Source organism: Carassius auratus, chromosome 10 (assembly GCF_003368295.1).
Source record: "Carassius auratus strain Wakin chromosome 10, ASM336829v1, whole genome shotgun sequence".
Taxonomy (NCBI): domain Eukaryota; kingdom Metazoa; phylum Chordata; class Actinopteri; order Cypriniformes; family Cyprinidae; genus Carassius; species Carassius auratus.
In genome coordinates this window covers 594,443-738,621 of record NC_039252.1, presented here as the reverse complement: position 1 = coordinate 738,621, position 144,179 = coordinate 594,443, and the positions used below count along the sequence as shown (strand labels likewise).

Sequence of the window (144,179 nt, the reverse complement as noted above, 5' to 3'; positions counted from 1 at the left end):
TAAATCAGGCAGGTTATTTGCAAATCTGTCTTTGGTGGCTGGAAAAATTCTGCCCAGACCATAACACTGAGTAATATACAGGTGCATCTCAATAAATTACAATGTTGTGGAAAAGTTCATTTATTTCAGTAATTCAACTCAAATTGTGAAACTCGTGAATTAAATAAATTCAATGCACACAGACTGAAGTAGTTTTTGGTTCTTTTAATTGTGATGATTTTGACGATTTTATGGTTTTGGCTCACATTTAACAAACATCCACCAATTCACTCACTCAACAAATTAGAATATGGTGACATGCCAATCAGTTAATCATCTCAAAACACCTGCAAGGTTTCCTGAGCCTTCAAAACAGTCTCTCAGTTTGGTTCACTAGTCTACACAATCTTGGGGACGACTGCTGATCTGACAGTTGTCCAAAAGACAATCATTGACACCCTTCACAAGGAGAGTAAGACACAAACATTCATTGCCAAGGAAGCTGCTGTTCACAGAGTGCTGTATCCAAGCATGTTAACAGAAAGTTGAGTGGAAGGAAAAAGTGTGGAAGAAAAAAATGCACAACCAACTGAGAGGATTACAAGGATTTTCAAGCAAAATCGATTCAAAATCTCCTGTTGACCAGTTTTTTTGAAGATGCTGATTTAATTTTCCAGCAGGATTTGGCATGAATTATGTGCCCAGCTACATCTGATTCAAATATTATGCTAATTAACAGTGAGTGTAGTTTCAGACATTACAGTGCTTCACTCGCGCTGACTCTTAATCTGCCTGAAAGAATGAAAAGACAGAGCTGAAGGTGGAGGGATTCGACCAATCAGATGAAAGCAGCATTTCAGCTCCACCCACAAGTGCAAATTAAATATTGAAGCCATAAACCGAAATGATCAAAACGTAGGCGGACCAACGGTCTTGTCCATGTTCTCTCACTTGAATCATCTTTTTGAGATTTGAGTCTCTTGACCTTCTGCAAGCTCCGCCTTGTTCATGATGATTGATTTGGAATGCATTTTCAATGTGCACATTGAATTTTGCTACATTCATTGCGGGACATTGAATGAAAATGCAATCGTAAGTGTATTGACTGTGAGTGTTAACGTAATTAAGAAAAATTGCATTTGAATGATAATTTTTCAACTGTTTTAAAGCGTTAAAATTAGTATTAATTTTACATATTAAAACTAGTGTGTTAAATGGCAAATGAAAATTATGTAATTTCATTTTCATTTTGCACCAAACGTTGCACAAATGTATTGGAAAATGTAAATGTAAATACAGAAATGCATTGCCATTTTACATATTTCATCGTCATTTTGTATATTACATCCCAAATTGAATATCGCTACCCATATGCTTCCATAGTTACTGGGATGAAATACATGAAAAAAGGGGGGAAAACGAGAAACATGACATGAGTTGCTCTGTGTGGGATTATGCTCACAAAAAAGCATTTATTTGATTTAAAATGTAGCAAAAACAGTCATCTTGTGTAATATTATTATATTATATATTTAAAATGTTACTCAGTCCTGAAGCAGCATTTACTCGAAATAGAAGTCTTTTGTAACATTATAAATGACTTTGCTGTCACGTTTGATGCTTGATGAATAAAAGTGTTATTATTTAAACTGACTTGCAGCAAACATTTAGATGGAAGTAAATTATTGTGAAGCACAGCTTTTTTCAACATTGATAATAATCAGAATTGATTCTGTGGTGTATTTTGCCGGTTCTCCAAAGGATCAAACTCAGTCAGGGATTTTTCTCTCAGAAGAAAAGACTTTATTTTAAGCAAAACAAAGCCGAGAGCTCGTTGCAAGGAGATCTCCCGAAATGCTAGGTTGCATCTCATTATATACCCTATACAGGGCGTTTCCAAATAGTCAAACTTTTCCTTATGCTTGCAATTTTGATCCCTCCCTAGGGAGGAGAGGCCCCTACTTGTTTTGGTATAACGAAAGGCCCTTTCTGGCCATATGTTTCTCCTCAGTTCTGAACATTCCAGCATGTAAGCAACTTTCTATCCATTACCTATAGGATTATAATGGAAAAACAACTAGCAACAAAAATGGCTTGATTCACATTGATTATTCTTGATTGATTAAAATCTTACTAATAAAAATCTTCCACATATTCTCCCCTTTGAGACTTAATAAGTCTCACATTTGATTATTTTTATCCAGAGTGCTACTCCATAATCCAGTCATATTAGTTACACTACCTAGTGACTAAATAAGTCACATTGTATTATCACCAGTGACTAGATTATGAAATTCCACTCTGAGGGATTACTGGACCAAACATCTCTCTCCTAATTTGACAAGGAGTGAGTAAAAGATCCAGTCTCCCTAACCCCTCTTTAATAGTAGACATTGTTAAAAACATGAATGTGCAATTGGTTCAGCATTTGCCTGGTTATCACAGTTTTGTATAAAAGGCATAAAAATACATACACATACAAATACAAATCACATCACACATTGAATATCACAAGATTATAAGAGTTGATCTTCAGCTAAGATACCTTATGTATCAATTTGCCATTATTTTGATATCTTTGAATTTAATTTGCTTAGTTGTGACTTTGACTAGTGACCTCAATATAAGAAGTATACAGTAAAATAGTAAATATCCTGTCATTAATGCCATTCCTAAAAACTTTCCCTATTTAATTATAAACTATGCTCCACATGCTCCTAACTGTAAATCAAACCAGTCTTACTTTTTATTATCTTTTACAACATTTTCTTTATCTACCATTCTTAGCCTTTTCAATTTGATCAGTTCTTCATTAAATGCTCCCTTCTATAAATACAGCATTTTCCCCAAACATAACACATACTTTTCCTTCTTCAATTCACAAATCTTGAGCTTTTCTATTTTGCTCTTTTCATTCTATTTGTTGCATCCAATTGCTCTATTTTCTCTTCAAATCTTCCTACATCCATATTTCTCTTCTCATAACCTTCAAATTCTTCATCTACCATTACTTAAAATTCTCTTTCCACCTTTTCTTTTCCATTTCTCGGCTCATATCTGCTCCCAAGTATTTTGATCTCAGTAGCAGTCCCATCATTCTCTCATTCCATCTTCACCAGGGAGACTCTTTGCGAGTCGTTGCAATGGTCTTTCCCTCGTTGGCAAGGGTGGGTCGTTACTAGCACGCCCTTCATCCATCACTTCATGCTGTGTGGAGTTGTTGAAGCTGGTTGGCGTATTTTAAGGTTAGAGATGTGAACTCAGGTGTCACTCTGTAACCGTTTTTCTGATTCATGCATGGCTCTCGAGATCATTTCTGCACCCTCACTGGTTCTCTTTGATGGGGCGAAGCATTCCTTGGTCTTACTGGAACTGCTGTCACCTGTAAATGGAAAACTTAAGAATTTTTTGTTAGTGTTATCAAGCATGCTAATTTGTTCCTATTGCTAGTCGTCCTTCTTGGTGTGACCTGTGGAAATGTAATGTGGGTTGAGGGCTGTCTTGGCCCCTTTTTGAGTTTTCACAAATCCAGTGCTGTCCTTATAATGAGAAAAGGGTGAGTACCCATTTTTTATATTATAACAAAGAATTTGGTTTTACTTCGTTTTCGTCATTCTTACTATTTTTAAATTCATTTCAATTTTATTCTCAACAATTTGCTTATTTAGTTATCTCTTTGTTTTGTAAACTGAGTTCCACTATATCACTGGATATTTTCCTATCTTGCTCAGTAGCATAGGTCTTTTGACCTGGAAAACACTCAACCCACTGTATTTATTTTAACAGTCAGAAAGACAATATTTCATCCTTTTGACACAATCTGCTCATGTTATGCTGAAAAGAAAGTTAGATGTGGGGTGGACAGAGCAAGCTTGCTTTGCTCTGCTCTGCCTTCCCGTGTTATACGCTGCGCATGTGTGGCACTGTTTTTCTTTCTGCCACAACAAAGACCTAGGTACTGACCAGGAAACTTAACCAAATACATCCATGGTCATTATTTTACTGAGCATAAGTTTGCCCTGTGTGCCCACATTCAAATTTGTATACAGCTGTTTGGGCAAATTGATTGAATTGCCTCAGTGTCTCGTCAGACACTCTCTTTCATGCCATACAACACCATCATTCATACTTTTTCACACACTTTCACTCCCCCCTTTTTTTTTTTTTTTGCCAAAAACTTCTCTTTTCTTTCTTTCCTTCCTTTTTTCAAAATCTCATAGATTAATTTGTTTAGAATATTAGGCCTAGGCATTGGGCATTTGAGAGAGCCAATTATCATTTCTCAAATGTCATGTGTTTGTCTAATTTAAAGTTTAGTCAAATACTTTTTTATTATTGCTCATGAGCAACTCTGAGAAGAGGATTGGAGATCTCTGTAAATCTTGGATCCATGGCCATCAACATTTCCATCTGGTTATCCCCAGTGATGACAGTATATGTGATTACATGATTTTTTATTCATTATTATTTTATTCAGTTTTACCTTAGAAAATTACCTTTAAACAAAATGGAGTGACCAACATTTCTATTTTTTCAACCCTATATATTTTTCCTATTGTTCATCAGGATACCCTTTTTTATTTATTTATTTATTCTCTTCTTTCCCAAAGAGCTCAGCATTGTTGTCAAGTATTCAGTTGTGCACTTTCCCCTAGTTGGTTAATGAAACAGTCTTACTATGCCAAATCCAGCTCCATGTTTATCTGATTGGTGAGTCAAGTACTCACTTCTGTCTGTCAAAATTATTTTTTCTTTAAGACATGAGGCTGGACTGGAACCTATTGAAAAGCAGATTGAGAAAGTTAGTTAAAACACAGAATTTAAGGAAGTGCTGTGAGACCAGTGAATCAAGATTAAAACATAATAAATAAAATAATTAAATAAAATAATTAACATTTGAAGCAGTCTCTATAGTGTTCATTGAATATGCAGCACCTGTGCACTTAAGGGATGGAAGTCCTTCTGGTTACACCATCAGCCTGGGCTGTTGTACTGGGTCATCAGTCTGTGATGGCACTCAAAGACCTGATGTTGTGGCGTTCGGTCTCCGTTGTTTCTCTGCTTCTTCTCAGTCTGGCTTCTGGTTGCTTTCTGCCAGAGTTTTGCATTTCATAATGTTCTTTTCACCCTCAGGAAAAGTCTCAAGTGAAAGATTCACCTTTTCCTGCTTTAATTCAGTCTTCTCCTTGCTTAAATGAGTTCTTCTCTTTCAGGAGGGGAGGGGAACATCCGTCAGCCCCTCCCTCTTCTTCTCTCTGCAGCTGTGTTTGCTGCTTTGCCATTTCTCCAGTTCATTGCTTCCCTTTGTCAAGGCACTGTTCCGGAAGTCATCTGAAATTTGAACACTCAGAGACTGCATTAATCAAATGTACCTATGTAACTTCTGACCAAATTGTTTCTGAGCAGTCAGCTCTTTTTCTAATTTTCACTTTTCAACCACTTCTTTCAGTGGTCCCTTAATAAAACAAAATCATCTGGTTGAAAACAGCAGTTCTCCTATTCTATGTTAGTTAAGCAAGTTCTTCATTGCAGGAAAATAGCAAGCATTTTTCTTCTTTGCAAAATGCAGAAATCAGCTACCTTTATTATCTAAGTATACTGCAATAAAATAAAATAAACCTTTTTTTATAACAGCATGACATGCATATGGTAAAATAAAGACTTCAATCACAATTTTTCTTCTGTATTTGCATACATGATTCAGAATAATCTGGTATCTGTGAATTAATGTTTCCTAACCAACAGAAAATAATTCCTATTATTGTAAATAAAATAATTAAATCTAATTCTTTAAGCAACTAGTTCCCTTCCTATTATAAAATACCTATAGCTTTTGAATCAAAATGTCTATTAACTTGGTCACCCAATCTTGCTTTCATTCCGCATTGCACAAGTTATTTCTTTAATTTTTTACATTTACACAAGCTCAATCTCTGAAACTCTGTAATGGATTAACTTTCATACTGTCCCAGGGATAACAAGATACAAATTTTAGATGTCTTCACATATTAAAAAAAGTTTTAAGCACGTGCATATTTTAAATTAATCTATTCAGACAAGTTATTAAATAATAAATGCATATCTTATTTTAATTTATTTATTATTATTTCTATATTCCACCATATCTGCCATCTCTATGTTAGTCCATTTCTTGGAACATTTGTATTTATTTTTCTCTAAAACAACCTTCATACAGTTAACTTTATTGTTTTAGGGCTCCTGCACTTATCCTTTCTGGGTTGCCTCTGTGTTTTTACAGCTGGCTTCTTTTCCTCATATATTTCTATCTGCCCTTCTAACTCTAGTTCTCCGGTTACCTCCACTGTTCTCTTGAGTATTGGGAACTCTCCTTGTACTGGCAACTAGGTACAAGATACAAATTTAACTATTTTTACCCATTTCACCCTACTTTTTATTCTTCACTATGTGTCATACCTTTTTGAATTTAGTTTTTTATTTTGTCTCATGCGTTTACACTTTTTTATTTATTATTCTTTGACTGTCTATTTTATTAACTCTTTTTGCTTGCTCTCACTCCCACTGCACTGGGCTCAGAAAATTTTCTCCCCTTTGCCACAGACATCCAAAATGCAAAAATCTATTATAGATCTTGGTTCAAACTTTATTGATACTATTTTCTAACCTCATTCACACTTTCTGCACTCTTTATTGAGCCAGAGGGCTTATTCTTGCATACTTTTTCCCTTTATTTAAGGGATAATCACACATTAATTGTCCTTTTATTATCAAGGCTCATAATACATTCATCCCTCTCAAGTGGATACTAGTTGCGTCCAACTCCACCCAACCACCCTGAAGTGACGGTCCAAGAATGGTGCGCAACTTTTACCCACCAATACGGAATTTATTTGTTCACACATTCATTCGTCCGGACACAGAGACATCCACTCAACAAAACACAGCTCACCTAGAGCTCCTTAAGGGCCCACCTATTTCTGTCCTTCGAGAATTTCACTTATACATTCTCAAAGCGGTATCCGTGGGACTTTTCCTCGCGATTCCTTAATCTGCTTATCCGTTTATCACTGTCCTATCTGGCACAGCTATCCAATAAACACAGACCACAACATGCCATGTCTTTCTGCCTACACCATATTTGTCTTAAATCGAGGTTGCCTTCCAAGGCCTTCCTATTAATAACCCAAATATGTGCATGCAGTTATTTCTTCTGGAGTAAAACCCCTTTTTCAATTTAGATATCATTTTATTTTTCTAAATTTGGAAGAGCAGATTTTAAGTGTCTTTACCCCTCAGAACTGACCAGTCAACAACACACACTAATTATATAAGCAAAAATGCTTACCTTATTCTATGGTGGCCACCACTGTGTGTGTGTTGCTCATCAGTCAGCTCAAAAGCAGTCGTCCACTCTGCTCCTTTCCAGTCCCATCTGGGGTGCCAAATCTGTGGTGTATTTTGCCGGTTCTCCAAAGAATCGAACTCAGTCAGGGATTTTTCTCTCAGAAGAAAAGACTTTATTTTAAGCAAAACAAAGCCGAGAGCTCGTTGCAAGGAGATCTCCCGAATGCTAGGTTGCATCTCATTATATACCCTATACAGGGCGTTTCCAAATAGTCAAACTTTTCCTTATGCTTGCAATTTTGATCCCTCCCTAGGGAGGAGAGGCCCCTACTTGTTTTGGTATAACGAAAGGCCCTTGTCTGGCCATATGTTTCTCATCAGTTCTGAACATTCCAGCATGTAAGCAACTTTCTATCCATTACCTATAGGATTATAATGGAAAAACAACTAGCAACAAAAATGGCTTGATTCACATTGATTATTCTTGATTGATTAAAATCATACTAATAAAAATCTTCCACATATTCTTGAGCAGCAAATCAGCATATTAGAATGATTTCTGAAGATCACGTGACACTGAATGATGCTTGAAATTCCAGTTGAACATATGGGTGATTCCTGGGATTCAGTAACATTTCAACTTGGAATATAGATTTATTTTTCCAACTAAATACGAGTTACGACAAATAAATTACATTTTCTAAATACACAACATTATTAGACACATATCAAACCTTCAAAAAAAAAAAAAGCCCTGAAGAGGGCACAGCAGGGTCAGACTATTGCCTCTTATATATGGGAGTTAAAAGCAGTGTTGCAGACATTAATACTTTTTTTCAGAATTATAATACATTGTAAAAGTGGTTGCAACATGTTCATTGCGTTATAAATCATCATACTCTTAAAAGCTATAACCACAAATAAGTAAATATTATATATAATATATTAAAATGATTCTTATGATTATTAATTATTTGATACAACATTATAAGTTTTTTTAATAATGGATTAAGCATTCATTATAATGCCGTAATAATGCATTAAGCATTCATTATAATGCCGTAAGAATACCCATGATAAACAGGTTGGTTAAACTGTATCTGCTTCAGATTTAGGTGCAATTTCCAATGTACAGTATGATGCTTGCAATGTTTAGGTGGACATACAACAAAAATTTCGTTTAGAAAAAAATATGAGTAGTCATGATTTTGGTTAGTATATATTTACTTAAACCATATCTATTTTATATATTTGTCATTAAAATTATTAATAAATGAAGTAAACAACTCAACCCTGTCACAAGTTTACAACCCTTTAACAGTGAAATATATATGTTTGTGACAGGGTTGAGGTCTTTGACTCAGGTCTGTGTGTGGAGACTAAATTATTACTGGCGTAGAATGTTTGAGGGTTGAGTTCCAATTGAGTGGCTAGGGCCGTCGCTAGTGGGGTGAAAGGTGGTGACGATTATAGGTGCCCATGGCTGAGGGGAGGCCCCCAACGATCTCAACCGACTGGCTGCGGCCAGCTTAAAAATATGACCAGGACAGTTGACGGGCCACTGCTGTGCATCGTCACGAACGTTTTAAGCCTTACCGCTTGTTGATTTAAACATTAAAGCATTCGAACACAACACACGTGAAAGCTGAACAGAGTAGCGCGTGCCGTTAGGTGCGTACGAGAGAGAGAGCCGCGTATCACGGACAGCGACACTGAACTGAGCTCTCTTCTGCAAAGTTCTCCTCGAAGTTCCTCCTGCACCGGAACGAACAAATGCAAATCGCAGTTTGAACAAACAAAAAGATGTGAAATAGCCCAATTCAGTACTCGCGGTGTTCTATTGTTCAGGGCTCACGCAGAGAAAGGCGTCTCAAAACACTTGAACACTGAATTTGCTTATTTTTGCTCTTGTGCCGACAAATACATACAAAATATGTCAAAATATCCACCTTGGAAATTATGCTCGAAAGGACTGTCAGTTATTTCTTAAGTGAAAGTAAACAGTTTAGGAAAAATGGGATGTGTATTATATTGGATGCGTTCATTTTCTTTTAAAGTAACAAGAATAAATGCACAGTCAAACCAAAAATTATTCAGACACCAGATATAATTTTTGATATATATATATATATATATATATATATATATATATATATATATATATATATATATATATATATATATATATATATATTTTACTAGTAGTTACATGACACTATAATACATTTATGTAAGTGAGTATAGCAAAATTAGGCGAACTGTGACATATTATACCCAAATTATCTTCATTCAGTGAACTACTAGTGAAACTGATATAAAAGTGTATATCTATCTATCTGTGGCGAGTGGGGCGGGGCCGAGAGGCATGGGAACGAGGAGTGAGGCCAGGTGTAGTGATTGAAGATGAGCTGCACCTGCGCCCCACCGCCAGTATCGAGTCCCATGTAGGAGATGGAAGGATATAAAACTGGAGCGACGACCGTGAAGGACGAGAGAGGACCAGGCCTGGGACATTATTTTATGTGTTTGCTTTTTATTTATGCGCACCAGTCGTCCGTGAGGGGCTGGTGCGCCGTTTTGTATTTATTTTGAATATTAAAGTTTCATTTTGATTGTGCGCCGGTTCCCGCCTCCTTCTTCCCGATGAGTATGGAGATTATATCGTTACACTATCTATCTATCTATCTATTATATATATAAGATTGAGACCAAAAATTATTCAGCACCATATATTGCTTATGTTTTTTTTTCTTTCCGAATTGCTAATGCAACCTTTTCACACCACAGTCTGAACAAAATGAAGCATTGCTTGGTAATTGGTCAACAAATTATTGATAGTTGTGTAAATATTGTCATAATAACGCTTATCTGTAGTTTTGGTTGATTGTAATCTATTGCATACATTTCTATCAAAGTTATGGCATTATCAAAACAATTTTTTCTGACACAGTTTAATTCTAAGTTCTTGTCATTTTTTATAACCATTTTACAAGCAATAGCAATTAAACTGTAATAATGTGAGAAATGTTAAAAGTGTCTGAATACATTTTGGTTTGATTGTATATTTAATTTTTACATTGAAGACTATCCAGTGCTATTTTACATTTAATTATTCGGTTTCTGTACCTGGAAACCTACAAACTTGAAAAAATGTAAACATTGTGTAAATAGCACAAATAAATAATAATAAACGAACATACAAATTAACCCTTTTGGATTGTTCAAATTTTCGAGTTGTTCGGGATGAAAACATCTACTAAATTAAACTGCTGTAAAAATGTATCAGATTCATATTTTTTTTTCCATTTTTTGCATAGATCTGTTAATCAACCTCAGTCCTGATCAAAACTACCAAATGTTTTAAAAAAAAAATTCAAGATTTTTTAATTGCCAAGTTCATAAATGATGTCACTGATTTGGGGGAAAAAAACACACAAAATGACTTATTTTCAATATAAAAGTAATTGTGGCTGGATTTTTTTTTTTTTACTTTTTATAACAGTCTTGGGCATGTCAAAGATTAGCAGCAACATTGGCTTTGATGCATTTTTTGTTTTTGTGCAGCATTAGATTTAAATTTTTGTCTCCCTAATTTGTTGTAGGTGGCTGTTTTTGCCCCATTGACTTCCATTATAATGACATTTTTTGATTGCAAAGCCATGTCATGCATTCTTTATTATTTGTGGTTTTCCCTTTTGGGAAGAGGTAAAATGTGTTAATTTTACAGTTGATCACTAGGTGGGACCATTAACCCTTTAGATAGGCCTGTGCAAAAAAAGGCTTCGTTTCTGGCTTGTATATGCAGTTATATGGAGTATAACAGCAAATTATAGTGTTTATGTGTGTGTGAGATTCTTGATTGTTGGTGGTTTTCCCTGTTGGGAAGAGGTAAAATTAGTTATTTTTACAGTTGCTCACTAGGTGGGACCATTAACCCTTTAGATAGGACTGTGCAAAAAAAGCTTAGTTTCTGACTTGTATTTGAAGCTATATGGAGTATAACAGCATATTATATTGAGTGTGTATGTGTGTGAGAAAGAGAGAGAGAGTATGTGTGAGAGAGACCTTTGCGCATTTATCTAATGTATTTCTGAAAATCACAATGTACACCTCAGCTCTTAGAACTACATGGAGTAAACAAAAGTGTATTTATGCACCTGCTGCCTTTTAATGGTGGTGAAAGTATTCGGTTGTTAAGTGATGACGTAAGAAGCGCTGTTTCACTTGAGAATACGACCTCAGCAGCCGTTTATGAGCACTGTTTATTCATATTGATAATTTGTTAAACACTTTCAAACTTACGATATACACTACAGTCTCCGTGCTCACAGCGTCCCAAACACAAATAATTTTTATATATTTTTTTTATATTAATATTTTCATTGTCTGGCTAGCTGGTACTTTGGTATGGAGTTAAAGGTTAATATTATAACTTTTTCGCTAGTATTCTATAACATTGTGAGTTTATATTAGCACCTTTTGTTGTTTTCTCGTGGTAACTGATAGAGCGTTTGGACACGGAAGCGCTGCTACGTGACGTCAGACTTAACAAGAGAATAGACTAAACAAAAGCAAAGTACGTGGATTTAAACACTTGCATGCCGTCGTGCTGTGTTATTTGTGAGAAGAGCAGCAAGCAACACGAGAAAGGGCTTGACTTGTACCAAAGTTTTAGAAATGATTATGTAGCGTGACCCCTCCAGCGAGCTGCAGCTTATTTGAAGTTGGTATTGCATTTTGGTTCATAATACATTATGTTCATAAATTTGATGCAAACTAGATTTTTTAAGAAGACTTTAAGGTTTTAAACTGGCTTTACCATCAAGAAAAGAGGAGGATTTCACATATAGGCCATCTGTACTTTTCACCATCAAAATGCAGCAGGTGAATAAACACACTTCTTTTTTTATTGTTTACTCCATTTAGTTCTGAGAGCATGAGGTGCATATTTTGATTTTTTTCAGATACTGTACATCAAGGTAAGTGCACAAAGGTCTCTCTCACACCCTCTCCTTCTCTCTCTCTCTCTATCACACACACACACACTATAATTTGCTATTATACTCCATATAACTCCATACAAGCCAGAAACTAAGCCTTTTTTTGCACAGGCCTATCTAAAGGGTTAATGGTCCCACCTAGTGATCAACTGTAAAAAATAACAAATGTTACCTCTTCCCAACAGGGAAAACCACCAACAATCAAGAATCTCACACACACACAAACACTATAATTTGCTGTTATACTCCATATACAAGCCAGAAACCAAGCCTTTTTTTTGCACAGGCCTATTTAAAGGGTTAATGGTCCCACCTAGTGATCAACTGTAAAAATATTTTTTTTTACCTCTTCCCAAAAGGGAAAACCACAAACAATCAAGAATGCATGATTATATGGTGTCATGGCTTTGCAATCAAAAAATGTCATTATAATGGAAGTCAATGGGGCAAAAACAGCCACCAACAACAAATTAGGGAGAAAAAATGTAAATCTAATGCTGCACAAATACTAACAATGCATCAAAGCCAATCTTGTTACTAATCTTTGACATGCCCAAGACTGTGATAAAAGGTAAAAAAATATCCAGTCCACAATCACTTTTTATATTGAAAATATGTAATTTTGTGTTTTTTTTTTTTCCCAAATCAGTGACATCATTTATGAACTTGGTAATTAAAAAGTTAAAATCTTGATTTTTTTTTAAAATTTGGTAGTTTTGATCAGGACTGAGGTTGATTAATAGATTTATGCAAAAAAAATATTTATCCGATACATTTTTACAGCAGTTTAATTTAATGGATGTTTTCATCCACGAACTTCCCGAAAGGGTAGTGAATTTGCCCACAGTGTACCGGTGGGTTTTTGAAAAATCCCAAAATATGGGTCAAAATAAGTGTAGCGGCAGCCAGTAACCGCTAAGAGACTGAGTAGAGGGAGTAAATGATGACGCGTTTCCACTGCAAATCCTGGTGATTTATTGTTGCATTGAATAATAGTAAAGTAAACAAAACATGAAATAAAATGATCTTAAATTAAATTAAATGAAAACGGTCAACAGAAAGTGAGCGTCCCAGCTACTCACTCCCTTCCTAACCTGCAAACCACATGCAAACTAACAGATAATATGCACCTGTGTCAAGTGACATCACAGATTGAAAGTGAATTTCAAAATAAAAGACATCAATCCAAACCTGGCACCTACACTCCAGCCCCTGATTATTACACCCTAAAAAAACTGTAATAATCATAACAATACAACACAATCATGCAAGTTATACATCACTGATTATTTTCTTGTATACATAGAAATCACTAAATCCATTTCACAAATGTATACATATGTATGTGTGTAAATGTCCAATTCTTCAATGTGCGAATATTGTCCGTAATCAACTAGGGTAAACATGTCAATCAAACAGTCTTAAGTCAAAGTCCTCAGTAAGTCATTTGAGAGCTCTCACATTCAGTCAGTCAGTCATTAGTCAATCAATTAGTCAGTTGGTTATGGAATAATCAAAGTCCTCCGTTTCCAGAAGAAGGCAGACTTTAGTAATGGGTCTGGTCAAGCAGGAACTCTTGGTCTTTATTCTTATTTGACGTGTCAATCCCATTTTATCCTTTGTGATCTGAATAATCTTGCCCATTATCCATGAGCTCCTTGGAGCAGTATCATCAACGGCAAGCACAATATCTCCCACTTGAAAATTGCGTTTCTTCACCAGCCACTTCTGGCGTTCTTGTAGTTGAAGTAGGTACTCCAAGCTCCATCGCTTCAAAAATAGATCCGCCATATATTGGACCTGTCGCCAACGTCTTCGTGAATATAGATCATCCTTTTTAAACAGTCCAGCTGGTAAAGACGGCTGTGTTTTCAAGAGGAGAAGATGGTTCGGAGTAAGGGCTTCCAAATCATTAAGATCCAGAGATGCTCTGGATATTGGACGATTATTAAGAATGGATTCAACTTCACAAAGGAGTGTGTAAAGACCTTCCTCATCTAAACTTTGTCCTCTAAGGATAGAATTTAAAATCTTCCTTACTGATCTTATAAGCCGTTCCCAAATTCCCCCAAAGTGCGAACCAGCTGGGGGATTAAAGTTCCACTTAATTCCCTTTTGAAGCAGAAATGAATTGATCTGATTATGATTCCAGTTTTTCATAGCCTCTTGCAATTCACGTTGGGCACCAACAAAGTTTGTACCATTGTCTAAACAGATGTCGACCACTTGTCCTCGATGTGCAATAAATCTCCTTAATGCATGGATGAAAGAGTCAGTATCAAGTGTATTTGCAATTTCAAGGTGAACAGCTCTTATTGTCAGACATGTGAATATCACTCCATAATGTTTTAGAACGCTCCTTCCACGTTTAACTTCAAAGGGACCAAAACAGTCCACTCCAACATGCGTGAACGGCGGTTTGTCAGTTGTGATTCTATCTTGTGGTAGATCTGCCATCTGCTGATGACCCGGGATCCCATGAAGACGTCTGCAGACCACACACTTGGACAAAATTCTTCTTATAGCCGTGCTAGCACCAGGTATCCAATATCTCTGCCGCAAATTAGCCAGCATATAATTCCATCCACAATGTCCAATGTCATGATGAATTTGCCGCAAAATCAAATCTGAAATGTGTAGATCCTTGGCCAGTATTATCGGATGCTTAACTTCTTCAGGCATCATAGCCTTATCCAGACGCCCACCAACTCTGATGACATCTGAGTGAAGCACAGGATTAAGTCTATAGAGTTCACTATTCCGTTTTACCAATCCATCTTTCCGTAAACTAGCCAGTTCCTCAGAATATCTCTTCTTTTGGCAAAGACGGATAATCTCCAATTCAGCTCTTTCCAGCTCATCTGAAGACAACAATTTTGCAGACACATTGGATTTGAAATTTTGAATCTCTTTCCTAACAACAGTTTCTCTTTGCAACTTGTCCATATCAGAGAAAACGTTCATCAGCCTTTTCCTTTCTTTGCTGAGATCAATTAGAATGTTCCTGAATCTAAGGATCCAAGCTACGCCTTTTTTCAACTGCATCCATGAAGAGTAATACTCAAAGTATGGCATAAAATCATACTCTTGATGAATTTGCACAGTATTCACCAGAACACTCCTTTTTACTTCTGGATCACAAGAAGACATCACACCTACATCCGTAGGAACCACGGGCCACAACTCTTGTGGTTGAACAAGAAATGGAGGACCAGAAATCCACATCTGGTTCTTTAAGAATGAATCAACTCTTAGACCTCTAGATGATAGGTCAGCTGGATTGTTGGAAGAATTCACATACCGCCATTGTTTGATTTCAGAAACACTTCGAATTTCAGCAACTCTGTTAGCTACAAAGCATTTGAATCTAGAAGTCTCATTTTTGATGTACTTGAGGACAGAGGTGCTGTCGGTCCAAAATACAGAATCCTGAAGTTTCATCTTCAGCTCTCCCTTCCAGAACTTGTCCATGCGACCAGCAAGTGTGGCTGCTGTGAGCTCCAGACGAGGGATAGTGATAGCTCTTAACGGTGTCACTCTTGCTTTACTCATTAAAAGAAAGGAATGGGCACATTGTTGATCATTATAAAATAGTAAATACGACACCATGCCATAACCCTTCTCACTGGCGTCCGAGAAGTGATGCAATTGGGAAGATATAACTTCTCCAAAGTTTTCTGGCTTCAAACACCTGCGGACCTCAAATTTCTCCAATTCGTGAAGTTTCTCCAACCAACTCGTCCATCGCTGAATGTACACTGTTGGAATAGTGCTGTCCCATCTAATTTTCTCTCGACACAGATCTTGAAGTATCATTTTGGCACGTAGAATCACAGGAGACAGAAAGCCAAGAGGGTCAAAGATGGAACTAATGATAGAGAGAATTCCTCTTCGGGTAAAAGGCCTATCTTTGATGATCACCTTGAACTTAAAGACATCAGACTCAGCACACCACTGCACACCAAATGCTCTTTCCAAAGGTAGCGTGTCATGTTCCAAATCCAAGTTCTTAACTTTCTTTTCTCTATCCTCCTCAGGGATGGCATTTAACACAGTGCGGCTGTTACTTATCCATTTTGTTTATCGGAATCCACCTTTAGCGCACATTTCTGTGAGCTTCTGGTACACAACAACAGCTTCTGAATCTGTAGACACAGATACAAGACAATCGTCTACATAGAAGTTATTAAAGACAATGTCCACAGTCTTAGCATCATACAGATCCTTATGATCCTCTGCACACTTTCTCAACGCATAGCTAGAGCAACTTGGAGATGACGTTGCTCCAAATAAATGCACAACCATTCTGTATTCTTCCAGGTTGTTATCAATGTTTCCTCCCGTCCACCAAAGAAACCTCAAGAGATCACAATCATAAGGATTTACCTTAACCTGATGGAACATCGATTCTATGTCAGCAATTATGGCAACATACATTCTGAATCGCACTAGAACACTAACCAGCGGACTTGTTAAATTTGGACCTTGCAAAAGATGTTCATTCAATGATGTTCCTTGATATGATGCTCCGCAATCAAATGCCACTCTGATACTTTGCTTTTTAGGATGATACACACCATGGTGAGGTATGTACCATAAGCGTCCATGAAGTCGGTCCAGTTCAGCTGTAGGAACCTTTTCAGCATGCCCTTTAGCGATGACACTCTCCATAAAGGTAGTATAGTCAGAATGAAAAGAAGGGTTTCTTTTAAGCCTTCTTTGAAGATTCAGAGCACGTTGTTCCACAATTGCTCTATTCCTTGGCATGACTACCTTTTCATTTTTAAGTGGAAGACCAATGCAATAATGCCCATTGGTCAGTCTTGCTGAATGCGAAACAAAATCCATGAATCGATGATCTTCCTTTGACAATCCTTTCTGTTCCTCTTGAACTGATTCTGGAAAGTCACACTTGAACTGTTGCTCCCATAACTCATCCAACTTCATTACTGTGATCCTATTGACAGTCATGTGAGAAAGTTCCTTAAAAGCATACTCTTCCTGTCGCTTGATTGGTCCATTAACTGCCCATCCAAACATAGTCTTAATGGCGTATGGGCCACTGTCTTGACAGCGAATAATCTGCCATGGCTCCAAAGCCTCTGGCACATTAGCACCAATCAACAACTCCACATCAGCATCAATCGAAGGCAAACACAGATGACTTAAATGAGGCCAACAAGCAAGATCATTTTGTGTGGCGATGTTGTTTGTACTTACAGGCATGGTCTTCTGTGTGTATACCTCTGGAAAAGCACAGTAATGCTCCTGATTCAGTCCTGACACTTCCAGATCCTTCAAAGCATAACAACAAACAGATTTGTCCTGACTCATGGTTCTCATTAGGATGTTAACCTTCTTTGTTGAGAGATTGAGCTTGGACATCAAACTCTCTGTGCAGAAAGATGCAGAGTCCAGAAAAGCATAGGTGGTCACAACTTTACTTCCTTTCTTTAATTTCACACATACAGGAACGATAGACAATGCACAATTTTCTTTACCAGCCCCAGTAAGAGCACTGGACTGGAGCGAGACCAAAGCACTACCCACTGTTGACTTTGACTCCTCTTTATACTGAATGCCTTTTTTCTCTGAGAGAAAAATATGAAGAAGACTTGGGTGTTTTAGATGACATATTTTACATATGCTTCTCCTTTTACAATCACGGCTGTAATGTCCTGTACATAAGCAACCGAAACAAATCCCCTTTTTCTTCAGAAAATTTATCTTTTCTGTATGAGATCTTTCAACAAGCCTGTCACAGAAATCCAATGCATGCGCTTCTTCACAGAAGAGACAGGTTTTATTCACATTTTTTCCCACCGCACTCCTTTGCACCAGTTGCAGTGACCGTGGTAGCAAAACTACTTCTAGATTTCGAATGAAGGAATTTGGTATTCAGGTTTCTACCTCCACTAGGCAGAACATCTTGAATGTTTCCGAACACCGGATCGGTGACTATCTTCACCTGTCTTTCTATGAAGTCCACAATATCAGAAAAGCAAGCTGGATGGTTACATCTTTCTTGTAAATCATAAGCCACCATTCTCCATCTTTCTCTGAGCTTATAAGGAAGTTTTGCAAGAACAATTTGCATATTAGAGGCAAGATTTAACTCTTTCATATAACAAATATTCTGCATAGCATTGCAGCAACTCCTGAGAAATAAGCTGTAGTCCTGCAGAGCCTTAGCATCCTCAGCTAGTATTGCTTGCCATGAGAGCGCCCTTTTCATGTAAGCGGAGGCTATCCTTACCTCATTGCTAAAATGTTCCTTGAGCAAAGCCTTAGCCTTTATATACCCTTGCGAAGGAATCATCAATTGACAGCTTCGAACAAGCTCCTTTGGTTGCCCTCTAGTATACTGCTCTAAGAAATGCAAGCAATCTGCATGGCCACTTGCTTTCTTTTCTACCACTTCTTCAAATGTTTGCATAAAGTCATGATAACGTAATGGATCCCCATCAAAGAATGGGACCTCCCTTGGTGGGAGTGAAGATAAGTTGTGTTGCTGAACTAATAGGGCAGTAATTTCATTTTGCTTATCAATGAGGTTAAGGATACTTCTCCCTTCCAAACCATCCTGTAAGTTTGATCTATAAGCACCCTGCATTCCATGTCCATGTCCACCATCCTGACTGATGCTAGGTAATGTAGAATGTGTCAACCTTGTATTAGTATTCACAATCTGTTGAATGTAAACTTGAAGGTAAAAATGGATTCACATTTGGGTTAAGAGAACTGGTTCCAGTATTTCTTGCAATTAACGCACTGGCATCAGAAGAATCTGCAGAACTTCGGTCTGATCTCACATCACTATACACTTTCATCTTGGCCATTGATACAGCAATTTTAGTGTCCAGTTCCATTTGTTCTTTTTGCCTCAAATCCTCCTCTTCCTTCTCCAATCCATGTTTTCGTGATAACATTTTCTAATGTGCCAACAAGGCTGCCATTTCGGACTTAATCTTAAGATGAATAGATACAATAGAAGATCGACTGGTTCGAGATCCATAAGTTGTCGTTTTCATGCTCACGTTAGAGACACTATCAGTTGGTTGTATTTGATTCTGCACATCACCATTGTCCATATCACAGTTTGGATTTTCACTTGGAGCATGCATTTTATGAGATGATGAAACTAGTTCAGCAGAAGATGGAATAATAGTATCACAACTCTGTTGAGGTTCAACAAAACTATCCATTGCTCTGAAATCAGGCATGACAGAAGATGATGGGCAAAGATTTGCATAACGTTGAGTAGAACTTGATTCTGTTATTTGAGAATTTTGCCTCAGATTCTTAGCTTCCACCAACCATCGTTCAATATCTTCCACAAATCCATCATTGTGCTTACAGACTGCCTCAAACCACTCATTTTGCTTGTTTTGTTCATCAGAAGGAAGAAAATTAAGTACTTCTTTGTGCAACACAGATGCATCATCTTTCAAACATTTCAAAGATTCCACCATAGGAGACAAATGTGAAGCATTTTCATCACATTCCATGAGATTTTTCATTGATAAAATCAAGCTCTTCATTTGATTCACCTTAGCCTTACAATCCTTTTGCAATGCCTCAATTTTAAGCGCCAAGGCCTTTGCCGTAAGCTTAGGCTCTCTTTTGCTGCCCTCAGCAGCTTGCACAGACTCATCTGCATCCATTTCTCATAGCACACAATCCCAGTCATCCAAACAGCACCGTATTCAACGCGTAGATCAAACCAACAATTTCATGAATGGGCGCAGCTCCACAGCGCCATTACGAAAGCATAGTAAACTTGCACTTCATTCCACAACCGCAATCCATCCAATAGACGGCACACAAACACTGCCCGACCTTCGACAATAGCGTCTTCTCATTCAATAAACAGCAAGACTGCAGCCAAACATAGCAAAACCGCTCACATACCTCTTCTGCCATTAGGATACAGAAGCGCGATCTTACTTCAGTGTGTGCGTAGGCGTTCCACATGCGGTTTGACATACCTCTTCTGCCATTAGGATACAGAAGCGCGATCTTACTTCAGTGTGTGCGTAGGCGTTCCACATGCGGTTTGAAGAAAATCCTTTCCAATCCATGATAATCAAAATCCAACAGTAGCCGATTTCTGTTGACTAAATTGTAGTGGCAGCCAGTAACCGCTGAGTAGAGGGAGTAAATGATGACACGTTTCCACTGCAAATCCTGGTGATTTATTGTTGCATTGAATAATAGTAAAGTAAACAAAACATGAAATAATATGATCTTAAATTAAATTAAATGAAAACGGTCAACAGAAAGTGAGCGTCCCAACTACTCACTCCCTTCCTAACCTGTGCAGACGGGGGAAGCGAGCGGGATCGCTCGTCAGACTCAGGAAGCGCGGATTTCAAACGCCGTTGCCTAGCATCCATCTGACAAACCTCCGCTCTCTACCTAACAAAACGGATGAACTCCTCCTGTTTTCTCGGACAAATAAGGATTTCTCTCACTCTGCTGCTCTGTGTTTCACAGAAACCTGGTAACTGTGTTAAAGACGACGTGCTGCTCAAATCTTGAAACACTCTTCATTAACTGCAAGGCGTTCTATTCGCCGCGGGAGTTTCACTCCTTCATTCTGTTCAGTGTTTACATCCCTCCTCAAGCGCATGTGAGCTCAGCTTTACAGAAACTCGCTGATCAGATTACAGAGACAGAACAACAACACCCGGACTCTGTTTTAATCATTCTTGGGGACTTTCCATACCTCCTGCTCTTCAAATCTGTGAAGATGATTTGCGCCAGGTCTTCAAGAAGAACAAAAGAAGAAAAGCACCAGGCCCAGATGGCGTTACACCAGCCTGTCTGAAAATCTGTGCTGACCAGCTGGCCCCCATCTTTTCACAGATCTTCAACAGATCCCTGGAGTTGTGTGAAGTGCCTTCCTGCTTCAAACACTCCACCATCATCCCCATCCCAAATGAAGGACATCACTGGACCCTTACTGGACCCCCTCCAGTTTGCTTACCGAGCAAACATGTCAGTGGATGATGCAATCAACATGGGATTGCACTTCATCCTGCAACATCTGGACAAAACAGGGACTTATGTGAGGATCCTATTTGTGGACTTTAGTTCGGCATTCAACACCATCATCCCAACAGCCCTTCAGACCAAACTGACCCAGCTCTCCGTTCCTAGCTCTATCTGTCAGTGGATCACCAGCTTTCTGACAGATAGGCAACAGTTAGTGAGACTGGGGAAATTCACATCAAACAGCTGCTCCACCAACACTGGTGCCCCTCAGGGATGTGTTCTCTCCCCTCTGCTTTTCTCCCTGTACACCAACGACTGCGCCTCTAAAGACCCCTCTGTCAAACTCCTAAAGTTTGCAGACGACACTACAGTCATCGGCCTCATCCAGGACGGTGATGAGTCTGCTTACAGACAAGAGGTTGAGCAGCTGGCTGTCTGGTGCAGTCTTAACAACCTGGAGCTGAACACGCTCAAACAGTGGACGAGCATTCCCAATGATATGCTACTGCAAACTGGTGTTTATTTGCAAGCGAAACTGTCAAATTTTTGAAGTTCTTCACAGAATCTTTAAAAAACTTGTGTTTCGCTTCAAATCTCATGGTCCAGATATGAATGAGTGGTCCGATCTTTCTAATGCACCTTGGGTAGTGGACCATAAATTGATGTTTTGGAAGCAAGTTTTTTAATGGGAACAGTTCTTTAAAGAGCTTATGATGTTCGATAATAATGTGCTTTAAATAAACGGTCATCCCCTCAGTGATTGAGTAAGAGAACACAATATTTATGATGTTCAACAACAAGAGCAACAAGCGGCAGTGCAAATCATCATCTGGTACCAGGTCACCAAATATCAAAGGTATGTTTGTGACTAAACACAGTGTTTGCGATGCATTTAAGCCTATTCCATGTCCTCCGCAGTCAAGATTAATATTTGTGGGCTTGTTTTTAGTTTCCATATAGCCATAATTAAAAGCATACGTCCTGTTCAATAAGCTTTCTTTAGAGATGAAATGTTCAGATATTCAAAAAGCAGTTTTATCTCATATTGACCAACTCCTTCTAAAATATCATGCATGATATCGACAGCATAGTTTTCCCCAGTATTGAAATACTGCAAAGTATTGAGCATGCTTTTCCTCCTGATGCCAAAACAAGAGGTTAGTGTTGGATCATCTACCAAACTGGCATAATGCTGATCATTTAGTACTGGTGATTTTAAAGTCAAACTTCGGTCATCCTCTGAGAAAACTGACTGAGCTGAAGATTTATCAATTAAGCTAAATCGACAGAAATAATTTGCACTAAATGATTCCAAGAACCCAAGAATGCTATGCATACCTAAGTTATCACCAGTAATGAGAGCAAGTGTGCCACATACAGGTTGTTCAGCAAATGGAACAGCAATCCCAACAGTTTCTAATATTTTCAAGTCGCTTATTAAAGGTTTCAGTATTTCATCAATCCCATATTTCTTAACATCTTGGGCATGGAACAAAGATACCAAATGGATGTTCATGAGGGCAGAATTCACCTTTGGAGCAAGATTTCTAAGAATGAAGTAAAGACAACCAATTTTATGAATTCCTTTTTTGGAACCAAGAGGATTTTCTCATAGTATAATTGAATTTGGAGAGCAAACTTATTAGTCGAAAATAAAGGATGATTTTTAAAGTAGCTACCATCGCAGAAGTCTTCATATATGTCAGACTGAGTACATGTTTGCATCATCTCACAAATGTTTTAATTTCTGAAAATGAACTGGAATGTTTTCAAAACTGGAATATATATGAATTTATCATTAACGGGAACTTGTTCATAAGTTCCAGTTTTGTTATTTCGTCTGGTGTCATACCTAACACCAAGGCGCAGTTCAACTGGGTCTACTACTCCCCATTTGTCTCTGAAATACTTTTTCCATTTGGTATCGGAGTTCAATTGGCTGAAAGGGTTGTCCAAACTTTTAAATAACTCTTCTATGGCTGGTCTTGATGGATTGTTACCTGGTAGAAAGTTTAAGACATGGTCCTTAATATTTGAATGCAAATCTTCAACAAATTCCTACAAATTTTCAATTGTCGAAAGAACTACAGTATTTGGTACACCACTTGCCATAAGTTTTGCTATAATGGACACACACATATCTTTCTTGTGAGTAGATACTGAAGGGACTGCTTCAAAATTTTGGCACTGGGATGAAGTAGAAGGTATTTCATCATTTAAGGTATGAGAATTTTGTTCTTCACTTTCATAACTGGAAGGGGTCTCATGAGGGTCACATTTGTCACCAATTGAAGAATGTCTCTTAATGAGATGTCTCCTAAATCCAGAATAACTAGAGAACTGCAAGCAACAATCTGCTTGACCACATTTCAGTCTTAGATTTTTCCCAGGATACATTCCATGAATTAGTTTGAGGTGCCTGAACAAAAGCAAAGCTGAACAAAAGGATGAAGTGCAGAGGAAACAACTTAACATTTTGGTTAAGACAATTAGTGCTTGTTCAACAGTCTTGCTCTTAGCTCTTTGACCCTTGGAGTTTCCTCAGTTGTACTTATATCGATATTGTACACAGTTATCTGCAAAAATGTGTACAGACTGGACAGAGCATCATCATACTTCACACTGAAAACAAAATGGGACTTGAACAGCTCATCAAAGGCACCCAAGGATGTACATGATTGACAAGGCAGAACTTTTCTGTCCAAGACAATGTAAAAGGTGGAAACCTGTGCTTTTGAAGTCCCTGAGGCGAGAAGATATGGCTGAGGGTTTCCTTCAGTTGTCAGGAGATGATCATCAAGGCTTTGGCATGACTGAAACATAACATAAATGTCCCCTTTATAAACAATTTGTAAAAAAAAAAATAGGCATCAAGTACAATATTTGGAATAGGAAAGTCTTAACAAACCTTGTGAAATTTGACCAGATGATCTGTTGCCTCTCCAACACTGATCTTCTTGGCCGCTTTCTTCCAGCTGGTTGTGGAGTAAGAAGATGAAGCAGGACAATTGGGGAGAAGCCATGACACTGTCCCATTCTGGAGACAGAAAATAACAGTAAAAACTATTAGTGGGGTAGTTATTAGTTGTGTGATGGAGAGCAAACTAAATTTCTAAATTTCATACTGTACATATCCAAAGCCAAGGTGACTTTTCCACGCATCACTTTTTTTTAATTCAAGTAGTTATGAACAGCATTCACAAAGCATGAATTTACTGATGAGCTTTTGTAATAGACTACATTTTAAGAAATAACTGTGTTGTGTTTTTAGCAGACTTTTGGAAATAAATTTTTTTGGGAAATAATCAATAAAAACTTTAACCAGAAGATTAATTGGTTCAAGTAAAAATATGACTATTTTAACGATGACTGTACCTGGATCATCAGTAGTATCAGATCCTTCTTTCAGTACAGCTTTCAGATGTTGTTTCAGGAGAGCAGTCTCTTTAAGGTTCCTGGCCTCCTGAATGACTCTTTCTTTGAAACTGGTGTTCCATTTTTCCAGAAACCTTGTGTCACGTTCCGTGATGCAAGGAACGACGAGAGAGAACCAAGTGCAGGTATGTAAGTTTAATAGGGGTAATCCAATCGGGGTAAACAGTCCAGGCAGGGGTCGAAACCAAAACATCAATCCACATAAACAAGACACGAACACAAGGCAAGACAAAGGCAAGACAAGACAAGGGCAAGAGTTGACGGACCTGTAAGACGCAAAGACATTAGACAAGGACTCCGTAACACAGACTAAGACAGACTGGGTATTTATACACAGAAGGATAATGAGGAAACAGGAGACAGGTGGGGAAACAATCAATTACACAACAAGGAGGAAGGTGACCAAATAAGGGAACAGGAAGTGATCTGGTGATAGACACCGTGAGAAAGGAGGACATCTAGTGGAACCCCAGGGAACACAACCCAGACACTGTGACAGTACCCCCCTCTACGGAGCGGCTCCCAGACACTCCAAGACAAGACACAACACAGAGACCAGGAGGGAGGCGGACAGGTGGAGGCTCAGGGGGAGGGACGGAGGGTCGGAAAAGAAAAACATGGGGAATAAACACCAGAAATGTAACATAAAACAGGGAGAACCAGGAGGGAAGAGGAACGGAGGAGGTTCAGGGGGAGGGATGGAGGGCCAGACAAACTAAGGGGAACAGACAGGAACATCACAGAACTCAAAAACACAAAACAGAAGTCCATAAAGGGCATGTTGAGGCGCCCCCCAGGGCGGAGCAGAGGACCACCACAGCCATGTGGTCAAGGCCAGAGCCCTCCAGGGCGGAGCGGAAGACCACCACAGCCTAGTGGTCAAAGTCAGAGCCCTCCAGGGCGGAGCGGAAGACCACCACGGCCTTGTGGTCAAAGTCAGAGCCCTCCAGGGCGGAGCGGAAGACCACCACATCTTTGTGGTCAAAGTCAGAGCCCTCCAGGGCGGAGCGGAAGACCACCACGGCCTTGTGGTCAAAGCCAGAGCCCTCCAGGGCGGAGCGGATGACCACCACGTCCTCGTGGTCATCAGAGTCTCCCAGGGTGGAGCAGATGACCAACACGCCCCTGTGGTTGAGACAGGAGTCCCCCAGAACGGAGCAGCAGACCACCCAGTGACTTGACTTGGCTCTAGAGGGTCATCAGTGACTGGTCCTGGCTCTGGAAGGTCCACGGTGACTGGTCCTGGCTCTGGAAGGTCCACAAACACCTGACCCGACTCGACTCTGGAGGGTCCGCTGGAACCCGACTCGACTCCGGAGGGTCCGCCGGAACCTTACTCGACTCCTGAGAGTCTACGGGAACATGACTCGACTCCAGAGAGTCCACCGGTACCTGACCCGACTCCGGAGAGTCCACCGGTACCTGACCCGACTCCGGAGAGTCCGCCGGTACCTTACCCGACTCCGGAGAGTCCGCCGGTACCTGACCCGACTCCGGAGAGTCTACGGGAACATGACTCGACTCCGGAGAGTCCACCGGTACCTGACTAGACTCCGGAGAGTCCACCGGAACCTGACCCGACTCCGGAGAGTCCACCGGAACCTGACTCGACTCCGGAGAGTCCACCGGAACCTGACTCGACTCCAGAGAGTCTACGGCAACATGACTCGACTCCGGAGAGTCCACCGGTACCTGACCCGACTCCGGAGAGTCCACCGGAACCTGACCCGACTCCGGAGAGTCCACCGGAACCTGACCCGACTCCGGAGAGTCCACCGGAACCTAACCCGACTCCGGAGAGTCCACCGGTAACGGCCTCCGGAACCGCCTCGGGCACCGCCTCGACATCGGGCACCGCCTCGGCCTCCGGAACAGCATCGGGCACTGCCTCGGGCACCACCTCGGGCATTGCCTCGGGGACGGCAGCGATCCGCTCGGGAATGTCCTCCTGGACGACAGCGTCCCGCTCGGGAACGTCCTCCTGGACGGCAGCGGCCCACTCGGGAACGTTCTCCAGGTCTTGAGGAACGGTAGACGCCCGTCTCCTCGTCCTCCGTCCTCTATGACGGTGAGTCGGTGGCACCTGGACTGGCAACTCAGGCGTTGAGTCGGCCATCTTGTGCTGTGGCACTGGGCTGGCGACCATCTTGTGCTGTGGCTCTAAGCTGGCGGCCATCTTGTGCTGTGGTGCTAGGCTGGCGGCCATCTTGTGCTGTGGCGCTAGGCTGGCGGCCATCTTGTGTTGTGGCGCTGGGCTTGCGGCCATCTTGGGCTGTGGCGCTGGGCTGACGACCACCCCGCCGGAAGAGACAGGAGTGGCTGGGGCATCCCACCGACACCGATACTGCAGGTAGCGCACGAATTCCCGGAATTCCAGTGTCTCTAATTGCGCCATCTCATCCAGAGACACTGGATCATCCAACCCATCATTAAAATAGTCGTTAAGGGCCGCATCGTTATAGCCCATGCCCTCGGCCAGGGACCAGAACACCTGAGCCAGGGCACCCACTTCATTGCCCTCTTGGCGGAGGGCGGTCAACCTCAGATACTTGACTCGCCTCTCCGCCATCTTGGCTGGGGAACGGAAAAACGACATACCGCTGGTTCTCGTGTTGACGGAGTCCTTCTGTCACGTTCCGTGATGCAAGGAACGACGAGAGAGAACCAAGTGCAGGTATGTAAGTTTAATAGGGGTAATCCAATCGGGGTAAACAGTCCAGGCAGGGGTCGAAACCAAAACATCAATCCACATAAACAAGACACAAACACAAGGCAAGACAAGGGCAAGACAAGGGCAAGACAAGGGCAAGACAAGGGCAAGACAAGGGCAAGACAAGGGCAAGACAAGGGCAAGACAAGGGCAAGAGTTGACGGACCTGTACGACACAAAGACATTAGACAAGGACTCCGTAACACAGACTAAGACAGACTGGGTATTTATACACAGAAGGATAATGAGGAAACAGGAGACAGGTGGGGAAACAATCAATTACACAACAAGGAGGAAGGTGACCAAATAAGGGAACAGGAAGTGATCTGGTGACAGACACCGTGAGAAAGGAGGACATCTAGTGGAACCCCAGGGAACACAACCCAGACACTGTGACACCTTGAAGCAACCTCTGCTCCAAACATTAGTGAGAAGTCTTGCAAAATCTAATTAAAAAACAAAAGCCAACCGTTTAAACATATAATGTAACATAATATTTTTTATAAAATTTCATATTCTTATTTAATATTTACCAGTCCTTTGACGTCCAAGAAACGAGGAAACATTTGTAGTACATCAGCTGAGCGCTGTGGGTTGTGAAGAATCTGCTGACGGTAGTGGAAAGTTTCTCTCATCTTCTGGAACACTAAGTCACGGTCAGTTGGGTGATTGAGGAGAGACACGGCTTCCAGACATTCATCTCCCATTCGCTGGTCATCTATAGTTCCAATCGTTCTTGATAATGTGGGACCTCCTTTTAGATCAACTCTGCTCTGTGATGCAGAGGTGGTTCTGGATTTACGTTGCACGGTCTTTATACGCCACTCAAGAAAGCCTTTGTTGCTCTGAATGTCATAGAAATGTTCCTGGGAGGAAGCAGTATCTTATGTTAGACAAAATAATACAATTACAGTGACTCAAGAGCGTATAAGATGTTTATGGTTCGGTAGGCAAACTTACATATCCTTTTTTAGAGTATGGGTCTTTCAAAGATGGGAACAGGGACACAATCCCAAGGGCATGGAACTCCTTTGTTGCTTTACTAACAGTTCTCCTGCAAAGATGAAACTAATGTCTTAAGATTCTTGTTTGATTTTTTTTTTTTTTTTTTTTAATGATAAAGCCAGGTCTTGAAGGTTCTTACCCTTCTTTTTCATGCATGTGAGCCACAATTATGTTCACCATTAACCGCCTTGTGGAATCTTTCAAACTCCCAGTGTCTTCATACTCTTTGATCACAGTCATCCCTGCTGTCTTTGAAGTTAGAATTTGCTTTATATTCTAAAAGAAAACATTTAGAAAAATTACAACCACACTTGGACTTTTTTAAAACAAAAACATTAATCTTAATCAAATAACCATACATACCATTGAATACTTTCAAAATGCATTTCTTTTACAACATTATGTCTACAGCATAAGATCTATTTGTATGGAAGTAAAAAAAAAAATCACATTTCTTGCACTGAAACTGTCCGTTAAAGGTTGAAGCATGTGAGATCCAGAATCACTGCTGCTTAATCTGCTTGAGACAGACAATGTATCTGTCAGACTTGGGGAGGAGGGTCCTTCAACAACCCCTTGCTGCAGGACAGCCAAATCTGAAGATCACAAAAACACAGAATAAGGCATATACAATCGAAGAGTTGCTTCAGAAAAACTCTTTTATGTACCATAGTGGATATATCCGGGGTCAGACCAAATAATCACATTATATATATATCTCTGCTTACCACAAGTAGTGAGCGTAACATATTCTGTCTGATTTGAAGAGGCACCAAACTCTGTCAGGTCTGAGAAGTCAGCAGAATTCTTGGATGTTTCAGCAAACAGAAGTTCTGAAATGCAGACAATATCAGAAAATATCTATAAAACAAAACAAACATTCTTTTAATGTCCTACCATCATCAGTGTGGATGATAAAACACATTTCTTTGGTTGTTGCAAGTTCTGGGAATACATCCTCATCCACCTCTATGCCCTGGTCATCTGTGACTTTCAATGTTGTATTCTCTGATATCATAAACTTCTGTTGGACTAAACCATAATACCAACAGGTTATTTACAAAAGAAATTACAAAACTACTGCTACTTAGTCTTCATTAACTAAATACTAAATTTATAACTTACCTGCACTAAGAAAATCTGAGAAACAAACTTCTTCCAGTTTTATATATTTCTTCTTCCCTCCAAGTTACACTTTTATCAACATCTTGACCTGAAATTAAAGAGAAAACGTTATTTAACATAACAACTAATGTTAGTGTGATTGAGAAACTGTGTGTGTGTGTGTGTGTCTAAGTAAGTGTAAGTGTAAGCTGAAAACCACGCGCTCTCAGACGTATTTATCATAGCTGTTACAATTCAAAAAAGTACAGGCCTACACTTTAATGGCTCAAAATGTATCTTATTAGCAGGGTACCCTGCAGTTTATTAAAACATTAGGCAATGCTACAGACATAAGGCTGCTGCTGGATACAAGATATTACCTCGTGGACTAAGGTTTTTTTGAGCGGAATCACCTCTTCAGTTTGACGGAAAAACACACATTTTCAGAAACATGGTGAAAGGAAAGATGCTAATGTTAGCTCGTTCACATCAGAAAAAAAAAAAACAAAGAAAAAACCCCTGCACAAATCAGCCACGTTCAAGTTAACTTAACGGTCAACAGTTTGCCACGACATTACAATACAGAACATAACAGCTACGACAAAACGTATCTCCGTCAGAAAATATGAAACATTTTGAAATATATATTTTAATATGTATATAAATACGCTTTTACATACCTCACGAGTCACGACGAAGTACAAAACTCCATCAGCGCACTTTCTTAACATTTAACTCCAGACGTGGTGTTAAAACACGCTCCTTAACACCAATGAATGAACTCCAAAATAGAACACAGCCAAGGAGTATCCCATAACACAAACTTTAGTCAGAGTTAAAAAATAAACTCCAAAAATCTAACTCTTTCACACTTTTATGCCTAACTCCTAAATTTTCAACTCCAGAAATTTGCTGTGTATTAAGATTCTTCCTCAACCTGCACAACAAAGGTTGTATGACCAGGCTGTAGAGTTGTCCAGACAGTGGACATCCCTGCCGGATGCCTCTGGACACCAGGATCGGCTCACTCAAACCACCTCCTGCTTTCACCAGCACAGACACATTAAAATACAGCAAATTAATGTAAGATATAAAACTGTCACCAAATCCAAAACACTTTAAAACATTAAAAAGATATTCATGATCAACTCCATCAAAAGCTTTTTCTTGATCTAACGACAGAAACCTAAGATTTCCATGATAAAACTGATTAATGTCGATCATGTCTCTTAATAAAAACAGGTTGTCCGTAATTGATCTTTCAGGAATGCAGTATGACTGGTCCTTGTGAATCAACTGGTCTAAAACATTTTTCAGTCTGTTTGATAAACATTTGGAGAATATTTTGTAGTCCGAACACAGCAAGGATACAGGTCTCCAGTTCTTTAAAAATCCCAAGTCCCCCTTCTTTGGAAGGAGAGACAGGACGGCTTGTCGACAGCTTGTGGGAAGTGTTTTGTTCTTGATGCAGTCCAACAACACTTCATAAAAATCTGGTCCTATTATATCCCAGAATTGCTGATAAAAATCCACAGATGAGCCATCAATCCCTGGAGAACGGCCAGTGTGTAGCTGACGCACTGCTTCCGTGAGTTCTTTAAAAGAGATTAAAGTGTCCAGTGCCTCTTTCTGCTGGTGCTGGAGCGGAGGCAGTTCCTCCAGCAGATCCTCAACGCTCGCAGCATCACAACTCTCAGCGCTGAACAGCTGCGTATAGAAGTCTCTCGCTAGCTTCCTCATTTCAGCTGGATTTGAACTCACCGATCCATCTTGCCGACGGAGATGACACATTTGCTTCTGATGGACACTTTTTCTCTCTAGATTAAAAAAGAAAGCACTTGGAGTGTCCATGTGCTTGACAGAGCAGAATCTGGCTCTTATCAACGCTCCCTTTGCCTGCTCCTGCAAATAAGAGTTCAGTTCTTGTTTTTTCTTTTTTAAAACATCGCAATGCACAGCTTCACTACTAGATACAAGATTTCTTTCCATCGACTCAATGTCCTTCTGTAAAGTCCTTACTGTGTTTTTCACTATGGTTGATGTTTGGGAAGCATAATTCTTATGCTTCCTTTCTTATAATTCTTATGAAGAAAAGTCTTATGTTCACCTTTCCCACATCCCACCACTGACACAGACTTTCAAATGAAGACTTTTTCAACTTCCAGTTGCTCCAAAACACTTTAAAACTTTCACAAAATAAAACATCATTTAAAAACTTAACATTTAAAAGCCACTAATAATTAGACTTTTGTGTCTTCTTTATGTTTAAAACCAAAGTAATCATGTGGTGATCTGAAAAACCATTGGGAGAAATAGAAGCATCAATAACTCTATTACTCCACATTTCGTTCAAATAAACCCGGTCTAATCTTGCTCCAGAAACTCTATCATCACACACTTTCAGCCATGTGTATTGTCTCACACCCGTGTTTCTTGTTCTCCACACATCTATTAGCTGAAATTCATGAATAAAACTTAACAGGGTAGCAGCAGATTGACTGTTAGGCTCTTCACCATTTCGGTCTACAATAAAATCAGTTGTGCAATTCCAGTCACCACCAATTACCAGACACACACTCTCATCATACTTCTGGACAGCATCTCTTAATTTCATAAAAAGATCCTTGCGTTCTGGACCGTTATTGGGAGCATATATATTTACCAGAACAAACACCGTTTCTTCGCATTCAATTTCTGTTAGTAACAATCTGCCTTCAACAATGTTGTCTATATTTAAAATGTTGATATTCATGTTTGCAGAGAATAAAATGGCAACTCCTGCACTGTTGTTTGTGCCATGGCTTAAAACAAACTTGCCTTCCCACCACATTCCCCACTCAATTTCATTGTCCTTGTTAGTGTGGGTTTCTTGTAAAAAAGAAACGTTAACCTTTTTAATTTTAATAAACTCAGAAACCATTCCTAGTTTTCCCCGGTCTCGTCCACCGTTTATATTTAGAGATCCCACCCTTAAAACATCCATGTAGGAATTTAAAAATAAAGAGGACAGAGACAGAAAGAGACAGTAAAAAGTAAAATTCACCACGTGATGTTTAAACATTTTGGTGTCTTTGGGAAAAAAACATTATCTTTCCTCAATTTTGTTACCATTTTCTTCAGTCTAAACCTCTTTTTCTTGTCTAAAGCCTCATAACTAACCGTTCTCTGAAATAACAGTACCGACACTATGAACTTCTCAGGGTCTGGAAAAACATCAGTGACATCGAAAGCCTTGCCAAAAGTCATGTCTAGAAAGTCATTTATTTATTTTAGAGTGTACACGTCCCTTTCTATCTGCGAGCCCACATCAGAAACCTCAGAAAAAGTATCATCATCTTTCATTTCTGTCTCACAGTTTTCTTGACTCTTTGATAGATCAACACTTTCCATTTCAGTATCTCCATGTTCACTCGCATCGTTTTTCATTACACTGTTTTCACCTGCTTCTGGTTCAGCACCAGGCCCGGCTTTCTCTGACCCGTTCTCCCCGAAAATAAACTATAATCTCCTTTACAAAATAATATTTTAGTTTTAGTAGAAAAACGAAAGAATAGTAATAGAAAAAAACAAAAAGTCGCCCTCTCCACGTGGAAACCCTCGGACACCCAACCCTCTCAGATTCAGAGAGAGAGAGAGAGAGAGAGATTGATTTTTCAGTCATCTTTATTTATCAAAAATATTCACATAAAAACAATTGTAAATCTTGTTAATTTTTTTTTTTTTTTTGTGGAGTGCAAAATGAAGTTCATTCTCAATGACAGAACACAATGCTCCTCTGTGACACCATATTCCTTCAAAAACATTTAAAGAATTCATTGATTTGTAAAAACGAAAATCAATTACAATCCTTGATTTGATCATTGCTGCAAACACCCTTTCAACATTGTATTCACTTTTTTGCTCAATTTTATCTCTTCTACTGATATAAATCGCCATTTTGGCTTTACCCAAAATAAAATTCAACAAATGACACTCATGCTTTCACCTTTGAACATATTTAAAACCTAAAATAAAAGTTTGTACAGAAAACTCCTCATTAAAACAACTAAAAAGATTCTGTAAACAATCAAATAAAGGTTTTAGTCTTGAACAGTACAGAAAGGTGTGAAAAACAGTTTCTCTCTGGCAACAAAAAGGACATTCTTTGCTAACATCCGGATTTAAAACAGAAATAAAAGCATTAACGGCAATAATGCCGTGTAAAATTCTCCATTGTAAATCTCCATCTCTTTTAGGTAACGGTGGCTTGTACAATGCTCTCCACTCTGGTCTGACATCATCACTCATCTTTAGAACAGTACGCCATGGTGTGTCAACTCTTTCATGTAGCTCTTTCTTGTTAAAAGATTTTACACAAGCTTTCCATTGCTTTCACACAAATCTGTCAACTTTTCAGATTTAAAAAAAATTCCTGCATATTCACCTAAATTTGGCGAAAGAGACAGATTTGGAAACGGATCCCTCTCGTTAGGGATAACTTCCCCTTCACAGTAATCTTGAAGCATTGCTTTCTCTTCAGTTGTAAAGGCAGAGTACAGTTTTTTTAACACTTGTGCCACAATTCGAACAGATCTAACCCCCAATAAAACAGCTACCTCTTCAGCTTTTTGAAAGCTTGGACCAGACACTTTAATTAAACACCCAAGGGTTGTGATCTTAGATTTAATAAAGTCTGCTGATATTGTCCCACATGCTCCTAGAATGTCCAACCGTGATCCATAAATCAGAGGTTCCTTCAACAGCCAAAACAATGATGACGGAGAATCAGTTCTTTTGATTTGAAAGTAGTCCCAGACTTTAAAAAAATTCTTGTAAAACTCTGGTAATCTGGAGGTGTTGATTTTTCCGGGATTTAACAAGAACAATGACTTGTCCAAACATAGTCCTCCAGCGGTCTTTAGAATCGCCCTGGTCACCGGCCTCCAGCTTAAAGTCTCTGGACCAGTGAGGAAACGCTGTATGAACTGTAGCCGGAAAGCTGCAGTCCTGCTCTGCAGATGTACAAGCCCTTGTCCTCCTTCCTCTTTTGGCAAATACAATACATTATGAGGTATCCAATGCATCTTTTCCCAAAATAAGTCTACTAAAAGGGACTGAATTTTAACAATTATCGATACAGGTGGATCAATGCATGCCAGTCGGTAGAGCTGAAGATCTTTGCCCGAACCCGATGGGTTCGGGCTTAATTTCTATCATCTTACGCGGACTCGGGCCGGGCTCGGGCTCGCGCTCCGGTTTGCGAGGTAAACGAGCAGTCATGTGAAAATGAATGCTGAGCAGGTGTAACGGAGGCTTGCCTCTGGTGATTACGTTTTGGTTGCACCAGCAACTAAAGCAAAGTCTGAGGTGTGGAAAAGTTTTGACCATGCTTATAATGAGAATAATGAGTGAATAATGATGCACCATCAGTGAGCGCAGGAGCGCGCTGAAGACATCTACAGTGGATTCATTCATTTTCCTCCACAAAAACATGTAGACCTAGCCTAATCTCTGTGAGTAAAGGTTTTTCAAACGATAACTAAATATTCATTGAGTCTTAGATGCATAATGTTGACAGAGTATTTACGCTAATGTTGGCATTATTCTTTTATTAAATAAAGCAAATCCGGCGGAGACTTTATCTTAATTTCGTTATTGCCAAATACCCATCTTAATTAAAAATTTATCTTAATTTTTTTTTTTTTAAATGACTCGTTTTTATTGGTTCGTTGGTCTATTCATAGAATAAATGAGCCTATGTCTAGAATGCTGAGATGTTACGATGTGACACAGGACTTATTTTATTTCTTTATTCCAACTTCCAAGTGGTCTAGTCTACGTTAGTTATGAGTAAATTATGTTAAAACATGAATAAATTACTCATTGTTGACAAAAGGCAAAAGAGCTGTGTGCGTGCGCACATCTGAATAATGTCGGGCTGTAAACGGGTTCAGGCTTTAAAAAAGCTGTCAATCAAAATGTACTTGTCGGGCTCGGGTCCTGTCGGGCCTAACTTTTAAGGCCCGATTACAGCTCTACCAGTCGGTGCCGAAGAGAAGAGGCTACTAAATTATTAATGATCAGAGTACATCCTCTATATGATAAACTATTAACGATCCATTTCCATTTCAATAGGTGACCTTTAATTTTTTCAACTGTTCCCTCCCAATTTTTTTAAACAGTTGTTTCATCTCCTAAAAACACTCCTAAATATCTTAAACCATCTTTTCTCCAACTTAATCCACTTGGGAGTGCTGGTACCCTTCTTTCCCACTTTCCTATTAGCACTGCTTCGCTTTTACCCCAATTAATTATTGCTGAAGATATGGTTTCAAACTCTCTTAATGTTTTTAATAATAAATCCACGTCAGTTTGCTTTTCTAAGTATAATTTATTTATTTATTTATTTATTTGGGTCCCCATTAGCTTCCACAATGTGGTTGCTAGTCTTCCTGGGGCCCATAATGTGCTGAAACGTATGTACAATTAAAAATACACAAATATAATATACATATAACTTACATATAACATAACCACATGTATACATTTATCCACATATACACATTCACACACAACATTTGAAAATGTCAGTACCTATATAACAGTCACAAATTAACTGGTGTAATGCTATTAATAATAATCTGTTTTAGAGTCTTCTTAAAATTACATATGTTGGATATATGCCTTGTTCTTAAGTCCAATTTATTCCAAGCAGATGACGATCTAACTAAAACTGTTCTTGTCATACAATTGGACCTTGCGGATGGAACCACTAACACACCTGAGCTCACCTGATGCGTAACATGTGCGTGACAATTCCCACTAAAAACCAATTTATCTACAAAAGATTTTGGATTGCTTTTAAATAGAGCATTGTGCATATAACAGAGAAGACTTATATTAAGTTTGTCCTCCACCTTTAGCCAGCCCAAACAGGTATGCATTTTATCCACACTGGAGCGAAAAGAGCAACCAAGGGCTACTCTTGCGGCTCTGTTCTGAACGGCTCTGTTCTCAGATGTCCCTGTGCAGCACTGGACCAAATTACTGGGCAGTACCCCAGATGTGACAGAACTAAAGATTGGACAACTGTTTTCATAACTAATGGTGGACAATATACTGAACATCTCCGGGAAAAAGCAATGCCTTTGGCCATTTTAGACACAATGTGGTCAATCTGATCAGCCCAAGAGAGCTGACTATCCAGCTTCACACCCAAGAGTTTAGTCTGACTCACCTGCTCTACCACAGATGTATCAATAATTAGATTTAAGTTGCAAGGCTTGCCAAGCATACGTTTAGTACCAAAGACTATACATTTAGTTTTAGATATATTGAGAGCAAGTTTATTAAGTTTCACCCAATTTGTAATGGCATTAAGTTCATTCTGCAAGGTACAACTTATATCAGTTATTGTAGGTGATGCATAAAACATTGTAGCATCATCTGCATACAGTACAACATCTGCTCTTGAAACAGCATGTGGCAAATCATTGACAAACACAGAAAACAACAATGGACCCAAACAGCTGCCCTGAGGAATACCACATGACAACTGTTTACAATCAGAAAAGCTCCCGTTGAAAAATACCCGCTGACTTCTACCAGAGAGATAACTGCATATCAAGGACACAGACTGATGTGAAAACCCATAGCACTTAAGCTTAGACAGTAAAATGTCATGGTCAATAACATCAAAAGCTGCTGTGAAATCCAGCAGCACAGCACCCACAAGCTTTTTGTCATCCATAAAAGTTAGCCACTGGTCTACCATTTGTACCAATGCAGTGTTAGTGGAGTGTCCTGGCTTATAAGCATGCTGTGAATTGGAGAGCAAATTATTTGATACAAAGTACTGCATCATTTGATTAAAAAGTAACTTTTCAAATATTTTGCTCAATATAGGTAAAATGTTAATTGGTCTACAATTTGATTCAGTGAGACCTAATCTATCATCTTTCACTAAAGGCATAATTTTAGACTGCTTCCAAATTTCCGGAAACACCCCACTTATCACAGATCTATTAAAAATGTGACTGATAGGCTTGCATAAGATATTAGCAACAGTTTTAAATATTTTGCCATCCAAGTGATCTATACCTGCAGTTTTTTCCTCCGGGAGAGAGAGCAACATCTTTTCAACAATTTCCTCTTTAACTGTACCAAATGTCAATGAACAAGATTTATTCCTCATAATGTTCTTCACATTACTACAAGGTGAATCCTTAGGGTATGATAACATACTAGATCTTAAATTTGCAGTTTTCTTTATAAAAAAGTCATTCAAATGATTTGCTATATCTAAAGGTTTAGTGATTATTTCTGCTGCTGTTACCAAATACATATTATAACATTTTGGTTTTTTACACATTATTTCATTTATAACTTTCCACAATTGCTTACTATTATTTGATGAGTTACTAATCTTTTGGCTAAAATATATTTTCTTTTTTAATCCATTTAATTTTGTCACTTTATTTCTCAACTTACAATAATACCTTTCATCCATATCACTTTTAGGTTTTAGAGTTTCAGCTTTGGCATTATCCCTTTCCCTCATTATAGATTTTAGCTCTGCATCTAACCAAGGAGCATTATTGCTTTTTATCGACCTTTTTCTAATTGGTGCATGTTTGTCAACTATTTTCACAAACCTATCCATAAAAATACGTAAAGAAGCATTAACATCCTCCTCGTCACAAACCACCGACCAACTGGACCTCTCAACATCTTCCACAAACGCATTAGGATCGAATGTTTTATAAGACCTACGATAGACAATCCTTGCACCAAATTTAGGTAATTTAGTTTTCTTTGTTGTGATGATTAAATTATGATCACTGCATCCTACTCCAACTGAGATGACATGTGAACACAACTCATACACATTGGTAAAAATGTGGTCAATGCATGTTGATTTAAATTTACCATTCAAAGAAATTCTTGTGGGTTGTGTAACAATCTGCTTAAGGTTAGAAGCATTAGTTATAGTAATCATCTTTCTACGTAAATAACACTTCTTTGAAAACCAATCAATGTTGAAATCCCCCAAAAGAAAGACATCTTTGGTTTGAGCAGATGCCTTCTCAATGTTATCACATATCTTTTCCAAGTAATCTATATTTGAACTGGGAGGTCGGTAACAGCAGCCCACTAAAATGGGTTTGTTAAACTGAATATTTAACTGTAACCATATCATTTCAATATCGCTGCCCATCAAATCTTCCCTTGGAGTGACTGCAATATTTTCTCTAATATAGAATGCAACACCCCCACCATTTTGATTTCTATCTTTTCTAAATAGTCTGTACCCCTCAACAGCTAGCTGTGAATTATCAAAACTGCGGTCTAAGTGTGTTTCTGATAAGGCCAATACATGAATCCCATTGGAACAGATGTTTATAATTTCATGAACCTTATTTCTGAGACTGCAAATGTTCAAATGAGCTAAAACTAAACCTTTCTTAGGCAAGTTTGAAAGTAAATTTGACATATTAATAAGATTAAAACATCAAAACAAAACCATCAGGATAAGAATCTAAATAAAGGTCATGAGCAGTTAGTCAGATGCTTGCTTTTGTCCATTTGCCGGCCAAATTATAAGCATATCATACCTTAAGCTGGCTCTTTCACCTTTCTCTCTTGCCTCTTTCAGTTTTGGCAACAGTTCACGTCTCCTTTGCTGCACCAAATCAGAAAAGTCTTCATTGATATAAATGTTTGTACCCTTTAATTTCTTGGTGGAGGAAAGGATGCGCTGTCGGTCTTTCAATCTAAGAAGCTTCACAACAATTTTTCTTGGCTTTCTTCCCTCATGGAATTGGCCAATCCGGTGGACCCTTTCCATCTCAATTGTAGAACTATCCAGACCCAAGTTATTAGACAGCATTTGTTGAATCTTCATTTCTAATCCACTAATTGTTTCGCCTTTTTCCTCATCGATCCCATCAATTAGTAGATTAGATCTCCTTAACTGATTTTCAATGTGATCCAGCTTCTCAAACAGATCCTCCAATTCCTGCTTTGATTTTAAAATGCTGCTCTCAAATGATCGAATTTTTATATCAATGTCATTCTTCTTAGCTTTCATCTCATCCATGATGCCTTGTGTGAACTGTAGACTAGTTTTTAGTTCTTGTACATCTCTAATCACACCATCCAACCTTTTCGCATTTCCATCCATAATAATTTGAATGAAACTCTTGAAGTTGTCCTGTTGTTGTTTTAACATTTCCTTATAAAATTCTCTCTGCTGATCCATCATGTGGGTCAACACACCCATAGTTACAACTGTATCATCCTCTGATGGTTGTTTACTACCTTTGGGAGGCATGATTCCACAATCTTACCAAGATGTACTAAGATAGGAGTGGCAGGCCCACCAAACCCAGAAGCCTCTCAAACAGTTGAAACAATGAAAACAGTCCAATTCACTCGCCGCACAAGTCCAATATTCAAAATGTGAAGACTAAATGCATATATTGACCAAATGTTGACCTTAAAGTAATGGTCCAATATGTGATTACAATGATTTGTATTAGATTGTAGAGAGCTAGAGACCTCAGAGACAGAGCATGGCAGCCATCTTGAAAAAATTTACCAACTAAGTATAATGACCAAATCAATTTATAAAATTTATACTAAGTATAATGACCACATCATCAGTGTATGCTGACAAACACAAAGTGCTGTTACAGGCTGGTAAAGATACCCCTTCTAAAACTCTTCTCAACTTATTTAAAAGTGGTTCTATTGCCAAAGTGTATAGTATTCCTGACAGAGAACACCCCTGTCGTACACCACGACACACTTTAAAAGGAGCACATAAGCCACCGTTAACCTTCAGTAGACTCTCAATGTCATTATAAAGAATTTTAATATAACCTATAAAATCAGAGCTAAAACCAAATGCTTGCAAAGTTTTCCAAAGGTAATCGTGTTCTACACGATCGAACGCTTTCTCTTGATCCAAGGAAATCAAACCCATATCGATTCCCAATATTTTTGACACATCAAATAAGTCTCTTATAAAATAGATATTATCAAAGGTTGATCTTCCTGGTACGCAGTACGACTGACCAGAATGGATTACCTCTTCCAAAACCTTTCCTAGTCTAGTAGCTAGAACTTTTGAGAGCAATTTATAGTCACAGCACAATAATGATACAGGTCGCCAGTTTTTTATGTCTCTCACATCACCTTTTTTTGGCAGCAGGGTGAGGACTCAACTGGGATTCTGTCGATCCCAGGAGCCTTGCCGTTCTCCATACTCTGGAGGGCTTCATGCAACTCTTCAAGGCTTATAGCTCTCTTGAGTTCTGCATTAGAGTCCTCAGAGACCTTTGGTAGCTCTTCATAAAAACACTGCTCAACCACATGATCTTCTCTGTGCTCACAACGATAAAATCCGTTTGCTCTTTTCCGAATTTCAATAGGGTCTGATTCAAGAGAACCGGTCTCAGAAAACAAAGAATGTATAAAGTGTTTCTGACCGTTCTTTTTTTCTAGACTAAAGAAAAATTTTGATGGCACGTCCATCTGGTCTATATCATTAAAACGTGATCGCACTAGCGCCCCCTGTGCCTTTACTCTTTGTATGTCAGACAAAGCAGATTTCTTAAAAAAAGATTCAATATGTGTTTGATTTCAACTTAACTGTGCTGTTTCTTGAAATTTAAGAACTTCCTCTTCTAATTGTTTTAATGGATCTTATTATATCTTTTGTGACATTGTGAGTATACTGTTGACATAATTGTTTGGTTTGTATTTTGCCATACTCCCACCACTTGTCACACACCTGGACTCATTTAATGTGTTTTTGCCCGTGACCCAGTTTCTGTCTTTCCGTGTTTGATTAGTTCCCAGGTGTGTCCATTATCTTCCTCATGTGTTCCATGTCCCTGTTAATTTAATGATTCCATCCACCTGTGTTTCCCCAATTATCTGTTGTTCATAAGCCGTGTCCCTTCAGTTCTGTTTTGTCGGGTCTTCTCACTTGTGCTCACTTGCTACTTACGTGTGTCTACCTCTGTGCTCCATGTTGGATATCCCCTGTGTTGGATATATTAAAAACCTTATTCCGTTTATCCTCGACTCCGTATTCCTTCAGGCAGCGTAAAACCGTGACAGAAGACCCGACCTAAAGAAGAAAATAGAAAACTGCGTGTTTTTTTTCCTCCGTTTTGTTTTTGTGTTTTCAAAGTCTTTTTGTTTCGTAGTGTTCCATGGATCCCCTCTATCGTCCCGAATTCCTCATCCTCCTGCTGAAGCAGGAAGGACGTTCTCTCGAGGACCATACCAGACAGTTTTTCCTATTAGCTAATGCCACCAGCTACCCGGACGGCACGCTCTGCACCTTCTACAACACCAGCCTGAACTCCAAATGCAGAGCGTTGTCGTCCGAAGATGGTCCTCGAGAGGATTTCGCCGCATTCGTGGAGTGGACTCTGGCGAGAAATGGCTCATCTTTCACCATCTGCCCCATAGAGGATCTCGCCAGTCCCACTCCCGACCCAGAGGCCAGCCAGCCACCATCACGCCGCACGGAGCCAGAGCCCACCGCAGCCGCAGAGCCCGAGCCATCCACTGACAGGGAGCCGGATCTCGAGAGCGCGACTGACCAGGTGTGTGAGCCGGCAACACCGTGCATCGTGGGAGTCCTCGTGGAGATCGAGGGCGTGGAGGAAAGCCCTGCCCACACTCCTGCGACTGAGGGTGAGCTGTATACAGTCTCTGAAGGTCATAAGGAGCAAGCTCTGGATCTGATGGACTGGTCTATGGAGGTAATCCCTAATTTTCCTGTTTCCCCGCTGGTTCCGTCCAGCCCTGATTCCCCTGTATACCCTCTCAGTCTCCCACTCCTACCTCCTCCAGTCATTTCCTCTGCTCCATTTCCGCTGGTTCCGCCCAGCCCTGAGTTTTCTGTTTCTCCGCTGGTTCCGCCCAGCCCTGAGTTTTCTGTTTCTCCGCTGGTTACGCCCAGCCCTGAGTTTTCTGTTTCTCCGCTGGTTACGCCCAGCCCTGAGTTTTCTGTTTCTCCGCTGGTTACGCCCAGCCCTGAGTTTTCTGTTTCTCCGCTGGTTCCGCCCAGCCCTGAGTTTCCTGTATCTCCGCTGGCTCCGCCCAGCTCTGAATCTTCTGTTTCTCCGCTGGTTCCGCCCAACCCTGAGTTTTCTGTTTCTCCGCTGGTTCCGCCCAGCTCTGAATCTTCTGTGTCTCCGCTGGTTCCGCCCAGCTCTGAATCTTCGGTGTCTCCTGTATTCCCTCCCAGCCTCCCTCTCCCGCCTCCTCCCAAACCTGCTGGTCCCTCTACTCCTCTTTCGCTGGTTCCGTCCAGTCCTGATCCTCCTGTCCTTCCTCCCATCCTTCTCCTCTCTCCTCCTCCTAGACCAGCCAGTTCCTCGCCATCCCTGCTGGTGCCAGTCAGTCCCGCAGCTCACCCTCAGTCCGCGCCATCGGGGCGCGGTGGTTCGCCGCTGGACTGCCAGTCTCCAGCTCCGCCTTGGCGTGTTAAGGCCCTGTCTCCGCCTCCAGCCTCCGAGCCCTGGACTCCTCCTCGGTCCTTCGACCCAGCGGCTCCGCCTTGGCTCTTAGCTCCCTCGTCTCCACCGTGGCCTGTCATCCCACCTGCTCCACCGGGCTCCCTCGTCCCTCCGGCTCCACCTTGGTCAGTCGTCGACCATCCGCCGCCTCGGGACTCCACTCCTCTGGTTCCACCTCGTCACTCCATCCCTCCGGCTCTGTCAGGCTCCTCCTTCCCTCCAGTTCCACCTCCATCCTCGGTCACTCCGGCTCCACAGCGGTCTGCCAGGACCCCGCCTCTGCCTTGGTCGCCTGAGCCTTCAGCTCCACCTAGGCCCTCCGGATCCTCGACGTCACCCTGGCTCTGCGGCTGTGCTGCTCCATCTTGGGCTCCTCACCCACCGGTGCAGTCTCCGCCTGTCGGCCCCCTGGTGTCGTCGACCCTTCCTTCACCATGGCTCCTCCCGCCGTCGACCCCACCTTGGATCTCCGTCCTGGCTGGTCTCTGGTGGACCATCTGGCTCCTCCTGCTCCTGTCTCCTCCCTGGCTCCTTCCTCCGTCGTCTCCTCCCTGGCTCCTCCTTCTGTGGTCCCTGTCTGCTGGCCCCCTCCTGGAAGTCCGTCCTCCACCGGAACCTCCTCCCAAGTTCCCACCTACGCCTCCCCCTGTTGTTTCTACGGTGCGAGGACGCACCTACCGGGAGGGGGGAGTACTGTCACACACCTGGACTCATTTAATGTGTTTTTGCCCGTGACCCAGTTTCTGTCTTTCCGTGTTTGATTAGTTCCCAGGTGTGTCCATTATCTTCCTCATGTGTTCCATGTCCCTGTTAATTTAATGATTCCATCCACCTGTGTTTCCCCAATTATCTGTTGTTCATAAGCCGTGTCCCTTCAGTTCTGTTTTGTCGGGTCTTCTCACTTGTGCTCACTTGTGCTCACTTGCTACTTACGTGTGTCTACCTCTGTGCTCCATGTTGGATATCCCCTGTGTTGGATATATTAAAAACCTTATTCCGTTTATCCTCGACTCCGTATTCCTTCAGGCAGCGTAAAACCGTGACACCACTTTTGTAGCGACTGAAAATCATCTTTTTCTTTCCTAAAATTCTTCCAAAAACAATTGAAAGTTTCTGTAAAATTTGCATCACTTAATAAATTATTGTTAAAGTGCCAGTATGCACTTTTCAGCTTAACAGAGTGTAAAGTAACTGTACATATAACAAGACTATGATCGGAAAAACCAACTGGAATTATGAAACAATTTTTAAAAAAGTACTAAGATGGTGTTTAAAACAGTAGAATCTATCCAGACGTGCTAAAGACAACCTGTTATCACGAGCATGTGCCCATGTATACTGCTTAAGATTCCCATTTAGACTCCTCCACACGTCACATAAGTCATTTGTTTCAATCATCTCAATAAGTCGCTTGCGAGAAAGTAAATGTGGCTCTACATGATTTCTATCCAAACTACTTTCTGCACAATTAAAATCTCCACCTAAAAATAATTGCTCTTCACCATTACGTTTGTTCAATGTCTCACAAAGGGTGTTTAAAAAGCTCATTCTTTCTGTTGGTAAAGTTGGATTTGTGACAAAAAAAAGAGAGACCTTTAAATTCTTTCGACCATTCATCTACATTTGCTGTGTCACTATGTGTTTCTTGTAAAAGTAAAACATCAAGTTGTTTCTGATTCATAGTGTTATATATTAATGTGCGTTTTATACATTCTCTTGCTCCATTCACATTTAGAGATGCAATGCGGATGTCATCCATTTGAAAAGTATGAAGAAATAGACTTAAACTATAAAGAAAAAAACAGCCATAGAGGGCCAAAAAAAGAATCCTTTGTACTGCCATTAACTATTACATTTTTAATTTGGTCACAAACTTTTTCAACCTATAGACTTCCTTATTTGTGAAACATCCCTCAGTCATGAAAGCCCTCGTATTTTCCACAAAATGTTTTATGTCTGGAAAATAGTCAGCAACCTGTACTCCCCTCACATTTTTGACACCTTTAAAAACTTCTTGATTTCTGAGAACGACTAGAAGCACCGGAATCTGAAACATCGCTCTCATTACCATCATCTCCATCAACTTCAAACTCATTTTCATTTTCTTTTTTTCTAGTTTGCTTTGATTCAGAGACCTCATCAATCTTTTTCCTCTTTAAAGGGGTTTTGAAAACTGCCTGATCTATGTCCCTAAACATCATTAAATCGTCACTTAAGTTGACTTTCTCTGAAGGAGACTTTGAATCAGACACTTTGTTATCATGTGAAACATCCATACTGTCAGCAGCCTTAGGCTCACCTTTTTCAAGCACAGGGATAGATGAATCATTCTCCCGATTATTCCCAGCCTTGTCCTGATTCACCTCAGTCTGTGAGTGAGGAAGTGTTTCAGTTTGGACGCTAGTGGATGGCCCTGGATCAGAAACATTATCTGTGCTGACTTGGTCACAGGCTTCACCTGAAACATCTCGTTTATTTGTACCGTTGTTATCTGGGCAAACTCGTAATATGTGGCCCGTTTTCCCGCAGCCAAAACACCTCATAACATCTGTACTAACGAAAACAGTATAATCAAAGTCATCGACTCCGAGTTTCAAATTCAGATTGAGTTCGTCTCGGTTATCTTTTTAGGATCATGTAAGTGAACCTCCTGAACCTTGATGTTTGATCAAGTCTGATTTGCTGCCAAAAAACATCTTTTTCACTGGGCTGACTATCTTTCCGAAACGCGACAGTTCTTTTGTCAGCATTTCGTCTTTTATGAACGGCGGAACATTAGACAAAGTGACTTTCTTAGCGTTTGTAGAGAGGGGAAGCACCGGGGTGAACAAACCGCTGATAACTATACCTCTCTCCACTACTTCGTTTGCTTTCTCAACAGAATTTAAAAACAAAACAATTGCATTATTCATCCTAGATGCCGCTAAAATACAGTCATGACCAACAATATTTCCGACGGCCAATATGCATTCCTCCACATTCACTGCGGACACCACTTTGACTCCGTGGCGCCGCGTGAGAGAATCTAAACTAGTGTTTGTGTTCTGGGCTGCCATTCTTCCTGTGAATGGGTGATACACTGGTTGCTAACGGCCAGCCCCTCCTCCAAGGGAGCCTTACTTCCCCATCCGATGCTCCACAAATATCAACTAAATAAAGAGTTGAAAGAAGAAAAAGGAATTTTTCGCCACAGCAGGCATAAACCATTCACACTTACCACGCGCTCTCAAAGCTCACCCAACAAACGCTCACGCAACAAACCCTCGCGCAACAAACGCTCATGCACGCGCATGAGAGACAGAGAGAGAGAGAGAGAGAGATTGATTTTTGAAAAAAACTTTATCTACAAATAACCCGAAACAGATCAAGTTACATTTATCCTATATAATATTTAGCTTTGAGTAAAGACCTAAAAGCCATAACCACATCATCATTACACCCTTGCTCTAGTTTACTTTTCCTACTCATTTAAATGGCCAATTTCGCTTGCCCAAATATAAAATTCAATAACTGAAACACAACAATTTTTTTCTGTGCATACTTAAAACAAAAAATAAAGGTTTCATGAAAAAAACTCATAGACCCTCACCACTGCTAAGCCCCACAACTTCCTCCACACCGCCTTTGGGATTGTGCCATAGACCTGATTCTGGATGCGCCAGTGCCTCGCGGGAAGATCTACCCGCTCTCCCTTCCAGAAGATCCATCCCGTGATCTCAGTTTCTCTCCAGCGTTACCTCTGTCAGTATCTCCTCTACTTACCATCACCGAGGTGTGTGCCCACCACCCTCCACTCTGGGCACTGTCCTCGATAAATCTGGTCACCCCATCCAGCAAGTTGATACCGGCAGCCATATCACCCTGGAGCCCAAGACCGGTTGCCCACTGAAGCTAAGCAGGGCTGAGCCTGGTCAGTACTTGGATGGGAGACCTCCTGAGAAAACTAGTGCTGCTGGAAGAGGTGCTAGTGAGGCCAGCAGGGGGCGCTCACCCTGTGGTCTGTGTGGGTCCTAGCGCCCCAGTGTAGTGATGGGGACACTATACTGTCAACAAGCACCGTCCTTCAGATGAGACGTTAAACCGAGGTCCTGACTCTCTGTGGTCATTAAAAATCCCAGGATGTCTTTCGGAAAGAGTAGAGGTGTGACCTCGGCATCCAGGCTAAATTCGCCCATTGGTCTCTGACCATCATGGCCTCCTAACAATCCCCATATCTACTGATTGGCTTCATCACTCTGTCTCCTATCCACCAGTAAGCTGGTGTGTGTGTGTGTGTGTGGTGGGCGTTCTGGCGCAATATGGCTGCCGTCGCATCATCCAGGTGGATGCTGCACACTGGTGGTGGATGAGGAGATACCCCCTGACTATGTAAAGCGCTTTGAGTATCTAGAAAAGCGCTATATAAATGTAAAGAATTATTATTATTATTATACCCATTTTCAAGGACCTCCTTCAATCTCCAATCCCTATTCATTCACTGTTATATTCTGCTACCTTCAATAAATACCAGTTTCCACTAATCCTCTGTCCCAGTCCATTGTGTTACAGAGGCTCCCTTAATAACCAATAATAACCAAAAAAACTTCACACTTTAAAAAGATTCTGATAAAAAAGAGGCAGTTGTGAGAGATTCAAACTCTTGGGGTCCATTACCAACAGTCTGTAGTATGATGCCACTGATTGCCCTCCAGCTTACATTCACTGGTCCATCTAGAAATCTTTGTATAAAATGTAACTGGAAAGTTGCAATCCTGCTCTGTAAATGAATTAAACCTTGCCCACCTTCATCTTTAGGTAAATACAATATGCTCTGCAGGATCCAATGAAGTTTGTCCCAAAATAAACCACAAAGACTGCTTGAAGTTCAGCCATCAGTTTTACAGGGGGTCAATACATGCCAGTCTGTGCCATAAAAGTGAAGCCACCAAGCTATTGTCAATAAGTGTTCGGCCTTTAAAGCACATGTTAGGTAAAAGCCATTTCCATTTGTCTAGTCGACCTCTTATTTTCTGTAACATCCCATCCCAGTTTTTTTTGCAATATATATTATGCCCCATCTACTCCAACATAAGCCTTCAGGTAGAGTTGGTTTTCCATCATTCCAATCCCCTAATAACAAAGCATCACTTTTCTTCCAAATAACCTTTGCTGAAGAACATTCATCTATTAAATTCGATAAGACATGTATATCCTCGTTTATTGATTATAATTATAATGTCATCAGCATAAGCTGATAAACAAAAATTAAATCACACTGTGGTACTCTTAACCCATCCAACCTCTTCCTAATTTGTTGATGATTTGTTGCTGATAATGAACATCCTTGTCTAATTCCCCTATTAACCTTGAATGGAGCACATAAACCACCATTAATCTTGATCACACTCTCAATGTCACTATAAAGAATTTTGTAGCATTCTTAAAAAAAATTCATGGAAACCGAAGGCTTTATCTAAGGACAATAGATCGCATTTGATATTAAGTAGTTTAGATACCTGTATAATGTCCCTAATAAAAGTAATGTTGTTAAAAATTGACCTATTAGGTTCACAGTAAGACTGGTCTGGATGAATCACCTGTCCCATTACCTTAGCCAACCTGATTGCCAATGTTTTTGAAAGTAATTTGTAATCACTGCATAAAAGTGAGACCGGCCTCCAATTCTTCATCTCAGTGAGATCTCCTTTTTTTGGGAGAAGAGTTACCACTGCTCTGCGGCAGCTCAACGGCAACCCACCCTTCAGTAAGCTGTCCTTGAACACCTCCAGCAGATCAACTCCAATGTCAGCCCATCAATACCCGGAGTTTTTCCAGACTCCATGCTCTGGAGTGCTCCATACAACTCTCCCGAGGTCAGGGTTAACTCTTTTGTGACATTTTGAGTGTACTGCTGTGCAAACTGTTTTATTTGCACCTTGCCATAATCCCACCATTGTTATACAGATTTAAAAGAAGACTTGGTCTTTTTGAAAACTTTCCAAAAAGCCTTGAATGGTTCAATAAAAAAAATTATCATTTTAAAGATTTGTATTAAAATGCCAATATGCACTTTTAGGTTTTACTGAGCTTAAAATAAATGTACAACTCACCAATGCATATAGCATTTGTTAAAAATTTTCAAATGGTGTTTAAAAACATAAAATCTGTCTAATCTGGCTAAAGATAAACAATTATCACGTGTGTGAGCCCATGTATATTGTCTGTCTCTCATCACCATTTAGAGCTCTCCAAAGATTATACAGATCAAATTTTTCAATTAAATTAATTAAATGTTTCCGAAAAGCCATGTGCAGTTCAACATGATTTCTGTCCATATCAAGTTCAGCACAATTATAGTCAAGTTAAGTCACCTTTATTTATATAGCGCTTTAAACACGGTGGCAAGGAACCGAAACTCCATCAGACACAGAATGGAGTTCAATTCCAGGCTGCAGCAAAGTCAGATTGTGCAGAAGAATCATCTGTTTCCTGTGGTCTTGTCCTGGTGCTCCTCTGAGACAAGGTCTTTACAGGGGATCTGTATCTGGGGCTCTAGTTGTCCTGGTCTCCGCTGTCTTTCTGGGCAGTAGAGGTCCTTTCTAGGTGCTGATCCACCATCTGGTCTGGATACGTACTGGATCCGGGTGACTGCAGTGACCCTCTGATCTGGACACAGACTGGATCTCGTGGCTACGGTGACCTCGGAATAAGAAAGAAACAGACAAATATTAGCGTAGATGCCATTCTTCTAATGATGTAGAAAGTACGGTGTTATATGAAGTGTTTTCCGGTTCCGGTTTACCTAATTAATGCAGCCTAAAAATCCTTTAACGAATTTGGATATTAAAAGCATATTAGTATGTTATGTGTAAGTCAGGTTAAAGAGATGGGTCTTTAATCTAGATTTAAAATGCAAGAGTGTGAATTAAAATCACCTCCTAAAAACAAAAACTCCTCAGTACAGCAACTTTGCAAAGTTGAACAAAGGGTATCTAAAAACAATAATCTTTCCAAAGGTGCAGTTGGAGCATAACAACAAATAAGTACAAAAACAAAAATTTCATAAATAGCTCTAACTTATAACAGTCAGTCTACCTTTAATAATCTCATTTACGTCATAATAAATTGGTATTTTTTTTTACTGAACAAAATGGCAACTCCACCACTTAGTGTTGAACTGTGACTTAAAACAGATATCCCATTGAATTCTATCATCCAGTCAACACCATTATCTGAACTACTATGAGTCTCTTGTAAAAAAGCTATATCTACACATTTCTGTTTTATTTCTTCAAAAATATTCACCCTTTTTTAAAAATTCTTTGCACCATTAACATTCAAAGAAGCAAGACGCACTTCACTCATTATAAAGAGGAAAAATAAGAAAAGATGCATCCTGCAAAGCCAAAGAAAAAAACTATTCCTAATTTTCAGAACAAACAGTAACATTATTTAGAGCAACGCAATTTCTCACAATGTTTCTTTTTTAAATCTGTAATCTTCTTTGTTGGTAAAGCAGTCTCTAGCCACCATTTTTTGCTCAATCAGCAAATTGCTTCAGATCAGGGAAATATTCTTTTACTTGTACTCCTCCTGTATTTTTTGTTGATCTGAGAAACAATTGTATGTCCTCAAGTTCATAACTACGAGAAATTGGTTCACTCTGTGAGAGACTCACATTCAGAGGAATTGCTGTCACTCTCTGTGTCCTGCATTTCATTGCCTTGTAACTCGTCAGTTTTGCTTATTTTTGCATCCAGTGACTTTTTTTCTTTTTTGAGGGGTCTTAAAAAGAAGCTGTTCATCCTCCATTGATGACTGTGCCTCCTCACAATCTGTCAGATAAACAGCAGCCTAGGGTATATCATACGGAGCGGACTCAGTTTGCCCACTCCGAGATCTGCCTCAGTGTCCCCCGGATCGCTCTCAGAGGTCTCTTCTCCCATCAGCGCCTCCACTACACCGTTCTCTTCGATACCTTGTGCTGTTATGAGGATGGGTTTGGGACAAACTCAGATGCAGACAGGATGTTACAAACACAGGGTTTATTAACAAAAAGGGGAAAACAAAACCCACGAGGGGGAAAACAAGGACTAGGGTAGACACTAAATAACTCTACAAAACACAATAAACAAGGTAAACAAAGACTCTGAACACTAACTACTAACAAACACTCACGGTAGTACAAAGACTTCTTAGAGGGGTTACAAGGACACGATATCTCAGGAGGCTGACAGGAAGAAACACATATGTGGAACAGTTTGAGGAAACAATGAACCGACGAAAGACAGAGCACACTAGGAGATCTAAATAGGGGAACTAATCAAGACACGACAGGTGGCACAGATAGGACAATCACGACAAGACTAGGATAACAAGGGGGGCGGGGCAACGGAACTCGACAACACAAGCACATGGCCCAAAGGCAAGGCCATGTGCTTGTACACAAAACACGGGTCTGTCATGATCCTGCCTCTAGACTAGAGAAAAGTCAGGACATGATGGCAGGACCATGACATGTGCTTTCTCATTCTCCGTTTCACCTATATTTTTACTCGGGCAGTTCTGAATTAAATGTCCCATTTTTTTGCACCCAAAACACCTTCTCTTTCCAGTAACAAAAATGCTGTAGCTGAAATCATCAATCCTAAAGTTCAGCATTTAAGTTAAGTTAAGCCTAAATCTACATCATCAGGGATGATCATGTAGACGAATCTCCTAAAAGAACCTATATGTTTCAATAAAGGTGATTTGCTACTGATTGGTATCTTTTTTATTGGAGATACCAACTTGCCATAAAGTGGCAAAGCTTGCGTTAATATCTCATCACTCACGAAAGGTGGCAAGTTAGATAGAGTTACCTTTTTGGCAGGTAAAGAAAGTGGGAGGACCAAAACAAATTCTCCCCCCAACTAAAATTCCTTGTTCTACCAAATCATTCGCTTTATCCACGCTATCCAGAAATTCCACAATCGCATTATTCATCCTGGAAGCAGATAAAACTATTTTTACTGAAGTTTTCCTGAGCCCATGTTGTGATTTCCATTACAGTATCATTCCTATATGTAATGCAGTGCCATCTAAGGGCTGAAGATCACGGGCATCCAGTATGGTTTTCCAGCCTTACACACAGAGATTGTTTCAGATTCTCTGAATCTTTGGATGATATTATGCAGTGTAGATGATGATAACTTCAAACTCTTTGCAATTTTTCTCTCTGAAACTCCTTTCTGATATTGCTCCACTATTGGTGATCCTCTGCCCATCTTGACTTCTGAGAGACACTGCCAATCTCTTTTTATACCCAATCATGTTCCCAGTTGACTTAATAAGTCGCAAATTGGTCCTCCAGCTGTTCTTTATATGTACATTTAATTTTTTGCTACCTGTCCCAACTTTTTCGGAATGTGTAGCTCTAAGGAAATCCAAAATGAGCCAATATTGGGCATGACATTTCACAATGTCTCACTTTCAACATTTGATATCTTATCTATATTCTATTGTGAATAATATATAAATGTATGAGATTTGCAAATTATTTCATTCCTTTTTTACTCACAATTTGTACAGTGTCCCAACTTTTTTGGAATCGGGTTTGTAGTATAACAATATGTTAGCTTTGGTGGATCAGTGAATGCAGGAGAATAAGAGAGATAATGCACATAGTGTGTATGTGTGTGTCTATGTGCAGCAGTTAAACTGAATACAATGTTTATATCTCATTCTTTCAGATGATGAGAGAGATGAGAACTACTGGCCAGCCTTGTGGACTGAAAGTCAGGCTAGGGGATTTATATGTGCTCTGAAAATTTCCATCTGATAAAACCTGTGCTCCAGGGACAAAAGTTTTCTGTTGCTAATAATAAATTGACATGTTGATATCACACAAGCAGTTTTCAGAATGCTCTCAGTTACATATAATGTATATTGTATGCATCAGTGAGTGAGGTGGTGATAGGGTGGCGTTTTGGGACGGTGAGTAGCTATGAGGCTGTGGGAAAAATCAGAGTATGCTCACTACAAAAAAACTAGACTACACCACTGGGTTGAACTGTTATTGAACAGTGTTTTAAATGCAACTTAACCACTGATTTCTAGCTGTGTCCTCTTTTAGAAGGCCAAACAAATAGGTTTTGCTTTCACAACGTAACACAGTGTCTCCACAACATGGAGGCAGTGACAACAGCGAGAATAAAAGTTACGCTTTCTTTCTGAAGATTTGGGTGGCGTTATGAAAATCTTCCCACACAGTGACGTAGACATGTGGGGGAGTGTTTAAAATAGGTGTTTTAGTAGGCAGTGGACGAGTCTTAACTTTGAAAAAGAATATCTCTTTGGAATTGAGACTTTAGTCTTTGCAACTTTTCAGAACTTCTTTATACACAAAGAGCTTGTAACACTCCAAAGAGAAAGGAAAAATCGAAATCGCATCATATGACCCCTTTAAGAGACTCATTGTACAGTCAAATACAGCAGAACATTCCTGAGCTCCAGTCTCTCCATGAAAACATGATAACACAACACACATGTAAAACTTATCTGATAATCACGGAGCTATTTGATGTTGAATGTAGAGTTGTGAGGAGCAGGGTTTGGGTTTGTATGTGTTTGTTGGGTTCTGGTGTAATCTGAGCGCTCTCTCTGTCTCTCTTGTTTTCTCTTGCAGCCCACTGTGCTGAGAAGTGTGTGCACGGCCGCTGTGTGGCCCCCAGCACCTGTCAGTGTGAGCCAGCGGTGTGAGCCAGCGGTGTGACCTGCTCCAGCGGTGAGTGCTGCAGCTGCGTTTGTCTGTCTCTCTCAATCAATCAATCAATCACCTTTATTTATATAGTGCTTTAAACAGAATACATTGCGTCAAAGCACTGAACAGCATCAATTAGAACAGTGTGTCAGTAATGCAAAATGATAGTTAAAGGCAGTTCATCATTGAATTCAGTGATGTCATCTGTGTTCAGTTGAAATAGTGTCTGTGCATTTATTTGCAATCAAGTCAATGATATCGCTGTAGATGAAGTGACCCCAACTAAGCAAGCCAGAGGCGACAGCGGCAAGGAGCCGAAACTCCATCGGTGACAGAATGGAGAAAAAAACCTTGGGAGAAACCAGGCTCAGTTGGGGTCAGTTCTCCTCTGACCAGACGAAACCAGTAGTTCAATTCCAGGCTGCAGCAAAGTCAGATTGTGCAGAAGAATCATCTGTTTCCTGTGGTCTTGTCCTGGTGCTCCTCTGAGACAAGGTCTTTACAGGGGATCTGTATATGGGGCTCTAGTTGTCCTGGTCTCCGCTGTCTTTCAGGGCAGTAGAGGTCCTTTCTAGGTGCTGATCCACCATCTGGTCTGGATACGTACTGGATCCGGGTGACTGCAGTGACCCTCTGATCTGGACACAGACTGGATCTGGTGGCTACGGTGACCTCGGAATAATAAAAAAAAAGAGACTAATATTAGCGTAGATGCCAAGTATATTGTATGTTATAGGAAGTGTTCTCGGTTCCAGTTCACCTAATTAGTGCAGCCTAAAAATCCTTTAACTGGACCCACTTTATATTAAGTGGCCTTAACTACTATGTACTTACATTTTAATTAATAATTTAGGACAATGTACTTATTGTTTACATACATGTTTTTACATTGTACTTATATATAAAAAAAACTACATGTAATTACATCTGTATTTAATTTCTGTAATTACATTTATAATTACACTGTTGACCCATACTTTACACTTTAACCCACCCTTAAACTTACCCATACCTCCAACCCTCTCCCTAACCTTACCCCTATCCCACCTCAATAGCAGCAAAAGTGTCTTACAATACAATATGAACACAATAAGTACATTGTACTTACTTTTGATGTAAGTACATAGTAGTTAAGGCCACCTAATATAAAGTGGGACCCAAACAGCTCTCATTGCACCGTCCCAGAGTCAATTATTTTGGCATCCCTCCACCTCCCCATCACCTCCTCTATTCCTGTTTTTCTCCCTCTATGTAGTACCGAAATGGGGGATTAAACTTGGCGCTCAAGCTGAGCCTTAGGTTCGAGCCTCCATTAAGGACAGCAAGCCAAGTTTGTTTACCATTAACCACCATTAACCATCAGGACTGTATGGGAAAGCAAACTCGTGAAATGAATATTAGAGATGTTAGTATGTTATGTGTAAACCAGGCTAAAGAGATGGGTCTTTAATCTAGATTTAAACTGACAGTGGTGACCATTGTCAAGGACTATATATTCTCCACTCTCACACCACTCTGTCTGGCTGGATTAATTGGTAATGGTTGATCATGTCTTAGTTGAATTGTGTGTGTGCGTGTATCTGTTTCTGTTTTGTTTTTGCCTTGTTGGCCTTTTTGTTCATTAAAAAATAATTTCCCTGCATTTGGACCCAGACCGTGTTTCTTCCACAGCACACTCTTCGCTGTGCCGTGACAGACAGAGTGTGTCTGCCTCTCTAACAATGTTAGGTAGGTTATTCCAGAGTTTGGGAGCTGAATAGGAAAAATATCTGCCGCCCAGAGTTGATTTTGATATTCTTGGTATTATCAAATTTTCTGAGTTTCAAGAATTTAGATACATTTTTCGTCAGGCAGCAAAGAAATATAGAGCGGAGTATCATTAGCATAACAGTGAAAGCTATCACCATGTTTCCAAATGATATCTCCCAAGAGTAACATGTAAAGTATAAAAAGTAGCGGTCCTTCTACTGAGCCTTTAGGTACTCCATACTTCACTTGTGATTGGTGTGATTCCTTTTCTATAACTTCCACTAATTGATGGCGTTCAGAGTGATTCGAATGCATTGGATCCATGTGCTCTCTTATTGCTCTCGCGGTACTTTAATGTCAAACAGTGATCCTTCTGTGCGTGCAGCGGTGCTTCAAGTTGAACGCGTCTATCTACTTTGTGCGATTGCTTTGGAAATTGGCAGGCCGTAAAATCGTGTCGTATATCACTTCGTCTGTACGATTTTCAGAAAAACTCACTCGTGCCATGTGCGTGGACATACGATCTTCCGACCATCTGAATTCGCACCGTGTATGCCTGCCTTTACTGGCCGACTGAGTCCTTATATATCAAAACAATTGTGTAGGCCTACTACAATACTTATGTGTTGCAACATCAGTAAAAGTGTGTTTGAAAAGTGGTGACTAGTCAACAAAAGAGTCCACAGAGAAATGTAATATGTAAAGAATGAATAACTACTGACATGATCAGGCACTTCAGTTAATATAAACAGGCATTTCTCAAAGTTTAAAATCCCTCAGAAGGTCAGCAGAGAGCATGTATTCACTGCATTCACTGCAAGATCCAGTGTTGATCTGTGTCTGCACAGACAGTCTTAGATGGATACATTCATCTCTATTATATAATAAAGGAGAGGATGTGGAAAAACTGTTTAAAAGCTGTTTTTGGACTAACAAGGACATTTTGAGTTACGAGTTTAGACATTATGAGTTTATGGTACAATGACCTCTTAAATCTCAAAAGATCTAAGGAAATATGACATTTAAAATGCTGTGGTGCTTTAATATTGTGATTAGATGCAGTTTAAGGTTATAGAAGAAATCAATACATTGAGAGAAATTTTAATCTAAAATGTAAACACTATTAATCTATAGAAGTGTAAAATATTTATTAATCCTTTTTATCATAAATATTTATTTACATTTTTACCATTTTAAATCCCTTAAGCCTATCCCTATTATTTAATTCCAGATAAAGTAGGTTTTGAATTAATATCAAGAGTCAAGAGGTATTTATTTATCATTTGTGTAGTTAACACCGGGGAAAACTGGTCATTGAAATGCTTGTGATGATGCTCAGACATACAGTGACAATATCAGGACCATACATAAAATAAATAGCATACAGATATAAACGTACGTGGAGGGCACTGAGATATTGAGTGATTTAAGTGACCATAGGCAGAACAATAATCACAGACAGAGCATTAAATACAAATACTGTAAGAGGCAGTTACATATAATAAGGGTAGACAGTGTTAAGAGTGGCAGTGCAAGTTAAATTTATAATAACTTGAGAGCAGTGTGTATTCCAGTTTTAGATTAAGGATAGCCGATGGCTTGAAGATAGAAGCTGTTCTTCAGTTTGGTTGTCAGGTGATAACAGGTGATAAGCAGGGTTAGTGCGGTCCTTTCTCAAGCAGCGAGTTTGATAGGTGTCCTGTAAGGCTGGTATAGGTCGAGTCACACATAATCCAGGACATTTGTTTATCTGAATGTGTTTCGTAACAGCCATGTTGCATTCAGAATGTTTTGGGGTTGAAGAACAGATACATATCATTGCACTTGACCATATTATTGTTATGTAGTCTTGTGCTTTATATTAAGAAAAACTACAGATTTAAAAATGATGCACAAACAGTGTACAAACGATGACCTTGATTTAGTTCCAAATGCAAAGTTGAAGGTTTGAGCATGACAAGATAACACAATGAAATACTTTCAAAGACTATCATAGAAACATAGCTATGTTTTAGCCATGTGGTCAGAAAGACTTGTGTAATGTGATATCAGACAGATCATCATATTACATGCAGAGGAAGAAACATCGCAGCATATCAGGGTTATGATACTGAAAACACACAATGAATGAAACAAATCGACTCCTATTGCAATGAAAATCCAACATTTACAAACTTTTACATTACATACTAAACAAAGATCAGTCTATCGAATAATGTGAGTAAGCTGTGGAGCTGTGGTATTTCTGGATGTGTTGTCAGCAGTATCTCAGCATTAGCTAGTCCTGCTCCTGTTTTATTATAGAGGCTCATGGAGAAGGATTTGGCTTCACGGCTGCGGTCAGCAGTGATATGACTTTAATCCATCTGAAGACTCATTGTATCTGGCTTTTCCGGGCCACAAGAAGCCAACAAAACACCCTGCTCTGAATTAAGGCTAAAGGAAAAAGGTCTTTTCTTCATCCGCTGAGAGCAAAACTAAGAGAAGGCACTGGTTGGCCAGAAACCCAGGAAATGACCTCATGTGATGTCAGATGTAGGAAAGGCTGGCACAATAACACAAGATGCTCAAACAGACCTTACTGCCTCTAATCTCTCATTCACATTACAGTCCTGCTTTATAGGGCTGAGGTGACTATATATTAGCCTGGTAATACCAGACAGAGTCTGGAATGGCACAATAGAGAAGTGTTTTCTCTCTCGCTAGGGGGCGCTTGTCTGAAGTTTAAAATCATTGGTTACCCGTAAGCCAATCAGATAAGTTTAGTCATGACGTATGTTATGCGCCTGTACAGCCGCATCGGAGCACAGACATCATGCATCGAACTCAAATCTATGATTGAACTTCCACTGTAAACCTGTTGTTAAACACTCTTCTTGTTCTGGCTTCAGTTTGAAAAAGAGTTGAATGTTCTCCATAACAGAGCGAATTGCATCCCGTGTCTCGTTTCCCATTTCCGCGGTCGTTTCGGTTTTCGATTTCTCTAACCTACAATGTAAAACTCTGAGCTAAGCATCTACGTCACGGCTCTCAGCCCGTCCTCTGTTCGTTGATTGGCCCGGCTGTTTCCAGACCGGAAAAAAAGAAAGCTCTGACGCTGTATCAGACTGAGTACAGAAGCGAAATGAAATTGAGCGGAAGTAGGAAGTCTGACGTAGTCAAGCTAACAATATATACAGTTGCAATCAAAATTACTCAACCCCCAGAGACTGCAGTACTTTACAAATACAAGCCTTTCTGAAGAGCCAGAATAAAATAAAAATTGTATTTATAACAGTTCACTGGCATATTAAAAGTGATATTGTCAATATATAATGTAATACTTTTGAGTATACTTTGAGAGTATACTTTTTTTGCTATGTCATAATTATTCAACCCCTATTCAACATTGCTGTTTTTAAATCACTTATTTGCATGGTGGGCAATAAAACTGTCTCAAAACACAATTAAGCCTTTAGAAACTTTAAAAACAGAATTAGCTTGAGCCGTTACACAGTTAACCCATGCATGTGTTGAAGTTGAGCAGCAAAAATGTCAACAGAGATCTCACAAAAGCTAAAGAGAATAAATATTGTAGTACTTTAGAAAGACTAAGACTATATGATGATTTCCAAGACATTGAAAGTTCCTAGAGACACAGCTCTCAGCCTTATTCCTTAGCTTAAAGTGTGTTTTACCAGAAAACCTTTGAGAGGTTGTGGAAGAAAAAGCACAATATCATAAAATGTTTAATCAGAGCAACTGAGAAAAATCTGCAATGTAGAGCCAAAGACTTGCAAGATGACCCGATGAAAGGAGGAAAACCATTTCAAAGCAGTGTGTGAGAAGAACACTAGACAAGTATTGCCTTTATGTGGAGACATCTTGATGAAAATACCACTCTTGAACTTGAACTTGATAAAATTCATTTGTGTGGACCTGTGGAGCTCTGGAGGAATGTTTTATGGAGTGATGTGACCAAAACTGGAACTTTTTGGACCCATGGATCAGGTGGATCGGTAAATTCCCTCAGGTGTTGATTCCACATAGAGCAGCTGTTACTACACAGAGCCGTTGTTAACTGAGAAGATACGCCAATAAATACTGCACATCACAATCCCATTCATGGAAACAAAAAAAGTTAAAATTAATATTAAAGTTAGTATTGCTATAAACAACAACAACAACAAAACATTTACACCTTGGTAAAATTATAAACAAATAAATGTGACTCAATTATCTTAGAACTTTAAAAAAAATTCATGTACCTAAAACAATGATACAGTATAAATTAATAAATTCAATTAAATTTTAGACACAATGCAATTAATAGTAACATTTTCTTTCCGGTCTAATAGTGGTATCTGATTGGGAGAATTCACACAGGACATTTTAAGAAATTAATAAGCCTCAAGATAGCTTAATAAACCAGTTTCTCAGCAGCGGAAGTTGTTATAGTTGAGTAAACTTCGAGAGCAGTGAATGGGAGAGTATCACAAATATATTGTTTGCATTCTCATTTACTCAAAACTCTACAATAGCATTTTCACAACTTTCAATCAAAGGAAAAAATCTGACAGAGACTGATAACAGCAGTCAGAAGAGAGAACAATGTGAAATTTAGCATTCATCCCAAAGACTCTGGATTAGAAACACCCTTGCATTTACAATCTTTCTTGTAATTTGATACAAATGTGATATAATATAAAGTATAGTGTTATAAATGCACATCATTTTTTAAAAATCAAAATAATAAAAAATTGTGACAAACATGTACGTTAACATGGATGTATAACTATTTAACAAATGTAAACGACAACAATTTAGAAAAGTTGAAGAAAAGAGTTACAATGAATAAACGTAAACATCATGTGTAAACCTGACTAATTATTGTTTGTGACCTTGTGTTTGTTGTCTCCATTTCGTCTCACAAAGTGCATTAGACTCGTAAGCATCGCAGCTATTAAATTAATGGTTAAAACAAACATTTCAAATAAAAAAACATACAGTTTAATGTGCCAGTGTAGGAATTAGTATACAAATAATAAATCTGTGTATTTATTTGGGAGCCTTTACTCACCTTGTGCTGCGGTTGTTTCTTTCTTTGAGGAAAGGAGCCGTTACTTCTAGTTCTTTGTATTTGAAATCGCTCTTCCATGCGCACGCGCGCGCGAGTGTAAGCAAACAGCAGGAGCGCGAGGACGACAAACCTCATGCATTTTCTTCTTCTTGACAACAGCTGAACAATTATTTCTGAATAATTTAAACTTATTTCATTAGGGAAATAAAAAAAATCTAAATATTACTATTGTACCGATTGTTATAATTAGAATTTTTTTTTTTATTAATGCATTGAGTCATATTTAGTTAAATAAAATATGTAATTTTTGCTTTAAAGTTTCAAGATAAACTATCCACCTTCAAATGATTTAACATTTAGCCTATTTCAATAAAACTATTTTTACTGGATGCCTGTTTGCTTGTATATATTCCCTATTGCCTAGTTCCTCCAGGAACCTCCAGAGCGCTTTGAGGTCTCCGTGTAATGAAAGGGTGACTCCAGAACCTCAGAACTGGGAACAAAGTGCTTCGAGGATCCCATGAGTTCCTGTACAAACTGCAAATACTATAATGGTTCTTCCAGGATCCCTATTATGAGAAAAAGAGCTTTGAGGCACTTAAAATACATTTTAATGTTCCTGGAGTACTCAAAAGGATACCTGAGGCACGTTTAGTTTTTACAGTGTAGCTTGTGTCTCGTCTTCTGCGTCACCTGTGTGCTGTGATCTGCTTTGTTCTGAATGTATTAGCAGGGTTCGGTTCAGACGTGAAGGTTTTGCATTCGAGCCGGTGAAAACAATGGTTCTTGATTTGGTGAGCAGGTGACGGATCAGAGTCAGTGTGGATGACCTGAACCGACTCGCCATCACTAAAACACTGCTTACTGTAGCTCTTCTTATAGCCTGAAGAAACTTTCCTGAGGTTTCAATCAGGTTTGTGGAAGACATCAAAACCCATCAAATACATATAAAAGATGAAACACTTCTAATGATTGCTTCATGGTGAATTAGGGTAAGCTTTGATCAGTGCACCTCATGTCTCAGATGAGCCTCAGAACACTGCACATGACAGGGTTTCCCAGCCTCAGTAGAGGAGTGATAGCACAGCCTCACACACACCTGAGCGAGTGCAGCAGATGTGTTTCTGAGCACTGACACACAGCTGACGAGAGCAGATTCAGAGCTTGAACTGTCTGCAACACTGCAACTCAGAACAGTTGTTTCAAAACACAGAAGAAACATACTGATATCATTTCTCAGTATATCTCAATATCCAACATCTGGGTAGTGTTGGGTATTCAGACTCATGTCATGATTCAGTTTTGATTCACAGGCTGGTGATTGGATTCATTCTTGATTTCATTAATTTGGATACATCCATTTTTCTAAAGAAAAAAAAATGGGGCCTGTAAACAGTGTTTGGGAGTAAGTTCAAGTTCAAGTTCAAGTCTGCTTTATTGTCAATTTCCACATGTACAGTAAATACATACAGAGAATCGAAATTACGTTACTCTCAGACCCCGGTGCATACAGATGACATTAACATTAAAGCCTAAAAAAATAACTAGATCAAATATAAAATGTAGATACAATTATACAATAAGGGAATTATAAAAAAAGACATATAATAAAAATAAAAGTTAAAAATAAAGTTAAATAAAGCAGCGCAAGGTAAATTACAGATATAGTGCAAATCAATGAAGTGAACAACAGTGCAGTTAAAAGATTTTTTAATGCAAAAAAATCACTTATTAAAAATATCTTAAGTCTGATTAAAGTGACAAGTGACAAGTGACCAAGAGCAGTTATTTAACTGACTGATGAGGTAGTTCCATGCCGAATGAGGTAGTGAGCGGTGAGTGAGCAGACCAATGCTGCACAAGTGACTCGTGCATGTCATCATATAATTAGTGTGTGTGTGGGGGGGGGGGTTCATAGTTCAGTGGTGCCTGGGGAAGAAGAGGGGAGGGGGGGCAGGTTCGGGAGGGAGTTCAGCTTCCTGACAGCCTGATGGATGAAGCTGTCCTTCAGTCTGCTGGTCCTGGCCTGGAGACTCCGCAGTCTCCTCCCTGATGGCAGCAGGCTGAAGAAGCTGTGTGATGGGTGAGTGGGATCACCTGTGATGCAGAGGGCTTTGCGAGTGAGACGTGTTCCATAAATGTCCTGGAGGGAGGGGAGAGAGACACCAATGATCTTCTCAGCTGCTCTCACTATGCGTTGCAGAGTCTTTCGGCAGGACGCGTTGCAGGCGCCATACCACACAGAGATGCAGCTCGTCAGGATGCTCTCGATGGTGCCTCTGTAGAAGGTGTACATGGTGGGGGGTGGGGCTCTGGCTCTTCTCAGTTGGCGGAGGAAGTAGAGACGCTGTTGTCATTTCTTGGCCAGAGCTGCAGTGTTTTCAGTCCAGGAGAGGTCCTCTGTGATGTGCACACCCAGGAACTTGGTGCTGCTCACTCTCTCCACAGTCGCACCGCTGATGGTCAGAGGAACATGCTGAGTGTGTGCTCTCCTGAAGTCTACAACAATCTCCTTCGTCTTCTCCACGTTCAGTGGTATACTATACAGTACAGTCATTTAATGACAAAAATGTGTAATTAAATTAGTTATTTATGAAAATGTTAATGATTACAAAGAGGGTTAATCTGAATATTTTCACACACATACACATTTGATTGACTTCTTTAATTAATTGCAGTGACTGCTTTAAAATGTTTGGGAGTTTAGGACACATGTTTATTCAATAACTCTTTTATTTCCTATTTGGATTCATGTATATGTTTTATTTTTAACATTAACTATTTTTTCCCAAGGCATTGTTAGATGCCAGTCATAGCTGTACAAAGAATTGATTTCAAAAATAATATCAAAGCTATTAAACTATATATTGTTATGATTTTAAATCTCTATTTAATCTCAGAACAATATCAAAGAAATATTCTTTAGAAATGTAGTAACGTAATCAAATATATTCAGTTACACTGCTTTAATAAAATGATTGTACCAGTATCACATTGTAAATAGTGTAACTCTTAATCTGCAGCCTGTGCCGGGGATCCCTGGGGTCCGCACAGCCGCTGTCAGTGTCAGAACGGGGCTCTGTGTAACCCCATCACCGGAGCCTGTCTCTGTGCACCTGGGTACCACGGCCGGTGCTGCCAGGACCCCTGCGAACCCTCCACATACGGACACGGCTGCCAGCAGAGGTGCCTGTGCCAGAACAACGCCACCTGCCACCACGTCACGGAGAGTGTGTGTGCAGCCCGGGATACACGGGAGCATTGTGAGTTGACCTGCACGCTCAGAACACACTCACTGTACACAGAGCACACTCTATATTACTGTTCTTACTACTGCCTGCACACAAAACCTTCTGAAAGATGACACGCACACAGCACACAGCACTGTGAACACCCTTGTTATTCACTTTTTTGAACTTTATGAATGATTATTTTAGGTTGTGTCTTGTTCGAGCCTAAACCAATCAGGTTCCTCGTGCTCTTTCAGGACGCCTCTCTTCTAGGAAGTGAACACTATATAAACAGGACAATTACAGACCATTACCATCTCTCAATCTGCTAGTGCTACTTTTTGCTTCCTTCATCACCTTCAAAATAAATAAGCATTGTACACTAGGCTAGAAATAGAAAATCAGTTTCTGGTCAATTTTGGCACTAAAAAAATACTGTATCTTCATATGAAAAACAGTGTGCTAGTTTGTCATTAAGATGCTCTTTTAAAATATCTATCAATATATACATTTGTAATATATATATATATATATATATATATATATATATATATATATATATATATATATATATATATATATATATATATATATATTATATATTCATTTGTCATGTTCAAGGGCGCATGCTCATGCAGCGACCAGCAGCGAGGCACAGGATAAATGTTTTGTTAATGTTTACGTTATGTTTTGTTTATCGTTTGTTTATATTCATTTATTTCTTGTTTATATATCAGTTTATTTCTTTTTTTTTTTTTGAGTAGTATGGAGTGGATTGTTTTGTTTTTGTTGTGGACGGCGTTACACATCGTGGAGATGCTGAATGAGTTGCCCAACCCTACGCACATCCGATACAGTAGAGACTTTCTCTTAAAATGGAGTAACTTCCAAGTCAATAACCCTCCCTCGGATTTAATCTTCCCTAACCTAAGCTGTTTCGCCGATAAATCGAGAGGAAAGGGGGAATTTACAGATGAGCCACCCCGCAAGACCAGGAAACGAGGTAAGCGAGGTGGCGTACTTCATAGACTGAGAAAACAATCTCTTTCCCGGTTCCCCCTGCCTTCTATCATTCTATCAAATGCCCAGTCACTTCGAAATAAAACTGATGAGCTGCAAGCCAATGTACGCTTCCAGCATGAATTCAGAGACGCGTGTTTACTGGCGATCACAGAGACATGGCTTTCAGAAAGTGATTTGAACTCGGAGCTGGTCATTGATGGTTTTGGGGCACCTGTCCGCCTGGACCGAGATGCGAGTGTTACTGGAAGGTCGCGAGGTGGGGGGGTTTGCCTATACGTGAATTAAAGATATTGTAAAAATGTTCTTGTTAGAGAAAGTTTATGCACTAAGGATGTTGAACTTTTGTCAGTGTCCCTGCGCCCCCCATACTTGCCCCGGGAGTTTCCCCAAATGTGACAGTGACAGTTGTGTATATTCATCCAAGAGCAAATGCGGATAAAGCCGCAGAGTCGATACTGCAAGTAACTCAAAAACTGCAAGGAATATCGCCCGAAGCACCTGTCTTCGTTCTTGGTGATTTTAACCATTGCTCGCTGAAGAAATGTCTGAGAGACTTTCACCAATATGTCACGTGCCCGACCAGGCAAAAGAAGTCACTGGATTTGTGTTACGGTTCTATCAAGGACGCATATAAAGCTCTCCCGCTCCCCCCGCTGAGCGGGGCCGACCATAACTGTGTCCAGCTCATCCCGTCATATCGCACGGCCCTAAGGAGGGGGAAAACTCTCATGAAACACGTTAAGAACTGGACTGAGGAAGCAATCCTGAGTTTACAGGGTTGTTTTGATTGCACCGTCTGGGGCATGTTTAAGGACTCCTGTACCAACATAAATGATCTTACAGATGTTGTTAGTTGTTATACTTCCTATTGTGTTGATAATGTAATCCCTGATAAAATTGTGCAGGTATATCCAAACAATAAGCCATGGGTAAGGAAATCACTAAAGCTGTTACTAAACAAAAAGAGGCAGGCATTTAGGGAAGGAAACTTTTTAGAATTAAATAAATTGAAAAAGGAAATAAGAAGTAAAATAAGGAGAGCAAAGCAGGGTTACAAGGAAAAAATAGAGAAAGACTTTGGTGGTAGGAATTTACGTTCAGCCTGGGATGGTATGAGAACTGTTATCGGCACCAGGAGAGAAAAGAATGTCAAGGTTGTGTTAGAAGGGTTTAGTTGTGACAGTTTGCTTGCAACAGAGCTAAACAAATTTTATTTGAGGTTTGATACCACTAATTTTAGTAATGTTATTTTAGAACAGAAATCACATTTATCTGGAAATGGTGTTGTCCCCTTTTTTAACGAACAAGCTGTGGTCAATATGTTTAAGCACTCTAGATCAGGAAAAAGCCCTGGGCCTGACAATATAAGTAGTCGCCTGCTCATCTCTTGTGCAGAGCAATTAGGTCCAATTTTTCATTATATTTTCCAGATGTCCTTAGACCAACAGAAAGTGCCGAACATATGGAAACAGTCAACAGTTATTCCAGTGGCCAAACTAAATCATCCAAAATTATTAAATGACTTTAGGCCAGTAGCTCTGACCTCCTTAGTCATGAAGTGTCTTGAAAAACTGGTTAAAAAAGTCATACTTACAAAAACAGAGAATCTCTTAGATCCACTACAGTTCGCTTATAGGGCTAAGCGAGGGGTAGATGATGCCACCACTACCTTGTTAAATTTACTATTCAAACATCTTGAAGGTAGTAAAACACACGCAAGGATTTTATTTGTTGATTTTTCTTCTGCTTTTAATACAATACAACCACTTATTTTAGTTGATAAGCTCTTAAAGAACTTTGATCTCGATTTTAATATTGTGGGATGGATTCTTGATTTTTTAACCGACAGAACTCAGAGAGTGAGGGTAAATGGTTGCTTGTCCGAGGAGATTTCATCATCCACTGGGTCTCCTCAGGGATGTGTCCTCTCACCTCTCCTTTATATTCTTTATTCCGACGATTGCCGCAGTCAGCATGAAAATAGACATATTTTAAAATTTGCAGATGACTCTGCTATTATCAGTCTCCTCTCTAATGAGGAAAGTGACCATGGTCCTGTTGTGGATGATTTTGCACTTTGGTGTGATAGGGCATTCCTTCAACTAAATGTTGAAAAGACAAAGGATATGCAGACTGATTTTAGGCGAAAGTCATCAACTCCACAGACCACTATTATAAATGGGAAGATGGTGGAATTTGTAGAAACATACAAGTATCTAGGCAGTTTGATTGACAATAAGTTAACTTTTATCTCCAACACTGAAATGCTTTGCAAAAGAGGCCAACAAAGACTGTTTTGTCTTCGCAAACTGTCAAAATTTCGTGTTGACAAGACTCTCATGACCCTTTTTTATAAATCATACATTGAGTCTGTTTTTACATTCTCATTAATTTGCTGGTATGGTAGTCTCACTGTCAAGGCCAAAACTGCCCTTTCCAATATAGTGAAGGTCAGTAGTAAAATTATAGGTGTCTAGCAGAGTAGCCTTTCTGTCCTGTATGATAGACAGGTTATTAGGAAGGCCAACGCAGTTATCTCTGATAGCTCCCACCCCCTTCACTCTGAGTTTCAGATATTATTGCCTTCCGGGTCTCGGTACAGTTTACCTCCAGTGAAGAATAACAGATATAAGCATTCATTCGTCCCGAGAGCCATCCTGTTTATGAATTCAGCCCGGAGGAGTAGACAGACTATAACTATTAAATAGTAATGGGGGTTATTATTATTATAATATGTATAGTATTGCTTGTTTTTGATGATGTTGTTGCTGAAATGGGGTTGGTTATGAAATTGTTGATATATTAATTGTTGATATATTATGAAATTGTCAGATTTTACTTTAACAAGGGCCAGTAACATTAAATATTTCTTACGGGTTTTTGTCTTGTATTTATGTATCTGTGACTGTTCTGTGTTTATCTTGCTGCAAAACCAATTGCCCCTATGGGGACAAATAAAGTCTAAAGTCTAAGTCATATAAATATATTATTATTATTATTTTTTTTTTTTTATAGATTTTATTTATTGTAAGTCACTTTGAATGAAAGCTCCCATCTGCCAAATGATTATGTAAATATTAGGGTGGAACAGTTCAACCTTTTCACAGTTCGGTTTGTTTCACGGTTTTAGAGTTCATTTATATATATATTATCATATTATTAAGAATATTCTAACTTCAAATAACAACACAAAAAAATACAACAGAGTAAAGGTAAAAATAAAACAAACTGACTTTTGTCAGATTTAAGTTGAACAGCGGTCCCAGTGACCGAACATGGCTGGGATTTTGCAGCAACTTGCTGTGTCTGTGGCCAGGGCTTTTCTGCTTTTTATACGGTCCCTCTCTGCTCCATTTTTTGCGTGATTTTCTAAGATAAAGCCTGCCTCTGGATATAGCCGTGCTTCGCTGATGTTTGGTCATGTGGTGGTGTCATTTTCACTCTGCGATCACCTGAGTCGTAGATTCACAAGTCCGTTAATTAATTCGCAGTTGCTAGCAGTCTATAGCACATCAGGCTGATCGACTGACAGCGGCAGACAGCAGGACAGAATGACCGTCAGGCCACGGGGAAATGTCCCGGTGCTCCCGATGGCCAGTCCGCCCCTGAATCAGATAAAGGGCGTTCACATATCTAGCCTCAGTAGTCTGTGGCAGCTGCAGTGGATGCATAGACTACCAAAACATGAACTAGTGATCTGAAACAATGGCCTCAGCACCTGAAGGGGTAGGGATAGGGTGACCAGACCTCCCGCTTTCCCTGGGAGTCACATTTTGTCAACTTATTTAAAGGACAGGTGGAATCGCACTGATAGCATTGCTCTCTAATTCAGGGTTCAAATACACACACAGCAGTACATGTAAAAACAGTCGGCTTAAACAGTCTGCTAGCATAAAAACTTAACATGCAATAAAGGAATTTCAGTAGCTTTCTCAGACATCTTTTGGAATTAAAACATTTTCATTATTTTCTGGGCTGTTTTACCATGTTAGGGCCTGACCCTTTAGCTCGTCCTCCTAAAAAAAACCATTAAAAAAACAAGCTTAAAATCATACAATTCAGTGACAGAACTCACCCTTGATCAGTGTCAGCTTCACCTCGGTCAAATGATGTCACTTCCTCCAAGTCATACCGTCAAAGGTGTATTGCATACGTTTTATTTTGCGTTTTATGTAAATGTGACAGGACTGACCGAAAACATGGGGTCAGTTGCAAAATAGTATTTATTAGTAGAATTTATGTATAATTTAATGTTTTAATCAGTTGATGTGAATTATAACAAGTTAAACTTGTTATTGATGGAGTTCTTTTTCCTAAATAACTGTTTTTAGCATAACAAAACGGTCTCAGGTTACGTATGTAACCATGGTTCCCCGAGTAGGGAACGTGACACTGCGTCCTCTAGGGGGCGCTTTGGGGAACACCTCGTCGTGACCCGTGTCTGAAGCATACAATGAAAAAACACCAACTTGTTGGCCGTCGACAGCCTCCGACGTCACTACCGGCGCGACTATAAATCAGCACCGGGAGAGCACGTCATTATCTTCTTCGTCTGAAGCTTGCGTCCGAAACATGGCAGAGAGCTAGAGGACGCAGTGTCTCGTTCCCTACTCAGGGAACCATGGTTACATACGTAACCTGAGACCGTTCCCTTTCGAAGGAACTTCGAACTGCGTCCTCTAGGGGGCGCTTTGGGGAACAGTATACCCACGCCGCCATGCAGAGGGGAATGCAGGCCAGAATCATGGCGAACACTAAGTACCAACTCTACCATTACTATGGGAGTTGCCCCTGGGACGTTTAGACGGCTGTCTGTGACAGTACCCCTTACGGCCAAAAGGCCTAAGCTACATACCCAACTTAATTGTTAGGGCCTCGGCCCAGGGTAGAGCTGAAGGCTTGGAATCAGGAAAGATTCCTTTAAAGGGATACGGCTAAGAACCTAGCATTTGTACCAAGTCCTGCCTGTCACACAGGGGCTACCGCTAGCTTACGCATAAGCTTGCTGAAAGAGCTGTCTCAACAGTTCTCTAGTAGCAACACCCTGTTTAGATAGGTATCAGAGGATACATTGGTGGAGTGGCGCCCAAGATGAACGGGGCTTTTACCAACTCAAGAAAGGGCACGAAGCAACCGCGCAAAGCACTCACCATATAGGATTTTAGAAAGAACGCAGAATACTAGCGTGCAAACTTACCACAGTGTGGATTTCAGAAAATGTGCAAAGACTACACGTGCACACTTACCATAGCATGGATTTTCAAATACTGTTCTAAGGAGGGGCTCTCGTGGCACTCCGATAGAGCAGCTCATAGATGGAATGTTGCATCTTAAAACAGTATGATTGAGAGTCATCAACTCGATCTATGGAAACAATACTGGAGCGCTCTGGGAAAAAAACAGAGAACTCCGTCTCGTACGAGAGGAGAACTCCGAGCTCAGAGTAGCGCACTCATAGGTGACCCTTTTTTGGAAAAAGGGGAGCGCTGCTAAATTACCACGAGAATCACCCAAATAGCCCCTCATGTTGAGAAAAGCGATGCTTGAGGTGTATAAACAAATACACACTGGCTGAATGGAGCCCAAGGAACCAAAGTCTAATCATCTCAAGAAAGGGAACGAAGCGTTACCCCTATACACACTGACCACCATGTGGTTTTGAGAAAGTACACAGAGCTTAGCGTGTGAACTTAAAGGTTCCTAAGCATCGTAGAGGAGCTGAATCTCACGGGAGAGGCAAGCTCAATTTTACAAACCTCGGGTGAGGGGAGCATCACCTGAGGCAGCATATACAAGAAGACTTCTGTAACTGCCACCTCCACTTCCCGGTAGATACGACAGCACCCCTAAGCGGCCAGGAGACCCCTCGGGGTGACCTGGCCAGACATCCATGAAATTCCCTGCAGTGCTGTGCCAGGCCTGATGATCAAGGAGGCTCCCTCAGAAACCTGTGATCTCAGCCGCCTAATACCGGAACATGAAGCCGGATGGCTGCTGCTGACGAATGTTTAGTAAACACTGTAACAACACTGCAAAGGAAACTCAGACAGAGTTTATTAGTAGACACGTAACCACCAGCAAATTAAATACACATAAGTATATACAGAGAGGGTTACATTTACTCACTCACCCTCCTACGCCGGAGCCCCGCTCAAGGGGTACCTCCTTTTAACCTGGACCATCAGTTTCAGGTTGGTTGCTATGGACATAGAACCATAAAAAATATTATAGGTCCAGCATAGGAGACTGTTATGCGAGAGGTTTCCACCTAACCTCGATCAGGTGGAGAGCTGGTGGTTACAGGGGAATTAGGAAGGGGAGGATAAAAGCAGAAGTTCAATTCAATTCAATTCAATTCAAGTTTATTTGTATAGCGCTTTTTACAAAACAAATCGTTACAAAGCAACTTTACAGAAAATTATGTTTCTACAATATTTAGTAGTAGCTAGTAGTTTGTGCACATTTGACAGGATTTTAGAAAAACTAAAAAATAATAATAATACAAGACGTAGTCAGCTAGACGATGAACTATCAATATTATTAATTAAGTTATTATATGATTAAGTCACACATTTAGGAATAATTGTTAGTTCTGTTTGTTCATTCAGGGTTAGCATCATCTGAGGTCCTCTGAGGGTCAGCATCATCTCTTCTCAGGTGTTCTGGATCCAGACTGGAGCTTGTGTAAATCCTAGTTACCACGGGATGTGAATCCCGTGGCAAAACATAGAAACAAAATACAGACATCATTAGCATAGCTGCTGATCCAACAAAGTAAAATTAGTTTAACCCAAGCTAATGAATAAAAATGCACCTTTGATCAGATGCAACTACACTCACAATTAAAAAGATACATTATTCGAATGCTTGGCGAAAGAGATGTGTTTTTAATCTAGATTTAAACAAAGAGAGTGTGTCTGAACCCCGAACATTATCAGGAAGGCTATTCCAGAGTTTGGGAGCCAAATGTGAGAAGGCTCTACCTCCTTTAGTGGACTTTGCTATCCTAGGAACTACCAAAAGTCCAGCGTTTTGTGACCTTAGGGTGCGTGATGGGTTGTAACGTGGTAGAAGGCTAGTTAGGTACGCTGGAGCTAAACCATTTAGGGCCTTATAGGTAAGTAATGATAATTTGTAACTGATGCGGAACTTAATAGGTAGCCAGTGCAGAGACTGTAAAATTGGGGTAATATGATCATATTTTCTTGACCTCGTAAGGACTCTCGCTGCTGCATTTTGGACGACCTGTAGCTTGTTTATTGAAGAAGCAGGACAACCACCTAGAAGTGCATTACAATAGTCCAGTCTAGAGGTCATGAATGCATGAACTAGCTTTTCTGCATCAGAAACAGATAACATGTTTCGTAGCTTGGCAATGTTTCTAAGATGGAAGAATGCAATTTTTGTAACATTGGAAATATGATTTTCAAAAGACAAATTGCTGTCTAATATAACACCCAGATTTCTGACTGTAGAGGAAGTTACAGTACATCCGTCTAGTTGCAGATTGTAATCTACAAGATTCTGTGTAGTGTTTTTTGGTCCAATAATTAATATCTCCGTCTTATCCGAATTTAATTGGAGAAAATTCTTTGTCATCCAATCTTTTACATTTTTAACACAATCTGTTAGCTTAGATAATTGGGAAGTTTCATCTGGTCTCGTTGAGATATATAGCTGAGTATCATCAGCATAACAGTGGAAGCTAATTCCGTATTTTCTAATAATATTACCAAGGGGCAACATGTATATTGAAAATAGAAGGGGACCTAGGACGGATCCTTGTGGCACTCCATATTTTACTGATGATAAATGAGATGACTCCCCATTTAAGTAAACAAAATGGTAGCGATCGGACAGGTAGGATCTAAACCATCTTAGAGCCTGCCCTTGAATACCTGTATAGTTTTGTAATCGATCTATGAGTATGTCATGATCTATGGTGTCGAACGCAGCACTAAGATCAAGTAAGACTAGAAATGAGATGCAGCCTTGGTCTTAAGTTAACCTTTTGAAGTCGATTAACGCATATACGCGTTATGTCTTTTCTTTTAGTAGATACCTCGGTATCATTCTGATTCGGACGAGAACGCTGCCTCGTCTAGATCATACCTCTTAGGTTCTGCTTACCTCCTCGTGACCCACGATTCCTCTAACCCCTGCCCGCAGGTGGGGGAGGAGCGCGAGTTGCGACACTAGCCTTCTGTGCCCATCTTTGATCCTCAGATCGAGACAGGCCAGGACCCCTATGTTGTTTGGGCTCAGACCTGGACCTTCGTGGAACGAAAGATCTGAAAGCAGCAGAGCGCGCCTTCGTCTCCCTGAACTTTTCAAATCGCCGCCTCAACGGAAATACCGAAAAGTTCAGAAGGCGAAACCTGAGCATCGAGCAGAAAGCATTTTCTTTCCTCCCGATGTCTGTTCATCCACAGATGTCTCTCCGCTGCCACCATGGCCGCCATAGTCCTGCCCATGGCGGAGGCGGCCTCCTTGGTAGCACGGAGAGAGATCTGTGGTGCGGCGCAGTTCAGCTACCTGATCAGAAAAAGGCCCCAGCCTCTATCCAGGTCTCTTAGCAGATCAGTCTGATATGCTTGAAGCACCAGGATTGTGTGTAATAAAGCCACAGCCTGACCTGCTACTGCGTATGCCTTGCCATTTAAGCGAGATGATTTTCTGAAGGGGCTTAGATGGCAAGGAGGGAGATTAAGAGAGGAGGTTTCCCCTGCAGAAAGAAAACATTTTTCACATATAAAAATTTATAAATTATTTATAAAAATTTTAGCTCTTTCTACAGGGGCATTCCCTCCTAGCCGCTTTCACGCATCACCTCGATGTCGGCAGATTACTTTAATGCCGAAACCGATGGATGCAAGAAGAAAACGGCATCTTTCATTTCTTTTTAATCTCTGTATGGAGATCATGCACAAATGAAAGGCTCACCTGAGCTGGAGGGTTATGGTCAAAAAGGTAATTTTCGCTCAATAACCTCCAACAGCTCTACATACGCAGGGCAGGAGAATTGAGAAGGCTCAGCCTCAGCTTCTTCACCATCCTCAAATATCTCTTGCTTTTCCTGGGTAAAAACCCAGCAGAGCACTAACCTCAGTATGAGAAAGTGTTAAAGATATAACATCATCCTCCCAAGGCTCTCTCTCGTCCGCCGCCCCTTTTTTTTTTTTTATGATCTCGAAAGGGAAAGTCCCTCTTTAAACCATTCAGACAGATCCATCTGTATTCTCACGAGCTCATTTTCTTTCCTGCCTCAGCGTGGACAGATCCTGAACCGCGGGAAGCAGATGGCTTGCCTTCTTTTTTTTTTTTTTTCTTCAGAAGAGAGACGAACGAGAGCGGAGCTTTTTCCATTGAAAAAACGCTCACAGTGCACGCAGATTGCCTCCTCAAAGACATCGCGTGCATGCTCTTCACCCGAACAAATGACGCAAAGATCGCGTGTGTCATCAGGTGTCAAATAACGCCGACACGGATGCACACATCGTCTAAACGCTTGCTAGTTGTCGCCATGATAAACAGAGAAAGATCGCCCTTACCGGTTCTTTCAGATGCACGCTTCAAACAAAACAGTCAGTTGAAGATGAAGAAGATAATGACGTGCTCTCCCGGTGCTGATTTATAGTCGCGCCGGTAGTGACGTCGGAGGCTGTCGACGGCCAACAAGTTGGTGTTTTTTCATTGTATGCTTCAGACACGGGTCACGACGAGGTGTTCCCCAAAGCGCCCCCTAGAGGACGGAATTCGAAGTTCCCTCGAAAGGGAACTATGAAAGCTGCAGGTCCAATTTGACAAGGACAAGGACAATGACAGGATTTGTAAAAAGTGTTAAAGTGTTTTTAATAAATTTAAAACAACATAATGAAAGACACATAATACTTTACAGAACAACTCAAAGAAATCAACCATTAGTCAGTTTTAGAAATGTTGTATTCACTGTAACAAGTCAAGGACTGCTTGGATGACACATAGACTGATTAAAAGGTGAACTACTGTTAAAGGGATAGTTCATCCAAAAATGAAAATTGTCATCAACATTTATTCAAGTTTTTCCAAATGCAATACTTGATTCACATTTCTTATAAGCTTAAATGATTTGGTCTAAAGAGAGAAGAATTAATGACTACTTTTGTTTGAAAATGACAAATAAAATAGCTACCAAAATAAATGTTGGTAAGTGCAGTTTGAGTAAAAGTAATGACTAAAAGTTGACAAAAATGCAGACCTTTTGTAGACTAAAACTAGACTCAAACTATGAATCATTTTGTTTAAGATGAAGAGTGAGACTAACTCTGAAGTGTCTGTGCGTCTGACTCTGTGTCTGCTGTGTGCTGCAGCTGCGAGGAGCTGTGTCCTCCAGGGAAACACGGCCGGCAGTGTGAGGAGCGCTGTCCCGTCAGAACGACGGAGCATGCTCCTGTCCCGCCGGATGGATGGTAGGTGCGCAAAACACAAGTCTGGAAGTCATCACGAATTCTGGATTTTATTTGGATGGTCATGACTTGCCCTCTGTTTTTAATTTGTACTGTTCTCTGAGGTACACTTATGTTATCAAGATTTGTACATCATAAAAAAGCATCATAATTTACATTTAGATGTAATATGCTATCTGAACGCTCTGTTTGATTAGGCCTGTAGGGCTGTAGATTCTCACTGTTATGATTGGCTATTAGCTGAGTATGTTTGACAGTGTACATTCCTCACAGATGGACGCTGCTGTGATTTATGTTAAAAACACACAAATACATATCAAACGATCAGTTTAAAAGATCTGGATCTTCATTAAAAATAAAGTTCATTCACTCTCTCTTAAGGCTGGGATCAGAAGGAAGGCAATGCAACACTGTTTGTCCACATCTTGGCACTGAACAGCGTCTTGTTGTCAAAGCATCTTTATCGTTTGATTTCTGCGTCGACCTGTGCACTAGCCTCTCCCAATATTTACACTACAGGCACAAACCGTAGAGTCAGTGGGCGGGGTTAAACAGACAATGCTGTAGAATCAGTGGGCGGGGCTAAACAGACAGCGCTGTAGAATCAGTGGGTGGGGCTAAACAGACAGCGCTGTAGAATCAGTGGGCGGGGCTAAACAGACACTGGCATAGAATCAGTGGGCGGGGCTACACAAACAGTGCTGATAATTGGTGGGCGGGGCTAAACAGACAGTGGTGTAGAATTGTTGGGTGGGGCTAAATAGACAATGATGTGGAGTTGGTGGGTGGAGCTAAAGAGGCAGTGATGTAGAAGCAGGCATTGATCTTCTGCGGAGGCGGTGCTTATCCACACTACTTCATCATAGTCGTACACTCCACAAGCTGTCATTTTGGCAGACTGGCTTCAGTATGAGCTGTTTTTAGACTCTTTACATGATGTTTAGAAAATTGACATGATGTTTTTATAGAACAATGACCTCTTATATGTCAAAAGATCAAGGAAATTTTGGCTTCTCAGATCATGACCCCTTTAAAAGGTTTTTGTCTAATTTGTACACACTGTGTGGAATACTGTGTTGTGACAGAAGTGTGTTTTCAGGGAACGGTGTGCGGGCAGCTGTGTCCAGCGGGACGCTTTGGGAAGAGCTGCTCACAGGAGTGTCAGTGTCATAATGGAGGAAGCTGTTCTCCATCCAGTGGGCAGTGCATGTGTAGCGCAGGATACACAGGAGAGAGGTCAGTACTGAGACAGCATGCTCTAACACCTTGCAGTATGAATGGCTGAACAGCTGACATCCGTCTCTTATAGTCTCACGATCACTCCGGTCAGCAATCAAATATGGTGCTACCCTGACTTACATCTATATGACTTGTGCACAATATTCAAGCATCCTTCAGTCACATGATCGACCCCGTGTAGACGAATCATCACAGAGGATCATAGGAGGGTTCCCGTGCTGATCAGCTGAGCTCCAGCGCTGCAGGCAGTCTCAGTGCTCTGGAAAACATCCTGTTTGGGGACAGACCTGTAGCTCTTGCATCATGAAGTACATCGTACACCTGTCACCAATGGAGCTTTGATCAGCTGAGGCTTGCGATGCTTCTGGGAAATGCAGCCCAGACTGATAAGGACAGCTGCTGCCTGCACTGTAGGCTGTGTGAAGAGGAGAGTGACTCTCAAACCACTGCCTGTCATGATCCAAACGTAAAGAAATGTTTTCACACAAAGCCAGATGAGAGCCGACAAGTGGAACACACCAAACAAACACTAGCCTGACCGACGGCTTAGTGTGTTTTAGGTCCGACGCTGCCGACGCGAGGTGACAACACATTTCACTTTCACCGCCGCTAGTTCTTGCTGTGTCCCGGCCTTGAGTTATGCAGCCATTCACCCTGGTGTTTCATCCATCAGCAGCAGAATGTGTAGCTGTAATTGCAGTATGAGCGGCTGCAATCTCTATTTAAACTGCAGAAATAGAAACGCAAGTGCATTTTTATGAATTAATAAGAGCTTTGGCTTCACCAGACGTCACTGTTACCTCCGGTTTCCCCTGATTTCACTACACCCACTGGCTGGAGAATAATGGCTTCACAGCCCCATGGAGGAGTCCCCCAGAGAGTGAGTCTCTGTGTGCAGGAGGATATCTGTGGGATGCTGAATCAAGGTCTCTCATCTGCGCTGCTGCTGGTTTGATCCCAAGCTCAGACTGTTCAAGAACAGACAACTCACTGCTACTGTGCATCCTTTTCATAGTTTTAATGTTACTTATGTGAAGAATGACCAGTTGCATTTTACAAGTGGAACACACATTTCTACAAGAATCCAATGTTCTCCAATAATGTTTTGATGACATTTATTGATTCCATAGCTTTTTTCCCCCTACATCATTCAGTTCTCTGTGCATCTGGGAGAATTCCAAGACTCATGTGCTGGTTTATGATAAATGTTTGGGAAGATAATCACTGAATGGAGATATTGAATTTAAAGTGTAAGGGCATTTGCAAAAAAGTAGCAAAAATAAATTATTAAATACATTTGAATATGACCTTCAATCACTAAAAAGGAAATGTTTATGTTCTGTGTATGATACAGTTTTTGCTAGCTAAGGCTGTTACTCGTTAGTCATAATGTGACTGATTTTCAAGGGCTGGCACATATTTGCCAACTTTAATTATCCTTTGACGATAGATGGCACAAAATCTCATCTCAACACTTTTGATGAATGGCTATGTTATTTTTAATTTGGTTTATTTGACATGTTTAATTCTGCTGGCGATCCAGTACAGGGGTTGATGTTATGGGAACATTTCTGCAAGAGAATCAGAATCAGAATCAGAATCAGAATGAGCTTTATTGCCAGGTATGTTTACACATACGAGGAATTTGTTTTCGTGACAGAAGCTCCGCAGTACAACAGAATGACAGCGACAGAACATAAAACACATAATAAAAGAATAAAAAATACAAATAAGTAGATAGTGAATGACAATATACAAATTGACAATTGTAGGCAGGTATATTACAAAATGGAGTTATGTATGTACATGTGTATTATGTGCAAAATTTAAGTGTATACTAAGTATGTGTGTTAGATAAATAAAGTGTATGTGTATTGTCACGGGAGGAGCACAAGACAGACACAGTGGGCGTGGCGTCAGGCCTCGGAGAGGCTTTTATTAACAGAAATCATAAAACAAAGGGAATAAAAGTGGCCAAAAGGGGGAAAGTGTCCAAAATAACAGGGAATCTGGTGTCCTCGTTGTGCTGCGGGATTTGTGTAGGTCGGGCAGTGTTCATCAAGGAAGGGTCCAGGCAAGGGGCGGAGTCCGGCGGCCGCACGCGCTCCCCTCCTAGGTCCGGGGCGCGAGGGGCGGCGGCTTCTCCTAGCGGCCGCGTCTCTCTCATTGGCCGCGGCGCTGGTAGGGGATGGACGGCCCGGCATCCTGGCCCGTCGGCCGTGTATACGGGTGCGGTTCCCATCCGGATCGCGGGTCCGGCAGCTCACGTCTTGGTGGCGCGGGAGTCCCTCAACGCACCCTTCCTGGACCCACGAGGACACCAGCGTGCATGCACGGGGAAGAGACCGGTCTCCTGAGGAGAGGCGCGTTGGGCTTTTAAACAGCGGCGGTAATGAGGCTCCACTTCCTTCAGGTGTGCCCCATCACACGCCGCCAGCCCTGACTCGTCCAGCGCCCCTCCTCTCACACACCCACTCCAGTCGGGAGCCTGGTGAAGGGCGGCGATTTAGGACGGGGTGCCGGTGATAATCAGGGAGGAGGCAGCTGACTCGTCACATTCCCCCTCCCAAGCGACATCCCCGTCATCAGGGCGCCGCCCACACAGGAGTGCTACCATCCTCAACCAGGCTCCAAACGGTCGGAGTGGGCGGGGTTTCCTCTCCGGGCGGTCCTCCCTCTCGCAGCGCACCAGAACAGGGACAGAGAAACCGGGTTTTAGTGACAGCCTCAACCAACCACAGGGTAAAATGACAATGGAAAAGTCACTTACCCCTTGTGTGGCTGGGAGGCTGTCCCCAGTTTTCCTCCGTCCCAGTCTGGGTTCTCACGAACGTTTGCAAGCGAGAGGGAGTGACGTCACCAGACGTTTCCCAACTGCGCTGTCTAGGCTCCGCCTGCCCGCATTCTCCACCAGTGTCACGGGAGGAGCACAAGACAGACACAGTGGGCGTGGCGTCAGGCCTCGGAGAGGCTTTTATTAACAGAAATCATAAAACAAAGGGAATAAAAGTGGCCAAAAGGGGGAAAGTGTCCAAAATAACAGGGAATCTGGTGTCCTCGTTGTGCTGCGGGATTTGTGTAGGTCGGGCAGTGTTCATCAAGGAAGGGTCCAGGCAAGGGGCGGAGTCCGGCGGCCGCACGCGCTCCCCTCCTAGGTCCGGGGCGCGAGGGGCGGCGGCTTCTCCTAGCGGCCGCGTCTCTCTCATTGGCCGCGGCGCTGGTAGGGGATGGACGGCCCGGCATCCTGGCCCGTCGGCCGTGTATACGGGTGCGGTTCCCATCCGGATCGCGGGTCCGGCAGCTCACGTCTTGGTGGCGCGGGAGTCCCTCAACGCACCCTTCCTGGACCCACGAGGACACCAGCGTGCATGCACGGGGAAGAGACCGGTCTCCTGAGGAGAGGCGCGTTGGGCTTTTAAACAGCGGCGGTAATGAGGCTCCACTTCCTTCAGGTGTGCCCCATCACACGCCGCCAGCCCTGACTCGTCCAGCGCCCCTCCTCTCACACACCCACTCCAGTCGGGAGCCTGGTGAAGGGCGGCGATTTAGGACGGGGTGCCGGTGATAATCAGGGAGGAGGCAGCTGACTCGTCACAGTATATAAATATAAAGTGTAGTGTGTTCGCCGTTATTATCAGCTGTTCATAAGATGGATTGCCTGAGGGAAGAAACTGGTCCTGTGTCTGGTCGTTCTAGTGCTCAGTGCTCTGTAGCGTCGACCAGATGGGAACAGTTCAAAGAGGGAGTGTGCTGGATGTGAGGGGTCCAGAGTGATTTTAACAGCCCTTTTTCTCACTCTGGATAAGTAAAGTTCTTGAATAGATGGGAGAGTTGTACCGATGATTCGCTCAGCAGTCCGGACTACCCTCTGTAGTCTTCTGAGGTCAGATTTAGAAGCTGAGCTGAACCAGACAGTTACTGAAGTGCAGAGGATGGATTCAGTGATGGTGGAGTAGAACTGTTTCAGCAGCTCCTGTGGCAGGTTAAACTTCCTCAGCTGGTGAAGGAAGTACAACCTCTGCTGGGCCTTTTTCACAATGGAGTCAATGTGAATGTCCCACTTCAGGTCCTGAGAGATGGTGGTTCCCAGGAACCTGAATGACTCCACTGCAGTCACAGTGCTGTTCATGATGGTGAGTGGGGGGAGTGCAGGGGGGTTTCTCCTGAAGTCCACGATCATCTCCACTGTTTTGAGGCTGTTAAGCTCCAGGTTGTTGAGACTGCACCAGACAGCCAGCTCTTTTACCTCCTGTCTTTAAGCAGACTCAGGAGCTTGACAGAGGGTTCCTTAGACGTGCAATCGTTGGTGTACAGGGAGAAGAGCAGTGGGGAGAGAACGCAGCCCTGGGGAGCTCCGGTGCTGATTGTACGGGTGCTGGATGTGTATTTTCCCAGCCTCACTAGCTGCTGCCTGTCTGTCAGGAAGCTGTTGATCCACTGCCAGACGGAGGTGGGCACGGAGAGCTGATTTAGTTTGGGCAGGAGGAGGTCTGGGATGATCGTGTTGAAGGCCGAGCTGAAGTCCACAAACAGGATCCTCACATAAGTCCCCGGTCTGTCTAGGTGTTGCAGAACATAATGCAGTCCAATGTTTACTGCATCGTCCACAGACCTGTTTGCTCTGTAGGCAAACTGAAGAGGATCCAGCAAGGGTCCAGTGATGTCCTTCAGGTGGGCCAGCACCAGTTTTTCAAATGACTTCATGACTACAGACGTTAGAGCCACAGGCCTGTAGTCATTTAGTCCTGTAATTTTGGGTTTTTAGGGATGGGGATGATGGAGCGTTTGAAGCATGAAGGGACTTCGCACAGCTCCAGCGATCTGTTGAAGATCTGTGTGAAGATGGGGGCCAGCTGGTCAGCACAGGATTTCAGACAGGCTGGTGTAACACAATCTGGGCCTGGTGCTTTTTTCCTTTTCTGCTTCCGGAAGACCTGGCGCACCGCATCCTCGCTGATCTGAATTGCAGGAGTGGAGGAGAGGGGGGATGCAGGAGGTGTGAATGGTGAGAGTGCTTGATTGGAGAGGTGTTCAGGATGGGTTGCAGGAGCTGTTAATGGTGTGAACGGTTGTTTGGAGAGGCATTCGGGGCTGGTTGCAGGAGTTGTGAAGGGTGTGAATGGTTGTGTGGGGAGGCGTTCAGGGCAGGTGATGGGTGTTCTTTCAAACCTGCAGTAAAACTCGTTCAGATCGTCTGCCAGTCGTTGATTCTCCACAGTGCTGGGGGGTGGTGTCTTGTAATTGGTGATCTTCTTTAGACTTTTCCACACTGATGCGGAGTCGTTGGAAGTGAACTGAGTCCTTATTTTTTCAGAATAGTTCCTCTTTGCCACTTTGATCTCTCTTTCCAGTGTGTATTTAGCCTGTTTATACAAGACATTGTCCCCCTTCACGTAAGCATCTTCTTTGGCCTGATGGAGCTGTCTGAGTTTTGCAGTGAACCACGGTTTGTCATTGTTGTAAATTAGTTGAGTCTTTGTAGGAATACACATATCCTCACAGAAACTGATATATGATGTTACGGTCTCTGTGAGTTCATCCAGATCGGTGGCAGCAGCTTCAAAAGCACTCCAATCAGTGAGGTCAAAACAAGATTGTAAATCCTGCTCTGTTTCGCTGGTCCATCTCTTCACAGTCCTTACTACAGGTTTAGCAGATTTAAGTTTCTGCCTGTAGGACGGTATAAGATGAACCAGAAGGTGATCAGAACGTCCCAAAGCTGCTCGTGGAACAGAGTGTTATGTATTCTTTATTGTGGTGCAACAGTGATTCAATATATTACTGTCTCCGGTGGGACGTGTGATGTGCTGTCTGTATTTTGGCAGTTCACGGGAGAGATTTGCTTTATTAAAGTCCCCAAGAATGATCAAAACAGAGTCCGGGTTTTGTTGTTCTGTTTCTGTGATCTGATCAGCAAGTTTCTGTAAAGCCAGGCTCATGTGCTCTTGTAGATGAATGTAAACATTCACGAGAATGAACGAGTGAAACTCCCGGGGGGAATAGAACGGCTTGCAGTTAATGAAGAGTGTTTCTAGATCTGAACAGCAAATATTTAACACTGTTACAGTTGTACAACACCTTTAGTTGATGTAAAAGCATGTTCTGCCACCGCACCATTTCCTCATTGATTATGCATTGCGGTCCACTCTGAACAGCTGAAAGGCCAGCAGACGGAGCACGCGTCTGGCTTGGCGTTGTTTAGCCAGGTTTCACAGAACAGCAGAGTGTGAGAAATCCTTATTTGTCCAGGAGGGCAGAAGGAGTTCGTCTGTTTTGGTGGTTAGAGAGCGGAGGTTTGCCAGATGTATGCTAGGCAACGTAATCCGCGCTTTCTGAGTTTCACAAGTGCACCGGCTCTTTTAACCCATCTGCGCTTCCTGAAGCGCGTGATCAGCGCAACTGCTCCACCGACGAAAATGTCCAGCAAAACATCAGAATAGTCGAAAACCAGTAATATATCAGGCGATGTGTGGTGCAGAATGTCCAGCAATTAATCTCTGGTGAAACTGATTGCAGGAATATAACCAAAGACAAGGCAAACTAATAAAAACAACTGCAGAGCACATCACGGAAGCCGCCATCTTGCATCGGTGCCAGATACTAAAATTATATACTAATAGATACTAATAAATATACATATTATGAATTCTGTTAGTTTGTCAAATTATTATGTTTTTCGGGCCGCGAAGAAATATAGAGTTGCATAGCACAGCATTACAGTGAAAGCTAACACCGTGCTTCCTGATGATATCTGCCAGGGGGAACATGTAAAGCGTGAAAAGTAACGGCCCTAGTACTGAACCTTGAGGTTGAGATTGATATGATACATCTTTGATTCTGTCACGGTGTCTCGTCTCTGTTTCCCTGGGTGTCCACTAGTGGTCTCACTTCCCCATAGGCACCTCACCGTAGGCACTACAATTCCCACAAAGCCTTGTCCCTTCATCACAGTAATTGCACTCCTGTTAATTGCACTCAGGTGTCTTCACTTGATAGTCATTACCCTGGCTATATTAACTGGTCTGTTTCTGTTTGTTTTCATGGAGTCCTTTCTTTCCTTCACCCAGTTTCCTTTCCTTCCGAGTTTCTAATTTCTGTTCCTGTTCCTATCCCTGTTTGTTTGTTTGTTTGTTTGGATTGATTTTTGGTTTTGACCCTCTGCTTGTTGGATTCTGAATTTGGATTACCCATTAAACTCACACTGCGTTTGGATCTCTCATCTCCTGTGTTTCCCTGGGTTCCTGATCGTAAATTCACTGCACAAATTGATGCCGGTTAGATAAGTACGATTTGAACCATGCTAATGCTCTACCATTAATGTCAAAAAAGTGTTCTAATCTATTCAAGAGAATGTTGTGGTCAATTGTGTCAAACGCAGCACTAAGATCCAATAGAACTAATAGAGAGATACAACCACGATCAGATGATAATAGCAGATCATTTGTAACTCTAAGGAGAGCAGTTTCAGTACTATGATACGGTCTAAATCCTGACTGGAAATTTTTTTCTAAGGAAATTTTTTCTAAGGAATATAATTGTGGGGATACAGTACCACTTTTTCTAATATCTTGGACAGAAAAGTAAGATTCATTATTGGTCTGTAATAAACTAGTTCTTTGGGGTGTAGTTGTGTGTGTGTGTTTTTTTTTTTTTGATGAGAGGCTTAATAACAGCCAGTTTGAAGGTTTTGGGGACATATCCTAATGACAATGAGGAATTAATAATAGTCAGAAGAGGACCTATGACTTCTGGCAGCACCTCTTTTAGGAGCTTAGATGGTATAGGGTCTAACATACATGTTGTTGGTTTAGATGATTTAACAAGTTTATACAATTCTAGTAGAGAATGAGTGGAACTGTTCCTCAGGGGGTCTATAGTGCACTGTCTGATGCGATACTGTAGCTGACGGCTGAATGGTTGCAATTTTATCTCTAATAGTATCGATTTTAGAAGCCACTTGTTGAGGCTTTATTTTTCATTAGTTTAGCAACTCTATTGAATAAATACCTGGGATGGTTTGTTTTCTTCTAAAAGAGAAGAGAAGTGATCAGATCTAGCCGTTCTTAATGCTTTTCTGTAAGATACTTTCCCACCAAGCAATACAAAATACCTCTATTCCATCTTAAGTCCTCATCATTACACATTGTTTAATGCATTAAACTGAACACAACTTTATTTAGATATGAACATAGTAGTAGTAGTAGTAGTAGCCCTTTGTCACAAGTACCAATTGCAATTGTTTGGTCTTGGGGCGAGTAGCCGCATTCCAATTCCACGGATATTCTCTTTGTCCATTTCTGGTCTCAGATCGATCCAATTGCTTTTTCCAAAGCCGTGAGCTTCTCCATGGTTTTTTCCATGTTGCATTTCATCTCCATGTTGTTATCCATTTTGCAGTTAATAGTCTCAATCTCAATGCTGACCGCTCTGCCCACTGCTTCGATCATGACGGGCAGCCTTGTAAGCCTTTGACAGCTGTCACCGTTTTCTGAATTCCTCGATAAACCAGGGCAATGCCTAATCCAATCAGCAGAATACCTGTTATCATGGTTACGAATAGGTAGATATAATGTCCTCCACGGAAAGATCCACCAGACACATGACCCTCCACCTCTCCCACACGTCCATCATGGAGCAAGCTGCGAACGTTCCGGCAGGGCAGTCAGGTTCCCCCGAAGCCAAAAGATGGTGTCAATTGCTTTGAGAAACCAGTTATCAAATCCATGATTTTTAGATGGAGAGCAGTGCAGAGATAGTCTCAGAGTATACGAGACAAGAGGAGCAAAGCAGGGAAGGTAAGGGAGAGGAGAGGGAGAGAAAATGCGATTGCTTTCTTTGAGAGCCAGAGATACTTTTTTCATCTCTATCTATGAAATTTCATTTTCATCTAACATCTCTAGTTTTTTCTGTTTGCTGTAGACCTGCTCCTCATATTCTGTGACCTCCTTCAACCATCTCCTTCTCATTTGTACAGTGCTATATGTGCCAGGATCACTTTCTTTTTACATTCACACACTTTCTAATATTTAAATTGCCGTTACATTTGAATTGTAATAAGATCTGTTACCAATTAAACACAGACCTAAAGACTTTGCTGCATTTCCCCACCGAAATAAAAGCTTCAGAGTTAAAACAAACATTTAAAACTGATGATTTAGATGGATTAGTAATGAAATACCATTACCAAAAATAAAATAAAATAATTACTAGGGATGTACCAATATAACTTTTTCCAGTACTCACCCGATATGGATTCTTTTTATTTTTGGTACTTGTCGATACAGAGTACCGATACCGATATTTTTATTGCATTTGTATTTTTTTTATATATTGGGTACAGAAACCAAAAGAGTATGTTATCTGGTTAACTTAATTTATTAAATAGATACTCAAACCAAAATTTATTTAGACACCTTACTAGGGCTGAACGATATATCGTTATCGTATCTATATCTAGATATGAACTTTCAAGATATTACTATCGAAAAAAGCAACGATATAGACGATATAGATTTCCCCTCTCTGCGCTCGCCCTGCATACAACTCTGGCAGTCACAACAAACATCAGTTTTAGGAGTGCCCTTGACTGCACCGCTAAACCCAGCGCGCATACACTAGGGACGTGGGAACTATATTGTGACGGGGGGGGCGGCGTTTCCATGGTGACGCGTCATTGCTTGTCACGTGACACACTGCAGCAGCAACAGCACTGAATGAATGATGATCTGCTTTTATATCATTTTTCCTTTTTTATTCAGAATATTCACAAATGTGTTAGTTATGGCATGAAATATCTGATATTCCGATTGTCAAATACATGCAAGTGGAAGTATATTGTTGTTTAAACACCTTTATAACGATCGCGTTAGTTGAGCTGTATGCACGATGGGCGCCGCCGTGTTAGTTTGTGCTGCAGACGCAGTTCAGAGAATCAGATCTGTAGGATTTACAACCTCTGTTTAAAACACGTTAATTCATCCACTTCTCCCGAAATACTTAAAAGTAAGTGGCTACAGAGACAGCGGATAAATAAGTGCGGGAGATAATGCGGCTGGTGGCAGTGCAGAATCTGATTTGGTGCCAAAACATAAATCATCTTCCATAATTTGGAAGCATTTTGGATTCAGAAAAGACGATGTAAACCAGAGTGACGTGTTGTGCAGGTCATGCTTAGCAAAATAACACGTAGTCATATCGTATCGATATTGAGATATCTGGCATGAAAATCGAGATATGAAATTTTTTCCATATCGTTCAGCCCTACACCTTACCATTACACATTATCACAGTTTATTCTCTATAGTTTAGAAGATGGTAATAAAATATAACTCACAGTTAAAATGTGTCAGGACAAATTAATCTTGATAATGTTAGATAACTTTGATAAAAAGGTATGTAATGGATTACAGTCAACCCAAAATTATTCAGACAGCTTTTAGTATTTACACACAACTATCAATACTCAGTCGGGCAACTCTTATTCTTAATGACTGTCTGTAGTCTCCTGGGCATGGGTTCATCCAGCTTCATGCAAACCTGAACTTCAATTTTTTTCACAGACTTGGTCTGAATAATTTTTGGTCCCAAATTTGTACCAGTCTTACTGGTAGTCCACTGTTTGAAGAGTTTTTGGGTATACTTTGTCACAGTTTACTCATTTACATAAATGAACTATAGTGTCCTGCACCCACTAGTGAAAAAACGTATATCTGTGCTCTGATTTCAAATTTTATCTAATTATCTCATTTTTGGTTTAACTGTATATCCTTTGGTTGTTTTCACAAGTTTTTGTTACTTTTTTTGTTCATAGTTTTGCTCTATGGTTCATCATCTGTAATTTAATAGCATTAGAGCTGCTCCATTGCAGAGACTTATTACTGTAATGACGCACTTTGCTGTAATATTGAAGGGAACCACTCTTTCACAAATAGAGGTCGCGTTTTTTGTTTTTTATCTGAAACGTGCTACAATTTATTTTCCAAAGCCACTCATGTAATGCAGAAACACCCAAGCAAACAAAACACGTGCATTGCCTGCATGTATCTGTACTGGTGTAGAATGAGAGGGACAGTAGTAATACCACTGCATGCACAATCAGCTCATGCATGTCAGCTACACAGGCGTTAATAATGAATGTTTAACATTAGATTCATTTATTCATTTAACAGTTGAGAACAACTACTGTAGAAATGAACTGGCAGCAGTTTAATAATAACGTCAGGCCCTTCGTTAGATACTGTGCTTAAAAATCTTCAGGAGAGTTTCATTTCTATTCAATATTCCTTTCAAAATCTTCAGTTATTATTAAATTCTAGTAAAACTAAGTGTATGCTTTTCAATCGCTCGCTGCCAATACCTGCTTGTCTACCTATTATCACCACCAGGGCCGTTTGAAGGAATTTGGGGGCCCCAAGCAAAACGGATATAGAGGCCCCCCGACAAACCGCCCCCCCAATCCCCCCCCCCCCCCGCACGCAAAGCCTACAGGAACCACAGCATAGCCATACAGTTTAAGTTCACCCGCACTTTATATAAATTAAAAAAAGTTTACAGTAAATACTGCTTGAAAAATAGTTTGGTGGGAATTCAATAGTGATTTGCACTGGGTTTTTTTTCTTCTAATAATATGACAGCACATACTTAGTTTAAACTCTGGGCTGTGCAGGATATCAGCTATAATTATAGAGCTTGTGGTACCTTGTGCTTTATAGAGGAAACATCAGCACTGAGAAGTGATGCATCTGTTGATGTTGAGGATGAAGTTGATGGTGTAGCTGGGAACTATTGAAACAAAAATCTGAAATTACCTGTGAAGTACGTTTTACCATTTCACTGTTAGCATATTGAAAGAGGTCGCTATTACCAGCTCAGGGGTGCGTTAAATGAAGTTTCCTTTCCTAAGTTTCCTTTTTTAGAATTTTTTTTTAAATGCATAGAATGCAATGCATACATAAAAAAAAACATTTAATTATTAATAATTGTTTCTCTGTCTGTACTTGTACTTTGAACAATGACAATAAAGTTGACAGATGAATTAAGTGCACTTAAGTGCCATTCAGGTGGGTTTTTAAATAAAGCATTTTCTGAGATGCACATTAAACACCATACATTAATTTATCTTTTAATTATTGAAAATTAGGCAAACTAAAGTTTTTGTTAAGAGCAGTTCTGTAGATGTTGTTCATGTGTTCACATCCTTATTTAGTGAGACATCAGACGCGAGACTGAAATCACCGCGAGCGTCACGCGCGCTTCAGTGCATCTTCAAGGAAGACGCGCTTCTGCTCCTTTCATTAACAGAGACACGCAGAACATGCAGGATTCATATTTAAACAGACTGTTCCTGCTTAATATTTACAGATATTAGTCCGTATCGTGGTTTGATGTAAGCGCAATGACCTATTTTTCATTCACTCATTCAAAATTTGGCAAATTACGTGTCATTCTGCGTTAAACTGTAAATTCCGTTTTTATGACTGGATTCCGCGATTCTTGCAATCGAAACGCCACGACGTTCTCTTTATGTTTGCCTGAGCCCTCAAATCAAAACACTGCTGACTCCTTGCAGTCTGCGATTTCTGGCATGCGTTTTCCTTATCCTGTTAAAAAAAAAACATATTACAGTAACCATATTTCTTCCGTTCGAAAAAAAAAAAAAGCAAAGATCACTTGACTTGGTTGGCTAGCTGCTGTCAGCGACAACTGAGAGGGGCCCCCTTGAGGGGGATCCCGATAACAGTGTCATTACATGTTACTGCATTGATGATCAAAGGGGCGCTCACACAGTGTCGTTGCATTTTATTCTTAACCAGTCGTTGTCTTGGGGCCCCAGGTCAGCTCGGGGCCCCAAGCAATTGCTTGGTTTGCCTGCCTTGTTGCGACGGGCCTGATCACCACGCTGGATGGGTCTGAGTTAGAATATGTTGATACATATAAATATCTAGGTGTCTTGTTAGACAGTTCTCTCTCCTTCCAGCCACACATTAACAAACTAAGATCTAAAATTAAATCCAGAATTGGCTTTCTTTTCCACAACAGGGCTTCTTTTACTTATGCTGCCAAACTGGCTTTGGTGAAAACGACTATCATTCCAATGTTTGACTTTGGTGATGTTATTTATAGAACTGCCCCAAATTTTCTGCTGAAAAAAACTGGACGTGATCTATCATAGTGTCATACATTTTGTTACAAATGCTCCTTACAACACCCACCAATGCGAGCTCTATGCATTAGTTGGTTGGCCGTCATTAACTATGCGGCGTTTAACTCATTGGTACTGTGGAAGATTTTTATTAGTAAAGTTTCAATTAATCAAGTATATAATCAATGTGAATCTAGCCATTTTTGTTGCTAGTTGTTTTTCCATTACAATCCTATAGGAAATGGATAGAAATGAATATGCTTACATGCAGGAATGTGCAGGGCTAATGAATAACATATGGTTAGACATACATTAAGGACCTCCCCTCCCTAGGGACTTAGGTAAAGTGTAATCTAAAGGAAAAGTTTTACCATGTGGAACCGCCCTGTAGAGGGTATATAATGAGATGCAACCTAGCATTCGAGAGAACTTCTTGCAACAAGCTCTCGACTTTGTTTTGCTTAAAATAAAGTCTTTTCTTCTGAGAGAAAAATCCCTGACTGAGTTTGATCCTTGGGAGAACTGGCAAAATACACCACAGATTTGGCACCCCAGATGGGACTGGAAAGGAGCAGAGTGGACGACTGCTCTTGAGCTGACTGATGAGCAACACACACACAGTGGTGGCCACCATAGAATAAGGTAAGCATTTTTGCTTATATAATTAGTGTGTGTTGTTGACTGGTCAGCTCTGAGTGGTAAGGACACTTAAAATCTGCTCTTCCAAATTTAGAAAAATAATATGATATCTAAATTGAAAAAGGGGTTTTACTCCAGAAGAAATAACTGCATGCACATATTTGGGTTATTAATAGGAAGGCCTTGGAAGGCAACCTCGATTTAAGACAAATATGGTGTAGGCAGAAAGACATGGCATGCTGTGGTCTGTGTTTATTGGATAGCTGTGCCAGGTAGGACAGTGATAAACGGATAAGCAGATTAAGGAATCGCGAGGAAAAGTCCCACGGATACCGCTTTGAGAATGTATAAGTGAAATTCTCGAAGGACTGAATAGATGGGCCCTTAAGGACGCTCTAGGTAGAGCGAGCTCTAGGAAGAGCTGTGTTTTGTTGTGTGAATGTATCTGTGTCCGGACTGAATGAATGTGTGAACAAAGAAATTCCGTGTTGGGTGGGTAAAAGTTGCGCACCATTCTTGGACCGTCACTTCAGGGTGGCTGGGTGGAGTTGGACGCAACTAGTATCCACTTGAGAGGGATGAATGTATTATGAGCCTTGATAATAAAAGGACAATTAATGTGTGATTATCCCTTAGATAAAGGGAAAAAGTATGCAAGAATAAGCACTCTGGCTCAATAAAGAGTGTAGCAAGTGTGAATGGATTTAGGAAAATAGCATCAATAAAGTTTGAACCAAGATCTATAATAGATTTTTGCATTTAGGATGTCTGTGTGAAAGGGGAGAAAATTTTCTGAGCCCAGTGCAGTGGGAGTGAGAACAAAGGAGGACGTTTCCACAGTAAAGTTGTATCACATGGGTGGAGCAAGAGGTGCTCTCCCCTCCTGGACCATCACTTGGGAGTGATCAGGTTACAGAGACTGGTGTTGAGAAAGGAATGCAGGAGCCATAAAACAATAAAGTTAACTGAAGGAAGGTTGTTTTAGAGAAAAATAAATACAAATGTTCCAAGAAATGGACTAATATAGAAATGGCAGATATGGTGGAATATAGAAATAATAATAAATCAATTAAAATAAGATATGCATTTATTATTGAACAACTTTTATTAATAGATTAATTTAAAAGATGCACGTGCTTAAAACTTTTTTAGTATGTGAAGACATCTAAAATTTGTATCTTGTTATCCCTGGGACACAGTATGGAAGTTAATCCATTACAGAGTTTCAGAGATTGGGCTTGTGTAAATGTAAAAAACAAAAGAAATAACTTGTGCAATGTGGAATGAAAGCAAGATTGGGTGACCAAGTTAATAGACATTTTGATTCAAAAGCTATAGGCATTTTACAATAGTAAGGGAACTAGTTGCTTAAAGAATTAAATTTAATTATTTTATTTACAACAATAGGAATTATTTTATGTTGGTTAGGAAACATTAATTCACAAATACCAGATTATTCTGAATCATGTATGCAAATATCGAAGAAAAAATATGATTGTAGTCTTTATTTTACCATATGCATGTCATGCTGATATAAAAGGAAGGTTTATTTTATTTTATTGCAGTATATTTAGATAATAAAGGTAGCTGATTTCTGCATTTTGCAAAGAAGAAAAAATGCTTGCTATTTTCCTGCAATGAAGAACTTGCTTTACTAACAAAGAATAAGAGAACTGCTGTTTTCAACCAGATGATTTAGTTTTTATTAAGGGACCACTGAAAGAAGAGGTTGAAAAGTGAAAATTAGAAAAAGAGCTGACTGCTCAGAAACAATTTGGTCAGAAGTTACATAGGTACATTTGATTAATGCAGTCTCTGAGTGTTAAACTTTCAGATGATTTCTGGAACAGTGCCTTGACAAAGGGAAGCAATGAAATGGAGTCTGTCGAGGAATGGCAAAGCAGCGAACACAGCTGCAGAGAGAAGAAGAGGGAGGGGCTGATGGATGTTCCCCTCCCCTCCTGAAAGAGAAGAACACACTTCAACAAGGAGAAAGACTGAATTAAAGCAGGAAAAGGTGAATCTTTCACTTGAGACTTTTCCTGAGGGTGAAAAGAACATTATGAAATGCAAAACTCTGGCAGAAAGCAACCAGAAGCCAGACTGAGAAGAATCAGAGACAGTACACCACAATATCAGGTCTTTGAGTGCCATCACAGACTGATGACCCAGTACAACAGCCCAGGCTGATGATCTAACCAGAAGGACTTCCATCCCTTCAGTGCACAGGTCCTGCATATTCAATGAACACATAGAGACTGCTTCAAATTTTAATTATTTTATTTAATTATTTTATTTACTATGTTTTAATCTTGATTATTCACTGGTCTCACAGCATTTCTTTAAATTCTGTGTTTTCACTAACTCTCTCAATCTGCTTTTCAATAGGTTCCAGTCCAGCCTCATGTCTTAAAGAAAAAATAATTTTGACAGACAGAAGTGAGTACTTGACTCACCAATCAGATAAACATGGAGCTGGATTTGGCATAGTAAGACTGTTTCATTAACCAACTAGGGGAAAGTGCATAACTGAATACTTGACAACAATGCTGAGCGCTTTGGGAAAGAAGAGAATAAATAAATGAATAAAAAAGGGTATCCTGATGAACAATAGGAAAAATATATATGGTTGAAAAAATAGAAATATTGGTCACTCCATTTTGTGTAAAGGTAATTTTCTAAGGTAAAACTGAATAAAATAATAATGAATAAAAGATTATTCCAAAGATCCAAAATCATGAAATCACATATACTGTCATCACTGGGGATAACCAGATGGAAATGTTGATGGCCATGGATCCAAGATTTACAGAGATCTCCAATCCTCTTCTCAGAGCTGCTCATGAGCAATAACAAAAAAGTATTTGACTAAACTTTAAATTAGACAAACACATGACATTTGAGAAATGATAATTGGCTCTCTCAAATGCCCAATGCCTAGGCCTAATACTCTAAACAAATTAATCTAGGAGATTTTGGAAAAAGGAAGGAAAGAAAGAAAAGAAAAGTTTTTGGCAAAAAAAAAAAAAAAAAAGGGGGAGTGAAAGTGTGTGAAAAAGTATGAATGATGGTGTTGTATGGCATGAAAGAGAGTGTCTGACGAGACACTGAGGCAATTCAATCAATTTGCCCAAACAGCTGTATACAAATTTGAATGTGGGCCCACAGGGCAAATTTATGCCCAGAAAAATAATGACCATGGATGAATTTGGTTAAGTTTCCTGGTCAGTACCTAGGTCCTTGTTGTGGCAGAAAGAAAAACAGTGCCACACATGCGCAGCGTATAACATGGGAAGGCAGAGCAAAGCAAGCTTGCTCTGTCCACCCCACATTTAACATTCTTTTCAGCATATCATGATGGAGCTGATTGTGTCAAAAGGATGAAATATTATCTTTCTGACTGTTAAAATAAATGCAGTGGGTTGAGTGTTTTCCAGGTCAAAAGGCCTATGCTACTGAGCAACATAGGCCTAGATAAATTATCCAGTGATATAGTGGAACTCAGTTTACAAAATAAAAAGATAACTAAATAAGCAAATTGTTGAGAATTAAATTGAAAGGAATTAAAAAATAGTAAAGACAGCACAGGAATTGTGAAAACTCAAAAAGGGGCCAAGACAGCCCTCAACCCACATTACATTTCCACAGGTCACACCAAGAAGGACGACTAGCAAGATGAACAAATTAGCTGCTTGATAACACTAACAAAAAACTCTGAAGTTTTCCATTTACAGGTGACAGCAGTTCCAGTAAGACCAAGGAATGCTTCGCCCCATCAAAGAGAACCAGTGAGGGTGCAGAGATGATCTCAAGAGAGCCTGGCATTAATCAGAAAAACGGTTACAGAGTGACACCTGAGTTCACATCTCTAACCTTAAAATACCCCAACCAGCTTCAACAACTCCACACAGCATGAAGTGAGGGATGAAGGGCGTGCTAGTAACGACCCACCCTTGCCAACGAGGGAAAGACCATTGCAACGACTCGCAAAGAGTCTCCCTGGTGAAGATGGAATGAGAGAGTGATGGGACTGCTACTGAGATCAAAATACTTGGGTGCAGATATGAGCCAAGAAATAGAAAAGAAAAGGTGGAAAGAGAATGTCAAGTAATGGTAGATGAAGAATTTGAAGGTTATGAGAAGGGAAATATGGATGTAGGAAGATTTGAAGGGAAAATAGAGCAATTTGATGCAACAAATAGAATGAAAGGAGCAAAATAGAAAAGCTCAAGATTTGTGAGTTGAAGAAGGAAAAGTATGTGTTATGTTTGGGGAAAATGCTGTATTTATAGAAGGGAGCATTTAATGAAGAACTGATCAAATTGAAAAGGCTAAGAATGGTGATAAAGAAAATGTTGGAAAAGATAATAAAATGTAAGACTGGTTTGATTTACAGTTAGGAGCATGTGGAGCATAGTTTATAACTAAATAGGGAAAGTTTTTAGGAATGGCATTAATGACAGGAGATTTACTATTTTACTTCCTATATTGAGGTCACTAGTCAAAGCCACAGTTAAGCAAATTAAATTCAAAGATGTCAAGATAATGGGAAATTGATACATAAGGTATCTAAGCTGAAGATCAACTCTTATAATCTTGTGATATTCAATGTGTGATGGGATTTGTATTTGTATCTGTATGTAATGTTATGCCTTTTATACAAAACTGTGATAACCAGGTAAATGCTGAACCATTTGCATATTCATGCTTTTAACAATGTCTACTATTAAAGAGGGGTTAGGGAGACTGGATCTTTTACTCACTCCATGTTAAAAAAGGAGAGAGATGTTTGGTCCAGTAATCCCTCAGAGTGGAATTTCATAATCTAGTCACTGGTGATAATACAATGTGACTTATTTAGTCACTAGGTAGTGTAACTAATATGACTGGATTATGGAGTAGCACTCTGGATAAGAATAATCAAATGTGAGACTTATTAAGTCTCAAAGGGGAGAATATGTGGAAGATTTTTATTAGTAAAGTTTCAATTAATCAAGTATATAATCAATGTGAATCTAGCCATTTTTGTTGCTAGTTGTTTTTCCATTACAATCCTATAGGAAATGGATAGAAATGAATATGGTTACGTGCAGGAATGTACAGGGCTAATGAATAACATATGGTTAGACATACATTAAGGACCTCCCCTCCCTAGGGACTTAGGTAAAGTGTAATCTAAAGGAAAAGTTTTACCATGTGGAACCGCCCTGTAGAGGGTATATAATGAGATGCAACCTAGCATTCGAGAGAACTTCTTGCAACAAGCTCTCGACTTTGTTTTGCTTAAAATAAAGTCTTTTCTTCTGAGAGAAAAATCCCTGACTGAGTTTGATCCTTGGGAGAACTGGCAAAATACACCACAGTACCAACTTATTTACAAGTCTTGCTTGGTAAAGTCCCGCTGTATTTAAGTTGTCTAGTTACTATTGCTGTACCTACTCGCAGTCTACGATCTAGTAGGTATATTGCCTTAGTCACCCCGAAAGTCTGCACAACATTCGGCCGCCAATCCTTCCAGTTTGCAGCCGCCAATGACTGGAATGGATTACAAAAAACCTTAAAACTTGAAACACTCATATCACCAGTTGCTTTTAAACTACTCCTTTCTGAACATCTGGCCGATCTTTGTACTTGTTAATTGTCTTCAATTCTTCTCTCCTTTAAGCTATGTCCGCATTGCACAGTGGACTTTTTTCACATGCAATATTGTCATACCTGCTGAGTTTCTTGTATTATTATTATTGCTCAGATATATATATATATATTTTTTTTTTAAATGCTCCTTTCCATAATTGTGGTCATACAATCCATGCACTTAAATGATATATCGGTTAGATAGATTTTTAATAAGATACACCTTATATATTCAGTAAAAATATTTATTTGTTTTTTAATCTTAAAATATTTTCGCTATGTCCTAATATGTCTTAATTATGTTGCTTAACAGACTCACATATATCTTATCCTGTTTTTGATACCCGGTATTGCCTTCTTGTGTTTTACTGTAATTTTATAAATTTGCACTCCTGTGTTCTGTGTATTTATTATGTAACACTATGTTGTCTTGCACATGTTTTGCCTTATCTTGGCCAGGTCGCTGTTGTAAATGAGAATTTGTTCTCAATCAGCCTACCTGGTAAAATAAAGGTACAATATAATCAAAATATAATTTCTGGCCAAATAACACAGCCCTATACTGTACAGAAATAATTTTAAAATGAAGATATTTTAAACTTACTAAAATATATATATATATATATTTTTTTTTAACTGCATGTCGTATAACCCTTACCATTTTTTTCAACTGCTTGCACCCAAACTCTTCACTTGTCACACAGTTTCTGAAACAGCAGAAGCACACACCAAACCATACACTAATTCCTCGCCTATGAATCTGATTTCTGTTTCATAAAACACAACACACAATTCTCTATGTAACACACAAAAATTCATAAAACAGGAATTACATTTTTTTTCAACAGCTTGCACAAATAATTTAAACATTACACACAAATCCAAGAATTGCACACAAAATGCAAAATTCCTTACCTCTTGCAAAATGAAGCACTGCATTCAAAATATTACAAACACATCTCAAAAGCAAACATTTGCAAACACCTTTGCCATGATAGTAATTCCTGTTTGATTTGTGTGTTACATAGAGAATTGTGTGTAGTGTTTTGCAGAAAGTGTTTTGTGAAATTGAAAACTGTCTCAGAGTTAGAGAATAAGTGTCTTGTTTTTCAGATTTGGTGTGTGCTCTTCTGCTGTTTGAGTGACAGCTTTCAGAAACTGTGTGACAAGTGAAGATTTTGTGTGCAAGCAGTTGAAACACACTGTAAATGACTGAAATATGATAGTCAATTCAGTTTATTTGTATAGCGCTTTTCACAATGTAAATTATCAGCTTCACAGGAAATTAATCTCTCCACATTATATTTAGTAACAGCCTATAAGTGGTGACTATCTCAAGCTGATGTCCATATGGCAGAAATGTACGGTAATAATCATGTAGTTAATGAATGTCCTGTAATCAAACAGATGGTGAACACTATTAACAGCAAAGATTATGTTGCAGTCTTCAGAGATGCTTGAATAATGGTTTAATGTCAGATATGGAGATGCCAGCAGCAGCTGCAGTGAATGGTGTGTGTGTGTGTGTGTGTGTGTGTGTGTGTGTGTGTGTCTCTCAGCTGTCACCCCATGTCGGGCGAGTGTTTGTGCAGCCCGGGCTGGTCGGGCTTGTACTGTAATGAGATGTGTGCTCCTGGTTTATACGGCGAGGCATGTCAGCAGATCTGCAGCTGTCAGAACGGAGCCGACTGCCACAGCGTGAGCGGGGAGTGTGTCTGCGCGCCCGGATTCAAGGTACAGCTTCAGAAAGACACTCTGTGTGTGTGTGTGTGTGTGTGTGTGCTGGAGTCAGACACTAATGTGTGGTGTGTCTGCAGGGCTCAGACTGCTCCTCTCCCTACGGCATCAACTGCAGCTGGGTGTGCTCCTGTAAGAACACAGCTGCTTGCTCACCCATCGACGGATCCTGCTCCTGCCAAGCAGGTAACTTACCTCAGACCCCGCTCTTCTGAAGGACTCATGACATCTACTTTTATTATTTTATGTTTCTTGAGGAAAAGTGGGAAATGATTATTTTCAGGGGTGTGTCCTTTAAGACTTGTCAGTAATCAGCCGCTGTTATGATTGGCTAACATCACTGCATAGGAAACACTATCAACGCCTCATAAGTGTTCAGACAACATTATCAAAATACAATGGTTATTTGTAGGGATTCATCGATCCGATACTCGGGATCGGTATCGGCTCCGATACTGGCATTTTCTGCAGATCGGGTATCGTCAGACGAGACCAAGTCAAATCCAGTATTATGTGCGTATACTGTTCTGTGTTATTCTTGAGCCCCATCGAAAGGCACAAAAACATAAAGAACCAAAATGTTTTTGTGCACTATATTTGAAGTGTTCTGAAGCTGTTCCATAGTTCAGTGTGAGGTACAGAATAATACTGAAGTCATTAAATTCAGTTCACATAAACTCTTCTCTGTCTGTCATCCTTCGTTCATCGACCAAACTGTGTGTTGTGTTTGGTTACTACAGTTTAAAACTGTTCATAGAAAAGGCTCATTTAACTAATACACAGATTTAATACACCAAGAATCAATATCTCCTCCTTTTGTACTAGTGATGTCCGGTTCACGAACGAATCGTTTGATTTAACCGGTTCTTCTCAGTGACTCGTTTGAACTGGTTCACGTCTCCAGTAAGTATTAATCCACAAATAACTTAAGTTATTCACTGTTTTAACATGGCTGACACTCTCAGTCGAAATGAACCAGTATCCTGGAGTAATTAATTTACTCAAACAGTACACTGACTGAACTGCTGTGAAGAGAGAACTGAAGATGAACGGCTTGTGTGTTGTAACTCTTCTCTGTGACTCGGAGGACACTGTGACTCTGTGTTGTTTCAAGCTCATCATTCTGAGCACAGGACGTGTATAAGCGCTCTTGTAAGGAGGATTTAGGCCGTGTAGATTCCATAAGCGGGTCTTTATTAAATGGTCTGCTGAAAAAATCCAAATGGTAATCACAACTCGTAGTCAGGTCACAGGCTTTGGTCAAAATACAGGCAGAACAGTCCAATGGCAAACAAATCCAAAACAGTAATCCAAAAACGTGAGTCAAAAAGGCAAAAGCAATGGTCATAACAATAATCAGCAAAGGAGACATGAAAAATGCTTAGTAAGGCAGTGAACTGGCAATACTTCGCAATGTGGCATAGCAAACAGGAAATGCCAAGACAGGAACTGATGTGGCAGGAACAGGAAGTGGCAGAGTTCAGAATTCAGGTGAAGGCTCCCTCTGGTGGACGGGAGCCTGATCAAACGTTACAGATTCCCTCCCCCTAGGAACACCTCCAGGTCTTCTTTTTCTAGGACGACCCCTGGGTCTGGGTGCTGGGTGATCTGGATGTGCTTGGTGAAAGTCTCTGATAAGTGATGAATCCAAAATGTCCTTAGTTGCTACCCACGATCTCTCCTCCACGCCATAACCCTCCCAATCTACGAGGTATTCCATCTGACCCCTCCTCCTGCGAGAATCTAGGATCTCCCGAACTAGGTAGGCAGGAGCTCCCTCGATCTCGAGCGGTGGAGGAGGTTCTTCGTCAGTGGCATCGGGGCTCGATGAGCCATGGGCCGGTTTCAGGAGTGACACATGAAAGGAAGGAGAGATGCGGTAATTAGCAGGTAGCTCTAAACGGTACGTGACAGGATTAACTTGATGTATAATCTTAAAAGGGCCAACGTACCTGAGACTTAATTTTTTGCATGGTAGTTTCAGGCGTAGGTCACGGGTGGAAAGCCATACCATTTGACCTGGCTGAAACTCAGGATGAGGACGTCTACGTCGATCAGCTTGGATCTTTTGAGAACGAATAGCCCGTTGGAGGCGGACATGAGCATTGTCCCAGACCTGTTCACTTCTTCTGATCCAGTCATCCACAGCAGGCACCTCCGATGGCTCTCCAGACCAGGGGAATAGAGGAGGCTGATATCCTAGGACACACTGGAAGGGGGTAAGACCAGTTGAAGAGTGTGTGAAAGAATTTTGGGCGTACTCTGCCCATGAGAGGAATATGCTCCATTTTTCCTGTTCCTGGCTACAGTATGATCTCAAGTATCTACCAATTTCCTGATTGAGGCGCTCTACTTGTCCATTTGCTTGAGGATGATATCCAGAAGTGAGACTGACATTGATGTTTAAACTTCAGCAAAAGGCTTTCCAAACACATGATGTGAATTGCGGCCCTCGATCAGTAACAATATCATCAGGTAATCCATAAATCCTAAATACTTGATTGAACAAAACTTGTGCAGTTTCCATAGCAGTGGGTATACCTTTCAATGGAATGAGACAACAAGACTTAGAGAAATGGTCGATGGAGACCATGATGGTTGTGTACCCTTGTGAGTTAGGCAGATCAGTGACAAAGTCAATGGACAGGTGTGACCAAGGTCGCTGGGGAATTGGAAGTGGTTCTAACAATCCTCCAGGCAATTGCCGAGGTTTTCGTGACTGAGTACAGATTGGACAAGAACTTACATAGCTACTGACATCTGCAGATAATGTGTGCCACCAAAAGGTATTTCAAACTAAAGCAGTGGTGCGATTAATTCCAGGATGTCCAGAAGCAAGAGAAGTGTGAACCCATTGGATGATTCTGTTGCGAAGACTGGATGGAACAAAAATTTTCCCAACTGGACATTCTGGAGGGGATGGCTCTTCATGTTGTTCACGTTGAATTTCCTCCATAATATCCCAATGAATGGGTGCCATGATGATGGAGGGTGGTAGAATAGTTTCAGGACTCATCTGTAAATCAGCAGAATCATGGATACGTGACAATGCATCTGCCTTACTATTTTTGCTCCCTGGCCGGTATGTAACTGCAAAATTGAATCGAGTGAAGAAGAGTGCCCATCTTGCTTGGCGGGGTTTCAAACGCTTGGCATCCTTGATATACTGTGGGTTTTTGTGGTCTGTAATGACTTGAAAAGGATGAAGAGCACCTTCAAGCCAATGTCTCCATTCTTCAAGAGCAGCCTTGATGGATAGCAATTCCTTGTTACCAATGTCGTAATTGCTTTCTGCGAAAGTTAACTTTCGAGAGAAGAATGCACATGGATGTAATTTACCTGGTGTTCCATGACGCTGAGAAAGAACAGCACCAATTACACAGTCGGAGGCATCTACCTCTACGATGAAAGGAAGTGTAGGATCAGGATGCTTAAGAATTGGCGCTGTGGTGAAACTGGACTTGAGCCTGTTGAATGCTGATGTAGCTGCCTCTGTCCATACTAGCTTCTTGGGTTTTCCTTTAAGTAGTGATGTGACAGGTGCAGCTATTGTACTGAAGTCACAGATGAATCTACGGTAGAAGTTTGAAAAGCCTAGGAATCGTTGCAACTCCTTGACATTGTTGGGTTTGGGCCAGTCCAAGACATCTTTTACTTTGGTATAATCCATCTTTACTCCTGCATGGTTGATGTGACATGAAACTCACACTTTTCAGCCTTAACAAAAAGAACATTTTGGAGCAGACGTGACAAGACAGTTCTTACATGACTGATATGTTCCTCCATAGAGCATGAGTAGACCAGGATGTCGTCTATATAGACAATCACATACTGATACAAGAGATCTTTGAAGACTTCATTAACGAAGGACTGGAAAACTGAAGGTGCATTGGCCAATCCATAAGGCATAACCAAATACTCGTAGTGCCCCCTACTGGTGAGGAAAGCTGTCTTCCATTCATCCCCCTCACGGATTCTGATGAGATTATAGGCCGATCTGAGGTCCAGTTTAGTGAAATAGCGAGCTTCTCGTAATTGTTCCAGAGAAGAAGGAATAAGAGGCAAGGGATGGTGATTCTTAACTGTGATTGCATTGAGTGCTCGATAGTCAATGCAAGGCCTTAAACCGCCATCTTTCTTGTCAACAAAAAAGAAGCCAGATGCTGCAGGAGAAGTGGATGGTCTAAATCCATAAGATAAAGCTTCTTCAGTGTATTCTTCCATGGCCTTGGTTTCAGGAATGGACAGTGGGTATATACGGCTCTTAGGTGGAGAGGTGTTAGGAAGGAGGTCAATGGCACAGTCCCAGGGGCGATGAGGTGGCAATTTGGTGGCCTTGTCTTTGCTAAATACCTCAGCTAGATCAGCATACTCCTTGGGGATGTTAGTTGGTAATGAAAAGGGGTTCTTGGCTAGATGGGTAGTGCAGACTGTAAGTTTGGTGGGCAGTTCAAGACAGTGAGCAAGACAATGAGGTGACCAGCTGACTAACTCCTTTTCCTTCCATGAAAACTGTGGGTCGTGGGTAGACAACCATGGATATCCTAGAATGACTTTGTTTCGTGGTGATGAAATTACATAGAGAGTTATTTCTTCTGTGTGAAGCAGTCCAACTCTGAGTTTTATGGGAAGTGTTTGATGAGTGATAGGACCTTTACCAATGGGACCATTATCAATGGCAGTAACAGCAATAGGTGGTTCACATTTGATTGTGGGAATGTTCAACTGCTTCACTAAATCTTGATGAATCACGTTTGCAGCTGCTCCAGAATCTATTAACGCTGAGAAATGGTGGTCTTGATTTTAGCAACTGACAAAATGATGGGAAGTGATAAGCATAAACTGATCTGTAAAGTATTGAACATGTGACTCACTTGATAACTTGAAGAGGGGTTGATAGCAGGTTTAACAGGACAGTTGGAACAGCGATTACCTGATCCACCACAGTAGAAGCAGAGCTGATTGAGTAATCTCCTTCTCCGTTCATCTGCTGGTAATTGAGTTCTTCCAATTTGCATGGGTTCCATAGGGCTAGATTGACTTGGTATTTGAGCAGTAGTAGGCACATATGAAGCAATGTTAAACTTGGGATTGGGTTGTGTACATAAGAGATTATCAATCTTTATAGCAAGGGTAACAAACTGAGAGAAGTCAAGGGATTCATCTTTGCATAGTAATTCTGCTTGAAGCTTAGCAGACAGACTTGAACGAAAAAGGTGCTTCAAAGCAACATCATTAAAACCACTTTGTGCTGCAAGAGTGCGAAATTGGATAGCATAATCAGAAGCAGGTCTGTTACCTTGACGTAACTGGGTCAGTTGAGTTGCTGCATCCATGCCTCCAGCAGGATATTGAAAGACATCACGAATTAGTTGGGTGAAGTAATTGTAAGATTGCTGGACATGTGTATCATGATCCCAAACAGCTGTAGCCCACTCTAAAGCCTTCCCGGTAAGCAAAGTCATGGTAAAAACATGAGTCAAAAAGGCAAAAGCAATGGTCATAACAATAATCAGCAAAGGAGACATGAAAAACGCTTAGTAAGGCAGTGAACTGGCAATACTTCGCAATGTGGCATAGCAAACACATGGCTTAAATACAGGGTGACAGGAAATGACAAGACAGGAACTGATGTGGCAGGAACAGGAAGTGGCAGAGTTCAGAATTCAGGTGAAGGCTCCCTCTGGTGGACGGGAGCCTGATCAAACGTTACAGCTCTGGTGCCTTTGTATTCAATCAAAGATTAATAATAGTCTTTCTTGTTCTATCCTATCACATGTTTCTGCCTTAATTACTGTGCTATACATTTAAAATAAATGTCTTTTATATTTCTGTATAAATGATTTATGTACTTGTTTATATGTTATTTATATACTTGTATGTATTTTTAAAATTGCTCTTTGTATTGTTGTAAGATTTTTACAGTATAAAGAGTAATGTGTACATTTTGAAACCCAGATGAAAAATTCTGTGATCATTTTGTCAATCTCATGTCGTTCCTCGTCAGAAGACAAATAAAGGTGTTTTGTGTTTGGTGTCAGGGTGGCACGGGATGGACTGCTCCATCATCTGCCCCAGCGGCTGGTGGGGTCAGGGCTGTAACCTGACGTGTGTGTGTGGGAACGGAGGAGCCTGTAGCGCTCTGGACGGGAGCTGCTCCTGTACCCCGGGCTGGAGAGGAGACCGCTGCCATCAACACTGTCAGGTCAGCTTTCCTCCAACACCTCCAACATCTCCAACATCTCAGCCCAGAGACACCAAACCTCTCACTCAACCCAGTCACACAGTCAAAGCTAACTCTGGGACCTTTCCAGGGTCCAGGGTTCTCAGACGTGAAGAATGGTTGTGTAAACCTATACAGTCACAGTGGTGAATGGAAACTACAACAAATATGATTTTAGTTCCCATTTGCTCTAAAAAAGAAAACCGCAATGTTTCTAGAACAACAGAGAAAAAATATTGGGATGCTGAATGAGAAAGATGTCAGATTTCCCGTTTGCAATCAGCATGTTATAGCTATACATATTTTAGTAAATGAATCTGTTGTGTGTTGTGGACTGATGCAGGATGGGACGTATGGGCTGGACTGTGGTGAGCGCTGTGACGGGTGTCAGCCCTCGACCGGACACTGCCGCTGTCTGGACGGATCAGGTAAAGCAGCTGAGACTCTTCTCACAAGCTGTTCCCCACCGCAGAAGCCAGTTCTCAGATTAGTGGGCTTTAAGGTGGCTGTTCCTAAATATGTATGATGTTACAGCCTCACTGTCCATCCACCCCAATCACCCAAAACCACTGGTCCTGCTTCTAACATCTTTATTGACCATTTAGAAAAGGTTTATTTATGTACTGATTGACTCAAATATCCTGCTAAAGGTAAAGTTAAATCTTTACTCTCCCTCAAGTTGATCCAAACCTGCAGGTTTCCTACAAAAGAAGATATTTTGAAGAATGTTTGTAACCAAATGATTGCTGGTCCCCATTTGTCACGCGGTGGGTGTAAAAGTAAGTGCACGATGAAGGAGTAGGGTACATAGTAATATTTAATAATAATCCACAGGACCACATAAGCACAAATAATTGCAGACAACGGAACAGGGAAGAACATAGGACTTAAATACTAGAGAAGTATTCAGGGAGGAACTGGAACGGTAGAGTAGTTGATCAAAAGCCATGGAGAATAACCAGGAACTGAATCAGAAACAGATGGAAAACTAAAGCTACACAGAACATAACCGTGACACCATTGACTTCCATAGTATTTTTTTTCCATAGGCTACTTTGAAAGTCAATGCGGAAAAGCAATAGTTTGGGTACCAGCATTCTTACGGTTGGGAGCAAATGTTTATTTTGTGATGAAGTATCCCTAAGTGTGTGAGCAGCAGGTCATGTGAGCGTTCGTGTGGATGTGTCATTATGTTTGTATGTGGTGTGGTGTTCTCTCCCACATACTGATGCCCTCGGCGGCACTAGAATGATCTCCAGCTCCCAGCAACACACACTCACTCTCTGAAGAGCTTTTGTCTGAGTTCTGGCAGCACTGAGCCACTTCAGCGCTCGGCCTGAGCTCCAGACTCACGTGTAATCATCTGTCCTGACGGTCACTGGGTTAGGACCAGTTCACTCCATCACGCAGTATGGTTCTGCTCATTATCAGCATGCTCTGTGCTTACGTCTTCTGCCACTTCCAGTGATCAAGCTCTTGACAGCAGCATGGACTTTTGACTGACTGTTGTTCATTCTGTGAGTGTGTGTGTGTGTGTGTGTGCATGCAGTGGGAGATGAAGAAGGGATATGAAATGAAGTTCAAAACATAAGTTCTGGAGAAGCATAATTATTTAGTAATGTCAGTAGAACATCAGCATCAACTGAAACTTCAAATTTAATGGTATTTAATTTAATTATTTACAGATTACATGTAATAGATGACACTTTCTTGAAAATTGGTAATTAGTTTGTAATCTGTGTCATTATACATCTTTAAAAAAAAAAGGTTTGGCTGTTAAAACTACAAAGAAACATTTTCTTGGATTAACATTACAGCAGCCAGTGGCTAAATTAGGCGCGGTCACTTTAAGAGACCATGAACACATCCAATAATATACACATCCCATTTTTCCTCAACTGTTTACTTTCACTTAAGAAATAACTGACAGTTTTTTTTTTTCGAGCATAATTTCCAAGGTGGATATTTTTACATATTTTGTATGTATTTGTCGGCACAAGAGCAAGAATAAGCAAATTCGATGTTCAAGTGTTTTGAGACGCCTTTCTCTGCGTGAGCCCTGAACACCAGAACACCATATATATATATATATATATATATATATATATATATATATATATATATATATATATATATATATATATATATATATTAGTTTTTATTATCATTATTATTATTATTTATGTTGAAAAGAGCTGAGAATATTAATACTGTTATTATTTACATTTGTATGGTATAGTGTATATTGTTATTAAAACTTCATGTTTCACTTGATTATACATTTAGTCAGGAATTATAATTTGGAAAAAGTCTAACTAGTAAAACTAATACAAGTATGTACATTAAAAAGACTAACTTATGTTTATGATCTCTTCCGAATAAAGCACTTCATTCTTTTTTTCTGAGGAAATCTCAAATCCTGAGGTCAAGTCAAGTCACCTTTATTTATATAGTGCTTTAAACAAAATACATTGTGTCAAAGCAACTGAACAACATTCATTAGGAAAACAGTCAATAATGCAGAATGACAGTTAAAGGCAGTTCATCATTGAATTCAGTGATGTCATCTCTGTTCAGTTTAAATAGTGTCAAGAGTTCTTACTAGAACCAGGAAGTATGACCATATTAGCCCGGTCCTGTCCACACTGCACTGGCTCCCTATCAAACATCGTATAGATTTTAAAATATTGCTTATTACTTATAAAGCCCTGAATGGTTTAGCACCTCAGTATTTGAATGAGCTCCTTTTACATTATACTCCTCTACGTCCGCTACGTTCTCAAAACTCAGGCAATTTGATAATACCTAGAATATCAAAATCAACTGCGGGCGGCAGATCCTTTTCCTATTTGGCGCCTAAACTCTGGAATAACCTACCTAACATTGTTCGGGAGGCAGACACACTCTTTCAGTTTAAATCTAGATTAAAGACCCATCTCTTTAACCTGGCATACACATAACATACTAATATGCTTTTAATATCCAAATCCGTTAAAGGATTTTTAGGCTGCATTAATTAGGTAAACCGGAACCGGAGAAGACTCTGTCCCTTTCAGTGATGACCTCCTTGTGGAGGGTGTTGATGATTGTCTTCTGGACAACTGTCATGTCAGTAGTCTTTCCCATCATTTTGCTTACATGTTATAAACTAACCCAAGAGGGACTAAATATTTATACTCAAAATGAATCAAACTAATCAAGCTCAAATGGAATATTCACATTTTTTGAGATACTGATTTTTTTCATTTTCCTAAGCTACTTTAGTTCTGGCCTGTTCAGTTATAACTGTGGTTGTAGTAATTCATGAAATCATAATTGCCTTAAAGTGTGCATTACAAGGCAGAAATAATGCATAATATATAGAGGCTTTATGTAAAGTGTTACTGATAGTTTTGTGAAGCATCAATTGAGAGATGTTTTTTTTTTTCTGTGACTCTAAATTGATGTTGTGTGTGTGTGTGTGTGTGTTTCTGACAGGCCTTCACTGTGACAGCGTGTGTGCGGAAGGTGGCCCCTGTCACCATGAGACTGTCTGCCCGGGTTCAGAGGGGCGCTCTGCAACGAAGGCAAGAAACAGAGGCACTCACTCACTCCTGCTGTCCAGCTGTCAGATAGTCTGAATCATGCGGGGAGAGTGTCTTCTCTTTCTGTAGTGTTTTCCATTTCCACGCTCCAGAGTTTGTGCTGTGGTTGTGTCAGCAGACGCTGGTGTTGATGTCTGTCTCTGTCTGCAGTGTGTCCCAGTGGCAGGTTCGGTAAGAACTGTGCGTGGAGCTGCACCTGCACTAATAACGGCAGGTGTGACCCCATCGACGGCTCGTGTCAGTGTTCCCCGGCTGGATCGGCAGTGACCGCTCACAGTGTCAGTATTCTGTGCAATCACACTAAAACACTAAAGCTCTTCCTCCGTCAGATTCTGCCTTACACACCGATTCATCTCAGGCTCTTTCTAAAACACAGAATCACTCCTTTATACTGGTTTGCAGTGTTTTGGGTGAATCTCGTAAAAAAACATCATAAAAGAGCTTCTTCAGGCTTTAGAACAGAGATTAGTTAATTCTCCGTCCCCCCGTCCCCCCGTCAGAACAGTGATGTGTTTTAGTGCTCGGCTGTTTGACTGACTTCAGCTCAGCTCATCGGATGACAAAACCAGTTTCTGATCATCAGATGACTTAAGCTAATGAAACATGGGGCAACTTTTTGAGTAATGTTGCTGTCAACAGGCAACCAGGTGAGACACAGAGCCCTTGACCGATCTAAATTATGCAAATGTATTTCCCATTTTCAACGGGAAAGTGCCCAAGCAACAGTGCTCATACATTTGCCCCATGTATTCTCAGCCTTAATGTTGGCCATTCTCTGTGTCTGAAGAGATTGTGGCTGTCTGCACACTTCCTCTCAGGCAGGTTCAGTGTGATCCTACGATACGATCTAAATCCTTACTGGAAATCCTCTCAATCTGTAATTGATAGCAGATGTTGAGCATTGTATAATGTGATGTGATATGATTTTGTCCATTACAGATGTTTACTGATGTGTCTAATGTTATCCTCCTGAATAATATATAGCATGTTACATCTGGGTTGTTGTAACTGATAGAAAATATTTGCACATCTGGACAAACGATCCCATGCAGTTCCTTGAATTTCAATTCAATTCAATTCAAGTTTATTTGTATAGCGCTTTTTACAAAATAAATCGTTACAAAGCAACTTTACAGAAAATTATGTTTCTACAATATTTAGTAGTAGCTAGTAGTTTGTGCACATTTGACAGGATTTTAGAAAAAATAATAATAATAATACAAGACGTAGTCAGCTAGACGGTGAACTATCAATATTATTAAGTTATTATATGATTCAGTCACACATTTAGCAATAATTGTTAGTTCTGTTTGTTGATTCAAGGTTAGCATCATCTGGGGTCCTCTGAGGGTCAGCATCATCTCTTCTCAGGTGTTCTGGATCCAGACTGGAGCTTGTGTAAATCCTAGTTACCACGGGATGTAAATCCCGTGGCGAAACATAGAAACAAAATACAGACATCATTAGCATAGCTGCTGATCCAACAAAGTAAAATTAGTTTAACCCAAGCTAATGAATAAAAATGCAACTTTGAACAGATGCAACTACACTCACAATTTAAGAGATACATTATTCGTATGCTTGGCGAAAGAGATGTGTTTTTAATCTAGATTTAAACAGAGAGAGTGTGTCTGAACCCCGAACATTATCAGGAAGGCTATTCCAGAGTTTGGGAGCCAAATGTGAGAAAGCTCTACCTCCTTTAGTGGACTTTGCTATCCTAGGAACGACCAAAAGTCCAGCGTTTTGTGACCTTAGGGTGCGTGATGGGTTGTAGCGTGGTAGAAGGCTAGTTAGGTACGCTGGAGCTAAACCATTTAGGGCCTTATAGGTAAGTAATGATAATTTGTAACTGATACGGAACTTAATAGGTAGCCAGTGCAGAGACTGTAAAATTGGGGTAATATGATCATATTTTCTTGACCTCGTAAGGACTCTAGCTGCTGCATTTTGGACGACCTGTAGCTTGTTTATTGAAGAAGCAGGACAACCACCTAGAAGTGCATTACAATAGTCCAGTCTAGAGGTCATGAATGCATGAACTAGCTTTTCTGCATCAGAAACAGATAACATGTTTCGTAGCTTGGCAATGTTTCTAAGATGGAAGAATGCAGTTTTTGTAACATTGGAAATATGATTTTCAAAAGACAAATTGCTGTCTAATATAACACCCAGATTTCTGACTGTAGAGGAAGTAACAGTACATCCGTCTAGTTGCAGATTGTAATCTACAAGATTCTGTGTAGTGTTTTTTGGTCCAATAATTAGTATCTCTGTCTTATCCGAATTTAATTGGAGAAAATTGTGTGTCATCCAATCTTTTACATTTTTAACACACTCTGTTAGCTTAGATAATTGGGAAGTTTCATCTGGTCTCGTTGAGATATATAGCTGAGTATCATCAGCATAACAGTGGAAGCTAATTCCGTATTTTCTAATAATATTACCAAGGGGCAACATATATATTGAAAATAGAAGGGGACCTAGGACGGATCCTTGTGGCACTCCATATTTTACTGATGATAAATGAGATGACTCCCCATTTAAGTAAACAAAATGGTAGCGATCGGACAGGTAGGATCTAAACCATCTTAGAGCCTGCCCTTGAATACCTGTATAGTTTTGTAATCGATCTATGAGTATGTCATGATCTATGGTGTCGAACGCAGCACTAAGATCAAGTAAGACTAGAAATGAGATGCAGCCTTGGTCTGACGCAAGGAGCAGGTCATTTGTAATTTTAACAAGTGCAGTTTCTGTGCTATGGTGGGGCCTAAAACCTGACTGAAATTCTTCATACATATCATTTTTATGCAGGAAGGTGCTCAATTGAGCAGACACAACTTTCTCTAAAATTTTAGACATAAATGGAAGATTTGAAATAGGCCTATAATTTGCCAGTACACTAGGATCTAGTTTTGGTTTCTTAATAAGAGGCTTGATAACCGCCAGCTTGAATGGTTTTGGGACGTGTCCTAAAGTTAACGACGAGTTTATGATATTGAGAAGTGTTTCTTCTGCTACAGGTAACAGCTCTTTCAGTAATTTTGAGGGTACAGGATCTAATAAACATGTTGTTGGTTTAGATACAGTGATAAGTTTATTTAGCTCTTCCTGTCCTATGGTTGTAAAGCGCTGCAGTTTATCTTTGGGTGCGATGGATGAAACTGAAGTGTTAGACGCTGTAGAATCTACATTCGCTATTGTATTTCTAATGTTATCTATTTTATCAGTGAAGAAATTCATAAAGTCATTACTATTTAACGTTGGTGGAATATTTGAATCAGGTGGCATCTGGTAATTTGTTAACTTAGCCACTGTGCTAAATAAAAACCTAGGATTGTTTTGGTTATTTTCAATGAGTTTGTGTATATGCTCTGCCCTAGCAGTTTTTAGAGCCTGTCTATAGCTGGACATACTGTTTTTCCATGCAATTCTAAAAACTTCCAAGTTAGTTTTTCTCCATTTGCGTTCAAGACTACGAGTTAATTTCTTGAGAGAGTGAGTATTACTGTTATACCATGGTACAGTACGTATTTCTCTAACTTTTTTCAATTTGATTGGGGCAACAGCTTCTAATGTATTAGAGAAAATAGTGCCCATGTTGTCAGTAATTTCGTCTAATTTGTGTGTATTTTTGGGTACAATTAGCAGTTGAGATAGATCAGGCAGGTTATTTGCGAATCTTTCTTTGGTGGCTGGAACAATAGTTCTGCCCAGACGGTATCGCTGCGACACATAGTTAATATCAGTTATACGCAGCATGCACGATACGAGGAAATGGTCTGTAATATCATCACTTTGAGGTACAATATCTATAGCAGTAAGATCGATTCCATGCGATATAATTAAATCTAGTGTATGATTAAAACGATGAGTGGGCCCGGTGACATTTTGCTTGACTCCAAAGGAGTTTATTAGGTCAGTAAACGCAAGTCCTAATGTATCATTTGCATTATCAACGTGAATATTAAAATCTCCCATGATTAGCGCCTTATCAACTGTAACTAGAAGGTCTGAGAGGAAATCTGCAAATTCTTTCAGGAATTCTGTATACGGCCCTGGTGGTCTATACACAGTAGCCAGAGCAAGAGATACATTAGATTTCTTTTGCATGTCTGACAGAGTAACATTGGCTGAGCTGACGTAGCTCTTCTCCTGTAAGTGGATGGTTTACATGAAGACAATGCTCAGTGAAAGTTTATCACTCAGGAGAATTAGGAACCGAGTTTGTTTTTACCCATGACTTTGGTTTAATAAAGCTCTCTTTGTGCTCCGACCTCATTGAGTGTCTGTGGTCTCTATCGCCACCTGCTGATCATAAAGAGAAGCAATGAAACACATGATCTGTTTTTATTCATTTAACCTGCCAAACATTTGCAACAACTTATTTTTTTTGTTTTTGAAAAGTTACTTCTGATCACCAAGGCTGCATTTTATTAATCATTGAACAGAAAGTTCAATGAACACCATAAATTTGGAAATATTTAGTTATAAATGTCTTTTTTGTAACTTTTGATCAATTATGTCAGTATTTTTATTAAAGTATTTTATCCCACCGATCACAATAGTGATGGTAAAGAAGGTTTTCATTTATAAAGCTCTAAAAATATTACTGACTGTGTAGTTTTAGTGCATTTTCTGCAAATATGGAAAAATTAAAGGGTCTTAAATAAATAGTTATAATGTATTGTAAGTCTCATATCTTGCCATTTTTCTGATGTTACTTTACTTAAAGCGGTCAAAGACCACTTATAAGTAGTAATAATAATAATGATAAAAATGACACACTTGCTTTTAACTATTTTTATTGTAATATCAGTTTGATGGTAGCTGTTGATAAGTAACTCTGTAACTACATATCAACTAGCGGTCATTAGTGTATTAGTATGTCTGCTACTGTAAATATATGCTAACACTTTATTTTGATGGTCAACCAACAGATAAACTGACTATAATTTTCTTTTCAAGTACCTTATCTTATTCTACCAAACTAGATCCTACCATTATTGAGCATATTAATACTCTAATGAGAGTTATTTGACATGTAGTATTGATTAAGGAGACAATCTAAATGAAATGTAACTAAATAAAACACTGCATTTTTTTTCAGTTGGAATATTAAGCTCACATCAAATAATTAACATTAGCTCCACAGAAACACTCAAGTAACACTCATCATCTAACCACTCACAAGCTGAAGTAAGATACTGTACAGATCTTAAACAATGTCAGGATATGATACAGTCCATTATACTGTAAATGAAGAAGATTTAATATGGTGTTCATTGTGTGTTATAAATAATCATACTCTTAAACCTATAACCACAAATACATAAGTATTATGATGTATTATAATTGTTGTTTGAGTTGATATAACATATTATAAGGTTTTTTATAATGCATTATGCATTCATTCTAATGCCTTAAGAATACCCTTATAATGTATTATAAATATGGGCTTCATAGAAAATGTTACCAAAGATTTCACAAAAATATTAAACAAAATTATTTTATTTTAATTATTTTCAGAATAATTTTTTTTAAATAATGTTTCTTGAGCAGCAAGTCATCATATTAGAATGATTTCAGAAGGGTCACGGTACACTGAAGACTGGTGCTGAAATACTTTTCCACACGGTTGCTGTTTTTCCATCATTTCTGACCAAACGTGACTTGTATGTGTGTTCCCCGTAGCGTGTCCCCCAGGTCAGTGGGGTCCCGACTGCATCCACACCTGTAACTGTCACAACGGAGCATCCTGCAGTGCATATGACGGCAAGTGTAAGTGTACGGCCGGCTGGACGGGGCTGTACTGCACACAGCGTGAGTACAACTCATCACCTCTGACCTCTAGCCTGCACACTCAAGATTGACCCCATGGTCCTGCTGTGTCCTGCAGGCTGTCCGCTGGGCTTCTTTGGAAAGGACTGTGTTCAGGCGTGTCAGTGTGAGAACGGTGCAGACTGCGATCACATCTCCGGTCAGTGCACCTGCCGCACCTGCTTCATGGGACACGACTGTGAACTGAGTGAGTATGAAAGCAGTGATATTGTCAAGCACATGCTGGAGTCTGTGTCTGATCCACGGTTTTCCACTGGTTTCCAGAATGTCCTGCAGGTACGTATGGATATGGCTGTCGGCAGGTGTGTGACTGTCTCAATAACTCCACCTGTGATCACATGACTGGCACCTGCTACTGTAACCCCGGCTGGAAAGGCATGCACTGTGACCAGGGTAAGCTTACATTAGCAGTTATTAAATATAGCGGGTAAAATAAGTATTGAAGTTTTTCTCAGTAAATATATTTCTAAAGGTGCTGTAGACATGAAATCTTCACCAGATGTTGGTAACAACCCAAGTGATCCATACAATCAAAGAAAACAAAACAAACAAGTCCAGAAATTAAGTTATGTGTAATAAAATTGAATGACACAGGGAAAAAACATTGAACTACTGAAATTGTATTAATACTTTGTACAAAAGCCTTTGTGGTTAATGACCAGTGTTGTGCAAGTTACTTCCAAACTGTAATACATTATAGATTACTTCTTACTGTCATTAAAAGTAATTCCTTACATTAAAATATTACTGTCTCAGAACTTCCTCGGGGGAGGAAGCTGGACATAGTGTGAGGGTCTGTTGGGAACGTTTGACTGAGCCCCCTATCAGAGAGATCTTCAACTCCCACCTCTGGCAGAGCTTTGACCGGATCCCGATGGAGTCTGGAGATAATGAGTCTGAGTGGACCATGTTCTCCACCTCCATTGTCGCTGCGGCTGCTCGGAGCTGTGGTCTCCGGTGCCTTTCGAGGCGGCAATCCCCGAACCCGGTGGTGGACACCGGAAGTAAGGGATGCTGTCAAGCTGAAGAAGGAGTCCTATCAGGCCTGGATGGCTGTGGGACTCTGGAGGCAGCTGAGGGGGAAGCAGTGCCCTACTAACACTGTTTACAGTGGAGATGGGCACCTGTTGACCTCAACTGGGGATATCGTCGGGCGGTGGAAGGAATACTTCGAGGATCTCCTCAATCCCACCGACTTGTGTTCCGTTGAGGAAGCAGTGGCTGTCCATCACCCGGGCTGAAGTCATCGAGGTAGTTAAAAAGCTCCTCGGTGGCAAGGCACCGGGGGTGGATGAGATCCGCCCCGAGTACCTCAAGTCTCTGGATGTTGTGGGGCTGTCTTGGCTGACACGCCTCTGCAACATCGCATGGCAGTTGGGGACAGTACCTCTGGGGTGGTGGTCCCTCTTTTCAAGAAGGGGGACCGGAGAGTGTGTTCCAACTATAGGGGATCACACTTCTCAGCCTCCCTGGAAAAGTCTGTGCCAGGGTACTGGAGAGGAAAATTTCGGCCGATAATGGAACCTTGGATTCAGGAGGATAAGTGTGGTTTTTGTCCCGGTCATGGATTTTGTGGATTTGGAGAAGGAATTTGACCGTGTTCCTCGTGGCATCCTGTGGAGGGTGGTCTGGGAGTATGGGGTCGGCGGCCCCCTGCTTAGGGCTGTTCGGTCCCTGTACGACCGGAGCAAGAGCTTGGTTCGCATTGCCGGCAGTAAGTCAGACCTGTTCCCGGTGCATGTTGGACTCCGGCAGGGCTGCCCTTTGTCACCGGTTCTGTTCATAATTTTTATGGACAGAATTTCTAGGTGCAGCCAAGGGCCGGAGAGTGTCCGGTTTGGGGACCATACAATTTAGTCACTGTTTTTTGTGGATGATGTTGTCGTGTTGGCCTCCTCAGACCAGGACCTTCAGCGTGCACTGGGACGGTTTGCAGCCGAGTGTGAATCGGCTGGAATGAGAATCAGCACCTCCAAGTCCGAGGCCATGGTTCTCAGTCGGAAAAGGGTGGATTGCCCACTTCAGGTTGGTGGAGAGTTCCTGCCTCAAGTGGAGGAGTTCAGGTATCTTGGGGTCTTGTTCACGAGTGAGGGAAGGATGGAACGTAAGATTGACAGACGGATCGGTGCAGCTTCTGCAGTAATGCGGTCGCTGTACCGGTCTGTCGTGGTGAAGAAGGAGCTGAGCTGTAAGGCAAAGCTCTCGATTTACCGGTCAATCTACGTTCCTACTCTCACCTATGGTCATGAGCTGTGGGTCATGACTGAAAGGACAAGATCTTGGATACAGGCGGCCGAAATGAGCTTTCTCCGTCGGGTGGCTGGGCGCTCCCTTAGAGATAGGGTGAGAAGCTTGGTCACTCGGGAGGAGCTCAGAGTAGAGCCTTACTTTTGAGTTACTTTCACCAAAATACCTACAGAAGCAGACCTGCCAACCTTGGGAATTTTTTTAAGTACCATCAGCGTGGCGGGAGGGTCTACAGTTTGCAGTTTACTGTATCTGTTTATTTATTTAATTATTTATTTTTGCTATTTAGTTGTTTTTATACTACTTTAACAAAGGGAAAAACTACAGTACACTTTAATTAAAACTATATATATATATATATATATATATATATATATATATATATATATATATATATATATATATATAGATAGATAGATAGATAGATAGAAGCAGAAGTTAAAGTTAAAAATGAAAATTATTAAAAAGCAAATATTGAGTAAAAAGGCTATTTTGATTACCTCATTTCACTTTACAGTTAGTGCTAGCATACAAATACACTTAATTATCGGTTTAAAATTTAACGTCACATTTAATGTCCAACTATAAATATTTCAGCAAAATGTATACATTAGAATTATTGTGTTCCTATTCCATGGGGCTCTGTCTGTTTGGCGCATGCACGCGGCGGTGCTTGATTAGCGGAGAATCGTTAAAGCAAAAGCACATGCACTTCTGACAGCAAAAATGAAATATTTCCATTGTTTGTTTGTTTTACATTTAACAATAGAAGTTATGCATTAATGAAAACCGCACATCTCAAACACAATAAACAACACGTCTCTGTCAGCCTCACATGCAGACTTTCTGTCAAAGCTTCTGACGGGGCGAGCGCAAGCCGCTTTGAACTTCATGACGCCACCTTTATGGAGAAACTAGTAGCATGCATCGCTCAGGTATGGTTTTGGCCCATTCTTCCACGGAGTCTTCAAATCTATACGGTTCTGTGGGCCCCTTCTAGGACCCTCTGATCTCTAGTTCTTATTTTCTATTGGATTCGAGTCATGTGATTGGCTGACCGTTCTAGCAGCTTTATTTTCTTTTTTCTGAAACCAATCGAGAGTTCCCTTGGCTGTGTCCGGGATCATTGTCTTGCTGAAATGTCCAGCCTTGTTTCAGCTTCATCATCCTGGTACTGTAGATGTTGGGACTGAAGCTAATATTAATTTCCACTGACGAGGGGCAGGATTGCTTTCTAATTACTGATAGATTTCAGCTGCTGTCTTGGCTTTCCATGCCTTTTTGGACCTCCCTTTCATCATGTGTTCAGAACTTTTTCCCTGTGTCATTCCATTTTATTAAACAGAACTTAATTACTGGGGCCTGTTTCAGAAAGGAGGTTAAGTGAAAACTCTTGAGTATCCTAACCCTGAAATGAGGGAAACTCTGGGTTTTCCATTTCGGAATGGGAGGTTTGTCAAACCTGAGAAAGCAGGGTAAGCCAAGCCCGTTTCTGAAAGACGGGTAACTTATACTCACAGTCAGTGTGTATGAAGTGTCTATGAAGCCCGTATTTATAATACATTATAATGAATGCATAATGCATTATAAAAAACCTTATAATATGTTGTATCATCTAATGAATATTTATAAAAACAGTTTTAATATATTATAATATTTACTTATTTGTGGTTATAGTTTTTAAGAGTATGATGATTTATAACACACAATTAACACCATATTAAATTTACTTCACTTACAGTATAATGGACTGTATCATATCCTGACATTATTTAAGATCTGCACAGTATCTAACCAGTGTTCAATACTTATTTTACCCGCTGTAGGTAGAATCTTTGTTTCCTTTGTATCCATTGGTATGAACAAGCTGTTTCAGAATGGCAAAACATCTCAATCAGAAATAAATATGGGGCATTGCATTTTTTGCATGTTTTGTTACAGCCTTATCTTAAACTGCCTTATATTTATTTTTTCACATCAGTCTTTTCAAATTTGTTAGAAATAAACTTTCTAACACTTTAACTCAAGAGTATCATCTCGCTTGTAGATGTGACAAATTCAATTGAATGGGTATGATTAGGAAATGCACGTCTTAATAGAAGGTCCAACAGCTGATAATGCATATAAGAGCAAAAACCAAGCCCTGAGGTCAAAAGAACTGCTTCTAGTGCTCAGAGAAAATATTGCATCAAGACACACTTCTGGGGAAGAGTTCAGAAAAAATCCTGCTCTGTACTCCAGAGTACCATCCCAAAAGTGAAATGTGCTGGTAGCAGCTTGATACTGAGGGGCTGTTTTTCTGTGGTAGGGACTAAGGAACTCGTCAAAGTACAACAAAATCTCAGTGCACTAAAATATTGAGATAGCCTTAATGAAAACCTAGTCCAGAGCATTCAGAACCTCAGACTGGATAGAAGGTTCACCTTCCAACAGGAAAATGTCTGTAAACACACAGCAAGATTGACTTATAGACAGCTCTGTAAATGTGCTTGAGTGGCCCAGCTACAGCCTGGGCTTGAACCCAATCAAACATTTCTGAAGAACCTGAAAATGTGCTTCAACTATGTACTGAGCAATGTACGTATTTTAGTATTTTATTTATAATACATTTCCAAAGTCGTCATACGTTTTTCTGCTTTGTCATTATGGTGTATGGAGTGTAGATGGATGTGGAAAAAAAAGTAATTTAAAGCAGCTTAAAATAATGTTGCAACATAACAACACGTGAAAAAAATGATGACTGTATGTCCAGTGTAGATGCTTCATGGCTACACTGACCCTCTGGTTCTGCACATGGATGCACAATGAGGTTTTGCTCAGTGGGATTCTTTCGTGTTGCTCTTTGACTGTGTGACTCTGAAGTTTCCTGTCTTTCTCAGCCGGTGTGATCATCGTAGGTAATCTCAACAGCTTGACAAGTGCTGCTGTGCCTGTGGACTCATATCAGATCAGTGCGATCACAGGAATCATCGTTCTGGTGCTCCTCATGCTCATCTTCCTCCTCATCTTCATCATCTACCGCAAGAAACAGAAAGGCAAAGAATCCACGATGCCTGCGGTCACATACACACCTAACATTAGGGCCAACAACCGATTACGCCATCGCAGGTCAGCATCACGATGACATTTCTTCCTAATTATATGTTTTCCTGTGTAATTCTCATGAGGAGACGTGAGAATTACCGGCCGACTGGAAACAAGCAGGATCCTTCAGTGAGCTCGGTGTGACATCCAACCACCATGAGCACAACAAACACAGCAGCCAAACATTTGACACAATAATATTCTACTGAATAACCATCATTAACAAAAAATTACAGAAGACTATCTGTGCGGAGACTTGTTTCCTGACTGCCTCTGTGCAAACACTCATCATCTCACATGCAGCATTCGTAGCATTTGCAGCTGTAAGCTGTGTTAACAAAAAGAAAGCATTAGTTTAACTTCTTCTGTCTTGATTCACTTATTAGGAGCTTATGGAGTTGACAGGCATTACATGGGAAAGTCACTGCGAGGTAAATTATCATTTAGCAAGCAAAGAGAAAATTCTGTGATTTACTCACGAAATGTATGCATTTCTTCCGTGGACACAAAAGACAACATTGTCAGTTGGGTGCAGGGTTGTTTGCACCCTTGCGTGCTTCAAAATATGTTCTTTGCTTTGTGAAGAAGGCATACAGATTGAGGGTGAGTAAATGCCTTCACATAGTGTGATGATTTGACCCCTTCTCTCTGTCTGTAGACCTGGTGAAGAGCGTTCCCCATCACGCCAGCTCCAGCTCTCTAAACAGCTCAGAGAACCCGTACGCCACCATCAAAGACCCTCCTCTGCTGCAGACCCAGAGCTCGGAGTGCGGCTATGTGGAGATGATGTCTCCTGCTCATAGAGATGCACCGTATGCTGAGATACACGCCTCCAACTCTGTCAACAAAAATGTCTATGAAGTTGGTAAGAGAATAACAGATCCAGCCACAGTAGTGAGCTTGGCACTTTCATTATTCAAAGCTGACGTAATAAATGCCAAGTTCCTTCATGAAACTCTAGATGACTCAGGTTGGTGGGTCGTTAATACAAACTGATAATATTAACAGCTATTTGTGCAGCAGCAGTATGTCTTAAATACTCACAGCACCATATTGCCGAATGCATTGGCAGTAGGCAAATTCTTGTACTTGACTGCAGCAACAGCAATAATCTACAACTACAGCAATAACCAACAGCAACAGTGTAGCAGATCTATTCTCCAAGACCAAATACATTAACATTGTCATATCTATGACCATGCAAAAATCTTCTGAGAGTTGTCATGATAGAACTGTATTAGAAATGGGCTTACTGACCACTCCGTATGAACAGCCTGAAGTCTCCAGTAATGCTGCACAGATGTAATGTGCAATCGGTGGCCAACCAAAATGCCTATTACCGCCGCCACCGGGCCATGGCGTTAACTGCAATTCAGTCGCATGTTAAAGTTGTTTTACGAAACAACCATTAGGTGGCGCAAAGGGACTTTGCAAACTGATTATATTTATATTATATTTGATAAAAAGAGATCAAATAATGAATTAAAACAGAAATTGAAATTGAAGAAATTGGCACTTTTTTGCCGGGTGGGTCACTAAAAACAAAAAATTTCAAAAATACATTTATGGTGCGTGGAATTAGGTGGTGGAAATTTTGATTATTTCAAGAGATTCGTTGATTTTCAGTTCGTTCACCAAAATGATTCATTCAGATTTGTTCACTGATTTGTTCAGTGACCATTTCTTCATATTATACACAAATACACCACAGCAGCTGGCGAAAAAGAGTGTCTTATGTTTTATGGCTTTTTCATTCAATTCACGAACGAACTATGTATCAGTTCATTCAACTCGTTGACAAACGGGAATATCATATTTGTTCACTACATTCAACAAATCACATGCTCCGTCACATCTTAAGTAACTCTTTGACAGGATGAATCCAGGGGGGCAGGGTTTCATATTTTTTTGAAGCACCCTTGGGCGCCACCATTGGCTAGCGGACCCCCAGCTGCTGTTAGCGTTCCATTGACTCTAATTCATTTTGGCGTCACTTTGACAGCGAATAACTTTACATCTGAGGCGTTTAAAGACTCAATTTGTCCATTAATTATTTCTAAAGAAACACGATAATGTATGAAAGGCTCCATTACCTTGTATCTTACGTTATGGTCCTGTAGAAGCAGTTTTTGTAAAAATAGGCTAATGATTGCGTCATAACCAGCTACTCTCTGTCACACAGTAGATAAATTACCGTATAGACAGGAGGAGAAGCGCACAGACAATCTTTTACTGTCTATGAGGCTATCGGGGAGACGTGGAGGCATGAAGTCAAGGGAGATAATTAATCAGAATATGACCCGCACATCACTAGTATACATGGCTGCACATACATGATACTTTATTCGTATCTTAATAACTCTGACTCACACGTTTTGAGAAATAAAGAATAATAGGCTAAATAATTGGCTTATTGTAGCTTGTAGCTTGTTATAGGCTAGTGCTAGTTCTAACACATTTTTGCATTATAGTTAATGTCACAGTTTATGAAAGGCTTGAAACTGATATACACTTATTTATTTCAGCTGGTGACACATATTTATTCATTATCTGGCCTTTTTAACACCATTAATTGCCATATACAGAGCCCATGACACGCCGAACATTATGTCCATGAATCAAGAAATTAAAATGTTTAAATAATAATTAATCCATTTAAAATAAATTAAACAGTTTCGTATACAGAGTTTAGGCCATGTGGGAGATTAGAGGAATCCATAAAATGTAATAAAATAATAAGTCAACACTGTACAACTGAAGAATTTTGTCATTTAATTAGTAAACAACCCCAGATTCACAACATTCATTTCCAAACACAGAAATCAGGTAGAGCCTTGCATGGGCCTCAAACCTAAGCCCTATAGCAGCCCTTGGCCGACATCTTACCAGTATCCTGGCCTGAGTCCGACTGGAGCCTATTTCTTTTTCTCTCTCTCTATCGCCATTAAAATAGTTAACGTGGGAACGTAGCGAAGCCGGTGAAGTGATTGGGAAATGAACGACACCTGTGACACTCACCGGTCTCGCATCCCACAGAGGAGATCGGAAGGATATTGAATTCACATAACATAACTTTATAAGGACTAAACTTTCTTCTGTGAATATTTTAACTACAGTGTTTTTCTTTAATTTTCTCCGACTGCAGCTGTCAAATATAACACATCGGTGAGGCAAAGCTCACGTTTATTAGCTAAAATGTGCTATAATGGTTTGTTTGATAATTTGTGGTTAAAGCGACACTCAAAAGCTGCAAATGCACTTTACAGATGCCTCGGTTGGCCATTACTGTATCCTTACAAACCTACAAGCATCGCATCAGTTCCTCGGCTAGCAGAAAATGAGTAATCGTGAGTCGTGCGAGGGCAGCTTTTGCGTTCACATCATGTTACCACACTAACATTATAATCGGGCGTCACGCCTGTCTTTTCCATCAGTCCTCACCCCGGCCCATTTGTACAGGCACTGCAGATGAGGACAGACTACCTAGAGGAACAATGTTTATAATGTCACTTTCCATTTGAAAGATCCAAGCAGATGCACCCTTTATCTTACTCTCCACACATCTCTTAATACAGGAAATATTCCTATAATGTTTAAGCAGGTGCTCAACAAACCAGCACTGAGCCCTCCATCAGTCAACTACACAGCACAGTCTGAGTGTTCATCTTCCACTGAACACTCGGGACACAGCTAAAGTCACACAGCCCTTCCCTCAGCGCTCCAACCACAGCGCACTATTGCTTACTTTAGATCCTAACGTTCCTTTGACTCGTACCACACAGTGAAGCTGTACACTTCAGGAACTTAATGCTACACTGTTTTCCCCCGTTACTGATTCTGTAAGATGAACAAATGATTTGGAACCATTTTTGGCCTTGCCTGGGTCTTTCTTGTGTATCTCATTTGCACTGTTGTTTGACGCTTGCATCAGTATTTTGTCTTGATGCAAATAAGAGCAAATATGTGCTAGCAAATCCTCCAGCGGTCTAAGGTGGTCAGAGACACTTCTGCATATTCATCCCATGCAGCAATGGCAAAGCAACAGGAAAACTCCTGTAATCAGCATACAATATTCTAGTACTCTTACATATGGTTGAGAAGCTCTGATACAAAATGACAGTAAAGGTAGCACTATTAGAGGTCAGGTCTACACGGAAGACCCGACCCGGGAACTGTATGGGTTCGAGGCTATATTTTAAATGGTCATCCGGGTCTGGGTCTGGTCCCAATCTATTACTTAGGGTCCCAGGTTCCGGGTCTGTTAACATTGTGTGTAATAGCCAAGTTGATCAGACTGTGAGAACACCAAGCATTTTTGCAGAGTCAGCGCTGTTCGTGTGTTGTTCTGTAACTTTCAACTTGCAAAACTAGGATGAGAAAAGTGTCAGTCGGTAATTTGAAATAAGGTGTAAGAAAAACAAACAAACAAACAAAACACTTGTATTTCTATATTTATATCTATTCTTGGCAGTAATTATTAATTTCTGTAAGTATAATTTCGAGTTCATGTTCTTATTGTGTGCAACAATAAATGCAAACAAGCTTGGAATCTGAAATACTGCTTGCAGACTTGCATACTCACATTTTATTTCTTTTTTTATTTCTTTCTTTTAATCAGGGGCAATGCAATAATAATGCATAAATATGTCAAATGTGCCAGATTTAGCCAACAATTGCTCATTTTCGTCTGTAGTCCCTTTTGGCATTTCAATTAAATATTTCAAAACAGCAAAAAAAATCTTTGCATACTGTTTTCTATGACACTCAGAAATTGCGTTAAAGTTTATATTTGGTTTCACCAGGTGGCTAACCCACATGTGTGCATGCCATGTTTCTATGGCGGGACTTATTCCACCATCTCAGTTTGCAGTTTCTCCAAGTTTTATAATAATATTATGAATAAACCGTCTGGTAGTTATATCTCAAATTTTTGCTCAGACTTGGCTCAGAGAGCACAGAGATGATAGCAAATAATTAAAGCTAACGTTAGCACTGGACGATACATTGTTATTACATTCCAAATGGGTAAATAATCTAAGTTATTATTATTTTTATTATTATTAATATTACAAGTTGACTCCAGATACAAAAAAAAAATAAAACACTGCAATGTCGCATTTGTTATTTGTCACCTTGATAGCAAGACTTTTGAAGCTGGAATAATGAGTGGATTAAACATTTCAATTGGCTTGCATGAAAAAAAGTTACATTTTTATTTCATGTTTATTAACTTGTTTAAAAGGTCTGTGTCTTCCCGTCCAGGTTCAGGATTTTGGCTTTGATATGCTTGAAGCCAGTGTTCGAATTGTGTCAAAGCTCTTGCCAACTGAAACAATACGCTAGCTGCGGTGAAAAACGCTTTGGTGGACACACGGCCTTAATGTTACTACATTTAAAATAATTTGTTTAATTCAGAATGGGTGCAATGCTAGGTCTTTTTCTCAGAATTACGTTAGATGGCTAATTTACAACTAACAATCCGATAGTGAGCTAGCATCATAAGATAAAAAAACAACTATTGACAGACCAAGATTATAATTAAAGTGACTGTCCGATTCTAAGATAAACACTTATTCAGGAGCAGTACATTAGGTGTACCAAACAATCATTTAACAAAGAAATATTCCTACTGTGGCATAATGAGCTGAAAGCCCACACGCAGTTTACGTGACGTCATTAATTTGCGCTGGCATATAGGCTCCTTGCGCGTCTTTTGTGAACGCTCGCAAGTTTGCTTTATGCTGCACGCTGCTGTGACCATTTTCAGCGTGTCCTCTGTGAACCCTCACCTGTTTGCTGTGCGCTGCTGTGACCATTTCGGACGGACAACAATTTCCCATTTGCGTTTCATTACAATTGGCTTCATTCGGATGACTCTTGTGCGGGCATCTGTGGACTTCAGGTACGGGTATGACTGGTTTTAATTTATTGTTGTCTTATTAAAGTGTAGCGACTGGTTAGGTGGCAACTTTCCTGCATTTGTTTTGATTAGTTCGTGATTTGGTGGGAGAATGACGACTGTATTAAACTATTGAGGGAATGTCCTTTTGGGTGCCTGGCCTCGCAGCTACGGAGAACTACAGTTCGTGCAGTGTCACCGCTGTTTTGTTTATAGACAATCTGATACTGCTGTAATACAATGTGTTGATACATACTGCTGTACATCTTTGCCTACACACACTTCCTAAGTGCATATTTTGCCCATATAATAAGACCTCAAGTTATATTTTTTTGTTGAAACCTCAAGCAACTCGTGGTTTTCTTTCTTTTGGGGTTTTCTTTATTTTGTATAATTTTTCATGTCTAAATTGTCATTTTTGGTATAATATCTGTGAATTTATTTATTTCATATATTGTTTATTCATTTGAAGTGTTGATTTATGTATACAACGTAAAAACTGTTGTTTTGTTGATTTTTGTTAAGTTTATTTTTCAAGGTTTGTTTAATGGCTTTTTTGGATTGGATTGGGCCCATTAAGGTTGAACATCAAGACCTTTAGGTGGATGAGTATTTGTCATCCACCTGTTAGCTTGTATAACCTTTTTTTTTTTGTATTAATCTTTTTCTTTTTTTGTGTGTGTGTGGTGTGGAGTGTGTGTTTGTTTTTTTAGGAGCTGCGGCCTTTTTGGCTTAGGAAATTGATCGTTTCCCTCCTATCTTTGGTGGTGGTGTCTACAACGTGTGCTGTGACCGATCATGTCACTGGGGCTCTTTGTGCTGTGAGAGTGAGTGTGCAGTGTGTGTGTGAGGGGAACGTACACATCTCTCGTGAGGCCGCAGCTTCCTTTTTGTGAACATTGCGTTTGTGGTTTGTCATTTGTCTGTGCATGGTTTTTATTATAAATTATAATAAACTTTTGGTAATTTTGTATAAATACCTGTGTCTCCATGTTTTTCTGTCTTTAGTGGGGAACCTGTGCGCGGGTATATTATTCCCTGGGTGAAATTCCCAGGGTGGCGTAGTCTAAACTAAATTCTATAACATCTATTGTGTCCTTTGTCCCTGTGGTTGCCACACTACCATCATCGTGAGGTAAAATAATGAGGAAGGATCACTCTGTCAGCCAATCACACAGCGACGTCGCGCCTGCAGTCTGTAAATCCCTTCAGAAAACAGCGTGTGGCGCACTTGAGCGTATTTACAGATGCACATCTAATTTGAAGAAGCTTTTTATGGGAGTGGCAGCGCAATACTTTGATTAAAGAAAAATAGATAAGGCTGTCAAATATTGTTTCTATTTAAGTTTTAATGAAAAACCAGGGGACCACCTAAGGTCATTTCGTTGGGCCTTATGGGGGGTACCTTAATGCTTAACCTGTGTTTTTCCCTATCCAGAGCCGACCATCAGTTCTGTCCACACACTCTCTAACAACAGCTGCAACGGGCCATTTTGTCAAGATCCATACGACCTACCAAAGAACAGCCCCATCCCGTGTCATTATGACCTGCTTTCCACGAGAGACAGCAGCCCCTCGCCTCTCAAATAAACCCCGAGATGCACCGTGAACCTCTGCATTTCCACAGCACTCTGTTAACCCTTCCATAGCTGTCTGTGCTGACATCCCTCCTTATTAGAGTTCTTAATTGCTTTTGCCTTCCAGGATTCAATAGCTCTTGTCAAGTCTTACCCAGAGTAATGTGGAGTTTTTCGGTGGAGGTGCAAACATTTGTAATCTTCACAAACAAATCATTCCATTCATTAAGAACAACACTGCACACAAATACAGGACAATGCTTGAAGGGATCATTCACCCAAAAATGAAAATTAGCCCATGATTTACTCACCTTCAAGGCATCTTAATGTATATGACTTTCTTCTTTCAGACATCTAATCGGAGGTATATTAAAAATTGTCCTGGCTCTTCCAAGCTTTATTTTTCATTAATCCAAAAGAAATCCAATAAAGTGCTTCAATCCATGATAAGACATGCCTCACACAGCTCCGAGGGGTGAATAAAGGCCTCCTAGCACTTGTGTAAGAAAAATATTCATATTTGAAACTTTGTACACAGTAATATCTAGCTTCCATTAACTGTCATATGCATGTTCACAATAAATTCTGTTCTGGTGGATGACGGAGGATGTCATGCACCGCTGAGAAGTGACAAATGCAGAGAAGCACAGAGGAGAGAGCAAAGCACAACAGTGGTCACAAATGAGTTTGATATAAGCCAAAAGGAGACTGGTTTTCCTTTTTCCATTTGGGGATCAGATTAAGAACTATTTCTTTAATGTTTCTGATCAAATATGTCAGATTATTCCTAATGACAGTTTGACATTTTTTTTATGATATTGAGGGTATTAGTACTGTTTTTTTTTAAATAAAGCATTTCAGGTTTACCAAAGGTTGACATGCCCTGATAATGCACACTTTGTGTTGTATTAATATTGACAGCCTCCCAGTAACTATAGTTTACAGTCACAAGTTTTAACATTAGCATCATTTTTGGCTTGTCTTTTGATTTTAGTCCTAATAAACATGATAAATGAAATGAAATGCATATATTTCAGTTTGTAGTACTTTATAGTTTTTAGTAAGCTAAAGCTGGACTTTTGCGAAGAAAGACAAATCTTTAAATTGATGTGGTGGGGTCAGTTTGAAATTAATACATCTTTGGAGTATTTAGGACATTAGTCTTAAAGCACTCTGAGCCTAGACTTTAACTGTGTTAAATTGTACATAGTGCCAGTTCTTTAATAAATTGCATTTATTTCCTTCAAAAAAAGGTAACATATTCCTAAATTCCTCTGTAACTTGACCAATACTGTGTAAAGCAGGACATGCAGTGAAGACTCTGACTGGACCTCTATATACTTCTCTTTTTTTGTTTGTTTTTTTTACTCTGCTAAATATGCCACACAAAGAAATGATTAATAATACTGATTCCAAAAACAAATCTGAGTGTGTATGAGTGTGCTGTATGTATCTTAAAACTGTGTTTTGCTTTTTCCAGATTCTTTTTTTAAATAAATGTACAAAGTGTAATACATCCCAAAAGGTGTCCTTTTTCTCTCCCCAATGACAGACATTCTAATATATTTCTACTCTGCAACCACTTTCTTTCCACATTTTCTTTGAATGAATTATTTTACATTTTTAGCTGAAATATCCTATACATGCAAATATGATTAACAATGAAATAAATAATTGTGAAGTTGACATGGTTATGTGAGCTTTATTAATTTAGTAAATGTCATTGGAATAGATTCCTATTAATGAAACTATATGATCTGAACTGATCTCATCAAGTTCTTGGTAGTTAGGTAAAATATTTCAGCTGTAACCAACCATACAGTGAGTGATATTCAAACTAATAGGCGATTGCATTATGATTGGTTTTATACAACAGTTCAACAAGATGTGGCACCTAGTCTAATTTCACTCCACCATCATGATAGAATGGGCTAGTTGCATATCTCCGCCATCTTGGATTTCCGGTCTTGCGAGTGTGTGCGTAGATATTTCCGGTTGTGCTTAAAGTCAGTGCAGAGAACCGGAGAAGTCCAAATATTACCTTCTATATGTTTACAGGATTTATAATATCACTTCATATGCAAATAAGATATACACTGCTATTATCACTATACTACAAATGTTAACTGAGCCAGTGGATTTGAAACTTGTGTATGTTTGGGTCTGGTGAATGAATTAAACACACTTATGTTCTCTATTGTTCAGGAGATGAAAGTTTAACTCATGGTGTGTATACACAGCTATATAATGTATTTTATCTTACCAAATATGTAAATGTACAAATTACTTATTTCTCGAAGATGTTTGCATTGTTATTATTATTTTTTATATTAAATATTTACCTCGTGAGACGAGGGCTGCGATTTATCTTCAGAAGTATCCATTTCTCAATTGTACACATACATCAGTCTGTTTCATCGTTATTTTCACAACATACTTTATTATTTTACACAGTAAAAAATACGTGACTGATTTTAATATCTGTTTAATCTGATAATTAATGCAAAACAATAACAATATACGGTTGCTCATAGACAGATAATGATTTATGCTGCAGATCTTTCACAAAACAAATAAACGGATAAAAACACGAATGCAAACAGCCATCTTTTATTTAATGCAAACCTACCATAAGTACATTACGTTTAATTGTACAGTTAGTTATAAATTATGTTATCAAATAAAGTTAATACATGCTTTATCAGAAATCTCTGTGCGTCGTTTGACAGTCAGAAACATTTATCTTACATAACAGAACAAACCAGCTCTTCCCCAGCCGGCACATGACCGACCTTCAACGTTGAAATATGGTTGAAATAAGGTCAGTTGTGGTTTCAACGTTGAAACAACGTTGATTCAACGTTTAAAGCTGAATGGTTGAAAAACATCCAGCACATGACCAACTTTCAAAGTTGAAATATGGTTGAAATAAGGTCAGTTGTGGTTTCAACGTTGAAACAACGTTGATTCAACGTTTAAAGATAAACTGTTGAAAAACTTCCAGCACATGACCAACTTTCAACATTGAAATATGGTTGAAATAAGGTCAGTTGTTTTAATGAAACAACGTTAAAAATGTTTAATGCTAAATGGTAGAAAAAGGTTAACAAGCTTTTAAATTATTTATATTAAATTATTTAAATTAATTATTATTTTAATAGCATTTAAAAATATTTTAGTCATGATACCTATTCTAAAATCTAAAGGTATATGTTAAATATTATCATCATTAACAACAATAAAACTATACATTTCGCTGCTTTATCACACTGAAACAACTCCCATTGGTAGTTGTATTTTATTACTTCTATCATGATTGGTTAATCTGGCTGTCATTCAGGAAACTGGACAATGAATCGGTTCGCGCCTTTCTACATTTAAAAATATGACCGTTATTGTCGTCTTTCTGTGAGTGAGGCGGCTAACTGTGAGCTGCTGCTCGTTATAACTGACTGCTCGGTCGGTCCCGAATTATTTCATATTTGCCTGTACATTTTTTATTTATTTTGAGCGAATTTGAGTCGTGACATGTCAATGGAGAACAAAAACTGTGAACACAAGAAGGGTCAGGTGTTCTGCGAGGTCCTGAAAACATCCTGGCAAAATGAGGTAAGAAAATCGCTAACTTTATCTTTATTATCTTTTGAAAATAGTAAAGTATTACCAGAGTTTACAAATGGGTAGTTTAAAGGACATGTAACCTGCAGATAAATAAATAGCCGTGTGTCTATTTTTGCATTGCTTTATCACAGATGATCAAGTTAACGTTAGATGCTCACCCAATGTGTTGCTGGTAGGTTGTGTTAATGTCTGTCTTTTAGAGATTTTCCCATATTTTCCTGATATGAATCCCATGCATTAGGTGTGTTATATATGTTTGTATTCTTATAATAGTTTCAAAGTGTTTTCTGCAACATATAAGTGCAAATGTCGGTATTTAAATAATATAATTTTAATGAATTAATGAAAATGAAAAAAAAAGAAAGGATTGTTTAAAGCCATTCTCAAAGTGTCAGGCCCCCTCTAGTTGTTATGCAGGTGAATCACTAAATTAAACTAATTAATGTTAATATATTTTAACTTAATCTTTGAGTAAGTTTTTTTTTTTTGCACATTTAAGTATGTTGTATGTTTAAGTAGAGTGAAAGTACAGTACAGTTTTGTAACTTTTGTTACATAATTACATTTAAAATTAAATTTTAATTTAAACTTTTTTTTTTTCATTTACCTGTGTATAAGCACAGTTGTAGTGTTAATGTTCAAACTGTATTTACCATGGTAAAATGTCTGACAACAATTAATATTCTTATTAGAATTAAACTGCCTCATTTTTTAACTGTAGACCTGTAACGTTAGCTGAATAGTTTGGCCAACTACGCTGCTGAAATGTAATGTTGGTCATTATGGTGCAACATAATATTTAATAACAAATATTTTCTGAAGTGGTACTTGATATAAAAGTTTGAGAACCATTGGGTTAAAGAAATGGTATAAAATGAAATCCTGCTTTTTAAGAACTTTTCAGTAAACCATTTCTTCTTTCCCCTTGTAGAGTCATCGAGGATCCAGCTTGTTCTTGAAACATTGGTAAGAAATTGTTCTTCTGCTACATTGCACTGTCACTTCTGCTAGAGATGCTTTGACCTTTTGTGATAGGTTTTGATTGTACTTAGTTTATTAAAAATGTACTTAATTTGATTTGACTTGTTTTACTACACTGTATTGCTAGTGTTCTGATTAAAACAGTGTAACTGGGGGCTCTGAAAACACTGCTTGTGAATAATTTGTTAATATTGTACATTTTCATCTGAATACATTAAATAAGTGTTTAATGAATAGTGTTGTCCACTTTGTTTCCAACATCACTGTTACTGAACTGTAAAGTGAAAATATTGTGTGATTTATTTTGCATTCAGTTTTCAGTTAAATATATTTCACAATATCAAAGTTATTGTCAAACATTGTGGACATACCTAAACTCACTGGTTAAATCTTATGTTCCCTCCAGAAGTTTGCCCTCTGCAAGTGAACGACGCCTTGTGGTGCCATCCCAAAGAGGTTCATAATCACTCTCAAGGACCTTTTCCTGGACTGTGTCCAGCTGGTGGAATCACCTCCCAATCTCAATCCGAACTGCTAAGTCTTTACTCATTTTCAAGAAACATCTTAAGACTCATCTTTTTCACCAGAACTTAACCAACTAATGCTAGCACTTTTCCTTCTTTTCTTGTCTTTCATATATATATATATATATAAAAAAAAAAAAACCTGGCTATGCGTTCTGTGCTAGACTGACTGAGACTTGTCATGGCACTTGTATACTGTTGTTGTTCGCTTGTACACCTGACTGCTTCGGTTCTTCTCATTTGTAAGTCGCTTTGGATAAAAGCGTCTGTTAAATGATGAAATGTAAATGTTTATACAGGACGGTACAGAAAGTGCACAAGTGGGAGAGAGTGGAGGGGATGGAATCAGAAAGGACCTAGCGCTGGGACTCTTTCAAGGATCACCCGAAGCACAACCACACTGTATACACTAAGGCTGCTGGTTCTAAAATTTTAGAGTGCCCTGCGGTAGAAATCTCATTCTGCATTCCCCACGGTAAAGAAGACACAGTCCGGGGGGTTCCCATTAGAAATCAACTGGTGGAAGGTTCCCTTCTCGAACTGTTCAACACATTTTCACTGCACAAATGTACACAACTCTTGTAATGAAACACATTACTCAAACATGTTTTTGACAGAAACTGTAGGTTTCCACCAAAATAAAAGATCCACTGGTTTCAGTCATAAAGGTACAAGGGTTTGTCTTGTAAGTGCTGCAAAAAAATATGCATTTATGTGCCAAATTATTTTACAAAAACCTTTAAATATTATTGTATTTGGATTGTTCTTCTACCTGTTTTTAGCATTACCTCCATGCATACTCTGCATAATAAAGTGTGGGATTATTTTCATCTGTTTTATACAGTATGTTTCCAAAATTAAACTGCTGTTTGACAATTTTGAGCATGTGGTAGTTTATTGAAGTTGTTTGTAAAGCCATTGCTGCCAGTCATTAGATTTTTAGCCTTGCATGTACCGTGTTGATCTAAATGCCAACTAGGATCTAGGTGTATTTATACACGGTGCAAGGTACAACGGGGAAACAACGTCGTGTTATCAACGCGGATTAACTTTTAAAAATCAACACCTCATTCAGCTTTCATCCCAGGTCTGCAGCACGACCCTAATTCACCCGTAATGCAGGTAAGACGGTGAAACAGCGTCGCGATTTCAACGGTGAATCCACGTCGTGATTTCAACGTTGATCCAATTTGCAAAATCGAAAGGTTATTCAACGTTGATTCAACGTCGGGATTTCAACGGTGAATCAGCGTCGTGATTTCAACCGTACATCAACGTCACGATTTCAACGGTGAATCAGCGTCGTGATTTCAACCGTACATCAACGTCACGATTTCAACGGTGAATCAACGTCGTGATTTCAACGTTGATCCAATTTGCAAAATCGAAAGGTTTTTCAACGTTGATTCAACCATGGTACCTGACGTTGTTTCAACGTTGAATCAACGTTGAAATGCCGGCTGGGTCGAAAATGAAAAGTATTGCATATTTGAGTGGTTTGTGTTTGAAAAAAAGAAATCCCTGTGGACCTGAACTGAGGCTGATCCGCATAATCAACAGAAGAATAAAGCAATCTCCGCGTTGTCTCTTGATGAATTTCCACACAGAGGTACGCAAAATATAGGGAGGATGTTTACCCATGTTTTTGATCGGCTGTTAAATTTGAAAATCATTAATTATATACATCTAGCCAAGTTTCGTATGTAAGTTTCCCTTACAGTCAATGCGAGCGTCGCAAGACCGGAAGTAAGTATGCACACACTCGCGTCGCTGAAGCTCACCGGCGCCATCTTGTGCACCTAGCCCATTGTGCATGTATCCAGAAGACTAATTCACTGCTGCTTTCTTTGAGAATTCCCTATGGGGTTTAAAAATCAAGTTCTCTCAACATTGTGTGATGGTTTTCATGTTTTTGAGAACTTACTTTCTCTGAGATTCTGAAACCTGATTGAATTGCAGTATTTTGCCTGCAATAGCCAATGGTGTTTGAGTTTCAACCCACGACCTTTGGATTACAAGTCTGACTATAGATAAAACTTTTATAAAACATTTGATGTTAGGGGCAGATTGGGCATTGTATGCATGAGTAACAAAAATCTTTCTGTTTCATACTATCATTAGCATGCTTTAGCAGTGGTGGACAGTAACGGAGTAGCTTTACTTCGTTACTGTACTTAAGTACATTTTTCAAGTATCTGTACTTTACTTGAGTAATTTTATTTTAACTTTTACTTTTACTTCACTACATTCCGAAGCATAAAATCTTACTTTTTACTTCACTACATTTCATTAAACATATCGTTACTCCCTATAATATATCACGTGCTCCGAGACGCAGAAGCGGTGTCTGATTCATCATGAATGAACTGAGTCTTTTCAAAATAAACCTTTAAATCGGATCGCGAATGACACCAAACGATTCGTTTAGGAATTAGAATGATCCGATTGCAGCTGTTCTGGAGTCGACCACTCACTGATTTAAATGAACCGTTTAGTGCGAGTCTCCAGAAGTAAGAACCGGGAGATCTTGTGAGCGCGCGTGCGTCTGATGTTGCTAAAAGTAAGTTATTAATGTCGAAATATTGGATTAATTATTGTAACTGAAAATCATATTTAGGTCAAAATTTTCAGTTGTTTGGGAACTAAATCCGTTGTAAAGAGTGATCTATTCAAGCCCACTGAAATGCTCGAGTGCAGACACATCAATTTTAGGTAAAAAAAAAAAAAAAAACTTTCAGTAACACTACGGAGCCCTTCTGGAACCACTTTGTCAAAAAAAAAAAAAAAAAAACTAACTCGTGGCCTCAAGATAAGTTAACTCGTGGCCTCAAGATACTAACTCGTGGCCTCAAGATACTAACTCGTGGCCTCAAGATAAGCTAACTCGTGGCCTCAAGATAAGTTAACTCGTGGCCTCAAGATACTAACTCGTGGCCTCAAGATAAGCTAACTCGTGGCCTCAAGATAAGCTAAGTCGTGGCCTCAAGATAAGCTAACTCGTGGCCTCAAGATAAGCTAAGTCGTGGCCTCAAGATAAGCTAACTCGTGGCCTCAAGATAAGCTAACTCGTGGCCTCAAGATAAGCTAAGTCATGGCCTCAAGATAAGCTAAGTCATGGCCTCAAGATAAGTTAAATCGTGGCCTCAAGATAAGCTAACTCGTGGCCTCAAGATAAGCTAACTCGTGGCCTCAAGATAAGCTAAGTCGTGGCCTCAAGATAAGCTAACTTGTGGCCTCAAGATAAGCTAACTCGTGGCCTCAAGATAAGCTAAGTCGTGGCCTCAAGATAAGCTAACTCGTGGCCTCAAGATAAGCTAACTCGTGGCCTCAAGATAAGTTAACTCGTGGCCTCAAGATAAGTGTATATAAAAGGAGAATGCACAATGGAGCAGCTTTTCTCCCCAAAGCATGCACGCTAGCACGAGTGCATGCACGCTAAATCTGCCACCCATAAGGCTCTTCTTGGTAGGTTAATAGCTATGGATAGAGAGAGTTTGATAAAGCTGTATTTTAGTTTAGGGATGCGTTACCAGGATATACTGAACACACTTGCTTTGCAAGGGATTATTGTCAGTAAAAGGCAGTTAATGAAGACATTGAAAGTTAATGGATTACATCGTCGGCAATATGATAATTTAGAGGATGCTGTCGACTTTATATGTAGTCAACTGGAAGGCCCTGGACAACTTCATGGATACCGGTGGATGTATGTGAAGTGTTTGGAACAAGGCATCCGTGTCAGGAAAGAAGACGTAAGGATCCTTCTGTCTTTGCTGGACCCAGTCAATTCTCAAGCTCGCCAGAGACGACGTCTTAGACGAAGGCAGTATTTTTCACAGGGGCCTAATTTCATATGGCATGTAGATTCCTATGACAAACTCAAGCCATATGGTATATGCATTAATGGATGCATAGACGGATATTCCCGTAGGATTATATGGCTAAGGGCAGCCTACACAAGCAGTGATCCAAAAGTAATTGGAAGCTACTTTGTTGAAGCAATAGAGCAGGCTGGCGGTTACCCAAGGCTTTTACGCACAGACATGGGTACAGAGAATGCTTTGGTAAGAGACATCCAACAGTATTTGCGTCGAAATGATGAAGATGACAGAGCAGGAGAGAGGAGCTATATAACAGGAACAAGCACGGCAAACCAGGGGATAGAGAGCTGGTGGGGACAAATGAGAAAAGAAGGGATTGAACACTGGATCCAGCAACTTGGACAACTCAAGGATGAAGGGCTCTTCTCCGGCGACTTCCTGGACAAAGCACTTGTCCCGTTTTGCTTCATGGCAATCGTTCAGGTAATATAAAATGACCACGATTTTCTGAAAAAGTTAGTAGCTGAAGTTAAACAGAGCGTTCCATAACAGCCCCTTAGAATTTATGCTTTTGGGTGATTGTGATAGGGATTTCAATGTAAATGATTCATAGTAACTATGAATAAATCATGGTGTGCATTCATTGGCATCATTTTACACATTGGTACAACCTAGCAAACCCATGAACTTCCATTAGCTATATTCAAACAGCTGGCTCATATACCTGTTTTATTGAATGAGTTGTGGCTAGGCCTATATATGTAAGCAGAGCTGGGTAGATTAATTATGAATTGTAATCAGTTACTGATTACAGATTACATGAAAGAAATTGTAATCAGTAATATACGGTAATCTCTTAGATTACACATTTTTGGTAACATAATCTGATTACTTTTGGATTACATTTAGATTACATTTGTGCTAACCCTTATTTGATATCACATATATTCAGTTAGCCTAATCTTGTACGTTTAAAAAAAAAAATTTAAATATATAAAATATTCAGCAAAAAAAGCCACAATAGCTTATTTGTCAAGTGCAATATATGGACAGTTAATACTTAGAAAATACTAACACTAATTTACCTTGTTGTTAGAGTTCACATCTTATGATTTTAAAGCATATTTACTTATAATTAAGTACATTTTGAAAACCAATATTGAAAAACATAAAAAATTCACAGCAATATCACTACTGGGTAAAATATTTAATCAAAAAAAAAATAAAAAAAAAAAAATAAAAAGTTAATAAGACTGTATCAATGAAAAAACACCAAACAATATATCTACACTGCGAACGTGAATTTTGAAAAAGACTAAACTCACTCAGCGATAGCATTTCTATCCATCTCAAACCATTTTAAGTGCAAAGTAACAACGAGGAAAAGACAAAAAATAACAACATTACAAAAATGAATATTAAAGAGAATGAAACTCACAGCAATAAAATTACTAATTACAGGGCTTCACATTAATCTTTTACATGAGCTTGTCCTTTGGACAAGTAAATCAATCATTCACTTGTCCGGGGAAAAAAAATGTTTGTTTGTTTTTTGGCACAAATGTAATTTATTCTGAAACGGTCTCATCAGTGCTCTATCAGGTATTACTTTAATCAGTATATTTTTTTGATATTTGCCTTAAATTGATTGCTGTTACACTTTAACTTTATAAAGGAAAATGATTTCCTAAACTGATGAAATGTAGATGACTACATTTATGTTGAATTCTCACGTGATCAATACATTACGTTTGAATAATAAGACATTGAGTTTGTTATTATTATTAAAATGAAATCAGTATCAACAAACTGTCTAAATGAATAAATTATGTTATTAGATTAATGTTTTACCTTTTTGACATACAAAATATGAAATGTTGGAAAAATGCAATGATAGTTTTAATTATGAAATTAAACCACCAGTAGGTGGTGACAAGTCACTGTTTTAATAAGTGAATCATTGATTCAACCGATTCTTTCAAATGGCTGATTGATTCAATAAATGAAGGAGGTAACCGTTTTATAAATGGCTCACTGAATCATTGACTCATTTAAAAATGAATCATTTAGTAACAAAAAACTGTTGCTCGGTTCTGCTTTGGCTTTGCTTAGAATTATTTTTGTTTGAAATTAAGTAAAAATCCACAATGTCTCTTAAATGTAAGTCAGTATTACTTGTTTATTTAACTGATGTATAAAATCAATATCAAATTTGCAATCGAGCTGAAAGTCGGAAAAACATCAATCCTGGTCATGTGATGTTGCACATATTATACAGAATATTTATATTTTTTGTATCGCAGTGTTTGTTTCTTTGTGTGTGCTGTCCTTATGGTTTTGATTTCTCCGCGAGTCAGACAGACTGCACGAGCATCAGCTGACTCGACCTTGATACTGTCAATACATTATCTGTTATTAGTCACCGTTTACACTGAAAGTAATAGAATCAGAATCATTCTCTTCAAAGTTTCGGTGAAGCCCTAGTTATTGTCGAGCCCATCTAATATATAAAGACCATTTCCAGGTCAAATATTTCATCTTAAAACACTTGAAGTGCATAAGGTAGTAACAATGAAGAAATATCAACATTACAAAAATATATTAAAGGACATGAAATTCCCAATAAATTTGGTAGGTCAAAGATTTCCATTGACAGCTAATTAATCCTTGGCTGGCAGAGTAACAAAAAATTTAAATGATTAAAGGCCGAGTTCCCCTCCACTTCTGAGCGTGATTCTGACACCCCTCCCCCTCTCCGCCGAAAAAACTCAAAGAATCACGAATTTATATAAGCGGCAGGTTTATTAGAAAAAAATATAAACGTAAAAATAAAAAGAAACTTTGGAGTATCAATGATTTGTGAACGACTTATTACCATTGTGTAAATAATATGTAATAATGTAATCCATCAAAAAGTAACTATAGTCTGATTACGAGTATTTTAAAAAGTAGTTTACTCTAATTACAAGTTCTTGAGTTTTGAAATCTGATTACGTAATCCAGATTACATGTAATCCGTTACTACCCAGCTCTGTATGTAAGTATACTTGGTAAATTTACTTGGATTAAGTTGTATTGTAGTTGCTAGGATTTGCTACGATGAAAAAATTTATAACAACTTAACCTTGTTTTTATATTTATAGTAATTATTGTATAGGCCTAGTATAATAATTATAGTATAGTATAATTATATTATAGTATAGTATAATATTTGTCAGTGTCCGACTGATGTGCTTGGTAGCTCACTGACTCCATTGTAAGGATATGTGGGTGTGCAAAACATGCCTGGCATATTTAGCCCAGTTATTTGATTTCAGCTAATGATTCCGTGATGCAACCCCATAATGCTGCATATCTATTAATAAAGCGTTACTAGGCAAACACATGGTGTAAGACCCCCCCCCCCCCCTTCTCTTTTCCCTTTATTTTACAGACTGCATGAATGTCACCCTTTGTTTCTGCTAAGACAACTCACCAATAATGGGAAGACCCTTTTCAACACCACACCAGAATTAGTGAACACTCATGCAAACCCAGAGGAGATGGGACGAATCACTTGCTTTATTTCATGTGTTTCACATACAATGAAAAAAATGATTCATTGACTTTGCTGAATTTACTAATTGTTTTTACATAAAGTGGTTCAACACAATTGATTTTAGCTACATTTAAACAAATGTATTAAGTTGAACTAAGTTTAAGTTTGTTGTCCCAAGCATATTTTATAAAGATCAGAACCACTGAAAGCCAATACATTGAATCTAAATGTACAAAAAACAGCAGATAATTTTCAGAACTTACATGCAGTTGCTATACTGTTTGTGAGCAGGCCTGAGAGTTGTCTGCTAGAACAGTAAAATCCCATGGCATGGTGTGAATCTTTGTTATTGTGCCTATGGAGAATATTACACTATTCTTACCTGACTGACAGTGACATGCAGTCAATCTCAGTAATTGGGGAGCCACTGAAGCAACGGTAATTTGATTGTCACCCAGTTCAAGTCTACCATCTGTTTGTTTTAAACAGTCCCAGTTATTACATTATAAATACTGAATTCTTATTTTAGTCTGCATAGTAATCTCAGTGACTTCCGACAGTTTACAATTAACAAATTAATAACCTAATCATACTGCAGCCATGTGCAATCAGTTCATTTTTTTTCAAGCTTAACTTTAACCTTCCAAAATAACTTTGAATATTCACAAGAAAGAAAATCATATCTAAATAGAAAATGTTTGTTTGTTCTCTGTGTTTACTTGCCCACCCATAGGGTATAACATCACAGGGATTTTTGAACAGTCATTAGTTTAACTTCATTTAGCTCAAATCTCCACCTGCAGCTGAGAAGGAGGTGCAAGCAAGTAAGCAAAGCTGTAATTTAGAATCTGTATATTAAATGTGTGAAATAAATTGAATAAATATGTCATTAAAGTCAGTCAGTCCATCATGCTTATTTTTTAAGAACTGTGTGTGGTCCTTCCCTTTGGGTATCCTGAGAAGTTTTCAGAGCATTAGAGGGGTTCCGGGTGTTTGGATGGTGTATAACATTATGCACTGCACTATGCATTATGCACTTTACAATGAATCAGTTAACGGAGTCTTGTCCATGTCTATGCAACTATGTTACATCATTGAAAAAACAACCACACAAATGCAAAGTAAAATCTTGTTTTGAAATTTATTTATCTTATTTGAACAGTAAGCCTTACTTTGGCTAACGTGAATGTCAGCAATTATACAACAGGCACTCAGAACAGGAGTTAACTAATGTCTTTATAACATTTCTGCAATTCAAATATAATAAAGGGCAGGGTGCTAATCCCTTTTCTGAAGTCACATTACAGACAAATTCTTTCATAGTTTTAAATCACATAGATAAACATATATGAAATGTTGGGGAAAAACTACAGATATTTCCCAGTATATTTATTCATTCCTCTTTAGGCCGGTAAATGTTAGTGGAAAATTACCTCCTGCAGGTGAGAGCACACATTGATCCCACCCCCCACCCCCAATCACCAATCTGTACCTGCAATTCAAATTTGGTTCTGTTCCCTCCTAAAATCCTGTTAATTTCTTAACCCTGGGTTACATTAATAGCTCACAATACACCCATGTTAAACAGACCTGAACAGTCTACTGAAAAAGGAGCAATAAACAAATAACACCTACTCTCTATATAAACAAAAGGCAAAAAAGTAACCCTTCACAATTATAAGAGAGCGCATTAGATTTTACTATCAGTCAGGTCATGGAATGCAAGTATTTTCAGTAAATCTAATGACTAATTTAACTAAATAATTAATAATTAAACTAAAACATAATATGCAAATCTCGAACTATGAACCATAGAGTAGGTTACCTGAGCTTATCAAGGATACTTATTTCTTTAAAACATGTGGAACTTCTATTGCACAAATGCTGAAAAAAAGTGGTTGAAGTACAACCCCTTAACTTAAGAGGAAAGCAATACCCCTTTTAAGACACATCTGTCTGATGTAAAACTACTTAAATATACTACAAATATATTGAATTAAAACATTGACTATTTGGTAGTTGTTTTGTTTTATGCTTATTAAACATTAGAATTTGTTGTAAAATTATCTACTTTATGCTATCATAACTCAGATTGTATCTTTTTTTTTGTTTGGCAAATATGCACTCAGTCACAATCAAATATTGTCATTCTGTGAATGCAAATTCTGCTAGCTTTAACTCAATCAGGATGCACATTTTAAAGATAATCCAATGTCAAAGAGAGCTTGTGTTAAATAATAAGAACAAAAAGTTAAATGCTGAAATCATGCCTTTTGCAACTTAAACATTATATTTTATATGTTCTTTCCAGAAATTGTTGGTGCTACCTATTGGCACTCACCCTTCTGGCCTAGATGATATCCATTACCCATACTGAGCTTGTGAGGATAGTATTGAAATCACTACGGAGGTCTGGATAATTGTTGTATCCTACAGGTAGCTTTAAAAGGCAGCCACATGTATGTGATTGTGGTCTTCGCTCGAAGTCTGAGGTTTCAATGAACTCTATCTTAATTGTTTTTTCCATCAAATTTGAACCAGTGCAGAAACGGAGGAAAAGCTGGAGGGTTCTCAGATCAACTTCACCTACATATCTCTTCAGGTAGCGGGCAACTGCATTTTCGGGTGCAGACATCACATCTGGAAACTGCAGGAGGTCCTTTACAGCTTTCCCAGTTGGGGTCTTCTTATCTATGACATGATGCAGAGCATCTGGTGGCAACACACTTGCTAAGTGCACCACGATAGGACGCCAACACTCGATTACATACATTGGTGCCTGTATGAGAGATTTGTGTCCCATCTGTGAGAGCAGTGGGATCAGATTGTCCTTTGTAGGAAACTGCTGGCACTCGTGTGGCTCAAGAGCATCAAATAGTGAATCACTGTCAACAGAGTCAAAGTCTTCCAAAGCCTTTTGAAGGACCTCTCTCTCCTGTTCAGACACATACTGCAAGAAGGTGTCCTTTAAGCTGCTGAAGGTTGTGGAGTACAGTACCTCTTCAAGGAATGGTGTCGCCAGTTTCACTGGGAAATAGCAAGCAATCTTCCACCCTACTACTAAGATTCTAGCGATAGCCTGCCACTCTTCACACTGATAATCATGCCTAATAAAGGGTACTTTCACATCCCCTCCCATGGTGCACCTTTCATAAAAGTCTGTCCAAAACTCTGTGAAGCAGTCCCGGGTCACTCCACTTCCCTCTCCTTCTTCAAGTTTTCCATTAGGTAGGCGCATCTTAATAAACACATCAGTGTTTAAAATATCTGGGTTTGTGAAGGCTTTGATTAGATCAGTGAGACAATGCCCCCGCCTAATAATCAGTGTAACCGAAGCACGTTCACCCAGCGTCTGTTCATTCCATGGCTCTGCAACAAGGCCGCCAAATCCCTTTGGTGGCTGTTCAGTTGAAGGAGCTGGTTGAGGTTCGCCTGGGCTCTGTGGTGGTTGGTCATTCCATGGCACAGTGTCATCCAACTGCACATCTTCAGTTGCCACAGGCCCAATTATAATCTCGAGGTCGATCTCTTGGTGAACTATGTCATCCATATCTTGTACCTCAGTTGAAGCATGTGACTCATGTCCTGTGAGATCAACAGTTGGGGTTGAAGTTAAATGCATCTCTGCTTCCTCTTCTTCAGAGGACAACTCCACATTTACTCTTTTGGTATAAAGATACAGTCTAAGAATTTTTACTTTGCTTTCTTCATACAAGTTATCCACAGTGCTCCAACTGTTGACGTGTACCTGAGACGATTCAATTTCAGTTGAATAATGTGAGAGCCTTTTCTTTTTTTTTGAAAAACCATTTGGAAAAAACAGGTCTTCAGCTAGTTTTTTTTATTTCTACTACTGTTTTATCCTTGTCGATTGTCAGATGTCTCGTTCCTCCCCCAGTGATTGCCTTTACTTGTTTGTACCGTTTGTCTTTTTCATTAAAGTCCATCCATCCAAGTTCAACCCGTCTATCCTTTTTTTTGGCATTTGCATTTCCTGCCAATGGCTTTTTTTTCACAGGTACAGGTGCTTCTACAGGTGCTTCTCCAGATAGTCTCTGACGTAGCCTTGTCAGTATAGACTCTTTCCTGCTCTTTGTGTTTAGTGATGCATTTGCTTTCCGACAGAAGGCCACAGTAGCTATTCTATCTCCAGCTTTAGGGATGTACTTTGCCAGGTCTCCGTCATTCATTACAGGGATCACAGATGCATCAATCTGGAAAAACAAAAATTGGGAGCATGTTTAGATTGACCTATAAATAGTAAAAAACATTTTTATAATTTTAACATTTTTTAACAATGTTTTATTTGTCATTATATATGATCAACGTTTGTAATGAATAATTCATGAAATCACTATATATTACTTTATGGAACATTCAGGTTCTGTAGTCTTAGGCTTTTGGTTCTGCTTGAGGTTTCTGTAACTTAAAAGGACGTTTTTCCTTGCATCTGTTTCCTAGTGCTTGCTCTTGGTGGGAATTGTTGGGTTTCTGTAAATATCAAAGAGTACTGTCTAGACCTGCTTTTTTATGAAAAGCGCTGACATAGCTGTTGTTGTGATTTGGCCCTATATATATAACATTTAATTGAATTTAAATACGCTACATTCTTTGCCAGATTCCTTGTTTTCTGGTAAAATCTTTCTGAATTCTGTATTTTCAATTTAAGCACCTTTTTGTCATCAGAAAGTGTGTAATCAAGTGGTGGTGAATAAAATGTAAACAATTCAATAATAAAATTTTACAAATTGTATCACAAAAACACAACTCAAATACATGTGCAATTATTTATGTGGACAGTTCTCAATAAATGTAGGCTACTAAAACAGTAGGATGTAAAACAAGCTATTATAATACTATTTGATATTAGAATGAATGCATTGTTGCAATACATGTCTTGTGAATTGTCCCATTTCAAATAAGTTATTGCTTGACAGCCTCCATGCTGCTGAACACAGGTCTGACGACACTACTGTCTGCTGGGTAGCACACATTCTTCTATAAAAAGCTTGACAAAACAATTTTTTTTTTTTAGCATAACCTGACTCCTCCCACACAACCACGGAATCTACAATGAACTGGTCTAGACTCTTGCATCTGCCAATGTGTGTCTATGTTTTATGATTGTATGCAGTTGCCCAATAGCATTAAGTTGCAGACATGCAGCCAGTTGGGTTCTGCAGTGGGCAAGTAAGTAGGTTATTTTGAGTTAACCACGAAGAAAACCTGCACAGAGCACTTTGGAGATACAGCGTAAATTGCCATAGCAGCATACCTCGGGTAAAACCAATGCACCTTTCATAGTGCAGGTTAATCGGGAAGTTACACCGGTCGTCACAAAGTTATTCCTGAAATTACTTGGATAAGCCAGTTACCTCGCTTCGTAATACTCGCTAAGTTAAATAATACCAAAGTTCCAAAAGAATCTCATCAAAGTTAAAAATAGTAATCAAGGATGGATAATTTCAATGTACTTGATAAACCCGTGATATCTTCTCCGGGTGTAAAATGAAAATAAAAGCGTAACCTTTTCATGGAACCTAACTA

General features: G+C 39.8%; 2 protein-coding genes, 2 long non-coding RNA genes and 1 pseudogene across 4 annotated transcripts; 4 read left to right on the top strand and 1 right to left on the bottom strand.

Annotated features, from left to right (window-relative positions):
- Window positions 1-28,216: 28,216 nt before the first annotated feature.
- LOC113110436 (uncharacterized) lies at window positions 28,217-28,610 on the bottom strand. The gene is made up of 3 exons (XR_003293131.1): window positions 28,589-28,610; window positions 28,405-28,498; window positions 28,217-28,310 (listed from the first exon to the last, which is right to left on the bottom strand). It is a non-coding gene; the product is annotated as an uncharacterized LOC113110436 (long non-coding RNA).
- Window positions 28,611-40,181: 11,571 nt separating this feature from the next.
- Window positions 40,182-77,018, top strand: LOC113109433 (multiple epidermal growth factor-like domains protein 10; annotated as a pseudogene).
- Window positions 77,019-97,516: 20,498 nt separating this feature from the next.
- Window positions 97,517-104,341, top strand: LOC113109504 (uncharacterized). Its single transcript, XR_003292988.1, has 3 exons — window positions 97,517-97,875; window positions 103,731-103,894; window positions 104,256-104,341. It is a non-coding gene; the product is annotated as an uncharacterized LOC113109504 (long non-coding RNA).
- Window positions 104,342-113,199: 8,858 nt separating this feature from the next.
- Window positions 113,200-119,452, top strand: LOC113109502 (multiple epidermal growth factor-like domains protein 10). The gene is made up of 6 exons (XM_026273057.1): window positions 113,200-113,322; window positions 113,399-113,527; window positions 113,605-113,733; window positions 118,467-118,695; window positions 119,058-119,102; window positions 119,330-119,452. Exons 2-5 carry the CDS (start codon window positions 113,506-113,508, stop codon window positions 119,071-119,073), a joined length of 396 nt encoding a protein of 131 aa, XP_026128842.1. The 5' UTR covers window positions 113,200-113,322; window positions 113,399-113,505; the 3' UTR covers window positions 119,074-119,102; window positions 119,330-119,452.
- Window positions 119,308-127,376, top strand: LOC113109503 (multiple epidermal growth factor-like domains protein 10). Its single transcript, XM_026273059.1, has 2 exons — window positions 119,308-119,536; window positions 126,009-127,376. Exons 1-2 carry the CDS (start codon window positions 119,455-119,457, stop codon window positions 126,158-126,160), a joined length of 234 nt encoding a protein of 77 aa, XP_026128844.1. The 5' UTR covers window positions 119,308-119,454; the 3' UTR covers window positions 126,161-127,376.
- The last annotated feature ends 16,803 nt before the right edge of the window (window positions 127,377-144,179 follow it).

Excerpts from the sequence above, each read along its gene's own strand:
- LOC113109502 (XM_026273057.1), top strand. The coding sequence starts at position 113,506 with ATGGGACACGACTGTGAACTGA. Across the intron at positions 113,528-113,604 it reads GGGACACGACTGTGAACTGA|AATGTCCTGCAGGTACGTAT; the intron begins GTGAGTATGAAA and ends ACTGGTTTCCAG. Across the intron at positions 113,734-118,466 it reads AGGCATGCACTGTGACCAGG|CCGGTGTGATCATCGTAGGT; the intron begins GTAAGCTTACAT and ends TGTCTTTCTCAG.
- LOC113109503 (XM_026273059.1), top strand. The coding sequence starts at position 119,455 with ATGATGTCTCCTGCTCATAGAGATGCACCGTATGCTGAGATACACGCC. Across the intron at positions 119,537-126,008 it reads CAAAAATGTCTATGAAGTTG|AGCCGACCATCAGTTCTGTC; the intron begins GTAAGAGAATAA and ends TTCCCTATCCAG.